The sequence below is a fragment of the Capricornis sumatraensis genome, chromosome 13, assembly GCF_032405125.1.
Source record: "Capricornis sumatraensis isolate serow.1 chromosome 13, serow.2, whole genome shotgun sequence".
Classification (NCBI taxonomy): Eukaryota; Metazoa; Chordata; class Mammalia; order Artiodactyla; family Bovidae; genus Capricornis; species Capricornis sumatraensis.
In genome coordinates this window covers 57,883,940-58,028,118 of record NC_091081.1, presented here as the reverse complement: position 1 = coordinate 58,028,118, position 144,179 = coordinate 57,883,940, and the positions used below count along the sequence as shown (strand labels likewise).

General features: G+C 39.3%; 1 protein-coding gene and 1 non-coding gene across 2 annotated transcripts; one reads left to right on the top strand and one right to left on the bottom strand.

The window, feature by feature from the left end:
• Positions 1-23,318: 23,318 nt before the first annotated feature.
• On the top strand, positions 23,319-120,836 carry MOXD1 (monooxygenase DBH like 1). The gene is made up of 12 exons (XM_068985205.1): positions 23,319-23,582; positions 52,741-52,887; positions 55,335-55,502; positions 55,675-55,758; positions 96,931-97,110; positions 97,395-97,497; positions 98,883-99,049; positions 100,094-100,285; positions 101,788-101,847; positions 106,149-106,291; positions 118,982-119,150; positions 119,633-120,836. The coding sequence occupies exons 1-12, from the start codon at positions 23,319-23,321 to the stop codon at positions 119,798-119,800; spliced, it is 1,845 nt and encodes a 614-aa protein (XP_068841306.1). The 3' UTR covers positions 119,801-120,836.
• LOC138090008 (U6 spliceosomal RNA) lies at positions 36,143-36,249 on the bottom strand. Its single transcript, XR_011145836.1, has one exon. It is a non-coding gene; the product is annotated as a U6 spliceosomal RNA (small nuclear RNA).
• Positions 120,837-144,179: the final 23,343 nt, after the last annotated feature.

Sequence of the window (144,179 nt, the reverse complement as noted above, 5' to 3'; positions counted from 1 at the left end):
GGTTTGATCTCCTTGCTTTCCAAGGGACTCTCAAGAGTCTTCTCCAGCACCACAGTTTGAAAACATCAATTCTTCGGCACTCTGCCTTCTTCATGGTCCAACTCTCACATCTGTATGTGACTACTGGAAAGACCATAGCCTTGACTAGATGGGCCTTTGTCAGCAAAGTGATATCTTTCCTTGGAAATAATTGTCTTCTAATTTCATGGCTAAAGTCACTCTCCACAGTGATTTTAGAGCCCAAGAAGAGGAAATCTGACTGCTTCCATCTTTTCCCCTCCTGTTTGCCATGAAGTGATGGGACCAAATCCCATGATCTTAGATTTTTAATACTGAGTTTTAAGCCAGCTTTTTCACTGTCCTCCTTAACCCTCATCAAGAGGCTTTTTAGTTCCTTTTCACTTTCTGCCATTAGAGTGGTATCACTCTGTTTGCCAGTTACTCTAGTTTCTGTTTGTCTTGCATTAGCTTATGTAAGATGAATTCAGTTCATACTTCCCACATGACAATAGCCTGAGAACCAACTGGAATGGCATCTGCAGGCACAGGCACAAGAAAGCCTGAAGAGCTTTCTTCCAGGAAAATTACATACACTTAACCTTTATACCAATTTTGTGAAAAGTGTTCTATGTGCTGAAAAGATACCAGCATGCCAGCTTGATCTCAGGGCTGCTGGTAGACAGGTGAATGAGAGGTGTGCTCCTCTACTCTCCCTTTCACCCACCCTGCTCCATGTATGTTCACATGTGTGTTTCTGTTTGCCCCTGTGTGCACTTGAAAACCCTCTCTGTGAACTCATAACAGTTTAAACTCATTTCAGAAGGGGTGAGTTGGTTTCAATACAACAACATATGACTAACTCAAAGAAAGGAGAATTTGGGGTGTTTTACATGTAATTTTGAATCTTATTAACTGTTCCACTGGAGGTGACAATAACAATAATAGTATCTTCATCATTAGAATACACTGTGGGCAATTGATCCATATATTCTTTTTAAATTTTCTATAATATCATAAAAACCTTCAGAACTAAAAATATATTGTATTTTGGTAAGCATACTGTTGATTCCAAGTGATTTTTGATTCTCTGTTGCATCTTTCTACCACACTGACAGCTGAATTAGTCTAACACCAACAAGAATTTCTAGAGTAATTGGCTTGATTCATTTGCCATGTGAAGATCTGACTTTAAGCAGCCAAATAACAGTCTCATGACATATTTAAAACATCCGTATGTCCCAGGCACAGAAATAACCCTCTTCTCCATACTCTAGTCAGGTAAATATTTCCCAATATTAAGGCAATCTTGCTTAAGTTGAAAATCAACTGTTGTTTGTATTCTTTTTAATACAAAAAAACGGACATGCTTTGGTATTCTCTGGCATAGCAAAAATCTGTAAGATGAAAGCAAGGAATAAATAAGTCTAATTAGGTCACATTCTTGCTTTTTGAAAATGGGCATTCTTCTCCACTTGAATGCTTGATGTCACAAACAATTTTTTCTGATAAAGAATAACCAAATAAACATAATCCTTTTGTGGAACTTACATTTAAAAAGCATTTTAATTAAATATGCAGGGAGAAACAAAAAATTTTAAAACTATTGTATTCAGTTTTCCTTTTGGAGTTTTCTAAAGTGACTGTGTAGGAACTTGGTTTTTCAAATTTAGCATTACAAGAAACAGAGTTTACAATGCCTAAGTTTAATAATTAGGTGAAATGATGGAGGAAATGCCGAGCCTGAATAAATGGGTGAACTTGTGAAATTTCTACCCCTTTTCTGGTTTCAGAGACCTGAAAAGTGTTAGTTCCGATATGGAGGTCTTGTTAAGTTTTACATAGATAAAAGATATCAAACTTGGGCCAAAACAAACTATTCCTAGGAAAATAGGAAACTCAGGAAATTTCACTAACCAAAAAAAATCATAATGATTAGAAGCTAGATGAGTGGTGTAGATGTTGAAATGAATAGAAACAAATAGGATGGATAGAAACTTGGCACATTACACCTACAAATCTGGGGAACTGGGACTTCATTCTACTAGGAATTAGTAGAATAAGCTTTTATCAAGATGATATGGCTGAAGCTCAGGCTAAAATTTCATCTACTCCTTTACTAATTCTAGAAATATTTATTGTCGGAAGGAGGGGGGTGTAACTCAGTGGTAGAGTGTGTGCTTAGCACGCATGAGGCCCCAGGTTCAATCCCTGCACCTCCACTTGAGGATCTCTACTGGGGACTTCAGCAAGCCACCTAGGAGGAGTTTTTCACTTTTTGATGAAAGTAATGGCTCAGATGGTAAAGAATTTTCCTGCAATGTGGGAGACTTGGGTTCGCTCCCTGGGTTGAGAAGAAACATTTATTAGACATTGACTGTTTGCCAGGAACAGTCCTTGGGTCACAAGACACCGCAGTGAACTAGTCAGAACAACATCCTAGCTCTTAATAGAATACATGTTCTAGTTGGAATATAGACAGTTTTTTAAACTGAAGTATAATTGATCTATGTTAGTTTCAGGTGTACAACATAGTGATTTGGTATTTATATACATTATAAAATGATCACCACAATAAGTCTAGTAGTTACTGTCACCATAAAAATTTCCTTTTCAATTTTTTTGAATAGTTTGAGAAGAGATGTTAACTCTTTCTGAAATGTTTGGTATAGTTCACTTGTGAATCTGTCTGGTCCTGAAGTTTTGTTTTGGGGGAGTTTTTCAACTTGTTTGCTTTTGTTTTTTACTGTTTAAATCTCATTACTGGTAATCAGTCTGTTCATGTTTTTTATTACTTTCTGATTTAGTCTCAGGAAATTGTATGTTTCTTGGAATTTATTTCTTCTATGTTTTCCATTTTATTGGCATATCATTTTAGCTACTTGGAATATGTAGTAGCTATTTTTAAAAAATAAATTAGTACTATGTTTACCAGTGATAAATGCTAAGGAGAGGGGGAAAAGCAAGGAAGGAGCATAGGAAGTGTGCAGGGGTGAGATTTTAGATCAGATGACTGGCGAAGGGATGAGCAAGTGAAAAAGCCTTGAGACGAGAGCATTTTTCTTTTTTCATGACCAATACTCTGTATCTGGGAATATGATGGACTAAAGAATATGAACATCTTTATAAGACATCTTCAAAAGCTGGATATGGTATAATATTGGATTTCTATAACTGTGTAACAAATTACTTAATGGCTTACAGCAACAGTAAACATTCATTATCTCTCACAAGTTTTTTAAATCAAGATTTTAGGAGCAGCCGAGCTGGGAACCACTCCCAAAGTGGTTCCCTCACATAATTGGAAAGCAGATGCTGGTTGTTGGTGGGAGCCCTCAGTTCATCCCCATGGGGGCCTCTCCACAGTGTGCTTGAATGTTCCTACAACGAGACACCAGTTTGCCCAGGAGCAAGCAATCCATGAGAGAAGCCAAGATGGAAGCTGCATTGTTTTTATGGCTTTTTTTAGAAGGCACACATGGTTATTTCCACATTATCCTAATGGGCACACGGGTCAACCATGATTCACTGTGGGAGGGAACTACCAAGGATATGAACAGCAGAAAGTAAAGATCCTTGAAGGCTGTCTTGGAAACTAGGTAAGCACCACTGCATACACACAGATGTGCACTGAAGAAACAAGGAAAAGCAGGTACAAGGAGCTAAAAACATTTGCACCAAACAGCACTGAGTTAGTAGTTATTCCCAAGGGATTTTCCAGTCTCCATCTTCCTGGATCTGAGGCATAATCTTCTAAGCACAGCAGTTATTAATAACTAAGGCTTAGATGCAGGAAGAGGGGAATTTGGAATGAAAACTAACAGTATAACTGTATCCCTGTGAGTGTTACACCCTTAGCAAAGGGAGATGAGAAAAATCTGCCCACCAGGAAAGGAAAACAAGAGTCATCCTACCTGGCCTGAGTTCTGGTGGAAAAATACTGTTTACGAAGAATTTGTAACCACTGTTGGACCCTCACATGGCTTCAGGTTTGGATTTATACTTCTTGGAACCAGGAGTCTCAAACTAAAAAAAATTCACAGAACATGGTCTAGAGTTGGTAGCCTTGAGGTGTCTGGCGGAATTAATTATAAATCCTCTCTGGAGAAAGATGTCTTCAAACCATGATTCCCATGTAATGTATGCTTAATAAGCATACATTACAAAATTATAAAGCACACAAATAAACCATTATGAGTGAGATTCAAAAAAATGAAAAGCTATAGAACAGAACACCGAGGAGTTTGGATTAAAGGATTATGAAATTAAAAGTCTAATATATTTTAATTACAATGAAATATATTAAAGACATATTTTAAATAGTAAAATAAATAAAAATAAACGTAAATAGATCAGATTTAAAACTAAATGAGGAAAACAACAATCATGAATTATATTAGAATAAATAATATGATACTCAAAATTATAACCTCATTGGGATCTCCTACTTGTAGCCCATCAGAATAAGGCAATAAATGAATCCTCTCCCCAAAAAGCAGTCATAAAGCTGAGGAAAACACCATATAGCCATCGCAATAGGTACAGAAAAAATATTTGGCAAAATCAATACTGTTTAGGATAAAAATATCTCAACAAATTAGAAACAGAAGGAAACTTTCTCACCTTAATAAAGGGCATTTGTTGAAAAACCTATAGCTAAGATTGTACTTAATGATGAAAGAGTAAAATGTTCCTTCCCTGTCATCAAGAACAAGGCAAAGATAGCCACTCTTTATTACTTCTATTCAACATTGTGTTTGGGGGTTCTAGCAAGAAATAAAAGGCATTGAGTTTGAAAAGAAGTAAAATTTTATTTATACAGGTGACATGATCCTGTATTCTGAAAACCCAGAGATTCCATTAGAGCTAATAAACATGTTCAGCAAGATTGGGTAGAAGGTCAATATATAAAAATCAATTTTATTTTCCTGAATATTCATTGGAAGAACTGATGCTAAAGCTGAAGCTCCAGTACTTCGACCACCTGAAGCAAAGAGCTGACTCATTGGAATAGACCCTGATACTGGGAAAGACTGAAGGCAAGAGGAGAAGGGCATAACAGAGGATGAGGTGGTTAGGTAGCATCACCGACTCAGTGACCATAAATCTGAGCAAACTCCAGGAGATAGTGGAGGACAGAGGAGGCTGGCGTGATGCAGTCCATGGGGTTGCAAAAAATTGGACATGACTTAGTGACTGAACAACAGCTACCAAAGATCTGAAAATAAAATTAAGAACACAATTTCATTTATAATCTCATTAAATAAAATTAAATGCTTAGTAATAAACTTTATAAAAGAAGAGCAAACCAAGTAGAAGAAAAAAATATAAAACTTGGCTGCTGAAATTTGCAGAAGACATTTTGGTAACATGTAAATTGAGAGGTATTTTATGTTTATGGATTGAGATTCCTAATACTAAGATGGCCATTCTCTCTGAATTCTCCCTAGCAGAAAATTTGAAAAAATTGACAAACTGCTTCTAAAATATATATGGAAATGCAAAAGACCAGGATAGCTAGAACAATTCTGAAAAAGAAAGAAAAAGCCAGAGAATTTAGAATTCTCGATTTCAAAAGATAGTATCAGACTACAGTAATCAAGACCATTAGTATGGGCATAAGAATAGACCTATAGATCAAATGAAACAAAATTTAAAGTCCTAAACAAAATCTTTACATTTATGGTGAATTGATTTTCAACAAAGGTGTCAAGGCAATTCCATGGGGAGAAAGGATAGGCCTTTCAATAAATAATGTTGGGACAACTGAATATATCTATATGCAAGAAGAGGAATTTAGATCCTTATCTCACATCACATACAAAAATATTCAAATCAATCACAGACCCATATAAAAACTAAAATTCTTAATTTTTGCCTTATGTGTGTTATTTATTTAGTTTTCTATGTGTTTGGCACATATCTATCAATAAACTCTCAGAAGTCTGAATTTTCTCTCAATACCTCAAACATGACAGGTACCCTGTCCATTTCAGAGTTCTGAAAGTTCTCTTGGAGCCTTTTGTTTTGCACCCACGCAGACTAAGTCCTTTCCATGGCAGAGTCATTATTTCTGGATCTCTCTCCATCCAGCTCTTGGGGAGTGGAGGGGGACTCTTCCTTTATCTCTCCCATATCTGAGACGTTGACTAGTGGCTCTTGCTATATTTCCTCCAGAATATTTCTGAGAAAGGATGCCCAGGAGACAAGATTTTTGAGATTTTTTTCAGGTCTGGAAATTCTTTATTGGTCACCTCATCCCATCTGTTGTTGGGAAAAATTGAAGGCAGGGGGAGAAGTGGATGACAGAAGATGAGACGGTTGGATGGCATCACCAACTCAATGGACGTGGGTTTGAGCAAACTCCAAGAGATGGTGAAGGGCAGGGAAGCCTGGCATGCTGCAGTTCATGTGGTCAGAAAGACTCATTCATGACTTAGTGACTGAACAACAAGCAACAGCAACATCTTTAATTGGTCGTTTGACTGAGTCTAAATTTTTAGGTTGGAAATAATTTTCTTTAGGAAACTTGATAGCTTTGCTCTAATGACTTCAGGCTGCCATCGAGTTATTGGGACGTTTGACTCAATCCAATTTGCATTTTTTTTACACAATTTTTTTTCTCAGGCAATTTTCAGATTGTTTTCATCCCATATTTTAGTGATTTCATGATGATGTTCTTTTGATACAATTTTATTTTCATCCTGAAACCAGTGGACCCATTTCTACAGTTTTGGGATTTTTTTTTTGAATTATTTGATAAATTTTCCCTCCTCTATAGTCAAGTTACTCTGCTTTTTTTTTTTTTTTCCTGGAATTTGTGTTATTTGGACAGAAGCTTCCTTACTAATTTGGTGTTATTAAAAACAGCTATTTTGCATCTTATATCTCTCCTTCCCCCCCCTTTTTTAAAATTCTCTATGCCTTCTTTTGAGCTTTTCATTTATGGTATTTTATTCTTAATCTCTGAGATTTCCTTTTATTATCTGATTGTTTCTTTCTTATGGCATCCTGCCAGCATTTCACAGATGGTATATTATTTGGCTATGAAGAAAGCTGAGCGCCGAAGAATTGATGCTTTTGAACTGTGGTGTTGGAGAAGACTCTTGAGAGTCCCTTGGACTGCAAGGAGATCCAACCAGTCCATTCTGAAGGAGATCAGCCCTGGGATTTCTTTGGAAGGAATGATGCTAAAGCTGAAACTTCGGCCACCTCATGCGAAGAGTTGACTCATTGGAAAAGACTCTGATGCTGGGAGGGATTGGGGGCAGGAGGAGAAGGGGACGATAGAGGATGAGATGGCCGGATGGCATCACCGACTCGATGGACATGAGTTTAGATAAACTCCGGGAGTTGGTGATGGACAGGGATGCTGGCATGCTGCGATTCATGGGGTTGCAAAGAGTCGGACACGACTGAGCGACTGAACTGAACTGAACTGATACTATTTCTTACTTCTCTGAGGATATTAATGATAGACTTTTTTTGTCCTGTGTTTTCTCAGAATAGTTTCCATTTCCTCAAGTTGCATTTTTTTGATGATTTGTATTCTTCCCCTCCCCCATCCCAACTTTCATTTTAAAAGAGTAGAGCATTTCCTCAGATACCTTGTTATTTTTTTACAGTTCACTCATACTGAAAGTTGAGGAGTTGAACAGGAAGTTCTAGGGTCTAGTGGGACATGTATTCTCTGGTGTGACTTGACTTGGCAGTTTTATTGGGAGGCACCCAAAATTAAAATCTTTAGGCTGAGTAGATTCTTCAGTGAATGGTCTTCTAGTCTGGTGAGTCTGTCAGCTCTCAGGGTTCTAGAAGCTGGTGAAGACAAAACTGCAATATGACATTCTGCACCTCACATGAGTTTCCCCTCTTCCCTTCCAAGACTCTTGCCTCAGTGCCACCTAGTCCCCTCTCCTCCTTCCTCAATTTGAATTGCTCTGTTACCCTTTTTTGGAGAATAAACCTTCAATTTGGGACTGGAAAAGGCTTCCCACTGGCTCAGTGGGTAAAGAAGCCACCTGCCAATGCAGGAGACATGGGTTTGATTCCTGGGTTGGAAAGATTCCCTGGAGAAGAAAATGGCAACCCACTTTAAGATTCTTGCCCGAAAATCCCATGGACAGAGGAGGCGGGCAGACTAAAGTCCACAGGCTTGCAGAGAGTTGGACAGCTGAGCAACTGGGCACACATGCACAGATGAGGGTCATTAACCCAGGTAAGGAGACCAGAGGGGATTTGGTTGCCTATGTGAAGGACCTAAATATTTCCTAAATTCTCAAAGTCTTCTATTTTCACTGCCCTCTGCTTCCCATCACCTTCACTTGCAGGATTATCTGGAATTCACAGTGCATGGTCATTTGGAGATGCTGGGCTTGAAGTCACTTTGCTCCTGGACTTTCTCTGTTGCAAGGTTAGGGTTTTGTTCGCTCAGATTTGCCAAGTTGGTCACCATTGATCCGTATGCTTTATGATTTCCAAAACTTTGCTGCTCTTTCCTGCCCTAACATTCTCTTTTTCTTTGTTGGTGTAGGACTTTGAAAAACCATGTTAGTCCAGGAGGAAATCAAATGTATGGTTAACCATCTTTACTTAGAAGTGTGTTATATTATTCTTTATGTCTTTTTATGCCAAGAAGTTTTCGTAATTTAAATTAATTAATTAGAAAGATTTTGTGCTCTGAAACAGGTACATTCAGAACAAAGCTGGTGATTGATTATAGGTAAGGAGATTTATGGCAAGAAGATCAGGTCCCATACTGTTAGCGTAACCCTATGGAGCCAACCTTCTCTACCACACAGAGAAATTACATTTCTATTGACCTCAAAGGAAATTGCAACTCCTTTCTTGATAAATGTTCAGTTCAGTTCAGTCGCTCAGTCGTGTCCAACTCTGCGACCCCATGAATCGCAGCACGCCAGGCCTCCTTGTCCATCACCATCTCCCGGAGTTCACTCAGACTCACGTCCATCGAGTCAGTGAGGCCATTCAGCCATCTCATCCTCGGTCATCCTCTACTTCTCCTGCCCCTAATGCATCCCAGCATCAGAGTCTTTTCCAATGAGTCAGCTCTTTGCATAGGTGGCCAAAGCACTGGAGCTTCAGCTTTAGCATCATTTCTTCCAAAGAAATCCCAGGGCTGATCTCCTCCAGAATGGACTGGTTGGATCTCTTTGCAGTCCAAGGGACTCTCAAGAGTCTTCTCCAACACCACAGTTCAAAAGCATCAATTCTTCGGTGCTCAGCTTTCTTCACAGTCCAACTCTCACATCCATACATGACTAGTGGAAAAACCATAGCCTTGACTAGACAGACCTTAGTCGGCAAAGTAATGTCTCTGCTTTTGAATATGCTGTCTAGATTGGTCATAACTTTCTGTCCAAGGAGTAAGCATCTTTTAATTTCATGGCTGCAATCACCATCTGCAGTGATTTTGGAGCCCCCCCAAAATAAAGTCTGACACTGTTTCTACTGTTTCCCCATCTATTTCCCATGAAGCGATGGGACCAGATGCCATGATCTTCATTTTCTGAATGTTGAGCTTTAAGCCAACTTTTTCGCTTTCCTCTTTCACTTTCATCAGGAGGCTTTTTAGCTCCTCTTCACTTTCTGCCATAAGGGTGGTGTCATCTGCATATCTGAGGTGATTGATATTTCTCCCGGCAAGCTTGATTCCAGCTTGTGTTTCTTCCAGTCCAGTGTTTCTCATGATGTACTCTGCATAGAAGTTAAATAATCAGGGTGACAATATACAGCCTTGACGTACTCCTTTTCCTATTTGGAATCAGTCTGTTGTTCCATGTCCAGTTCTAACTGTGGCTTCCTGACCTGCATACAGATTTCTCAAGAGGCAGGTTAGGTGGTCTGGTATTCCCATCTCTTTCAGAATTTTCCACAGTTTATTGTGATCCACACAGTCAAAGGCTTTGGCATAGTCAATAAAGCAGAAATAGATGTTTCTCTGGAACTCTCTTGCTTTTTCCATGATCCAGCAGATGTTGGCAATTTGATCTCTGGTTCCTCTGCCTTTTCTAAAACCAGCTTGAACATCAGGATAAATGTAAATTTAAAAAAATACTTCTGGCTTGTTTCTTGCTACATATTTTACTCCTCCTGGTCTTTTTTGTTTTATATTTATTTTTGCTTGTTTGGCTGGAGTTTTTTTCAGTATAGATTTGAATAGTGATTTAGTAAACTGGGAATTAAAGAGCAAGAAACAATAATCCCAAAATCCATATTTAAAATTTTTGGAATTAATGACTAGTTCAAAATGATTTCCTAGGTCCCCAGATTGGTATTTTAACTTTCCTACAAATGAATAGCTGTCTCAGAACACTTTCAGAACGAGGTCAGAGGGCAACATGACGCTACTCATGGAAAGCAAGTGCTTGGCAAGTGATGTCAAAAGCCTCAGGGGGAGTCTGCAAGTCTGAGAGGGTCTTTATTCATCCCAGTCAAACTCAAGGGTCCCAAGAAGTCACCACTCAAGAGACAAGGGAATGAAAGGTCTGCCTCTGATTTCTGTGTGCTCCTTGATCTTCAAGGGGAACTGCCTGTAACATCACTTGCAGGCTCATATACCAGGGTTGGTGAAGAGTTGCACTTAGGGTCAAAACCGCTTGTTTGGTTAGTCTGCTGGAAAATGATGTCAAACCCAGCCCATCTCGAGAGGTTGGGTGGGGCCCCTTCGTACCAGCTCTTTCCCTTTGCCTTTGATGTGATTGCCCTGGAGCTGTTCACCTCTGTATTTACTGTTAAGGCTAGACCACTTCTCTTGTAACTTTGTTATTGGAGTCAGCCGAGGTCAACAGGACTCTGTGCATGCTTTTAATTATAGATTTTGAAATGTTTTCTTCTACTTTCCTGTATTTCACTTTTAGTCACTTTTGCTATACTTTTCTCTCTTTCCCCTCTGCTGCTCCAACGTCATCTAATTTCAGAAGGAATCCTGCCTTACATTAATGATCAATGGAATGGAAACACTAACTTCTGGAATGTTTGTTTACAAATGTGAATTAAATAGACAAGAAGGAATCAATTTCAGTTTCTTGAAATAGAATATATTTGTTGGGCAAGGTTGGTGCAATGTGGAGGGTAAAAAAACTGGGTGGCTTGACTAACTTTCCACAGTTTTGTTCTAGAGAAATAATTTCTAAGTAAAGAACAGTTTTGTTTTCAGGCCTATTTATTTAACATGTGCTTAAAAAGTACCTCCTAGTGCCAAGTTTTAAAGCATTTATGAGTTCATTTGATCCTAACAATCCTATGAGATAACTATTAATTTTATCTGCAATTTATAAGGGATAAAAAATGAGGCACCAAGAAGTTAACTAAGTTCCTGAAGGCTGCACAGCTGGCAAGTGGCAAGGTTGAAATTCAGCTCTGGGTGGTTCTCTGCTCCAAAGTCCATGCTCTTCTTTTTCTAAAATATTGAACTAATATCTTGTAACCGTTAGGTGTGTTCTGCTTGTAGAAATTAAACAAGGAAGGGAGAAGGAGGGAGGGAGACAAAAGGTGGGGAGAAGAAGGAGGAATGGAGAGAAACGAAATCATAAGTGACTATGATTACTTTCATCATTATCATCACAAGCTGGGTTTATTTAATTCAATACCATACATTAAAAGTATATGCCATTTGAAAATGCTTCCAATGTAATCTTCTCTATGCTACAAAGCCAAGTGCAGCTGTACTTGAAAACACCAACATAGTGCATTACAATCTGAACTTGAACCTATTTAAATCAGACATTTCAATTTGATAGACTATGATTGTGAGGAAGTAAAGAGATTATTTCATCATATTTTTCAGGATATTCAGAAGATTCTCAATAATTGGCTAAGGAAAATATGGGCTTCAAAAGAAAATTTTCAATCTCTACTGTGGTCCTAAAAATTGTATTTTGTTTTCAAATGTAGACTCAGCAACTGAGTTGTAACTTTTGCAGAAATGGGTAAGGTGGATATTAGGAAGGACTGATGCTGATGCTGAAGCTCCAATCTTTTGGCCACCTGATGCAAAGAGCCTACTCATTGGAAAAGACCCTCAGCTGGGAAAGATTGAGGGCAGGAGGAGAAGGGGAGACAGAGGATGAGATGGTTGGTTGGGATCACTGGCTCAACAGACACGAATTTGAGCAAACTCCAAGGGATGGTAAAGGACAGTGAAGCTGGCGTGCTGCAGTCCATGGGATCGCAAAGAATTGGACACAACTTGGCATCTGAACAAGATATTAGAAAGAAGTATGTTTTCTGGGCAAATACAGCTATTCCCTTACATATAGATGTTCTTAAACATGTGGATAAAAATACCACATATTAATGCATATATATGGCATCTGGAAGAATGGTACTGACGAACCTATTAGCAGGGGAGGAATGGAGATGCAGACACAGAGAACAGACTTGTGGGCACAGTAGGGGAAGGAGAGGGTGGGACGAATTTAGAAAGTAGTACTGACATATATACTCTACCATGTATAAAGTACATAGCCAGTGGGAAGCTATTACCTAACACAGGGAGCCTGGCCTGGTGCTCTGTGATGACCTAGAGGGTAGGATGGGGGGTGGGAAGGAGGCTCAAGAGGGAGGGTATATATATATATATATAGTTATGACTGATTTGTGCTGTTGTATGGCAGAAACCAACACAACATTGTAAAGCCATTACCCTCAAATCAAAAAAAAATCTTTAAGTTAAAAAAGTGTGGTATGAAATATATGATTAAATTGGAGATGTATTTAATCAAGTTTGTTTGCGGGTGTGCATGTGTGTTGCCAAGGCAGTAGTCTAGAGGGTGATGTCAGGACACAGAGGAAATAAGACTTTGGAAGTGAGGTGAAACAGGGGGACCCAAAGAGTGAATGTATGTCAAGTAATTTGAGTAAATATAAGACCAGAGGAGATAAAAATATGTACACAGTTAATGATTAAAAATGTCATACCTAAACATTCATTTGGTTGGTTGAATTTGCTTCCTAGTAAGTTAATTTGATAAGTTTAAACAGCTCTACTTTGGGGTAACCACATAAAGAAACGCACTGGCATTTCATTCTCACTCTCCTCTAATCCTGCTCAGAATGGCACATTTCCATTTGTTTCTTTAGATGCATTATTTCTTTATGGTGGTTTACTTTGTGTCTTGGCTCCACTAAGAGTCTCTTGATGCAGTTCTCTCTTATGTAAATACTCTTCCCCAAAATTTTTGCTTTGTTTTAGTTGCTCTTCATGTTCTGATAATTCTTACCACATGGAGCAAAACATTTCAGCACAATTTATTCAGGAGAGTGGAGGTCCTTATTTTGTTCTTCCTTTTGATGGAACTCAAAATAAGAAAGTGATAATATTTCACAAATGGTTTTATAGTAAAGAAAAATGTGTCTTTTATCCATCTCAAAAACTTACCTGGTTTTTAGCTACCTATAATTTGATTCTTCTTCTAATGCTTCCTGATCTAATCACTAAAATGCAAGCTCCATGAGGGGATAGAAATTTTTCAGTGAGTTTTGTTCAGCAGTATCTCCAGCATCTAGAAGTACAGGCACACAATAGGTTCTCAAAAGTATAATGAATAAATGAATAAAACAGCATCCTGGAATGCAGTTTAAATGAAAATTTCACAAATTTCAAATAAAAAATAAAGGGATTAATCCTGTAAGGAATTGAGAAAATATTTGTTTATAGAGTTGTGTAATCATGATGATTTCTTGGAAGGTTTTGCTCTGCTATACATGTGAAAATCTTTTTATCCTCTCATGAACATCTACTGTTCTGATAATTTTTATAATTTGATTTATTTTGGCTCTGCTGGGTCTTTGTTGCTTCAGGGGATACTCTCCAGTTGCAGTGTGAGGGTTTCTCATTGCAGTGACTTCTCTTGTTGCAGAGAATGGACTCCAGGGTGCGGGAGCTTCAGTAGCAGCACATGAGTTCAGTAGTTGCAGCTCCTGGGTTCTAGAGCACAATAGTTGTGCTCAATAGTTGTGGTGCACAAACTTATTGCTCCATGGCACATGGGATCTTTCCGGATCAGGGGTTGGACTCATGACTCCTGCAACGGCAAGGGAATTCTTTATCACTGAGCCACCAGGGAAGACCTGACAATTTTTAATCATTGGTAAAAATCCAGAAGCTTACTGTGAACATTTCTTTCTATTAAATATTTGAATACTGGAAAATGTCAGTTTTTGTTCCAATCCCAAAGGAAGGCAATGCCAAAGAATGTTCAAACTACCGTACAACTGTGCTCATTTCACATGCTAGCAAGGTAATACTCAAAATCCTTCAAGTTAGACTTCAATAGTATGTGAACTGAAAACTTCCAGATGTACAAGCTGAATTCAGAAAATGCAGAGGAATCAGAGATCAAGTTGCCAACATTCTTTAAATCAGGGAGAAAGCAAGGACATTTTAGAAAGACATCTACTTCTGCTTCATTGGCTACTCGGAAGACTTTGACTGTGTGGATCACAGCAAACTGTAGAAAGTTCTTAGAGTTGGGAATACCAGACCACCTTACCTTCCCCTGTATGCACGTCAAGAAGCAACATTTAGAACTGAAAATGGAACAACAGACTGATTCAAAATTGACATCGAAGTACATTAAGGCTGTATATTTTCACCCTGCTTATTTAACTTCTATTCAGAGAACATCATGTGAAATTCCAGGCAAGATGAATCACAAGCTGGAATCAAGATTGCCAGGAGAAATATCAGCAATCTCAGATATGTAGATGACACCACCCTTGTGGCAGAAAGTGAAGAGGAATTAAAGAGCCTTTTGATGAAGGTGAAAGGGAAGAGTGTCATGAAATTAAAAGATGCTTGCTCCTTGGAAGAAAAGCTATGACAAACCTAGACAGCATATTACAAAGCAGAGACATTACTTTGCCAACAAAGGCTCATCTAGTCAAAGCTATGATTTTTCCAATAATTAAGTATAGATGTCAGAGTCGGATCATAGAGAAGGCTGAGCACTGAAGAATTGATGCTTTCAAATTGTGGTGCTGGAGAAGCTTCTTGAGAGTACCTTGGACATCAAGGAGATCAAACCAGTCAATCCTAAAGGAAATCCACCCTGAATATTCACTGGAAAGACTGATGTTGAAGCTCCAATACTTTGGCTACATGATAAGAACAGCCGACCCATTGAAAAAGACCCTGATACTGGGAAAGATTGAGGGCAGGAGAAGTAGTGGGTGACAGGGAATGCGATGGTTGGGTGCCATCACTGACTCAATGGACATGAGTTTGAGTAAACTCTGGGAGATAGTGAAGGACAGGGAAGCCTGGATTGCTGCAATTCATGGGGTCTCAAAGAGTAAGATACAACTTAGCAGCTGAACAACAAATATTTGAGTAGACTTTCTTAATTTTTTTGGTGAACAATTTTTATTTTATTATTATTTTAAAATTTTATTTTTAATTGGAGAATACTTGCTTTACAATATTGTGTTGGATTCTACAACAATGTGAATCAGCCATAAGTATACATATGCACCCTCCCTCTTGAACCTCTCCCCACCCTCACCCTACCCCACCGCTCTAGGTTGTCACAGAGTACCACGTTGAGCTCCCCCATTCTACACAGCACCTTCCCATTAGCTATCTACTATTATTTTACATATGGTAACGTATGTTTCATTGCTACTCTCTCGATTTGTCCTACCTTCTCCTTCCCCAGCTGTGTCCAAATCTGTTCTCTGTCTGCACTTCTATTCCTGCCCTGCAAATAGATTCATCAGTACCATTTTTCTAGATTCCATACATATGCATTGATATATGACATCTGTTTTTCTCTTTCTGACTTACTTCACTCTGTATATCAGGTTAAATGTTCATCTACCTCAGTAGACCTGACTCAAATGGAATTTCTTGATTTTATAATAAAATGTTCCTTCTATAAAAATCACAATTTTGTTAAGCTTTCTGACTTTAGAGTTCTGGTGCTCCTCAACCTAACATTTTTTCCATCAATGGAAATCTTTCTTCTAACCAAAACTTCATAGAGGACTCCTCACAAATTGGACATCACAACTTTGTTTTAATCTTAACTTTCCTTTTCAGGCTGGATGTTTAGATAAGATCTACTGCTACAGTCATGTCTGCACCAACTCATCTTCTCTCTCATTGAGATTTATGTTAATTGGACAAAGCTGTCTTGGATCACCTGTTGGAACATCCCAAGCTCCTGCTTTCCTGATTTAGGAGCTCTATTGTGACAGACCACCAACTAGCCAAGTCAGAGCAATGGCTATCATGGATGGAGAGTTACTTAAAATTGGTGACTAACCAGAGGTGGTGTTAATGTGGACTGAGGCCATGGAATTATATTGGCAGGACTTTGGTATTCCCCTTGTCACCCTTGTCCTTTTTTTTTTTTTTTGGCTGCATCTCATGTGACATGTAGGATCTTAGTTCCCTGACCAGGGATTGAACCTACGTCCCCTGCATTGGAAGCATGGAGTCTTAACCACTGAACCTTCAGGGAAGTCACACGCTTGTCCTTCTTATTTTTACACATTGCTCACTCTTTTGACTCATTCAGTGGGATTCAATCTGTTGCTTTTTCTAATCTCTCTTCTTGCATTCTCAGCCATCAAAGAAACATACAGAATTCATACTACATTTGACAAATACTTTTCAGGTAATTCTTTCATATAAAAGGAATCACTTACTTTGCTACATTAATTAAGAATTAATTAAGAATCAATTTAATTCAGAATTTAATCTTAATTCTGAATTAAGGTTTGCCAATTCCTAATTTAGAATTGATGATAACTATGCCTTAAGAAATGGGTACCATATAGTTTATCAGTTTGCCTAACTTTACCCCCTCAAATAATAAACATTTTATCACATGGTGTTTGCTCTTGTTCACAGAGAATCAAATAATTAAAATTAATGTTCTTTACTTGGGAGTACTTATGACTTCCTTTTATATATTGATACAGGAATTTCTTCAAGACTGAATTGAAACATCACTGTTAAAAAGGAAGGGACTTAGTGGCCCCAGTGGCACAGTGGATAAGAATCCACCTGCCAACGCAGGGGTCACAGGTTCCATCCCTGATTCCTGAGTCGGACATGACTGAAGTGACTTGGCATGCATGTAAGACATGTAATAGTTCGGGGTAATTAAAAAATATTTAGTACTATAAGAAATTTCTTCCTTTACAGTTGGGAGGAGATCCTGCTGTCTTTGCTTTTACATAAATTGGAAAGTATTTTTCACCCTCTCTTTCCTCCAAATAGGGAGGAAACAGCAATGTTACTGTAACGATTAAATGTGACAATTCATGTAACAGTCCTGCAGCACTTAATAAATGTATTGTTACTATTGTGACAATCATTATCATTACTATGATTTTACTGCGAAGGCTAACAATACCTGGCTCTGTCCATATCCTCATCTTAACAGTTACTCTTCTTTTGGTATCTTAAGATCACTGTTGGAATTAGTTTTATGAAATATTAACTTCCATAAACTCATTGGAAGGCAAAGAGAAGAGATGAAGAGGTCATTGTGAATACACTGAAATTCCCCTAAAGTTTAGGGTTCCTTCTACTCCTGTGTTCTCATTATTATTAACGATTTTACTCCTAAAGCTAATTTTGTAATGGCCTGATAGACTCTGTTTGGGCAAATTCTGCTAAGTGAGGTGGCAGCAAGTATTTGGTCAAGTATAGCAGTGACAGTCAACTTGATTATTTTAAAATTTGTAAATTGTTTTAAAATTTACAGTCTTTTGCTTAATTACCTAAAGGAAAAAAGAGATGATTTTGGAAGACCAAATTGTGTTTATGTTTATGTAAAGCTAAGTTACGGAGAAAGCGATGGCACCCCACTCCAGTACTCTTGCCTGGAAAATCCCATGGACAGAGGAGCCTGGTAGGCTGCGGTCCATGGGGTCGCAAAGAGTCGGACATGACTGAGCGACTTCCCTTTCACTTTTCACTTTCATGCATTGGAGAAGGCAATGGCAACCCACTCCAGTGTTCTTGCCTGGAGAATCCCAGGGAAAGGAGAGCCTGGTGGGCTGCCATCTATGGGGTCACACAGAGTTGGACACGACTGAAGTGACTTAGCAGCAGTAGCAGCAAAGCTAAGTTAATTAATCTTTAAATTCTAAGTGTATTAATCTTTAATTTCTTTAACTTCTAATTTGGATCTTTAAATGTGAAAAGTTCCAAAGACTTAAGACTAGAGTGTAGATTTAAAAATGAAAAAGAAATAAAATCTTGTAGCATGGGAAATAAACATACACATTTTTCCTTTTTTATTTAAGTATCGGCTAGAGAAGGCCTTTCCAGGGGATGCAGTGGTAAAGAATCCACCTGCTGATGCAGGAGACACAAGACACAGGTTGGATCCCTGTGTTGGGAAAATCTCTTGGAAAAGACAATGGCAACCCACTCGAGTATTCTTGCCTGGAGAATCCCATGGACAGAGGAGCCTGATGGGCTACATACAGTCCATGGGGTCACAAAGAATCAGGCAGGCAAAACTGAGTGACTAGCAATTTCATTTTACAGTACTGTAGGCTAAGTGCTGATATGAATCAGTTTCTCCCCTACCATGTTATGGATACACATCATGGTTACGTATAAAGGTAAAGTCTAGAAGATGGTCATTAGTGATAAAAATAATTTTTTTATACTTTTGTATATTTATTTAGTTAAGTTTCTGATTGCTCTGGGTCTTTGTTGCCGTGTGGGCTTTTCTTTAGCTGCAGCGAGCGGGGGGCTACTCTTCACTGCAGTGCGCAGGCTTCTCACTGTGGTGGCTTCTCTTGTGGAGCACTGGGCTCTATGGCTCACAGGCGTCAGTGGTTGCGGCCTATGGGTTCAGTACTTGTGAGTCCCGGGTTCTAGAGCACAGCCTCGGTAGTTGTGGCTCATGCGTTTAGTTGCTTCATGGCATGTGAGATTTTCCCAGACCAGGGAATGGAACCCATGTCTCCTGTATTGGCAAGCAGATTCTCTACCACTGAGCTATCAGGGAAGCCCCAAGTATGATTATTTTTTTCTTCTAAGAATATTGTATTACTTTTCTAGTTGAAACAGTTTTATTTCTGAGAACAATTTATAGATAATACCAAAATGCAGATTTTGCAAAGCTAAAGCGGTTTGCTTGTTGTTATCTTCATGTGGAAGAGCCTAAAAGTGATTTTTCAATCCCAACTGGCACTTACTTTCAAAGTAACCTCAAGAACTCAGTGAAACCCATTTCAGTTCTTTAATAATGAAAGTAAAGGCACTATGGCCTCACCTTCTTCACCCATACTACTGTCATCATTGGTATCGTCCATTATTAAGAGAAGGAATATAATATTGAGCAGATCATGCCATCTTGCTCGCATGAAAAATAACAGCCCAACTGAAAGTTTTGTGATAATGATGTAGTGGCTTTAAAAATTATTTTTTTGTTGTTGAATATGAGGTGAGAGCTAGGGAAAGTATATGGTTTAAAAAAAAGAAAAAGAAAGAAACCAAAGTTATATTTTTGGCTTTTCTACCACTGACTCACAGTGTTAACTTGAACCAGTGACCAACTTTTGTGTATTAACCAAGCCTATCCACACAGGAGGCTTAGTGAATAGACAAAAATGAGAAAATGCTCAGCTTCCTTATTTGAATGCCGGAGAACTGCTGAGATCACTTATATAAATATTTTTCTTTGAGCTCCCTAGAAGACAGGAACTTTATAAATATTTAGTCTTATTGTTGCACCTTAGGAACAAGTAGACAGGAAAATTATGATACTCCCATATTTAACTATGAAATAACCTAGTTCAGACAATCCTGGTTCATACCAAAGACTTTGCACTGGCTTATTAGGATCTCTTGAGTTTTCATTTTTCCATCCTCCCCCCACCCAACCCCAGCAGTTGACAAATATGGAAATATAAATAAACCTTCCACAGCAGCAAGGGTTCCAAGGTAAGGAAGCCCAGCATGCATTCAGTCACATTGGCTGATGCCATGCTGTGTATCAGAATGGGTGAGGATTCAAAATAAACATCACATTTAAAATTCCTGATTGAAAAGTGTGAGAAAATAACTCATTTTTAAGAATGAATAATTTGGTTGAATGTACTGAACTAAAGTCAGACCTCACTGAATTTCCAGTTTTATCTCTTTTCTGTTTCTTTTTTAGATATATGTGTAGAGAAGAAACCTAAAAAAAAATGTGACTAGAACTGGCATGCTTAGAGTCATTCTTTATTTCAAGTGGAGTTTTTCAAAATTAATTCACCTGTTTCTTTGCAAATTCCTATTCAACAGGCTCTTCCTTCAAGGTTTTAATGGCTCTAGGTTCTGGAATGATGTTCTTGGAATGCATACAAGGATTATTTTTGGATGGTGGAATTTCAGGTGATATTTTTAAATTTACTTTATTACTCATATTTTCCTGCATTTCTTGACCTTTAGCTTTAAACAAGAAAGAAGTATTATTTTTACAAAAACAATACTGAATAAATAAATTTGAAACCCTTTGCTACTGATTTTATTCTCTTCTTGGCCATATATCCTGAGTTTTTTATGGACCAGTGCTTTCTTCCTGCTTTCTTTAAGGATTTAAAACAAGCAGTTGTACAGTAATTAATTTCCAATTGGGAAACTGAGAGTTTATGAAATTGAATGGGGGGATGATTTTGATCCAGGGAACCCACTGAGTGTATAAAGCACACTTAGATAAAATTGACTCTTTTGTCTTTATTTACTGGGGTAATTCAAGCCAAGGCAGAATGGATCTGTTGAAGATGAATTATGCTAATAATGTTCTGTTGATCTAATCTCAAGATGATTCTATTAGTTTTAATAGTTCTTGAGCACTCAGGATGCTTTAGATGCAATACCAGTTGCAGACAAGCAACAGGCAATAACTTCACATTCAACAATCTTACTTGATGAAAGAATAAAACCATCTGAGACTCTCTTTTGTGTATTCGTGTGTGGTCATCTTTTCTATTTTTGCCTTAATACCAGGGCAGAGCAGAGCATTTGATCACATCTAGGGAGCCAAGCTTTCCCTGCACAGCCCATCTCTGTTAAGAGGATGCTTCTAGGAGGACCTGAAATGCATCTATTTATTCTTCCTACAAGTCTTTATTAAGCACCTATTGCATGGTGTTCCATATTCTAGGCAATGGGTTAGACTAAGGAACCAGATCTGTTTCTGATCTAAAAGGCTCCTGAAGGAAACTGTCTATGAACAGTCACTGAAATGTTAGGAGTGAGGTCTGAAGAGAACATTCCATGGACATTAGTTCCACTGTGTGAGGGTCAACACAATCTGATGGAAATGTGGGAAGGAGGATTAGAAAATACTTCAAAGAATGGAAGGAAGAAAAGGCAAGCATGGCAGAGCATGAGCAATCTGAAAAGGCAGAGTGATGGGAGAGAGATGGGAAATTGCCTAGGATTCTAGAGGCAATTTTTATATGTCCTTCTAGTGGGAAATGGGTGAGTGATATGAGAGTTATTGATGGAATGTAAAGCCAGAACAATAAACAGGGATCAGACTCTAGATGTGAATTTGGAATTTCTATAACACCGCTCCCCCCACCAATGAAGTAGATGTAACCACATGTTCCAGGTTCCTCTATGCTAGGAATAAAAAGTAGGGTCACCAAAGCGTAAGTTTGCATTTGATCATTCTGGAGTGGCATAACTCCCTTGAAATCCCTGTTTCATGTAGCCCCAAGATTGACTCTTCTTGGTCTCTGTGTCCACCATTTTGTTCCTCTCTCCGTATTCCTCTTCTCTTCCTGGCTAGGGCCATAGCAGTAACCACACCCCTGTACTTGTAAAATCTCAGTTCTAAGGATGAAATTCTTAGTTTGCTGAAGTTGATGCAGCTGCCTCTGATGTCTGCCCAGGGAGCTACTGCTGCTGCTCTCAGTGGGTTAGCTCCTTTAAGTCTGCACAGGCTCTTTTATTTCTTGCCTTGTCCCAAGGTTTCATCACCTCTTTTCTCTGGTCTGTTGTCATTGGCTAAACCTATAGATTTCTGTCCCCTCTCTCCTTGAGATGACTCCCTTCTCAAGCAATTCCCTGAGCTCCCTGGTAAGCAGATCCACTGGAAGGTTGCCTTCTGGAATTAGTCAAATATGCCTGAATCGTTGGGAGAGCACAGTTCTGATGCATGCTGGTAACTCTGGGAAAGCCACGGGTAAAGGAACGGGAAGAGAAAACAAGAGCAAGAAAAAACAGGCCGAAACAGGACTCTAAGAGAGAAAGCAGGCAGCTTGTGCGGAGCTTCCAAATGCAGAGCAGACAGCACCGTTTGTATATTCTTCTTGCTCATGCTGTTTTTCATCTGATATCCGCTCTTATTTTTATATTCTGTATTATTTGTATCTTATGAGCCACCTTAGAACGTTGTCTGATACATGGCAGAATATAAATAAATGAATGGAGAAAGTAATTTGCAGTTACACTAATTAGCATTCCGAAGACAGGAGTGATGTGGGTAAAAGCAGAGGCAAAACCACTTTTTGACAAACACGACTATGGCCAGAACTTGAAATAGTTAGGAAGACTTCAAATTAAAATTTAACTCCCAAATGATGCTTCAGCCTTGACCTACTCTGCTGGCGGCTGAGTATTTTGGCAGAATTTCTCATAACCAAACCAAATCAAACAAAAACCAGGCATAAAGAGGCAAGCCTCAGGGCACTGACTCCTGGGGTCAGGAACCAAATGCGCTGGAGGAGGTGGACCGTGGGGTGAAGGGCATCGCTGGTTACAATGGTTTCCGATGCAGCGGATATCGAGATGTTAAGCAGTTACCCTGGACGGGACTTTCTCTCACTTGCTGTCCATCAAACCCAGGATTATCCCTCTGATTACTCAGGTCCTCCCCTCCTCTGCTAAGCTAAACTTGCCCTCCTCAGCAAGCTCTGATTCTTTCCCCTGGGATCCCCACCCCCTGCTCGCCGCGACGTGCCCACGCTGCCCAGGCAAGCACTGGCACTCCCCGCGCCCCTTTTCTGTCGACCCCCTGTCCTCGGCTTCTGCCTCCTCCTCTCCTCTTCCTGGACGCCCGTCACTGCGCTCCCCACTGAATCCGACCCTGGGGACCGAGTCGGGGGCGGGGGGCGGCAGGTGGATGAACCGGAAGGGCGGGTCGCGGATGGAGTCGGCGGGACTCAGCCCGCGGACCGCCGGGCCTGAGAGGGAGAGGGAGACTCTGCGGCCCCTCCCGGCGGGCGGGCCGCGGGGCGGTCCCAGGCCGCTTGCTCGCGCCGCCGCTCCGCGTGCGCCCTCCGCGCTCCAGTCGGCGGGAGCCCAGGTGCCCGTGGGCTGGACGCGCCTGAGGATGTGCCGCTGGCCGCTGCTCCTGCTGTGGGGGCTGCTCCCCCGCGCCGCGGCGGGGGGCTCGGGCTGGCCCTTCCCGCACCGCACGCTGCTGGACTCCGAGGGCAAGTACTGGCTGAGCTGGGGCCCGCGGGGCGGCCGGCTTGCCTTCCGCCTCGAGGTGCGGACCGCCGGCTACGTGGGCTTCGGCTTCTCGTCCACCGGGGCCATGGCCGCGGCCGACATCGTCGTGGGCGGGGTGGCCCGCGGGCGGCCCTACCTCCAGGTAAGCGCGTATATACCCTCCTGCAGCCGCCCCGCCGAGCCCCCGGCCGGTCGGGATTGCGGGCAGGCAGGCGCGGTTGGGGGGCGCCCCGGGCCACCCGGCTTTCTCTCCGGCGGAGGCTGGCCGCCGTCGCCCCCGTAGCCCCGCAGCCTCAGCCCGGCTTCCGCTACCCTTTGCCATCCGCTCTTGCACCCCGGAGTCCAAGGCCCCTGGGGCTGGACTCCCCAACTCCGCCGCCCAGCCCCCGGAAAGCTGAACACGGTAAACCTAGGCAGCTTTCCGTCTCTGAACGTTTCCTGCCCCTAGCGCCCCACTTAGTACATGCCCCAAGTGCACACCTGCCACGCACCACCAGTCATCCCTGATGGTTAAGGAGAGATTTTGGGGCTTGGGGATCTACGGGACGGCTCTCGGGGTTGAAGGGACTGGAGAGTTTTGGCACTTGCTGTCTAGCTGTCTAGAATCGTGGATCTCAGAAGGCTTTTCTGTAGCTTCCCATCTCGGGCTGGGTCAGCTACCTCATGCCAGCAATGAATGAAAGGTCCCCAAGAATCCTTAGGAACTTGCTATTGGGAACTGTTTAGGAAGCTGCGAAGCCTACAAAACCTGGTCTTCAGGCAAAACCCCATATTAAGTGATAAAACGTTTCACTTACTTTCAGTTCAGTTCAGTCGCTCAGTCGTGTCCGACTCTTTGCGACCCCATCGACTGCAGTATGCCAGGCTTCCCTGACCATCACCAACTCCTGGAGCTTACTCAAACTCCTGTCCATCGAGTCGGTGATGCCACTTACTTTATTTAATAGCTAACAAAATTAAATTGACAGCTACCGTTTTGCTTTGAAAGAGCTAGAGTAGAGACATTGCCCTTTCACAGATATTTTAATGAATAGGAAAAAAATTTTTTGAAAAGAATTGAAATGATCAGAATGATTAGTTGCTTAGGTTTTTGGACATTTTTGTCTGTTTGATTTTGACCAACATTTGAACACTTTTCCACTATGATATAACATCGTAGTGAATATAGTGTTGCTTATCAAAGTTCATCCAAAAATACTGCCCTTTGCTAAAAGTGTCTTAATCCATATGAAAGCTAGTTCTTCTGGCTATGTATTAGGCTTTGATGATATTAAAATCGATGTACCTGATAGAGTCCAAAGAGCATTTCTCAGTAATTTTATTTCTGACATCTAAGTTTGATTGCCACAATGTTCTGCCATTAATTTTTAATGCTAATTCTGGCAATGAGCTGTTAACTCTGGCTAGAAGTTTTAAAAATGGCAGCAATAAAAACTTTAAAACCCTTCTGTTGTCTATTTTTTCATAAATTAGTCCTTTCCTCCCCCAAATAAGCACAACTCCAGTAAAGTTTTGAGAATTACACCGTTGAAGCCATTGATGTATAAATTTAATCCTCCTGCAGCATCTCAGATATTAAATTTGTAAACCAAGAATTTGACTCCAAACACAGGCCTCACTAGATGAGTAATTCAGCTCTCTTCTGATATGAGGTAGTACCTTATTTAAACAGTACCTTATTTAAACATCTATTGAGCTGAGCCACATATTTTTGCTTGTTTGTCTTTTTTTTTTTTTTTTTTTTTTTAAGGATGGGCAGAATCAAATGCCCCTTAACTATCCTTAAATGTTTTGTTGAAGGGAGCATGGAAAGTCTTACTTTAGTGTGATATCAGAAAACATGTGTACTTTAAAGATAACTTGATATTGTTTTTCTCAAAGAGTAGCATTTCTAGAAATCCCATTGAGTTTGATATCAAATGAAAGACTAAGAGCAGAATTCTATTTCAACATGCTATAAGGGGCACACCACAAACATAGTTTGTTAAACTACAGTATTTCCACACTGCGGGTAGCTCTTTGTAAAGATCACATAAGAACTAATTAAGTGCCCTTTAGATGGGTTTTGAAACATAGAACTTTGCTTAATTTCTAAACACATAATACTGTTCAGTAAGCCTTGGATATGGACCTTTTCCCAATATATTTAATGAGCAAGAAATAGAGCTTTTCCTTCTATTTTTATTCCTAAGGAAATGGAATTTTTGTTTTCATATATAAAGGACTGTCATTTTCTCAGTTGACTGACATCCTTTACTACTCCATTTTTGTCAGCACTGGTAAAGAATTTGCATGCCAGTGAAGGAAATGCAAGAGACTGGTTCGATCCCTGGGTCAGGAAGATCCCCTGGAGTAGGAAATGGCAAGCCACTCCAGTATTGTTCCGTAGAGAATCTCATGGACAGAAGAGCCTGGGGCTTCAGTCTGTGGGGTCTCAAAGTGTTGGACACAACTGAACACACACACAGCGCAGCACAGCTCACTCATTTTAAGACATGTACAATAAAAATTATGCATAGCAGTTAGGTAGAAAGAAAATTTATTAAAAAACCTTTTTAATAAAATGAAAGACCCCAGACACTAAAAATAAAAAGAAATGTATCAATTCCAGCTAGATCATCCAGGTTGGGAGATTCTATTTTCCAACATTTGAAATTGTATCTTCTCCCAAAACCTACTAATTTGAGATTCTTTGTACGGTGAGTGGCATCTTCAGCAACTCTACCAATGTTTAAGTTCTTAAACATTGTGTATGTGATTCCATTAGGAAACTTTGATTTTTATGTAATTTTACTTTCAGCGAGAACAAACTTTGCATGAAACAATACAACAAAAAGCATTGGTTCTGGGCCAATGGCATTAAACTGTATGATGACTGATGACAACCTAAGCTGATGTCCAAGTCACCTTCCCTTGTGGCTACCTTCTATATATATTATTTCATTCTTATTTAATTAGAAAACTTGACCTTTAGATATTTTATTTTATTATTATTTGGACATTTATTTTTTTCTGATGATATTAAGGCTCTTCTTTTCAATGGAATTTTAACTCGTGGATAACTATGTAAGACTAACTCCCAACTAGCCTGGCAGAGAATTGCTGGTGAAAAAGATGTCATAAACCCAAATCCATACAGAGGTCAGGAAGCAAATGTGAAAGAGTGACAAGACTCCAGTGGAAACGGCAGTATTGTAATGCAGAAGAGTAGAGGGGATGGAAGAAACCCCAGTTCTCACATGTGAATTACTGTTATGTGGGAATGCAAATCAAGTATTGCCAGATCTTCTGTTTGTTTGTTTTTTGAGAGAAGACAGATGTGTGTGTGTGTGTGTGTGTGTGTGTGTAAGTAAAATCTGATTAGTAAATAGCAGCCACAATTCGTTTGTATAACACACCCTGTTTTGCATATATACACACATAATTTCAGTTGAGATATATCCCATGGACAGCTTGATCTGGGACCAAGAGGGAAAAAGCTAAAGTGAATAAAGAATCAACCCAAATTATGAAAACTGGTGAAAGGCTGAGAGGCAGGTTCCAATTCTCTTCAGGCCCCATTTATTCTGTGTTAGGAAATGTTCAGTGTCGGAGGGGACTTGCCCCTCTTTTGGTTATCTATCACTGTGTAATAAACTACCCCCAAACATGGTGGTTTGTTTTTCTCCAAAACAGGGCAGGGCTTGGTGGTGACAGGTCTTTTTTGCTTCACTTGATGTCCACTCTGAGTCACTGAGTCCTCTGGAGGCTCTCTCACTGGTTTTTCTGACTGGTGACTGAGGCTGGCTGTTGGCTGGACCTCCCCAGGTACTGTGGTGGGAATGTGGCCTCTCCATGCAGCTGCCCAGCTTCCTCCCAATAGCGGCTGAGTCCCAACAGTGAACATCTCAAGAGGCCCAAGTAGAAACTGTACGGCTCTTTATCATTTAGCCTTGGAGTCCTGGACTATGTCTTTTGCTGTGGTCCCAGTCCCTCTGGATTCAAGAGAAAATGTAGATAGCACCTCAATATCCCGTGGTGAGGAGGTCACATGGGAGGGGAAGATATTAGCGTGGCCATCTTTGCGAAATCCATGCAACCACACTCATTCTCACCACCCTGTCAATCCCCCTTCAACCACCGCTTCTGAGTACCTATTACCATGTATCCACTCTTTCTACACTGCTGAGATGGGGAGGCAAGCATTTACTTATTCACCTCTTTTTTACTCCCTCATGCTTACACACACCCCACTCACAAGCAGTTAGTGAATAGTTAGTCTTCCTAGTCCACACTCTTTCCACCCTCCCTCTGCCCCCCCCCAAAAGAGTTCTAAACCTCAGCAACCCCAGAGTTTTCAGTGGTTACTGCTGCTGCTGCTGCTAAGTTGCTTTAGTCATGTCTGACTCTGTGTGACCCCATAGACGGCAGCCCACCAGGCTCCGCTGTCCCTGGGATTCTCCAGGCAAGAACACCCGAGTGGGTTGCCATTTCAGGGGTTGCCAGTCACTAATTCAGGACTGGATGCAATGAGACTACCTCCAGGGGGCAGTGCGACATTTGCTTGTAGATGGAAGTATCAGATTTTGATTCTGTTGCCTCAGAGCAGTATACTGGCTTGGACACTCTTAAAACTACACTCAGAGATGAGATATTATGGAAATTGGCCCTGCCCATTTTGTAATCTTCCAACCCTGGAGCAGATGTTTCTTTAAAGGGTGTATAACCGGCTACCATCAAAATGGGAAAGAAGAGAGAAAAGTGGTTGTAGAGTAAAGCCTGTCTCCATGTAACCTATCAGATAAGTTGTTCACTTAGGGACACAGTACTTCTGGGATGGTACTGAGGTTGGCTTCCAGACACTGTGTTTCACAGAGTTGCCAGGGGTGGGAAGCAGTCTTTCCTTTCGCCTTGGCTTTGGAAAGCCTCACTATTCTGTCTCAGTGAATTAACTCAATGCTTACGTCCCTGATGGATTCGTGTCCTCTCCTTGTACTTTGCCCCTTTCTGACACAGAGCAATTCCGCCCCCATCCAAGCCACTTAGCAACTGTTGAGTCGCCATTTGGGGGAAGTAATCAGGGTTGATGAATGCCTAGTTTGTGCGAGTTGGAGAAGAGGGCAGCATTGTCAGATGTGCCTGTTGAAATATGCACAAAAATGAATTCAGTCTTCCTTTGGGGGTGTAAATTGCTGGGGAATGGAGGCAGAAACGGATGTCATCATTTGTTACAACCTCACTGGTTGGCTGTTGCCACCACCGAAACTTTGCTGTGATGAGGAGTCTCTTCAGCAGCGGGGTGATTGCTGCCCGGCTGCTTGCTGAGGAAGTGCTGGGAAACAGTGAGCATTCTTTGTGGTTAATGATGTGCTTCTTTTAAGTGCACCGCAGCCAACGGCAACAAAGAAATGTTTGGAAAGCAAATTGAAAAGCTGTAAGGGGAAGACGAAGAGAGTGTACAACCCCGACACAGATCAGCTGGGGCTTTGTTAAGAGGTATTTATAAATCTTCAGGTTATGCCCTGCCCCCTGCTCCCTCTGCCAATTTCCAGATGACAAGGGACCTCTCCAAGCTTCATGTTTGGTGTATTAGTAGTGAGTCCATGTGCACCAGTGTAAGCGGGAACCAAGAATCACCAGGATGCTCTTCAGCTGCGTGGTCTCCCTGACGGAGCAAATGATTTCAAGAAGCCAGCCCGAGGAGAAGGACTAAAAGCCAGGAGAACAATGCACCTGAATTGACCGGCAAAGTTCAAGGCTTCAGGCGACCGACGGCCTATTTCTGGATTCTTGGAAAGAAAGCCAAGAGTCCATCCACTTCAAAGAAAGTGAATGGTGGTTTATTGATTCATCATTTGTAATAGAGCACTGTTAAAATAGAGTTGCTGGCCAAAAGAATGAATTCATTATATATCATCTTGTTTCTGGAAATGTTTGATCTGTATGTAAAACAAACAAACAACTCTGCCTAAGGATGCCTCGTAATGTGGCTTATTGTAACTTTTAAAAGATAATTAGTACAGAACTTTTAAACAGAGAATTATTTCTCTAGAAAACCTCTTCTCCACTTCTGTCTTTTTTTAGCTTGTTAAATTCTGGAGTAGACCAAAAATAAAGAAAAGCTTCTCCTAAGGATAGCATATAGTATGCACATAAGCGGGAAATTCTGCAAAAATATGAAAGCTTCAAATGTGTTAATTTTTGTTAACAGTAAAAATGGGATTATATATGAGTGCTATGGAAATAATGTATAGTTCAAATTTAATTTACTATTGAGGTCTTTTGTATTCAACTAATGTAGCCAAATATTATGATAAATCTTTAAACAGTGTTTGGTTTTACAAGTTGAATATTGATATTTTGGGCACTTGTTGCTCTTCAGAGCTCAGAGTTCAGTTGATCTGCCTTAAATTTCCTAACTCTCCGGCCTGAATTTTACAGTTAAGAAACTGGGCCTTAGGTACCTATTAAGTGACCTGTTGGAAGCCGCATAGGTCAGTGGTCTGGATTCATTTCCTCTTGGTCCTGGTTTGGTATTCTTTCTTCTGCAAGCAGCTGGTAGTTTATATAAAAACATTCTAATTTTCTTCCTCAATAGTGAAAGAACGTGTTAGTAAAAAGCAGTTTTAAAAAGATTGGTAAAATAAAATCATAATATTTCTCTTACATTTTTGTTGTACAAATGCCATAGATATATATTTCTGTAATGTGATTTTTCATTCATGGAGTTCTTAATATATGCCATACATTATCGTCCTTCAAGTGTGTTATCTCATGTAATTCTCACAATAGCCCTATGAGGTCAATATCTTATTTCTCCCATTTTGTAGACGTATAAATTTGAGGCTCCAGGCCATACAGCATGGGGATCATTTGTGAGTTTCACATGACTGTTTTAGTAAAGTACTCACTGATAATGTTGGAATGTTCATTCATTCATTCAACCAATATTGATTAAAGGTTTATTGAACAGTTCTAGATCTTGGGGACATAGCATTGATTGAGAGGAAATCAGTGGTCTCATGGAGCTCCCATTTTGATGGGGGTAAACAAATAAGCAGGAAAAATATCAAAAAGTGATAAGTGTGTGCAGAGGTTTAAAATAGGGTGATGTGATAAGGGGCAGTGCTGTGGCTATTTCAGATTGGGAGGCTTACAATTAAAACACGAAGGAAAACAAGTGTCCGAAGTTTTAAATGTTGTCTTTCAAGATTTACCATAGCATTTACCATTCAAAGTATTATATACTATGAGGAAGATTATCTGGCATGGGCTTCAAAGGACTCGGTAGACATTGACTATAGGAGTCTGCCTGCATGGAAGAAATATAATTAAAGTGTCTGAACCACCTAAGCTCTCTTTTCTGTTTCTGTAGCCTTGTTACACACGTTTAGTAAGCTCAACTAGAGTCTTTCAGGCTTTGATCTAGAGATTTGGTGATTTTATAGGAGTTTCTTTCTTAATACTAGGTGTGAATGTTTTTCTCTTATACTCTGTGTTCCTTCTCATCTTCAATAACATGAGAGAGCTAAAGGACTTTGAGAAGCTAGATCAACAAAACTACATGAGTCTGGGGAAGATTTCCATCTTTCAGGCAATTTGTAAACTAAAATTTGAGAACCTCAGTTTCTTAGATACAACTAAATTGCTACTATTTTTTTTTCTCCCCTAAAAGCTTCATGCCCAGAAGCCCATTCATATAGGAAAACTCATGGTAGATGAAACCATGTAGAAACAAGGCCTCCTGGTATTTTGGACCTCCAGATCCCTTCAGACAGGGCCAAGATGGCAATGACAGATTGCACTCCATTGGTGAGCAGGCAGTGCTAATAGAGGACTGAGAACTGGGAAGATACTTCCCACGTCAGAAATTCCCAAATTTGCACATTGGAATCACCTGCACATTTTTAAAAAATTTTAGCATCCAGGCATCTTTCCTCCCTCCTTTACGCCATTAAATCACAGCCTCTAGCAGCTTACACAGAGCTTAATGTATTTTAAAGTTTTTAAATTGATTCTGTTCAGTCACGTTCAGGAACTACTGACCTTGTGTGGTCAGGCTCTTTGATCAGAATCAGGTAACTCCCGTGTCCGCCTACAGAAGCTTGGAAGATTCCAGACTCTGGGCATGGAGATGCATAGTAGGGTTCCCAACAAAGCAATTCAGAGTGACTGATGTTTGAAGCAAGGGTTAGCATGTACTTGGATAGAGATTATTTTGTAAAGTAGAAAAGTCAAGTGGGTTTTTCTAGAATTGAAACACTTCTGAGATGTTTAACAAAAGTGTTGATAATTTAAAGCATTTTCTCAAAGTTACATGCTGAAATGAGAACAGCAATGGAAGAACTGTGGGTGGCGGTGTATTTTGAAATACTCTGAGCCAGAAATCTCCCTCCTCCTCGTACCTCCCTTCCATTCCTATACACCTTTTGTCAGTTGGTACTAGCTGCTATATTTCTAAGCAACAGAAATATCTGCCCACACAAAGCCTAAAATTGGTAAGTTATATGTGGTCACAGGGCATCAAATGAATATTAATAAATGAAAGTCTTAGGTTAGTCTCAGCCTGCATGTAAGCCAAGAGATGTGTTCTGCTCTCAAATCTTTTATTAGAATCAACAGTAACAAAATGACTCCCTTTGTATTTGGAAAAATTCTGAAGTGTATTTCTAGTTAGTGTTAAGTGTAAATGGATACTCTTTCCCTTCCCACTTTCATTTTCCAAGATTACTAATAAGCAGTGAAATGCCTTAAAGCTATAGTTGCAGCAGGGAGAAGGAGGAAAAGGAGTTTGCATAGTAGATAATTAGTGTTTCATTAGGGCGTGGATGGAACATCTACAAGCTGATGAGTGTCTCATTTCCTGAGGGAACAGGAAAGAGTCCCTTTGCCTGATGGGTCCTCAAGGAATACCTGCTGAATAACTGCTGAGCAGTTAAGAGCAGGAAGTCCTGCTATGAGTCCCAACACTGCTTACTGCTTATTCCTTGTGTGGCCCTAGGCCAACTCTTTAACCTAGCTCAAGTGACAGTTCCCTTTATGAAGAAGGAAATTATATCTACCCATGGCATTTTTGAGAGGACCCAATGAACTAGTCATTTAAAGCTCTTAGTAGAGTATGTGGTACATTGAAAGTACTCAGTCAATACAAGGTATTGTTAGAATGAGTCAATCACTTAGTGAAATATCAGAATTGTCAGATGATTGCATGTATGTTCAGTCACTCAGTCGTGTCTGATTCGTTGCAACGCCATGGACTGTAGCCCGCCGGACTCCTTTGTCCGTGGGATTTCTCAGGCAAGAATACTGGAGTGGGTTGCCATTTCCTGCTCCAGGGGATCTTCCCAACCCAGGGATCGAACCTATGTCTTCTGCATTGATACTGCTACTGCTGCTAAGTCACTTCAGTCGTGTCCGACTCTGTGCGACCCCATAGACAGCAGCCCACCAGGCTCCCCCATCCCTGGGATTCTCCAGGCAAGAACACTGGAGTAGGTTGCCATTTCCTTCTCCAATGCATGAAAGTGAAAAGTGAAAGGGAAGTCGCTCAGTCTTATCTGACTCTTAGCGACCCCATGGACTGCAGCCTACCAGGCTCCTTTGTTCACAGGATTTTCCAGGCATGAGTACTGGAGGGGGGTGCCATTGCCTTCTCTGCCTGCATTGATATGTGAATTCTTTACCTCTGTGCCACCTGGGAAGCCTTTATCAGATGATTACATGGAGACAAATGTCCCAGATTTTCAACTTGGAGAAAAAATATTTACTAAGGGAAGAGTTCGGGGAGGTTGAGAGTCATTTGTGAAAACTCAAGGACAAACTTTAAGCAACAGATTTGTGAATGCTTTGCCTGAAGCAATTGGTTTGTGACTAGAGGTCAACATGCTTTCAATAAACACAAATTATACTGACAAGACTGCATTTTCTTTGGCATTTGATTTGCTGGACTTGTAGTTTGGCTAATAAATGAATGTTGTGTCTAAATGATACTAAGGTAATTGACAGGTTTCATATGATGTCACTGTAGAAGATGGACTAATAAAGTTAGTTATTTTAAATATTTAAACATCCATACCCAAATCATGTTGATAACAGACTGCCTATATTAGGCTACAGAATAAGGACTCGAAAGATAGTGATATATTAAAATAAAGAAAGAAAACTAAAAATTAAAAATTCAGTGAGAATACAAATAAACACTCTATTTAATGTTTAATTCTGTATGTACAAAGTGTGTAAAATTGGTCTTAATTGGAATTCATATTAGGTCTAAGTAGTCATTCATCCTAAGCTCAAAAGATATGCCTGTTGAATACATGAATACAATGCAGTGCTGCTGCTGCTAAGTCACTTCAGCCATGTCCAACTCTGTGTGATCCCATAGATGGCAGCCCACCAGGCTCCCCTGTCCCTGGTATTCTCCAGGCAAGAACACTGGAGTGGGCTGTCATTTCCTTCTCCAATGCATGAAAAGTGAAAGTGAAGCTGCTCAGTCGTGCCGACTCTTAGTGACCCCATGGACTGCAGCTTACTGGGCTCCTCTGTCTATGGGTCTTTCCAGGCAATAGTACTGGAGTGGGGTGCCATTACCTTCTCCGCATGAATGCAATATTAGCCTTTAAATACTACATTGACATCAAGGGAAGTAATATTGACATTGTACTCTATTCTAGGCTAATCATTCCAGAAGATAGCTTCTAGAATAACTTTTTAAAAGATGTATGAGTGACCTCGATTGTTCTAAAGGAGAATTACAAAGATAATTGAAATCTCTGGAAATTGGGCTATCGAGGCAATAGGAAGCATCTGGCAATATTTGGAGAAAGAACAGCTGGAAAAGACATAGTCTTTGTCTTGAAATAGTGGACAGCCTTCCTCAAGAAAGATGGATTAGATGTTACCTATTAGGTGCCAGAGGAAGAAAAAAGACCCAATTAGTATACTTTAAAGATAGAAGCTTTCAGGTTAGTATAAGAAATACATTTCTACCATCAGAGTTATTAAAATGAGTTGCAGTATTTCCCTGGCTGTGCAATGGTTAAAACTCCACACTTCCAATGCAGGGAGCATGGGTTCAATTCCTGGTAGGGGAACTAAGATCCCTCATGGAGCGGCATGATGTGGCCAAAAAATAAACTAAAATAAAATTGAATGAGTTGTCTTGTGAGGTTGTTAACTGCATGAGCTTGGTCATTGGAGATATTGAACATTGTGATCCGCTCCTAAAAACATTTTTTAAAGAAACCTTCCTTTGGTGGAACTATGATTAAGTATCATATCTTTTTGCCTTTTCATACTGTTCATGGGGTTGATGAAGAATTGATACTTTTGAACTGTGTGCTAGAGAAGACTCTTGAGATTCCCTTGGACAACAAGAAGATCAAACCAGTCAATCCTAAAGGAAATCAACCCTGAATATTCATTGGAAGGACTGATGCTGAAGCTGAAACTCTAATACTTTGGCCACTTGATGCATTGGGAAAGACCCTGATGCTGGGAAAAATTGAAGGCAAAAGAAGAGGGCAGTAGAGGATGAGATGGTTAGATAGCATCACCAACTCAGTGGACATGAATTTGAGCAAACTCAGGGAGATGGTGAAGGACAGGGAAGCCTGGCATGCTGCAGTCCATGGGGTCCCAGAGTCGGACATGACTTAGCGACTGAACAACAACACAACATGGATTAGGTATACTTCAGGCTGTTTTCCAACTTGAGTGTGATGCTGGAAATAACTTTACTCCACAATCATACTTGTAGATTATTTAAGAAATTACTAGAAGAGAAAACATTATCAACTATGAAACTAAGTGTGTTTTTTTGCCACTTAATTTTTTTAATTGAAGGGTAATTATTTACAGAATTTTGTGGTTTTCTGTCACACATTAACAAGAATCAGCCATAGGTACACCCATGTCCCCTCCCTCCTGAACCTCCCTCCCACCCCCCTCCCCATCCCATCCTTCTAGATTGTCACAGAGTCCTTGTTTGAATTCCCTGAGTCATACAGCAAATTCCCATTGGCTATCTATTTTACATATGGTAATGTAAATTTGCATGTTACTCTCCCTACACATCTCACCCACTCCTCTCCCACTCCGTGTCCATAGGTCTGTTCTCTATGTCTGTTTCTTCATTGCTGCCCTGAAAGTAAATTCATCAGTACCATCTTTCTAGATTCCATATATATGCATCAGTATATGATATATACATTTCTCTTTCTGACCTCCTTCACTTTGTTTAATAGACTCTAGGTTCGTCCACTTCATTAGAACTGACTCAAATGTGTTCATTTTCATGGCTGAGTAGTATTCCATTATATATGTACCATAGCTTCTTTATCCATTCATCTGTTGATGGATATCTAGGTTGTTTCCATCTTCTAACTATTGTAAATAGTGCTGCAACAAACATTGGGGTACATGTGTCTTTTTCAGTTTTGGTCTCCTCAAGGTATATGCCTAGGAGTGGGATTGCTGGGTCATATGGTGGTTTTATTCCTTGTTTTTTTAAGGAATCTCCATACCTTCTTGCATAGTGGCTGTATCAATTTACATTCCTACCAGCAATGCAAGAGGTTTCCCTTTTCTCCACACCCTCTCCAGCATTTATTGTTTGTAGACTTTTTAATGATGGCCATTCTGACTGGTGTGAGGTGGTATCCCACTGTAGTTTTGATTTGCATTTCTCTAATAATGAGCAATGTTGAGCATCTTTTCATGTGTGAAAATATGGAACGCTTCATGAATTTGCATGTCATCCTTGTGCAGGGGCCGTGCTAATCTTCTCTGTATCATTCCAGTTTTAGTATATGTGCTGCTGAAGTGAGCACATCTATGTTGTTTTTTAATCTGCCTCAAGAAGTTCTGTTTCTGTGGATAAGTGTGCAGCGAATCTTTACAATTATTGTGAGAGTATTTAATTTCTTTCCCTACTATATATTTCAGTATATTTGAATTATATTAGTGAATATATTTTAATCCTCTATAGTGAATATATATTTGTTCTGAAACCTAAAAAAAGAAAAATAAGAAAGAGAATGTTTTATGACTTGTAAATACTCAAAAGAATTTGGAGGGCTTTAGGAGCCTTTGTATTCAAGGCTAACTATAGAGTCAGTAAATTTCAAACTTGACTGATGCATTATTTTGATCTAAGAACAGTCTATATACACTCTGCCTCTAGACTTTCTCACCTGGGTGTCTAGATAGCATCTCAAACCTGCTTCTTCCCTGGCCTTTCCCATCTCAGTAAATGACACCTCCTGGTAGCTTCTGTCAAAAATTAGGGGTCATCCTTTTTTCTTCTCCTTTCTTCATCCCACGTTTAAAACCTGTCTTCATCTCTGTTGGTGCTTCCTCCAAACTAAATCTAAAACCTGCCTACCTCCTCCCTTCAATTTTATCACCATCACTCGAGCTTGAACCCGTGGGACCACTGCTTGATTCCTGTCTTCTGACCACGGCTCTTCTTTCTTCTCTTCATTTTTACACGGCAACCTCAGTAACACACACACATTCTCTCTCTCACACACATATGCACACACAGGCACATATATACATATTTTCACATCAATCAAAATATGGCACTTGCTGCTAAAGGCTCAAATGACTGTATAAGCGTAGTATTAAATTTGAGTATTTAAATTGATTTGTAAAGCATCGTAACCTTTGGGGCATCAGCTGATCCCTGCTGACCTCATTTTTCTGTTTTGGGCACTAGAGTTCAGTCATACTGGCGTTTATTTGCTTCACCAAACTGGATAAACCTTGCCCTGCCTCTTCCCCTGCTAGGTCCTTTCCAACAGCTGCTGTCTCTTCCCAGACCTACTTCCTCCACACTTGTCATTGGCTGGCTCCTAAATGTAGTTTATTTCTCAAAATAAGTCTCATTGTCGACTTTTCTGATGCCTCAACTCCAGGCTTTCCAGTCCACCTCTAGAATCTCTGTTTTACTTTCCTATAAGCACTTATTGTCAAAATATTTTTGGTTATATTATTATTTAAGCTCAAAAATTGTTTATTCTGCAACGATACTATCAGTTTGATGATGACAGGCACTTTGTCTTGTAGTCTATACTGTACAGGCACGTGCTTTCAGCCCTACTGCAGGGACTGAGGAGTAGCAACCATGCCATAAAATACGTGTTGGAAAAAAGGAGAAGGAGGAAGGAAGGGAGGGAGGAGGAGGAAAGACAGGAAAGAAGGAGCCTTCTTTTCAAAATTTATTTCTTGCATCAGCTAGTCATTGGGGAAGGAAATGGCAACCCACTCCAGTATTCTTGTCTAGAAAATCCCATGGACAGAGGAGCCTGGTCAGCTACAGTCCAGGGGGCTGCAAAGAGTCTGACACAACTGTACAAGTTGACAAATTGGTCATAGAGAGTTAAGAGAAGCCATCTAAAAAATTTTTTTAAGTTAATATGATGAAATAGGTTGAAAGTAAAAATATGTCAATGGTAAAATCTGAAATTCTTTTTTTCGTTGAAGTCTATTCTTAGAGATCAAGTCAAAGTTTTAATTTTACACTTTATCTGATAATTCTATAATGATAGCAAAGTATTAAATTTCTCTCCATGAAAACCAAAATGAGATGATTGGCTGTGGGAGAAAAATCAGGATGTGTATTTGCAGAAGGTAGCACTTAAAGAACAACCAAATTGCTCAGGTGGCCCCTCCCTGGAAAGCAAGCTTACAGGGCTCCTGTTTTGATGTTCTGGCAGTTACTTAACAGATCACTTCTTACAAATAGAGAATCTCAGTTTTATCTGAAGTGGTTCCTAGAAGGCAGTCCCCCTCTGTTTTGACATTCCTCTCAAATTTCCAAGATTAGCAAAGAAATAACTTATTAAAATCAGCTTATACTGAAATCTGAAGATTATATTTATATAGTTTGTTTATAAGGTTTTATGGTTTTTTAGGATCAAAGATTCCCTTGAACACAAAATATCTATTATACTATCAGTATTATTAAAGCACCATAGCAGTTATTATAGAAATGGATATTACAAACAGAAATATTTGAAGTAACAAGGCTTTTGTGATTTAGAAAAAGAAGAAAAACTACAAGCACCTGTTAAAGAAAATGATGACAGATGGTCACATTTTTCTCAAGGTTCCCCATGCAGCTGTGCTTACATTCAGTTCCCCAGGCCAAACTGGGGTTTATTCATATCTTTTATTACACCCGTAAGAATTTTCACTTCATCCTGTTTAACATAGCCACAGTCAAAGCTCTTTGCTGTTAAAGAGATTTTATTCAAGAGAGAAAGACTGACAATGAGTGAGGACCAATTTCACATCTGCGTAATCATGTTTTTTAATAAGAGTTTGTAGCCATCCTGTGGATTGTCAAGGCTAGCGTTTTGGGTATGTTATCTTAGTTTGAAGGTGGCAGTCATTACTCTGGCTGTCATGCAAAATGATAATGCCAACTTCTGCTGATGTTGGCTTAACTTTACTATTGCCACATAGCATTTTGAAATCTCAGTAATATGCTTCATTTATTTCAGAGCATAACCTGTGCATAAGGAAAAATATCCCATGAGAATATGTTTCAGGAGTAATATTTTATGATACAATTGCAGATTTATTTTATTGCCAAAGTCTAATTATCAAGGCAGATTTTCAAGAGTAAAGCTAATATTTTATGTTTAAAAAGTATAAACAAGGTTAATATATGATTCATATAATAATCTTTGATAAAAACAAAAAATAAAGCCTCAATGATAATTCATATTGAAATATCTTTATGCAGATATTTGAGTTCAAATATGATTGAAATCCACATAAAATTATTTATCTAGGAAAATATTACTTTCACATTTCACTTTACAGTACATTAGAAATGAATAAGTAGAAAGAAGAATGACTTTTGCATAACAGCTTTTTTATATTACATAATTAAAACATCTACATATTTTTATTCTTAAACGCTTACAAAATCTGTATAGAATCATGATTCTCTGAATCGTCCTCAACCCTCCTACCCTCATAAAGTCAATTTTTAGTGATTAACCAGAGCCTACTTTTATTTATCAGTATTTTATATTTATAACTTATAAATATATTTAATACATATATCATGCAATGACTTTTACAATGGCTGTGGTTTTTATAATCAGACCATGATAATCAGAGTGCACTGTGATCATTATTCCTGCTTTTACCTTAAAAGTCCTGGAATATCAAGCACTATAGCAAGGTGGCTAAGGAATGGCCTTCACCATGGATGTACAGTGAAGCTACATCTGGCCCCATTTGCTAAATGGGATTAGGAGTGAGAGGGAGGAGAGCCATTTGTTTCTAATCCTAAAAGTGAAAATCAAATAATAAAAATGATCTGGAAAATTTCCTTAAATATCCCGTAAGTACTATACTATCTGATTTTGTGAAGATAAATTTCTAGGTTGCTGCTGCTGCTGCTAAGTCACTTCAGTCGTGTCCGACCCTTTGTGACCCTATAGACGGCAGCCCACCAGGCTCCCCCGTCTCTGGGATTCTCCAGGCAAGAACACTGGAGTGGGTTGCTATTTCCTTCTCCAATGCGTGAAAGTGAAGTCACTCAGTCGTATCCAACTCTTAGCAACCCCATGCAGTGCAGCCTACCAGGCTCCTCTGTCCAAGGGATTTTCCAGGCAAGAGTACTGGCGTGGGTTGCCATTGCCTTCTCCGCTAGGTCATGATATCAGTATTCAAATTCTTATTTGAATGTTATTCGATGTTTTACTGTCATTCTCCATTTTTTCCCCTAGAAGATGATACTAACAAAGTAAGTATTCTATTTAATTACCCACTTGAAAACATTTATCCCTTTGTCAAACTGTCAGGAAGCCCTTGATCTCACTAAATTTTTTTTTTGGTTTAGCCAATTCACAGGATCCATTCTCAGGATTGTTCTCTCAGTGACTCGCTTTCTTTTCCTCCTTCCTTCTTTCTTTTTTCATCTCTCTTTTATCTTCTTCCTCCCAGCTAGAATAACTGAAGGATAAGAAATTTGAGACCCAGATTTTTTTTTTTGCCCTTTTGTCTCCCCTTGACTCATTTAATTGTGCCTTTAAGGTTTGCCAGTATGCCATTCTTTTATTGTATAATATTGACATCATTGAGCCTGTGTTTAATTATAGTTCATATATTTTCTTAATACAGGCTGAAGGAAGAAGGTAGGCACTACTAGGGAATATTTTGCTCCTACTAAGTCAAATTATTCCTATACCACAAAGATATGAATATTGGAGGTTCATCAGTTCTTTCAGCTTCAAAATTACCCCCTCGTTTAGATTTATCAAAAGGAAAGGCAGGATGTTACTTTCAAAATTGCGCATAATGTATTTAATGACTCCCCAATATGCAAGTCACTCCAATTAGGCACTGAGGACATAAATTAACATTAGAAAATATTCTAAAATCGGGTTTCTCTTTTTCAAATCATTTTTTAAAAATTTCTTTAAAATAGGTAGGGAATACCCCCTAGTGTAAAAGGATTTCAACGAACTGTTGCATGCATAAACACTTTTTCTAAATGTCGATGTCAGTTTCATAAGATTCATGTCTGTTTAAGGGCTAAAAGGTCATAACAGCCTTCCCAGATGTGTCTGCATCACAGATCATGCAGACCCAAACTCATTCTAGCATCTGGTTAAATACATTCCACACCAGGTCTTAAACATATGTAAATATAGTTAACAACAAGTGGGGAAATAATCTATCGCTCCCCTCTTTTTGTTTCATTCACAATGTGAACAACTTTTTTAAAGGTGTAAATTTGTAACTGGATTAGCAAGATTAGGTGTCTATTTCTAGGCAATTACCACTGGTTAGAGATACCAAGGGAATATTTCATGCAAAGATGGGGACAATAAAGGACAGAAACAGTATAGACCTAACAGAAGCAGAAGATATCCAGAAGAGGTGGCAAGAATACACAGAAGAATTATACAAAAGAGATTCTAATGACACAGATAACCATGATGGTGTGATCACTCTCCTAGAGCCAGACATCCTGGTGTGTGAACTCAAGTGAGCCTTAGGAAGCATCACTACAAAAAAATCTAGTGGAAGTGATAGGATTTCAGCTGAGCTATTTCAGATCCTAAAAGATGATGCTGTCAAAGTGCTATACTCAATATCCCAGCAAATTTGGAAAACTCAACAGTCGCCACAGGATTAAAAAAGGTCAGTTTTCATTCTAATTCCAAAGAAAGGCAAGGCCACAAAATGTTCAAACTACTGCACAATTGCACTCATTTCACATTCTAGCAAAGTAATGCTCAAAATCCTTCAGGCTAAGTTTCAATAGTATGTGAACTGAGAACTTCCAGATGTTCAAGCTGGATTTTGAAAAGACAGAAGAACCAGAGATCAAATTGCCAACATCCACTGTATCATAGAAAGAGCAAGAGAATTCCAGAAAAATATCTAGTGCTTCATTGACTAAGATAAAGCCTTTGACTGTGTGGATCACAACAAACTGGAAAATTCTTCAAGAGATGGGAATACTAGACTACCTTACCTGCCTCCCGAGAAACCTGTATGCAGGCCAAGAAGCAACAGTTAGAACCAGACATGGAACTATGGGCTGGTTCAAAATTGGGAAAGGAGTACATCAAGGCTGTATATTGTCACCCTGCTCATTTAACTTACATGCAGAGTACATCATGCAGAATGGCAGGCTGGATGAAGCACAAGCTGGAATCAAGATTGCCAGGAGAAATATCAATAACCTCATATATGCAGATGACACCACCCTTACGGCAGAAAGCAAAAAGGAACTAAAGAGCCTCAATGAGAGTGGAAGAGAAGGATGAAAAACTGTTTTAAACTCAACATTCATAAAACAAAGACCATGGCATCTGATCCCATCACTTCATGGCAAATAGATGGGAACACAATGGAAACAGTGATAGATTTTATTTTCTTGGGCTCCAAAATCACTGCAGATGGTGACTGCAGCCATGAAATTAAAAGACACTTGCTCCTTGAAAGAAAAGCTATGACAAACCTAGACAGCATATTAAGCAGAGATATTACTTTGCCAACAAAGGTCCATATAGGCAAAGCTATGGTTTTTCCACTGGTCATGTATGGATGTGAGAGTTGGACCATAAAGAAGGCTGACTGCTGAAGAACTGATGCTTTTGAACTGTGGTGTTGGAGAAGACTCTTGAGAGTCCCTTGGACTGCAAGATCAAACCAGTCAATCTAAAGGAAATTAGTCCTGAATATTCACTGGAAGGACCGATGCTGAAACTGAAGCTCCAATACTTTGGCCACCTAATGTGAAAAGCCTACTCGTTAGAAAAGACCCTGATACTGGGAAAGATTGAAGACAGGAGGAGAAGGGGACAACAGAGGATGAGATGGTTGGATGGCATCACCAACTCAATGGACAGAGTTTTAGCAGGCTCCAGGAATTGGTGAAGGGCAGGGAAGTCTGGCATCCTGCAGTCCATGGGGTTGCAAAGAGTCAGACATGACTGAGTAACTGAATAACAGCAAGCACAGTGGTTGAGAAGATAATGTTCTGCCTAGAATATATTGCATGCTACATAGGAATGGGAATAGAGGAATAAGAATTTGGAGAGGGAATGATCACTTCCAGTTGGAATGATCAGAGAAAACTTTGCAGAAGAATCATGAGTCTTGGAGAAAGGAAGCTTTTCAGTGCAGTTGTTTCAATGGGTGGAGGTAGTGGTGGATATGTCAGTGGGGTGAAGACAGTAGGGGAGATAGAGAGGAAGAATATGAACAAAAGCAAAAGGCTGGGCAAAGGCAGAAAATTGTGTGTGTGTGCTCAGTCGCTCCGCCTTGCCCGACTCTTTGTGACCCTATGGATGGTAGCTTGCCAGGTTCCTCTATCCATGGGATTTTCCAGGAAGATGCTAGAGTGGGTTGCCATTTCCTACTCCAGGTAATCTTCCTGACCCAGGGATCTAATCCAAGACTCTTGCATTGGCAGGCAGATTCTTCACCACTGAGCCACCAAGATTGGAATGGAATAATAAATAGATAATAGAGATTATGTGGTGAGATTAATGATAGACACCCTGGAAAAGCAGGCTAAACTTTAGAGAAATTTGAATCTAAATTATAGAACTTAGTACTCTATACTGTTGAATAAAATGTAATGGCATGTTGAGAGTGATTTTCAAGGAAGAGCTTGACAAAAATATGGGGTGATAGAATCTGAACTTAGAAATTGAATGGAGCAGAGATAAAGGTGGATTATTTTTGAAAATGAGGAATTGATAGGACCGGGGATTATCTGTGGAGTTGTGAGTAATGAAGTTAATAATACTGATTTTTGAATTTGGGTGGCTGGGAGAATGATAGTATAAGTAAATAAAAATCCTTATAGATAAAAGGTGAATACAATTTTAATCTTACATTTGAAGTGAAAGTAAAGAATTCCGAGTAATGGTATTCAGTGGACTTTTGGACATAAGGTACTAAATAAGGGCGATGATTAGAAATTCTTGGAGAAGATGAGATTCCCAAAGGATGAAATATGAAAAGAGAGTAGCGTAATGTCAAGGACAGAACTTCGATGACTTAGTTCAGGAATGGGAATAATAGAGGCAAACTGTCAGAGGTGGACAATCAATGATGGACCCTCCTGAAAGTGAGGAGGTGGACACCCTTGCCTTATCCCAGGACTTTCTTTTTCCCATACTTGGGGAAGAATTCAGTCTTTCATCATTAAGTGTGATGTTATTCTTAAGTTTGTATGCATGCGTGTTAAGTCAATTCAGTCTTGTCTGACTCTTTGTGACCTTGTGAACTGTAGCCCTTGGGGCTCCACTGTCCATGAGATTCTTCAGGACGGAGTACTGAATTGGGTTGCCCTGCTCTCTTCGAGGGGATCTTTCTGACCCAGGGATCGAACCCACCTCTCTCATGTCTCCTGCTGGTAGGCGGGTTCTTTACCACTAGTGTGACCTGGGACACCCTGAGGTTTTGTAGACTCCTCCCTCGTAGCTCAGCTGGTAAAGAATCCGCCTGCAATGCAGGAGACCCAGGTTCGATTTGTGCATCAGGAAGATCTGCCGGAGAAGGGATAGGCTACCCACACCAGTATTCTTGGGCTTCCCTGGTGACTCAGCTGGTAAAGAATCCACCTGCAAGATGGGAGACCTGGGTTCGATCCCTGGGTTGTGATGATTCCCTGAAGAAGGGAAAGGCTACCCATTCCAGAATCTGGCCTGGAGAATTCCAGGACTGTATAGTCCTTTGGGTCAAAAAGTGTCAGACACGACTGAGTGACTTTCACTTTTACTTATAAGGTTGAGGAAATACCTTCTATTGCTAGTTTACTGAGAGATTTTACTATGGATAAATGTTTCAAATGGGTTTATGTATTTATTGAGATCATTGCATGGTTCTTCTTCTTTTAGACTTTGATATATTGAGTTGCATTGATAATTTTCTAATATTGAACCAACTCTGAATGACCATAATACAGTATCCTTTTTTTGAAAAACATCACTGTGTTCTACTTGCTGTTACATATTTTTAAGAAAACTTGCACTTTGGCCTATGAGAGGTCATGATCTTTGTTTTTTTTATAATGTCTTTGATTTTGGTATTAAGGTAAGGTAAGTGAAGTGAAGTCTCTCAGTCGTGTCTGACTCTTTGCGACCCCATGGACTAGCCTACTACACTTCTCCGTCCATGGGATTTTCCAGGCAAGAGTACTGGAATGGGTTGCCATTTCCTTCTCCAGAGGATCTTCCTGACCCAGGGATCAAACTCAGGTCTCCCACACTGTAGGCAGACCCTTTACCATCTGAGCCACCAAAAAGTGACATAGGAAGTATTTTCTCCTCTTTTCTCTTCTGGAAGAGTCTGTGAAAGATTGATATTACCTCTGCAAGGAGATCCAACCAGTCTATTCTGAAGATCAGCCCTGGGATTTCTTTGGAAGGAATGATGCTAAAGCTGAAACTCCAGTATTTTGGCCACCTCATGCGAGAGTTGACTCATTGGAAAAGACTGTGATGCTGGGAGGGATTGGGGGCAGGAGGAGAAGGGAACGACTGAGGATGAGATGGCCGGATGGCATCACTGACTTGATGGACGTGAGTCTGAGTGAACTCCGGGAGATGGTGATGGACAGGGAGGCCTGGCGTGCTGCGATTCATGGGGTCGCAAAGAGTCGGACACTACTGAGCGACTGAACTGAACTGAACTTCCTAAAATATTTGGAGAAATTTCCAGTAAAATACATTTTGGCTTAGAATTTTCCTTGTAGGAAAGTTTTTACCCCTAGGTTAGACTATAGGCCATTGAGTATCTTTTTTTAAAAAAAACATTTTAATATATTTATTTTTAGTTGAAGGATGGTTGTTTTGTAATACTGTGTTGGTTTCTGCCATATATCAACATGAATTAGCCATAAGTATACATATGTCGTCTCCGTCTTGAACCTCCCTCCCACCTTCCACCCTATCCCACCACTCTAGGTTGTAACAGAGACTGGGTTTGAGCTCCCTGAGTCATACGGAAAATTTCCACTGGCTATTGGTTTTATGTAAGGTAGTACATATGTTTCCATGCTACTCTATTCATCGTCCCACCCTGTCCTTCCCCACAAGTCTGTTCTCTGTGTCTTCATTGCCACCCTGCAAACAGGTTCATCAGTACTATCTGTCTAGATTCTATATATATGCATCAGTATATGATATTTGTTTTTCTCTTTCTGACTTACTTTGCTCTGTACAATAAGCTCTAGGTTCATCTGCCTCATTGGAACTGACTCAAATGTATTTCTTTTTATGGCTGAGTAATGTTCTATCCAGTCCCATCACTTCATGGGAAATAGATGGGGATACAGTGGAAACAGTGTCAGACTTTATTTTTTTGGGCTCCAAAATCACTGCAGATGGTGACCACAGCCACGAAATTAAAAGACGCTTACTCCTTGGAAGAAAAGTTATGACTAACCTAGATAGCATATTCAAAAGCAGAGACATTACTTTGCCGACTAAGGTCCGTCTAGTCAGTCAGTTCAGTTCAGTCACTCAGTCGTGTCCGACTCTTTGCGACCCCATGAATCGCAGCACGCCAGGCCTCCCTGTCCATCACCATCTCCCGGAGTTCACTCAGACTCACGTCCATCGAGTCAGTGATGCCATCCGGCCATCTCATCCTCTGTTGTCCCCTTTTCCTCCTGCCCCCAATCCCTCCCAGCATCACAGTCTTTTCCAGTGAGTCAACTCTCGCATGAGGTGGCCAAAGTACTGGAGTTTCAGCTTTAGCATCATTCCTTCCAAAGAAATCCCAGGGTTGATCTCCTTCAGAATGGACTGGTTGGATCTCCTTGCAGTCCAAGGGACTCTCAAGAGTCTTCTCCAACACCACAGTTCAAAAGCATCAATTCTTCGGCACTCAGCCTTCTTCACACTCCAACTCTCACATCCATACATGACTACTGGAAAAACCATAGCCTTGGCTAGACGGACCTTTGTTGGCAAAGTAATGTCTCTGCTTTTGAATATACTATCTAGGTTGGTCATAACTTTTCTTCCAAGGAGTAAGCGTCTTTTAATTTCATGGCTGCAGTCTAGTCAAGGCTATGGTTTTCCACTAGTCATATATGGATGTGAGGGTTGGACTGTGACGAAGGCTGAGTGCCGAAGAATTGATGCTTTTGAACTGTGGTGTTGGAGAAGACTTTTGAGAGTCCCTTGGACTGCAAGGAGATCCAACCAGTCCATTCTGAAAGAGATCAGCCCTGGGATTTCTTTGGAAGGAATGATGCTAAAGCTGAAACTCCAGTATTTTGGCCACCTCATGAGAAGAGTTGACTCATTGGAAAAGACTCTGATGCTGGTAGGGATTGGGGGCAGGAGGAGAAGGGGACGACAGAGGATGAGATGGCTGGATAGCATCACTGACTCGATGGACGTGAGTCTGAGTGAACTCCGGGAGTTGGTGATGGACAGGGAGGCCTGGCGTGCTGCGATTCATGGGGTCGCAAAGAGTCGGACACGACTGAGCGACTGAACTGAATTGAACTGAATGTTCTAGTCTCTGTATGTACCACAGCTTCTTTATCCATTCATCTATCAATGGACATCTAGGTTGCTTCCATGTCCTAGGTATTGTAAATAGTGCTGCAATGAACATCAGAGTACATGTGTCTTTTTCAGTTATTGTTTTCTCAGGGTATATGCTGAGTAGTGGGATACATTTGGTAGTCTTTTCCTAGTTTTTTAAAGAATCTCCATATTGTCCTCCACAGTGGTTATATCAATTTAAATTCCCACCAATAGGGCAAAAGAATTCCCTTTTCTCCACCCTCTCCAGCATTTATTGCTTGTAGATTTTGGATGGTGGCCATTCTGACTGTGTGAGGTGATACTTCAGTGTAGTTTTCACTTGCATTTCTCTAATGATGAGACATGCTGAGCATCTTTTCTTGTGTTAATTAGCCGTCGTCTTTGGTGAAATATCTGTTTAGGTCTTCTGCCCACTTTTTGATTGTGTTGTTTGTTTTCCTGGTATTGAGTTGCATGAGCTGTTTGTATATTTTGGAAATTAATCCTTTGTCAGTTTCATTTGCTATTATTCCCTCCCATTCTGAGGGTTGTCTTTTCACCTTGTGTAGTTTCCTTTGCTGTGCAAAAGCATCTAAGTTTAATGAGTTCCCATTTGTTTATTTTTGCTTCTATTTCCATTATTCTAGGAGGTGGGTCATAGAGGATCTTGCTGTGATTTATGTCTTAGGGTGTTCTGCCTATGTTTTCCTCTAAGAGTTTTATAGTTTCTGGTCATTAAGAGTATCTTTTATTAAATACATTTTTCTGGTTTGTATCCTTCAAGTACTTTGTCTGTTTCTTACCTAAACTGTTCAAGCTTTTCCCATCAAGGTGTATATAAAATTATTAACCCTTTAATGTCTGTAGGATCTATAGTAATATTTCTCTTTCATGTCAGTTACTTTTTGCTTTCTGTTTGTCCCATCTCTTTGTTTTTTATTTCTCTTTTCTTGCTTTGAGATTGATTTTTATGATGCCATTAAGTGATATAATATTTAGAATAGACAGAAAGCAAGATGTGAGCTCACATGTATATCATAACTGAAATTCCCTCAGTGAAGGGAAAAGTCTGCTCAAAAGCTGAGGATGGGAAAATGTTGGCATCTTGTATAGAGAGGGCTTAGAATATTTGTTCTAGGAGATCTCCCAGGAATAGTAAGAAATTAGTTTGTGGGTTTTCAAGCATTAGTTGTTATGCCCAAGTCGCGAAATCTCCCAATGACCACCAGGGAGCCGATATCCAATGCAAAAGCAAGAGAGTTTTTATTACCAAGCTGGAGCTGGGGCTCCCACCAATATCAACAAGGCAGCTATAGGGAGGAGCCCCGGGTTTTGGATTACATTGCTTATATAGGGAGAATACATGGAAAAAAAAGGATTTCTAGGTAGAGGAACGTCTGATTGGTTACTTTCTTTTGAAGGATTGTGTGTTGGTTCTTGATTGGTCCCTATTGTCTAGGTAGACCACAATTTCCTGAGCGTTAAGTCAGGAGATTTTGGTCTGGGGTCCGATTGGCTCATGGGCGGTGGGGTGAGGTCAGGGGATTTCCCAAGGCTCTTGGATTTCTAAACGCTCTTTTCCCAGAACCTTACAAAATGGAGTTTTTCTGTTAACAAAGTGGAGTAGCTTAGATTCTTCATAGTAAGGACCCAGCTAAGTAAACATGTACTGATAACACTATTTGGGTAATTAAGGTGTACTATGATCAAATCTGAAGATATGTCTCCAAACAGACCCGAAAAATTGAAAAAATGAGAAAAAAAATTGTAATGGAGTTACAGTGGTGATTAGGCTATTTCAGATTTCAACCTTTTATAAAGAAAGCTGAATACCGATGAATCGATGCTTTCGAATTGTGGTGCTGGAGAAGACTCTTGAGAGTCCCTTGGACTACAAGGAAATCCAACCAGTCAGTCCTAAAGGAAATCAGTCCTGAATATTCATTGGAAGAACTGATGCTGAAGCTGAAACTCCAATACTTTGGCCACCTAATGTGAAGAACTGACTCATTGGAAAAGACCCTGATGCTGGGAAAGATTGAAGGCAGAACAAGAAGGGGACACCAGAGGATGAGATGGCTGGATGGCATCACCGACGCAATGGACATGAATTTGAGTAGGCTCTGGGAGTTGGTGATGGACAGGGAAGCCTGGCGTGCTGCAGTCCATGGGATCGCAGAGAGTCAGACATGACTGAATGACTGAACTGATTGAACTGAACATTTCAACTTTAGTTTTATTCAAACCCATTTATGTTTTTCCTTAGTGAGGTTGAAGATACCAACTTCTTTTGGACAAGCACACTTTTCCAGAAGTGTAGAACTTTGACATAATTGACAGCTGTCTTTTCTGAATATTGAACACTCAGTAGTTCAATGAGTGCTCACAGTGCAGATGAACTCAAGGGACTTTCAGTAAGACCTGAATGAGCTTTCTCACATTTTCTCATAGTTCAGTTCTCCTTTGCTTTTCGCTTCTCTTCTTTTCACAGCTATTTCTCATAGTTAAGTTATCTGAAAAAACAGAAAAAGGTGGAATAACTGAAAAGAACTGGTTTTGGTGAGTGGAAATAAAACGAATGGAAAATTGGCAAGCCAGCTGGATATTTTGTGGGACTAAGGCTTTGGAAACATATTTGCAAAACTCGGATAATTATTCTACTCTTTGAACTGATTGCATTTTGTATTGTATTCTGTTTGTTTGCAAAAACCATGATTGCTTGAATCATGTAATGTAATGTGAGCTTGGTGTAAAGACAGAGTTAGTTTATCTAAATCTCTCATCCACAGGCATTGTTATTTCATTTATATACTGAAAATCTATGTGATCGAAAGTGGGAAAAGCACAGTTATCATTGGAATATTTCATTTGAATTGCTTTCACAATTGCAACTGGTTCTCAGGATACATTTTTGGACAGACCCTGACTTTAGTAGTAGAAAAAGTAACATTTTATATGAAAAAATACTTGATGTATATAGTTCTGTAGACAGAAAGATGTAAACAAACCCATCCTTTTCCAGCAGTGGCCTCTATGGTGTGAAGAAGGAGGCTCAGATCAAACTGCCTGAGTTTCAGTCCTGGCTTTACCACTTACTAGCTCTATGATTCTGGCCTAGATGCTAACTTCTTTGTGCTTCAGTGAAATAGGAAAATCATTTTGTCTCATAGCCTTGATATGAAGATTAAATGAGCTAATACATGAAATATGCTTAATCTGGTGCATAGAATATACTCAATATGTTGTCATTGTTACCAGAGTGAAATTAGTTAGGGTCTGTGCATCACCAATAATGAGAGATTTGAACAATGTCAAGATGTGGTACCCTGAGTGTCAAGCTTACGTACACTAGATAGCTACCTTAGAAAAGTGCTAGGAATAAAAACGTCATATGCCATCCATTTGAGAATGACCATTTCCTGTTCCTTTTTTTTTTCACTCTTAACTGTTTAAGTGTATAATTACCAAGAACAAGGACATTCTCTTACATAACCATGATAATTGATGTTAAGTCATTTAACATTGTTATAATACTATTATCCATATCCTGTTGCTGCTGCTGCTAAGTCACTTCAGTTGTGTCCGACTCTGTGCGACCCCGTAGACGGCAGTCCACCAGGCTCCGCCATCCCTGGGATTCTCCAGGCAAGAACACTGGAGTGGGTTGGCATTTTTTCTCCAATGCATGAAAGTGAAAAGTGAAAGTGAAGTCGCTCAGTCGTGTCCAACTCTTAGCGATCCCATGGACTGCAGCCTACCAGGCTCCTCCGTCCCTGGGATTTTCCAGGCAAGAACACTGGAGTGGGTTGCCATTGCCTTCTCTAATCCATATCCTAGAGTATGACAATTATAGACAACTTAAAGTTTTTCTCTTGTACAACTGTATTTTCTCTGTCAAGCATGCAATCATTTCTTCAAATGTAATTTTAGTGTTAGTAAAACTAATTGTAATTTTATTTCAGCATGTATATTCTAAATCAATTCTTTGTGATTTATCAGAAATGAAATACCATTATATGCTAAAAAATCAGTATACTTATGGCAAATTTTATATCTTCTATAAGTAATAAAAATGAATATCACGATTTTTATAACTCTCAACATAGAAAGCTAATGGTAAAAAGCATAGAAAATATTTTAGAGAAAAACTACTCTAATTGCAAAAGAGGGAAGAAGATTGGCATTGAGTGAGCTCTGACTATGGTTGGCAGTTTTTTCCCTTAGATACTATTTCATGTATTTATCTTTCAAAAGTCATACAAAAAGTATGTATTATCTCAATTTTATTTTATTTCCTTTTTTAAAGATGTGGACCATTTTTAAAGTCTTTATTGAATTTGCTACAATATTGCTTCTGTTTTATGTTTTATTTTTATTTGGTCACCAGGCATGAGGGATCTTAGCTCCTCCACCAGGGATCGAGCCCATACCCCTTGCACTGGCAGGTGAAGTCTTAACCACTGGACCATCAAGGAAGTCCCTATCTCAATTTTATTAATGTTAGAACAAAAGTTCAGAGTTTGATTTCGATAATTCATCAACATTTTTGGAGGAGAACTGGGGGGGTCAGATCCTAGTTATTTGATTCAAAACCTATGTGCTTTCCATTGCATCTGTGTGCTTCTAAGAAGTGATCTTACACCATTGAACTAGTTTAGCATGAGAATTATAGCTGAACCACCGAAACAAAACATCCCTAGTGTTTCAGTATCTTGTAATTCAACTAGAGTCATTTCTTTCCATATTTTGCCACTGCATTTCATTTTAATAAATGTATGCCATTAAAGCTCATACTAAAAAACCCTATAAGCTTAGTGTGGGTCTCCTTGCTTTTAGAAGTGCAGAAGGTAAGCACCATAAGGTGTAATAGTGGAAAAAGTGCTGACACCGGGCCTGGTCCTGGTTTTGCCATGAACTAGTTAGTCATTTCACTTTGAAGCAAGTCATTTCCCTGTGTTGAAGTTCTTTTCATCTGTACAAGGAGGAAAAAGTACTCAGTGATTACTCATTCCATCTCTTTCAATACTCTCTATTATAAATCCACACTGCCTTTTCCTGAAGGGCCAGAAGTTCAAATATGGATTAGTTTCCTAGGGAACTGTCCCTAGGGAGAATACTCCAGCCCCTTGGAAATTCCCAGGACTTAAAAAAATGACTGTAAATACAGGATTTTGTAATAAGCAAGCCAGAATTATTTTTCAACGGTATATGTATATGCTCTTAATCTAAATTCTTTTCACTCTGAATTTAGAATAGCTGGATTTTCCTTTTTCATATTTTCCACAGGATTATTTTACAAATGCAAACAGAGAATTGAGAAAAGATGCTCAGCAAGATTACCACCTAGAATATGCCATGGAAAACAGTACACACACAGTAATTGAGTTTGCCAGAGAACTGCATACGTGTGACCTAAATGACAAGAGCATAACGGTGAGAAGTCTATCAGTAAAGGCATGCATGAACAGACTGTACACTTACAGTTGGGACATACTTTGCAGAATAAAAAAGAACAGATATTTAAAAATAACCCTTAGCAACAAAGTCACATAATCTTTTGGGAATATTTTTGAATTCTCCTTAGAAGCCATTGGGGGGCGGGGAACCACCTATGAGTATAAGCTTCAATAAAGGCAGTTTTTGTGTGAATCTAAAATTTTGAAGAGCTGCTTAAAGTATGTGTGATTTTTATCTATAAAAGATTGTAGCTTCTTTATAAAGTTTGAAAATAAGCAATTGATAAAGGTTGGAAGAAATCATATTACATAAGAGAGAATTATGATATGAAATACTAGGCTATAATTCATCTGAATTGTAACTGATTCACTTTTGTAAATTTCTAAAGTCAAGATGAATAGTAGACTGATGAAAATTGCCTGTCAACATGTTATACAAGATGTGGTATTGTCAGGCATCATGCAAAAATTAACATCTTTGTGCATATGCAAATTAAATATTTAGAGGATCTATAATTAATGTGGTACTTGGAAACTTCCCATGAATTTCTTAAACCAATTTCATTTTGTATAGACCAACAAGATTACCTTTTTTTTTTTTGTAATTCAAAGCTTTAAAAATGGAAATGTAAAAATCTGAGGCAGTTTTGATTAACATTCTGCATAAAGAGTAAAAGAGGAAGAAAAATGTGTACAAAAACATGGACCACTTTTATATAATATACAGTGCTCTTATACTTTAATTGTAATAATAATTATAGTCATTTGACTTATTAAGAATAAATGTAACTTTTAACATGAATAGCTTTTGTTTTGTTATTTTCTTTTTTTAAATATACATTTATTTATTTTAATTGGAGGCTAATTACTTTACAATATTGTATCGGTTTTGCCATACATCAACATGAATCCGCCACGGGTATACACGTGTACACCCCCATTCTGAACCCCCCTCCCACCTCCCTCACTGTGCCATCCCTCTGGGTCATCCCAGTGCACTAGCCCCGAGCATCCTGTATCATGCATTAAACCTGGACTGGCGATTCATTTCACGTATGATAATATACATGTTTCAATGCCATTCTCCCAAATCATCCCACCCTCTCCCTCTCCCACAGAGTCCAAAAGACTGTTCTATCCATCTGTGTCTCTTTTGCTGTCTCGAATACAGGGTTATCGTTAGGACTTCCCTGGTGGCTCAGACGGTAAAGCGTCTATTTACAATGCAGGAGACCTGGGTTCAATTCCTGGGTTATCGTTACCGCGTTATTTATTTTCAATGTTCTTATTATAAAGGTCTGACAAAGGCATCTTTATGTGTGGAGGGACTAAACTATTTTTTTATATCCCAGCACACCCTCCCCACTGCCCCACCACCGTTTGGGCAACCAGTTTCCCCTGACAGCACTTTTCCTAGTTGGAATGCCCCATTTCCTTGAAAATTCCCAGAGTTTATGAAATGATTACACCTGGATTCTACGATAATAAACAACCCAGAATCAGAAGTTCCTCTTGCATTTCCACTTTCTCTAAATTCATACATATGACTGGGCTAGAGTCTAGGAAAAATCTATTGTGAAAATTAAAATCCTGACCTGGGAAGTCATTTTAACTTTCATTATATTTGTTTGTTTTCTTTAAAATGTTCCATAGCATTGAAACATGTTTTAATTATCCTTAACTCCTGCTACTTAACAAGAGTATTTACCTGGTAACTACTAGTTTGATTTCAGTAGTTTGGAGTTTTTGCATGACGATGGTTTACTGTTGCTATCAGCATGAAAAGATAACTACTAAGTCACTTGTCCTTCATTCTATTGGGTTGACCACAAAGTCAACCTGGGTTTTTCTGTTAACATCTTACTATGCTGCTGCTGCTGCTTCTAAGCCGCTTCAGTCGTGTCTGACCCTGTGCGACCCCATAGACGGCAGCCCACCAGGCTCCCCCGTCTCTGGGATTCTCCAGGCAAGAACACTGGAGTGGGTTGCCATTTCCTTCTCCAATGCATGAAAATGAAAAGTGAAAGTGAAGTCGCTCAGTTATGTCTGACTTTTAGCGACCCCATGGACTGCAGCCTACCCGGCTTCTCCGTCCACGGGATTTTCCAGGTAAGAGTACTGGAGTAGGGTGCCAGTGCCTTCTCTGAACATCTTACTATACCCAAACAAATTTTTTGACCAACCCAATGTTTTGGAACATATTATCTTGCATGGGTATCTTGCATGGGAGAGATGATTTCTTTCAAAAAGGAACTCATCTACTTGGATTTTTAAGACTTAATCAAAGAGACCATATTGAGACTCTGAATGTCATTCTCTTTTCTTTGCTTCTGTATCCTGCTGTAAGTAGCATTCATTAAACTCAATTCAGTGGTAAGGAAAGTGCTGTCATGAGACATCACCCTACCCATTTCTGTTCACCAGGAGAGCACGGTAAGGGTGATCTGGGCCTACCACCATGAAGATGTGGGAGAAGCAGGTCCCAAGTACCATGAATCCAATCGTGGTACCAAGAGTCTACGGTTATTGAATCCTGAGAAAACCAATATGTTGTCTACAGCTGTACCATACTTTGACCTGGTCAATCAAGACGTAAGTTTTTTTGTTTTGTTTTCAGGTTTTTATGATTCTAGGGATGGATTTATTGAAACCGTATAATAGTTTTATTTATTTTTTTTTTACTTAAATCATTGTTTTTAATAGAATATCAAGACAATATGACTTTTGTCCCCTTCTCCTGTTTATTTGTTTATTTTTAAGACAGGTTCCCATCCCAAACAAAGGTACGACATACTGGTGCCAAATGTTTAAGATTCCTATGCTCCAGGAAAAGCATCATGTCATAAAGGTATGTGATTCACTCATAAGCTAAACTTAATTTGTATGAATGGAGGAGAAATTGTTGTTCTTAAAATGAAAATAATAAATTTATAGAAATGATTTTGTTATTCAAAAGTCACCCAGAGAGCAAGGAATTGGCTTATCTGAATCACCCACTGTCCTAAAAGTTACTGAATTTAACAAGAAACTTGAGTTGTAGCTAGTATTTTATGTTTTGTCTCCTAATTTTATATGCTTAAAGGTTAAAGTTTTGGGATGCATTTGTACACCTCTGGTTATTTCGTAGGTAACAGTTCAACAATTAGAATTCTTGAAATCGCAATTTAAGATAATGTATTTGTATATCAATAAATTCTATCCAGGAAGTTTACATTTCCTACAAATTTTGTTTGATAATATCTGCTTCATTGAAAATACTGCATATTTTCATAAAAGTAATTGTTACAGTTTTTTGTTTTGAAAATAGGAAAATGAGAGAATTGTAGTGAATTTCTACAGTATTGAAAAACACAGAATTGAGTAATAAATAATGCCTGATTTGCCTGTGACATATAATTTTTATCTAATTCTTACTTCCTCCAGGGATAGGTCTCCCAAAACTTTTGCATCTAGTTAGTGAATGAACAGGTATTTTTTTAAAACTTAGAGGTCCTTACCTCTGTGCTAGGAATTGTTGGAAAATTCCATAGAGGTTGAATATATGATCTATGCTCTCAAAGAACCTACGGTGAGATTGTGGGAGATGTGAACAAGACACAAGAAGGAATAAAATAGAATTACATGGTGTACACAAACTACTGCAGACAATCAGAGGGCCAGATACTGCTGACTTTTTGTCGTCCCCTAGACAGAGAAGGTAATGGCACCCCACTCCAGTACTCTCGCCTGGAAAATCCTATGGACGGAGAACCCTGGTGGGCTGCAGTCCATGTGGTCGCTGAGAGTCGGATTCGACTGAACAACTTCACCTTCAGTTTTCACTTTCATGCATTGGAGAAGGAAATGGCAACCCACTCCAGTGTTCTTGCCTGGAGAATCCCAGAGACGGGGGAGCCTGGTGGGCTGCCGTCTACGGGGTCGCACAGAGTCGGACACGACTGAAGCGACTTAGCAGACTATGTGGTAAAGCAGTGTACATACGAGAAAGGGAGAAGCTTCTAGATTCTAGAAGGAAACATGCAGGTTTAAAGAGCTCTTTATATGGTATCTTTACGTAGTCTCAAGTAAGTCACTCTGGGGTAATGCTGCCTGCCCTGGTTTCCTCATCTGTGAAAAGGCAGTCAGTCATTCCATTTTTCCTGCCAACCTCAAAGCATTCTGGCAAGAGATGGAAACATTGAGCACATTCGATAAAGTGATTTAAATTTGTTAATTTCTAATATATTTCTCCAGTGGCACAAATCTGCCTTTTGTTTATAGAATGACTCATAACTACTTAGAGAGGCAAAAGGGGTAGGTTGGAGAATGATTATTGAATTAAATAAGTAGTCCTAAATATTTGTAGGATATTTTTACAATCAAATTTACCAACAGTGTGACTGGATGAGTCATCCACCTCCATGCAGTGTTAGCTTCTGTTTTTTGTGTGTGAAAGGAGAATGCAAGTTCTAGTCTTCTATGCTTAATAGTGCCTGAGTCCTTCCCTTAAACCAATGAAAAGCCTTTCTCAGAAAAGAGAATGTTATGCATGCTGTGTGTCACTCTATAAAGTTGAACTGGAACCTGGCTTAAAGGTCAAGTATAAAATTATTGGTTAAGCACATGTTTCACAAAACAGGTCCTTGATGCATTTTTCAGCAAATGTTAATTGATAAGATGTGAAGTTCTTAACCACTTACAAAAATGCATTTTTTCTTGTTTTTATTAATGCTAATAATTAAGTTGAATGAAATAGAAACAACTGTCTACACTTAAGGAATGGCAGTATATGTTCTGACCCTCTGTGTAGGGTATTTGCTTGGTACCTCATCTAAGAATTCTTCGTTTTCCCATTACAAGCATATTATAGTAATGCTCAGATATGTGTGCATCTATTATCTAAGGATACACTTAGAATTAAGTACTTTGGGGTTCACATTGCTCTTTCAAAGGTATAAAGAGGAATCTCAGTGACTTGAAAGACTTTGGAAGTCTTTTTTTTTTTTTTTTTTCATGTTTGAAGATCTGTAAGAGGACAAAAATTCTTTACCCTGAACAAGAGGGGTTTTGAGTGAGGGAGGGTAGCAGATTGGCGAGCAGAGCTTATACAAACTTTTGTGGTTGCAGGGCAGAAGGCTGGTGACTAAAATTTAAACTCAATTACTTCTCATGAATGGGGCCCCCTTGTTGCCTTAGTGGTAAAGAGTCCGCCTGCCAATGCAGCAGATGCAAGTTTGATCCCTGGGTTGGGAAGATCCCCCGCAGGAGGAAATAGCAACTCATTCCAGTATTCTTGCCAGAAAATCTCATGGACAGAGGAGCCTGGTGGGCTATAGTCCATAGGGTCACAAAGAGTCGGACATGACTTAGCAACTGAACAACACAATGAAAAAATTATTTGCTACTAAAAGTATGAAATAATAAGGTAAGTTATTTGTAAAATTATAAAATAAGAAAGGTAAATAACTTAATCTGCAGGAAAGATTGGGTTATGATATAAATTATTGATGGTTCCAGTTCACTTGTGATTCCATTTTACTGATTTATATTTTGACGATATCAAACAAAGTTGAAAATTATGACTTGAAAATGTTGCTGTTGTCTGATGTCATATACAGAGATTGTGAAAAAAAAATTCTTGGTAAATTATATTAAAACCACACTTCTCATAGGAGATCATCTCTGTGATTCCTTCTTGAGATTCACCCTCCAGCCCATCTCTTCATATTTAAGCGTGACCCTATTTGAGCTTTGCCAAATAGGTGACATTACCCCCAATTTAAAAATTTTTAGAGGAAGTGATTCTTTCCACTCTCTTTTGTTGTTGTTCAGTCGGTCAGTCATGTTCAACTCTGCGACCCCATGGATGCATCATGCCAGGCTTCCCTGTCCTTCACCATCTCCCGCTCCCAGAGCTTGCTCAAACATGTCCATTGAGTCAGTGATGCTATCCAACAATCTCATCCTCTTGTTGTCCCCTCCTCATCCTGCTTCCACTCTCTTTAGTCAGTATAATATCATTATCACAATTAATAATTGGATATACTCTGCTAGATGCTGGGGCTATCAATTTTTTTGAGGAGCTCTTCGTGACTGCAAATTCTCCCCATAAACTAAACTCCTCATTCATCTGTTTAAATCTGATGTCTTAATCAATTTAATAAATAGTTGTTGATGGCTTATTATGTTAAAGAGGAGGAAAAAGAAAAACATCCAGGTTGAATCATCATCCTTAGTCATCTCCCCTTAAAGGAGGTGTCTCCCTGGTAGGAAGGCAGTAGGTAGGTTCTGCATTTGAATGGGCCTGGTTTGAATCCTTCTTTCCATTAGTCATTGAACAGCAGGAAAGTTATTCATCATGTATGTAAAACTCAGTTTCACGATTTAAATAGGAACAATGCTTTCCTAATGGTATTGTTTAGAATAAAGATTAAATTAAATAACAGGCTTAAAAAATTTTATTAGCAGTTGCTACAGTATCCAATACAGAGGATTCTTAATAAATTCAATTTCTATTATCAGTCTATTTATTTTCAGTTTTGCTCTCCAAACAACTTTTCATTGAAAACTATTATTTTTGTCTGACGGCCCAGAAAAGGAAGAGCATCATGCTAGAAGGTTGACTATTGCTGAGTTTTAAGAGAGGATTTCTTTTACTAGTTGTGTGATCATGGGAAAATTATTTACTGTCCTGTACCTCAGTTTTCTCATCTGGAGAAATGGACATACTAGTTCTCCTCTAAGAGAGCTGTTATGACCATTAATCAAAGGAGTTTAATATTTGTAATTTAAAACAGTGCCTGGCACATAGCATTTGTTAAATAAAGTAGCTAAATAAAATTATGTTGATCACTAGTGATACACAGTTGCTAACCTGTTGAATATCTTGTTGGGTTTCTGGGTTCCTGTGGGATTCCAAACCAGCCAACCTTTTCTAGACAGAATTGTAAATAAAACCTGGATTGTCACTTGTTTCATTTAGGCAGGCCACTCTGAGAACTTTCTGCTCTGGAAAAATTGAAATTGAGTGAAAAAAACACTCATCTCTCTCTTCTTCAGTGGTAGATACAAGGAGGGAAATCCTATGCTTTCTACTTGCTGCTGGACAGCATATCTTTCTTGCCATTAAATTAGAAGCTGCTGCCCTTTTCGGTTGGTGGCATTCATAAATCTGTGTGGTTTAATTTGGGGGAATGTTTCCTGGGATAAGGAAATCTAAGCACAATTGACATTGAATACCCATGAAATGTCCTTGAAGCCAGAGTACTGTATACCCATGAAATGTCACTCAAAAATCAATTTTCCTATGCTAGACACACAGCGTGAAACTGTGACTTTATACACGATATTAAATGAACACTGCTGCCCATTTTCCCTGTCACATTCCTTCCTTCTTCTTTCTTAAATGAAAGGACACCATCAAATGGAAAAATTTAGCATTAACACATTCTGAAACATCAAGTGTGATAGCAGGTCTCTATTTCTGAAAATGTGTAAGACTTCATAGCTAAATTTAGTAAAAAGTGGGAATTCTCAGTGTCAAAATACATATATTGACAACTATTAGAGTGATTTCTTCTCAGTCTACTTCCTTTTTCCCCCTGAAATGATATTTCAAAATAGATCTTAACTGGTGTGATTTTTTTCCCCCTGATGGAAATAGCATGTTGGTTTCTCATCAGGATGCTTTTATACGGACTCCATGCTTTAGTTCTCATTCTTTCACTGTGTGTTTACCTTCTGTTTCACTTTATTCTGTGGCAGACAAGTAGGTATTTATTATTGACCATTGACTGAACAATTGTTTGTATTTTCATCCATTTTCGTTCCAACTCCATAGTACTTGTTCAGGTTTTCTGATGTTTCCCTTTTATCTTTTATTAATTCAACCATATTTCCTAAAGGCAAGCTTTGGCTCTCCAGATTTATTTAGTATGTTGAAAAAAATTAATTTTAAAAGTATGCTTTGTGTAAAAATACTTTGCATTCCTCTTAAATAGTTTGCAACACTGTATTTGGTTATTTGGCTCAGATGGTAAAGTGTCTGCCTACAATGCAGGAGACCTGGGTTCAATCCCTGGGTCAGGAAGATCTCCTGGAGAAAGAAATGGCACCCCACTCCAGTATCTTGCCTGGAAAATCCATGGACGGAGGAGTCTGGTGGGTTACACTCCATGGGGTCGCAAAGAGTCGGACATGACTGAGTGACTTCACTTTCACTTTCCTTTCCCTTTTCTTAACATCAATGTATTACCATTGACATCTGTGAATTTTATCACGATTGACAAGACAGATGATTTTTGACCTTATAGGAAAAAAAAGATCATGTGATAAAATCATAAGAATCCTCTTCTTTGGGATTTTGTCATCCAAAATTTACAAATACCAAAATAATTTTACCTTTATATCCAAATATATCTGAAATGTTATATATCTTTTATCTACCAGAGAAGAGTTGAAAATACTTGGGTGTTTACTGTAACTGTCTGAAACTGTAACTTGGAACAGAAGTTGGTAGGAGCACCGCCCCTAACAATAATGAATTGACTCAAATTAGCACATTTTAAGGATTGTTGACTTAGCTTCTCAGTGTTGCCAAGTTCTTTCTAGATCCTCTTGGGTTACATAGACTTTACAAAAACATTGGGGATTGTCTAGCTACATGGGTGTTCTTAATAGCCACTTGAGAGTGGAGGTAATTGAATTCACTTTGAAAGCATGTCTTTTCATGGAAGTGATTTATTGCTAACTCTGTCACTAATTAGCTTTCTGACCTTAGAGAAAGTACTTAACCTCGCCCTGATCCTCAAATTCCTTGTCTATAAGATAAAGGGATTGGACCAGATGATTTCAATTGGCTCTTTTTTACTTCTAAGTATCTATGGCTTGCTGAAAACTAAAACTGAAATCTGTGTGGGGGTTTGAATGCCCTGTGGTGTGACTTCCTGGTATGCCTGATTCTCACCATCCCTGGGCAGGTGCTCCAGGGTGAAAATGCTTAGGACCCCACTGCTTCCTTTGACGTTAAAAGTCCTCCTTCTTCAAGTTAAAAGTCTCCTTCTTTAGTCCCTTGGTCATGGGCTTAGTATATATTCTTTTTTTTAAATTAATTTTTGTTGGAGTACAGTTGCTTTAATGGCAACCCACTCCAGTACTCTTGCCTGGAGAATCCCATGGACGGAGGAGTCTGGTAGGCTACAGTCCACAGGGTTGCAAAGAGTCGGACACGACTGAGCGACTTCACCTCACCTCACCTCACAGTTGCTTTACTATGTTGGGTTAGTTTCTACTGTGTAGCAAAGTTAATCAGCTTTATATATATATATATACATATACCCCCTCTATTTAGGATTTCCTTCCTATTTAAATCAGCATAGAGAACTGAGTTCCCTGAGCTATACAGTAGGTTCTCATTAGTTGTCGATTTTCTACATAATATCAGTAGTGTGTATATGTTAATCCCAACCTCCCAGTTCATCCCACCCCTTTCCCTCCCACCCCTTAGTGTTCATACGTTTGTTCTCTTCATCTGTGTCTCTGTTTCTGCTTTGCAAATGGATCATCTATACCATTTTTCTAGATTCTACATATATACACTAATATATGATATTTGTTTTTCTCTTTCTGACTTACTTCACTCTGTATAACAGTCTCAAAGTCCGTCCACATCTCTAACTCTTAGCATATATTCTGAGGCTTAGGTTTCCATCTGTAAAGAGGATAACAATAGTACTTGTCTCAAATGGTAGCTGTCATTATAAAATGAGACATTATGTGTAGAGTTCTTACGTGTTTGGCATATATTAGGTAGCTCAGTAAATACTAGCTATATTCCCAGTTTACTTTGGTTTTCAGATACCTCTAAATCTTGGAAATAATCCAAATAAAATAATCTAAATAAATAAACAATGAAATAAATCTAAATATTGGGAATAATGTCCTTTTAAAAATAATAAGGATTGAAATTAAGAGTGGCAGGGTGAGGAAGGCTCATAGGTTGGCACAGCACTCCGGATGGACTCTGGAGATAGGTAAGGGTTGTGTTCTAATTCAGCTTCTCATTAACTGAATGATCCTGGGCAAACTAAACTCTGTGCATCTTCAGTTGTGAGGTAGGAAAAATAATTTCCAGTAAAGATGAAATGATTACAAGTGAAAACACCTGTTCCATAATTGACTCATAATTGCTTGTTTTCTTCTCTTGATGGGGATTATAGAGATGGATGATTATAAATTCATCTAGTATTTTCTCATACTTAAAGTCAGGATTGCCCTGAAATCATGGTAGGCAGTCAGTCTCTATTTTATTTTGACAAAAAGATTCCTTGGGAATTAGATTTCATAGCTTGCTTCCATTATTCTAAACCAAATGAAATCTAAGCTAATTTCCTCCTGTTCTTGTCTTACTAAGGATAAAAACCAGCTGGTGACTAACCTCTGGGAAATATTCTTTTACATTCTTAGATCGCCCATTAACTTTCCACTCTATGGCCTTAAAAAATTTTCCACAGACATAAAAAGATAGTTATTCTTCTGTGTTGCTCTTCTACCACCCAACTCTACACCCAATCTACTCTATCTCTTTTTTTAATAGTCCAAAAGGTTGGACTGCAGAATTGAAAACCATTAGCTCATTTATTGATAATTATTGGCTATAAAAGTTGGTAAATATTTTGATTAACAGCACTTCTTTTGAAATAGTATTAAGAAGGAATTCCCTGGTGGGTCAGTCATTAGGACTCTGGGCTTTCACTGCAGGGGCACAGGTTCCATCCCTGGTCAGGGGAACTAAGATCCATGCAACCTTAGCAATAAATAAACAGAAATTTTTAAAAAATGGAGTACTAAAATATTTAGGTTGGATTCTAGATGTTGATGGCACAATAAGATAAAGAAATGTGGAAATATTAATATATGAATGACTTTACTTATATACAAAGAAGTATGTAAGTAAAATTTTTTTTGCTACTTAAGATATATTATCTTGTTGGATTTTCACAGCCTCCCTCTAACGCCACTTTCCAGATGAACACAGTGAGGCATGGCATGCATAAAGAACTTGCTTAACTTTATACAAGGTCTATGAAACAGAGGCAAGATTGAACACAGGTCTTCATAGCAAAGCTAGTAGATCTTTTTCTCTACAATACTACTAGGCCAGGCCTCTTGATTTTTCTGGGTGATCTATGCCAGTGGGAACCTCCCCAGTGCTCAGCAGTAAAGAATCCCCCTGCAATGCAGGAGACCCAGGTTCAAACCCTGGGTCAGGGAGATTTCCCTGGAGGAGGTCATGGCAACCCACTCCAGTATTCTTGCCTGGAGAATTCCCATGGGCAGAGGAAGCTGATGGACTACAGTCCATGGTATCTCAAGGAGTTGGGCATGATTGAATGACTGAGCACACATGCACGCATATGCCAAGGAAACATAAATACTACTAGCCCAGGCCTTTCTAGGTGATATATGCCAATGGAACTTAATTTGAATAAGCTCCTCAGTATCCAGGCTGTGGATACTTTTGTATCCTATAAGATCTGTTCCTAGACAGAACCTTCCATAAATATCAGTATAAAAGTCCTGGGAACTGAGTTAGAAAAGACTTGCATTAGGTTGACTAGGTGAAGGATTATGCACATGGGTACAATAAGGCACAGAATGTTAGATCTCTGAGATAATGTTAGGGAGAAAGGAACTGGAAATAATTTCAGCGGGAAGAAATGCTACCTGTCTTGCAGCATAAGGATAATTGGAAACAAGCCCATAGCCTTCTGTATAAGCTGAGTTACAGTCATCTTTGGAATTAAGTGAAAAAATGGTAATGACTTATTTTATTCTCTTTCACTGTATAAAAAGAGACTTGTGAGAAAAAAATACCAACATTTTCATCTGGAAGTTAAATGTATGGCAAAATGCCTAGAGAGCAAGGACCCTAAAAGCAAGAAGAGCCTTGTTGTTGGAGAGAGGTCTAGAAATGTTGGTCTCTCTGAATGACCTAAGAATCAGTCTGAGTGTGGGTTCTAATCCTGCAGTAAACATTGGTCAGCGGATCAGTCATGTGTCTGCATCACAGTGCTTCTCATAAGATAGAGTTCACGTAAACAACACAACTCAAAGGCTATAAATCCATGTAACTGAGAGTTGTCCTAAGTGATCTTGAATCCTTAAAATTCTATGGCTAGTTAAATATTGAAATTGAAAAAACTGGAAATGTATCAAATAAATGGATACATTCATAAAGTTTATAAGATAAACTGTAATAAAAAGTTATGCTAAAAATTAGAAAGAGCATGAAGATGATTTGTGTATATTTCCATGGGATATAACACACCAACTTTGCTTTGATGTCTATTTTCAATGTAAGGAAATTGTATACTTATCAAAACAGGATGTCATCCATTAATGACATCCTTTTTAGTGCAACATTGAAATTTTTTATAGTTTTTATGAATGGAGCTTTTAGTAAAATGGCACTAGTCGTAAAGAATCTGCCTGCCAATGCAGGAGATGCAAGAGACACAGGTTCGGTCCCTGGGTCAGGAAGATCCTCTGGAGAAGGAAATGGCAACCCACTCCCATGGACAGAGGAGCTTGGTGGGCTATAGTCCATGGGATTGCAAAGAGTCAGACATGACTGAGTGACTGAACACATTACAACAGAAAAAATTATGTATGTGCTAGAAATTCAGTTTAAATAAGAGTTATTTACTATTCAAGTTTATAAACTCAAATTAAAGAATAGTTTTATACAATCCTGATCAAGTTATAAAAGATTGCACTGTTGTGGATCTTTATCAGACCTTTCACTACATTTGAAATGAATGTATTTTTATGTCAAAAATTCAGAATATACCTGATTTTAATAATGTATATATATTTTATGAAGAAGAATATTATGCTCATATATCAAAAGAAGTTATGGTTGAGTCTTGCTTCACTGAATAATTGTTTTTCTAGATTCATAACTGAGGGTACACATTAGAACCACCTGGATGGAATCTTTAGGGATAGAATCCAGACTTTTATGTTGCTGTCATTTGCACAAGTTCCCCAGATGATCTTGAAACAAACCCCATGGTTGAGAACCAGTGTTTTATATTTATTAAAATTTCCCAGGAGACCATATTTAAATTATATTTTATAGCACCTAGTAAAGTGCTCTTCATATTACATAGCATCCATGCATATTTTTATAGTTATACACTGTTTTAATTAACAACTATTGTAAAAACTGAACACACATCAAATGTCTCCTGTTGAAATGCACTGTTGTCTGCACATGAAGAAGATTTAAGCAGTTTATGGTTTTGAGATAGTTTGTTCCTGATGCATTGCATATTTCTTTGTGGAAGTGGAGAGGCGAAAACACCAGCTGTTTCCTGGAACCACAGCTGACTTTCATTATAAAATTTCAATGAACTAATTCAGATATAAGGGATACTTTCTTCTATGAAGGGAAAAGGTTTATGTTCTAGTGAAACTTATACATCAAGTTAACTCTATACATTAACGTTTATAATGTAATGGATCCATTTTAGAAACTGTATACGGAAGGCCACCTTGCTGACTTTTAAATGCATTCCATTACCAACAAAGAGATATCTTTTCATCAGTGTAATCTCACTGAATTGCTCTGTGTGGAATCATAAATATTAACTAAAGTCCAGACCATGTAAATAATAAGTATATAAATGCTACCAAAAGCCTCTCAGCCTTTCACTTAATGTGAAGAAGTCTTACGAATATCGAAGAGGTACTTTGCTCGTGACATATGTCAGAAATCAGGTGTGTACTTAATACACTATATGCTTAATCAGTGGGAAGTAGTCCCTCAAACTATCCTGTAAATCGCAAAGAATTATCAGTGAGTGTTTAGTGAGTACCCGCTTCGGACAATGCTATGTCTTTTGTCAAATACAAGGTGATATAAGACATGGCCTTTCACCCCAATGATCTCCTAGTCTAAATGGAGAGAAGAGACACACACATGAATGAGAGAGAAACCCTAAAGCTGGCAAGCGAACATTGCTGTCAAACGACATAGTACAGGCAGTGAAGGCGAAAAGAAAGGAGCGAAGGTCTGGGCACAGTCCCACGCCATATGGAAAGGATCATCTTGGGAGAGTACAACCAGATGGGTCTTAGGTAAGAATCCAGGTGTGGTGAGGATGACCAGGAGACAACCTCTTGTTTATGTGCTGAAGCGCCAATATAAAACTAGACGAAAGACACTTACTGAAAACATCATACATTCTGTGAGTCACCAATCCTCATAAAACAGCCTAGGAAATAAGTAGTATTATTATCCTCATTTTACAGATGAGGAAACTGAAGCCCAGAGAAGTAAGTTGCTCATTGCTGGTACTTTTCCTGTTTGTATACTTTTCCCCCAGGAAGAAAGTGTATTTTAAAAATATACATGGACGAGCACTTTTGCTGACTTAATCTCAAAATATGACTATTTAGGCCCGTGGCAAAAAACAATCATTAGCTGAAAACTAAGATTCTTGCTTCAGCAGTAAAGTTTTGAAGTTGGTCTGTGCAGAAGTTTCCATCTGGTCCCACATGTGGCAAATAATCCTCGATGCTCCAGCCAACATCTGTCTGGGCTCCAGCCGGCCAGCAGCTGCTGGCTGAACTTTAAATCCATAGTCTGGTTATGTTAGATTAGAATGCAGAATCCCAGCAGTTACTTGTTGTCAGGGTAACTGCATTTTTTGATCAGAGAATGCCTTCACCATACCACACCAAAGCCCCTCATGTGAAATATTGAAAGGGACTGTAGACTATGGCTTTCACTACCTAAATGGGGTCACTGATTTTATCTTGAATGATACCATTGTGTAGCTTTATCCCCAGTCATGAACTTACAGTTTTACTTATGTTAAAACTCTGGGTAGTTGCGTCATGCCCTCCAAAATAGAAACCAAGGCTACCTCTTAATTGCACACACATGCATATAAGCATTTAGTTCTTTAAAGAAAAGCTGCAGACAGTTCCTCAGAAAAGAGTGATGGCCTTTCAGTTCTTGTGGAAATGAGAGGTCTTCCTAAGAGCTCTAGTCACTGTAGGGTGGCTTGACTGCTGAGGTTGCTGGACGTCCATTTCCATTGTCAATGTCAGCCATGTTTCCTCAGTAGTTTACAAGTATGTAATATGTGTGGGCTTCTTTATACGAGAGGTTTGTATCACTTAGTTCCTTATTTTATAGACTCATGGACCTGGTAAGGATCTCAAGAGAGAGTTTATTCATTTATTGCCTGAGATTTGAAAAAATACTGCTTTGAAACCACTCTCCAAAGAAGAATATTTCTCATAGTTATTAAAAATTTCCAAATCTATCTTTATTCATGAACTTGGATATTTTCTCCATGATAGCTGATCTTAACATCATAACTTCAAGGCAAAATTAGTTCTTTTGAATGGAAACAACACAGTTTTTCATCACATCAATAAATACAGTGTTATTTATTATTGCAGTTATTGAATATGCTTCTCTTATGTTTTATGATATTGGTATCAGTGTATGTTGTTATTGTTCAGTTACTAAGTTGTATCCGATTCTTTGTGACCCCATAAACTGCAACATGCCAGGCTTCCCTGTCCTTCACTATTTCCCTGATTTTGCTCAAACTCATCCCACTGAGTCCATGATGTCATCCAACCATCTCATCCTCTGTTGTCCCCTTCTCCTCCTGCCTTCAGTCTTTCCCAGCATCAGGTTCTTTTCCGATGAGTCTGCTCTTCTCATCAAGTAGCCAAAATATTAGAGCTTCAGCTTCAGCACCAGTCCTTCCAATGAATATTCAGGGTTCATTTCCTTTAGGATTGACTGGTTTGATCTCCTTGCTGTCCAAGGGACTCTCAAGAGTCTTCTCCAGCAACACAGTTCAAAAGCATCAATTCTTCGGCACTCAGCTTTCTTTATGATCCAGCTCTGACATCCATACATGACTACTGGAAAAACCACAGCTTTGACTATATGCACCTGCAAAATGTAGATAATGATTCTTGTCTTTTCAATGTTATTCTGAAAGTGCTTTAAAAATACTGATTTTAGAAAACAAATATGCGTTGATTGGTCCTAATGTTCCAGCCACTGTGCTAAGTACTGTTAATACTTATACTGTTTTGCAGAGAAGGAAGCTAAGGTTCAGAAAATTTGGTTGTCTTTCCTAATGTTACAGAGGATTTAGTATTATAAAACATATTCACTTAGCAGTGGGAGCTTACACAACATATTATACATACCAAAGTTTTAAGGACCCTGTCTTTGCAGTCACTTAGAGCTGGTTTCAAGTCCTGGCTCTCCCATTGACCATTTATGTGACCTTTGTTGTTGTTATTGTTGTTCAGTCACTAAGTCACATCTGACCTTCTGTGATTCCATGGGCTGTAGTATGCTGGACTTCCCTGTCCTTCACTGTCTCCTGGAGTTTGCTCAGACTCATGTCCATTGAATTGGTGATGCCCTCCAACCATCATGTCCTCTGTCATCCCCTTCTGCTCCTTTCAGTCTTTCCCCGCATCAGGGCCTTTTCCAGTGAGTTGGCTCCTTGTATCAGGTGGCCAAAGTATTGGAGCTTCAGCTTCAGCATCAGCCCTTCCAGTGAATAGTCAGGATTGATTTCCTTTAGGATTGACTGGTTTGGTCTTCTTGCTGTCCAAGAGCCTGTCAAGAGTCTTCCCCAGCACCACAATTTAAAAGCATCAATTCTTCAATGCTTGGCTTTCTTTATGATCTAACTCTCACATTCATACATGACTACTGGAAAAACCATAGTTTTGACTATATGAACCTTTCTTGGCAAAGTGATATCTCTCCTTTTTAATACTCTGTCTAGGTTTGTTATAGCTTTCCTTCCAAGGAGCAAGTGTCTTTATTTCACAGCTGCCGTCACTGTCTGCAGTGATTTTGAAGTCCAAGAAAATAAAGTCTCTCACTCTTTCCACTTTTCCCCCATCTATTTGCCATGAAGTGATAGGACCAGATACCATGATCTTAGTTTTTGAATGTTGAGTTTTATGCCAGTTTTTAACTCTCCTGTTTCACTCTCATCCAGCTCTTTAGCTCCTCTTCACTTTCTGTCATTAGGATGGTATCATCTGCATATCTGAAATTGTTGACTTTGCTCCCAGTACTCTTGATTCCAGCTTGTGATTCATCCAGCCCGGCACTTCACATGATGTACTCTGCATAGAAGTTAAATAAGCAAGGTGATAATATACAGCCTTGATGTACTCCTTGCCCAATTTTGAGCCAGTCCATTGTTCCATGTCCGGTTCAAACTGTTGCTCTTGTCCTGCATACAGGTTTCTCAGGAGACAGGTAAGGTGATTTGATATTCCCATCTCTTTAAGAATTTTCCACAGTGTGACCTTGGGTGAGTTAAACAGAATTCTGAATGTCACCTTCTTCATTGGCAAAATGGAGATACTACCTACTCATAAATTAATTTCCTGAAAATGTGTATAAAGCACCTGGCATAAATGCATGGTATGGTTATTTTTTACTCTGACACTCTAAAACTTCTGTTTGCTTTCATCAACATTTATTTTCATGGTTGCAGAAAATGAAGTCTCATGGAAAAAAAACTACCTTTCTCATCCAGTTAATTAATTGAAACTGGGATTCAAACTTAGGTCATAAATTCCAAATTGCTGTTACTTATCTCTTTTTCAACATATGAAATAAAAAACAATTTTACAGTAAAAAAAAAAAAATACACCCAGAATACACCCACGGTTTGTAACCGTTTCTAACCTGTCATCTTTCAATAATCTCTAATGAAATAATTTATAGAGCTTTTGAAAAAGCTCTAAATTAATGAATAATTACATCCAAGTAATTTAGAGCAGTTGTGAAACTCACTTTGATTTCATTGACTTTTTTGAGACATTAAAAAGAAGAGAACATTGAAATATATTTGTTTATAGCCAAGTGGATTTCATATTATATATTGGTCCTTTATAATTTGCTATTCACTATTTCTACTATCTTCACTTTTATTTCTGTATTCATTTTTAAGATAAAGCTTGGTTCTTAACAAGAACTAGGCTGCCAAATGTATCTTATTTGTTCCTTAAGGTAAACTCCCATTTCTAGAAGTTGTAAGATTCACAAATGAATCAAATTTACAAGGTTAGGGAACTAAGTTTTTTTTTTTTTTTAATGATAAACAGGAAATGTCAGTACTCTGAGTAATATTTTCCGCTTATATAGCAAATAAATTTTCCAATGGATTTTTGGATTGGTCACTTTATGTCAAAGGATATTTGTTCCAAGTGCTAAAAGATATTTTATAGAAAACTTTATTCTTCTGCTTGAATTAATAGCATATGATATTTATGTGATAAGATGTCCTCCTAGACTAGCCTTTAATAATCTTGAAAAGAGATCACAACTATTAAAATTTTGTCCCTCATTATTTGAAAGATTAAGGAGTTTGTTCTGTGCACTGTTTCTCAAGAGAATGCTTTAGTTTTTTCTCCTTTCTTGGGGTCTGTTTTGAGTAATGTTCACATTTACCTGTGCTGATTGAATATAAAATTTGAAAACTGCATTTATGAGGTGATGAGATGTCCTTATTTTTAATTTAAATGCTGAGAGTTTAAGAAAAAAATTTTTATAGGTCTTTTACAAAAGATTTATTTATTATTTTTTGGCAGTGCTGAGTCTTCCTTTCTGCACAGGCATTCTATAGTTGTGATACACGGGCTTCTCGTGGTGGTGGCTTCTCTCATGGAACACAGGCTCCAGGCACTTGGGCTTCAGCAGCTGTGGCTTGCATGCTCTAGGGTGCTGGCTCAGTAGTTGTGGCTCACTAGCTTAGTTGCTCTGTGGCATGTGGGATCTTCCTGGATCAGGGATTGAACCATTGTCTGTTGCATTGCAAGGTGGATTCTTAACCCCTGGACCACTAGGGAAGCCCTAGAGTTTTTTTTAAGTGTTTTCTAATTTGTGTATAAGTTTCTTTTTCAATGTAATAAAAACTTGTTACAACAAGAAAAAAAGAGTGAACTGTATAAAAGAAACAGTGGGGTTCCCCTTCTTCCAAATTCCACTTCTCTGAGATAACCAATGTTAATAGACTTATTTGTTAATTTCTATAACTTTATATTCAGGAAAAAAATACAGAATTAGATAGGGTTTTATTGGGTTAATATCCCTTCTTTTTTGAAACAGAAGTAGGATCACTATATATATTACTTTGAAATTTGCTTTTTCAAATTACCACCCTTATCATTGCAGGTCAAAATGTAATAACACATGCATTTTAATATTTAAATAATTAAGTCCCCTGTTACATATAAACTGCAGCTCTTGTAACAATCCACATTTGATGTATATTCAAGGTGATTTAATTCTTTTGCTGCTATGAACAGTGCTTCAATAAATATTCTAGTAATTATATCCTTACATATTAATGATTTCATTTCTGTAGGATAGATTCATAAATGCATTGAGTAAAGATTATCTGCATTCCAAATTTTAGTATAGTCATTAGATTACTTTCTAAATTCACATACTAGCAGTGTGCAATATTTACTTGTTCCCTCTCAAGTACTGAATATTTCAGTCTTTTAAATATACTGCCTACTGGTGGGTGAAAACTAGTACTTATGAGTGCTTTGACATGCTTTGCTCAGACTACCAGTGGGAGACTGATGTTCTTTTTATTTATATCACCTCTTTGGTGAATTTGCTGTTCAATTCCTTATCAATTCCTTTTAAGAAATCCTTTTATTGAATTATATAAAAGTATACAAACACTAATATATGACCCATGGATTTTCACAAGATGAACTGGCTCATGGAATCAGAGTCAAGCTCAAGAAATTAGAACACGGCCACTCCCAGATGTGGCACTTGAGGCCCCCTCCAGGTACCGTTTCTCTCCAGACATAACCTCTATCCAGTCGCTTTACTAACTTAGCTTGTTTTGAACATTGTGCAGAGAGAATCAGACAGTGGTACTCTTTTGTGTTTGTCTTCTTTACCTTGACATATTGTGAGTCAGCCATGCTTTTGCATGTATAAAATCATGTGTTCATTTTCATCTTTGCGTGATACAGTGTTTAGTAGTCTGTATATACCAGATTTTTTATTTGTTTCAGTTAGCTATTGCTGTGTCCCAAATCATCCCAAAATTCAAAGGCTTTAAATAAATACACATTTATTACAGTTTACAGATTAGCCGGCAGGTGTTCTTCTGTTTGTTGCTTTGCTTTCTCAGTTCTGTAACCAGCTTGTGTAGGGGGTTCTTTAATGGTGGCTGGGCTCTCTCATATGGTTGGAAGTTAGCTTTTTGTAGGCTGGTCTAGGAGTCCTCAGCTGGAAAGTGAGCTCTACTTTATAGTATCTTGTTCTCCAGAAATCTAGATTGAGCTCATTCAAAGGTGGTGGCAAGGTTACAAACACGTTTCTGTAAGGCCATTTGATGCCTGATCTTAAGATTGACACACCTTTACTCTTACCCCTAGAAAATAGTTTCAACCTAGATAGAAGACAGTTTTCAATGGTTTATAATGTTCTAATTTATAATAGTTCTAATTTATAAATGTTCTAGTTTATAATGGTTCTAATTGCTCTGTATCCTTGTAAATCTTGATATTACCAGTGATTTCCATTCTTACGCATTTGAGTCAGGAATCCCTGGGTCAGGAAGATCCCCTGGAGGAGGGCCTGGCAACCCACTCCAGCATTCTTGCCTGGAGAATCCATGGACAGAGGAGCTTGGTGGGCTACAGTCCATTGGATTACGAAGCATGACTGCTGCAACTTAGCACACACACAGATGGAGCATGGTGATACTGCATGGTGTGATTTTTAACAGGTTTGCTAAGGTTTAACTGATGTCCAATATCTGGAGAGACACTGTTCAACATCACTACTCATTGTACACTTGTGCTTAGTTATTTCTGAGTCTTTGTGACCCCGTGGACTGTATGTAGCCTACCAGGCTCCTCTGCCCATGGGATTTTCTAGACAAGAATACTGGAGTGGGTTGCCATTTTCTCCTGCAGGACTCATTAAGTGAAGTCACTCAATTGTGTCCCACTCTTTCTGACCCCATGGACTGTAGTCTACCAGGTTCCTCCATCCATGGGGTTTTCCAGGCAAGAGTACTGGAGTGGGTTGCCATGTCCTTCTCCATTAAGCAAGTGCAAATTAAAGTCACACTGGGATTAGCTATCACATATAAAGCTGCTTTGAACACTCTTTTACAGGTCTTTTTTTTGGACAGATGCTTTTATTACTCTTGGATATATATCTAATAATAGAATAGCAATAGCTGGCCTCCATGGTGTGCATGTTTAAGAAACTGTCAAATAGTTTTTCAAAGTAGTGTTGCCATTTTATATTTACATCAGCAGTGTGTTAGAATTCCAATTACTTCATATCTTTCCATCCCTTTGTGTGTGTTCACAGTCACTCAGTCATGTCCAACTCTTTGTGGCCCCTTGGCCTATAGCCTGCCAGGCTCTTCTGTCCATGGAATTTCCCATGCAAGAATACTGGGGCAGATTGCCATTTCCTACTTCAGGGGATCTTCCAGACCCGGGGATTGATCCCACGGCTCTTGCATCTCCTGCATTGGCAGGCGGGTTCTTTCCCACTAGCACCATCTGGGAAGCCCCTTTAATTTTAGCTATTCATATAGGTGTGTGGTGGACAACTGGCAAATGACATAAGTTTATTTCTCATAGTTCCAGAGGCCAGGAAATCCAAGATCAAGGCACCAGCAATGTAGGTTTCATCCTGAGGCCTCCTCTTTTGGCTTATAGGCAGCTGCCCTCTCTTTGGGTGCCCATATGACCTCTTTATAGGAAGAAAGAGAGGAGAAAGCAAACTTTCTGGTTTTTCTTCTTAAAAATCTTTCATTCCAACATGAGGGTCCTACACCTGTGACTTTATTTAACTCTAATTACCTCCCAAAGGCCCCATCTTCAAATATCATCACATTGGAGTTTAAGACTTCAAGATATGAATTGAGGGGGAGGACTTATTAACCCAGATTTGTGGCAGAAGCAAGTTTGTTCATTGGCCGTCTTTGCTAGCAGTTAGATTTTTCTAGTTTACCATTTTACTGGAGTTGTATCAAACTGAGGGGTCCAGGTTCTATGTCTAAATGGAGTTGGGGAAGAGGAGTGTGTTAAGTTCGGTCCCCCTCGCAGCATTCTGTTAGCTACCCTGTTACTAATATTCTCTGAGTCTCTGCGATCATAGTAGAGACACATATTCTCATAGGAGCCTCAGCTTCAGTTTTTGTCTGTCACTTTGATTTCAAATATATGTATAAGTTTACCTTTGAGAAATTTCCCTTTATTTCTTACTGAGCTTATCGATATGCTTGAAGGTGTATTTAAGTTTTGAGGATCCAGATGTTTTCCAGCTGAGGGGTGTTTAAAACAGCTAATTATCCTAACAGAACTTGAATTCTGGTGGATACATTTCAGTTTTGCCAGATTCAGGCTTGAGAAGACTGGAATGCTGTGACCATAAGCGCCGAGAACAGATCTTCCTGGTATGGCTTGAGGGTCTTGTGACACTATCATATGGAGCATGGATAGGAGGCTGAAAAGTGAATTTCTCTTGAAGCAAAGTGGAGCTGTTGGGTTCTGCCTAGAGGAATGGCATGATTTGTTGTTGAGGTTTTAAAATACAAAAGATTAGAGGAAGGAGTTTAGCCCCGACAGGTTAGAATAGTGTATGTCAGAGGAAAAGACAGCGTCCACTAGGAGAGTGGCTTGGGAATGAGAGAGTACACGTGTTGTTGTCGAGGGAGAAGTTGAAATGCTTGGCAGCTCACTCGATGTTAGAGGTTAAGACCTTAATAAAAATTTGAAAGAAGAGATGGTTCATGGGGGAGAGAAGATAATGAGTTCTCTCTCGGAACCATTATCATAGCTTGATTTGTCAAATAATTTTTGGATATCTCCTTTCAACTGCCAAGAAAAGAGACTGGCCATATTATTTAAACTGCACATTTCTCTTGGAATATGAATACCTATGAAGGTTGTGAATTATGAAGTTTAGATTGCATGTGTCTTTTATCTGATTGAGAAGAATGTGAAATGAATCACCCATGCTTGGGACTTCCCTGGTGATCCAGTGGTTATAACTTGGTATTCTCAGTGCGGAGGGCCCAGGTTCAATCCTTGGTCAGGGAACTAAGATTCCATAAGCCACAGGATCCATGGCATGACTGAAAAAATATAAAAGCAAAATAAGTCACCCATGCTTTTTATAAGTTGCTCTATAAGTCGATTCATACAGCAGACCTAAGAATATTTAAATTCTGATTAAAAAAATATTGATTGCCAAAGTTATTTGAGGTTTAATTTAAAGGAGGTGGTGGCCATGTTTAGGAATAAAAGATCAGACTTGTTGAAACTGATGATGCCTGAGTTTTTCCTTGAGACTCTGAATACCTGAGTTTGTCCTTCAGGTCATCCTTGAGTACCTAGTGAGAGCAGAGCCATGTGCTGTGTTTAGTGGGGGCAAAGAAGAACAACAATGTAAAAATGACAATATGCTATTTAATTCTGCATGGTTGTTATATAAATTGTTATATTATTTTCTCTGTATATAAACTCAAAATCAAAAGCAAGCAAATAACTTCAAAGATAAGTGTTAACTCAGGCATAGCCTGAGTGAGACACTCTTCAGCTTATTGGTTTCCCCTTTTATTGGAATTGCTCTGTAAATGAGGACTTCTTTTTATGGAAGTCTCATGTTTAAATATGTAGAGAATAAGAAAGAAACAAAGAGAGGAGACATAATTACAAAAGCCATCCACTGCTGCTGCTGCTAAGTCACTTCAGTCATGTCCGACTCCGTGCGACCCCATAGGCGGCAGCCCACCAGGCTCCCCTGTCCCTGGGATTCTCCAGGCAAGAATACTGGAGTGGGTTGCCATTTCCTTCTCCTGGTATTCATTTATTTGTTTAATTTTCCTGAAATGTAAAGACGATTCATGTGTATTTCTTTTATTTAAAAAATTTTTTTTGGTTGGTTGGCACATGGGATCTTAGTTCTCTGACCAGGAATCGAAACTGCATCCCCTGTAGTGGAAGTGTAGAGTCCTAATCACTGGACCTCCAGGGAAGAGACTGTCAGTTCAGTTCAGTTCAGTTCAGTCGCTCAGTCGTGTCCAACTTTTGGCGACCCCATGAATCGCAGCACGCCAGGCCTCCCCGTCCATCACCAACTCCCAGAGTTCACCCAAACTCATGTACATCGAGTCTGTGATTAGTATTTTTTAACTGATATCAATAATAATGGCTAGGGATTCCCAGGTAGCTCAGTGGTAAAGAATCTGCCGGCCAATGCAGGAGACATGGGTTCGATCCCTGGTTTGGGAAGATCCTACGTGACTCGGAACAATGAAGCCCATGCATGACAACTACTGAGGCTGAACTCTAGAGTCCGGGAATCGCAACTACTGCAGCCTGAGTGCTGGAGCTTGTGCTCCACAAGCAGAGAAGCCACTGCAATGAGAGGCCCATGAACTGCAGTAAAGAATAGCCCTCCCTGTCTGCAACTAGAGAAGGGCCCATGCAGGGATGAAGACCCAGCACAGCCGCCACTGCCCCCACCTCCCCCCCCACCCCCACAAAAAATGGCTAGCAACAAATTCTGTGAGGTCACCATCTTTTTTATTATTTATAATGATCTCTTTTCCAGCCAGAAGGCAAAACTTCATAAATAAAATCAAATGACTCTTTGAAACAGTGCTGTAGTGTTAAAGTACAAAATTATTTTTGAGCCTTATTCTAACTTCTTTTCTAACCATAGCTCCCCATTCAGACCCCCTCTGCAACCTGTGTGAATAAGAAAGGGAGATAAGAACAGTCCCCCAGAATGGGATTTAAGCCAGTCAGCCCTGTTGACTTAAGCCAATTCAAGCCTGCTACTCAGCAGCTGTGTGAGTTCATTCCATTGAAATTGCTTGTTCTATTGACTCAGTTCCATTGTCTGTAAAATAAGGACATGATACCTGTCTCTGGAAGGTATGAAGGTGAAGTGAAATTAAGTATCATTGTGTGTGTAACATAGAAATGATGGTTGTTACTGAATGCTATAGTACCTATATATTTCCTATAGGACTCATCTTTTTTTTTTAATTGAAGGATAGTTGCTTTACAGAATTTTGTGGTTTTCTGTCATACACCAGCAAGACTGACTTTAGAACCTAAGCCCCAGGAACATTGTGCCATTATCATCCTTAGACCTTCAGTTCTGGGCAGTGGTGTTTGGTGAATGTTTGTTGGATGAATGGCTCAAATCTAAATTCAAGTCAGTGATGGTGAGTTATAAACAATGTTCAGAAAAATCTCTCTTATCTGGGAAACAAATGAACTTTGAATGTGTGGCACTGTGGGTTATGTTTCGAATTAAAGGACTGAACTGAACTGTTCTGCTGTGCTACTTGCAGAAACTTCATAGAAAGGGCCAAAATCAATGAAATTAATTATTTTTGTGAAACCTGCATTTATTACCAGCTCTAAAGCGATGTTACTTTGTATCTTAGAGAAAAATACTTAATATCAGTTTCCCCTACTTTCATTACAAGATAAAGTAGATTATGCTTTTAACTTAAATTTAATTTAAAGAGCAGTGAATTCTAGACCTTTGGATAAAAGCCAACATAGAATTCTGCATCAGGCAAGTGTTATTCATTTGTATTGTTTCCAGTTATAGCTAATCTTTAGACTATGCCTGAAGGAATAAAAAATACCATGCAATGATTATTTTCCTCTTCCTAGAAGAAAAATAAGATGGCCCGTTTATTAAATTTTTGCAGGAAACAAAGTCTTTAAATTATGATGAATCAATGCTAAAATAATATACTTTATTTAAATAAGCCAAAAATATTATGATAAATTATATATAAACATATGTACTAGAAGTTTCAGGATGTGGAAATAAGTCTTGAAGTGAAAGTGAATGTGAAAGTCACTCAGTCGTGTCCAACTCTTTGTGACCCCATGGACTGTAGCCTGCCAGGCTCCTCTGTCCATGGAATTCCCCAGGCCAGAATACTGGAGTGGGTAGCCATTCCCTTCTCCAGGGGATCTTCCCAACCCAGCGATCAAACCCAGGTTTCCAGTGTTGTAGGTGGATTCCTTACCATCTGAGCCACCAGGGAAGCCCGCAGTTCAGTTCAGTTCAGTAGCTGTCACGTCTGACTATTTGTGACCCCATGGACGGCAGCACGCCAGGCTTCCCTGTCCATCGTCAAGTCCTGGAGCTTGCTCAAACTCATGTCCATGGAGTTGGTGATGCCATCCAATCATCTCATCCTCGTCGTCCCGTTCTCCTCCTTCCTTCAATCTTCCCTAGCATCAGGGTCTTTTTCAGTGAGTCAGTTCTTCGCATCAGGTGGCCAAAGTATTGGAGCTTCAGCGTCAGCATCAGTCCTTCCAATGAATATTCATGGAAACCCTAGTTAATATTAAAATATGCATAATTAAGTCAGTTATATTTACATGTAAGTTGTATTGAGCTAAGTGAAAAACTAAGCTTTTTTTCCCCTTAATTTAGGGCTATGGCATTTTATCCTGAAGATCATCTGTTAGTCATCAAGTTGTTCTGTCATGAATGGAATTATTAGGCCTTTAAACTATAAAAAAACAAACACACATATACACATAACAGCAATAACAACAACAAGAAGCAGACTATCTACTGTAACTTCAAAGGAGACCAGAAAACAGAAACAATCCAGGGAGACAGAAAATGTTTGGTGCAGAACCAAGGGAAGGTCTGGGTGTCTTTGCTGAGACTCTCCCAGAAGGAGCTGTGTCTGTTCAGAGGTGAAACCAGCTCTGTGACATCTGCCAGTGGGCTGCAAAGTCTTGACAGCAGGCTTGGGGAGAAAACTCTTTCATTCTAAGGACCTAAAAATTAGGAGGCTATAATTGGGTGTGCAGAGGAACAGTATGTTGCTTCATCTTGATCAGTTATTACTCTAACTAATTTTGAATTAAAAATTCGTGAGAAGAAAAAAACTATGTTCCCCTAATTCAATATTAGGGAAATAAACACTTTCAAAGATTTTGGAGGACTGCATATAATATATTTAAGTATAATAGTATAGTATAAATGCAATATATATGTAATAGTCAAGGAAGTATTATAGGTAGATCATGAATCAGAAATGTGAGAACTAACATTTGATGAATGGTTGTATATACTATGCACTGTGTAGAAGTTGGGCTTCCCAGGTGGCTCAGTGGGTAAAGAATCTGCTTGCAGTGCAAGAGACACAGGAGATGTGGGTTCAGTCCCCGAGTCAGGAAGATCCCCTGGAGGAGGGCATGAAAACTCACTTCAGTATTTTTGCCTGGAGAATCTTATGGACAGAGAAGCCTGGCAGGCTACAGTTCATGGGGTCACAAAGAGTTGGACACTACTGTGTCCGAGCATACTTCCATAAAGGCTCTGTTGCCAAACACAGTCACTTTGGGGGTTGAGACTTCAATGGATGAATTTTGAGAGATACAGCATTCAGTCCATAATACTCTCAGTCCATTCAGTCCATAATACTGCCTTTTAACAAACTTCTAAAGGAGATCAGTCCTGGGTGTTTATTGGAAGGACTGATGCTAAAGCTGAAACTCCAATACTTTGGCCACCTCATGCGAAGAGTTGACTCCCTGAAAAAGACTCTGATGCTGGGAGGGATTGGGGGCAGGAGGAGAAGGGGACGACAGAGGATGAGATGGCTGGATGGCATCACCGACTCGATGGACATGAACTTGGGTGAATCCCAGGAGTTGGTGATGGACAGGGAGGTCTGGTGTGCTGCGATTCATGGGGTCACAAGGAGTCAGACACTACTGAGCAACTGAACTGAACTGAACTGAACATGTTGCCAATCTGATAGGTGAAAGAGTATGTTGTTTTCATTTCCATTTATTTAATTATGAATGACTTCTAACAACTTTTTCTGTTTGTAACCAGTTGTATTTCTTTGCTATGAACTTTTCATTCATGTAACTTTGCCTGTCTTTACTGGGGTTATTTCTTTGTTTATCAGAGCTTTTTTATATTAAGGGAATAGGCCCTTTTCTTGACATAAATGTTACAGATACTTTCCTCATTATTTTGGTGATTTAATGTTTACTTATCTTTGCTCAGCTGAGTGTTGCTTCCAATTCTTTCCTCTATTAATCTTTAGTCCACTTCTCCACTGTAGGAAGATGGGTCACTTTAGATAAAATTGGAGTATTCATGCATTTTTATTGCACTGTTCTGCCTCCCCTGTCATTCTGTGATGTGGAGCTATGTTCCTATCAGATATCCCCCATTTCTGCACTTTTGATTTTCCATAAAACATGTTGGTCCTTGTATATCTTTCTACCCTGCAGAAATCCAGATATACTCATACCTTTGATGTATGTATTGCTGCACGGACTAACAGCACTGTTGGATAAGTTCTCTGAACCATTTTTCTGTACTAGGAAGCAGTAAATCATCTCTATTTTATATAAAGAGTATGTACTTTCAATTCCATGAATTTCCAGAATCTGAAATGCAAGTTAACCTAAAATATTCAATTCATTGTTTAAAAACAGCTTATGCTTACAAGTAAGTTAGAAGTTGCTCATCAAAGAGTAACTGGCAATATCTAGTCTTGATATTCTATTCTCTTAATTACAATACACAGAAATAATAAAGGCTTTGAAGAAGTCTACTCTCTGGAATGAATTGTCAACAAATGGTAAAACAGTGAGTTGCAACTCCAAATAAGCAGAAAACACTCATATACGAAATTATTGCATCCAGTAAAAAATGATAGATTTACTAAGTTGCACAGAACTGAGTAGAGTTTTCAGCATCTTACTAAGAGTTATTAGCTAGACATATTTTCCTTTACTTTTTATAATGGGTTAGAAGTTGATTTGTATTTACATTTTATACATAAAAACCCTAAGTTTCAGTAAGGTTAAGCAGTCTGCCTCAGGTCACACAGCTGGTAAGTGCCAGACATTGGAATCAACCAAGTCTTTGGTTTTAGTCTACCACATAGTATTGCCTCCTAAAAGAAGTTCAGAGAAACAAGACGAATATGAGCCAAAATAATCAGAGAAGGCATCTGGGGAAAACAAAACCTGGGCTTTCAAGAATGAGTAAGATTTTAATAAGCAGAGTTGAGTAAGGGGGATGTATTGGATGGAGAAAACAGTACTAATGAAATCAGGAGGGAAGAATGAACATGGTGCATAAGGAGATGCGATTCCTATGGCTGGAAATTCATGCGTACTGAGACTGTGTAAGTAATATGCGGCCAATGAAAGAGAGCCCTTGATGTCAGAAATGGAAGTGTGGAGTTGATCGGCTATAAGACAGGTGGGGTGGAGCCATCAAATGTTATTCTGATTAACAAGGTCAAAAGTGCTGATTTCTGAAGGTGATTCGCCTGGGATAGGGTGGTGGTGGTTGTTGTTGTTCAGTCACTAAATTGTGTCCAACTCTGTGACCTCATGAACTGTAGCACACCAGGCTCCTCTTTCCTTCACTGTCTCCCAGAGTTTGCTCAAATACATGTTCATTGAGTCAGTGATGCTGTCTAACCATCGCATATTCTGCCATCCCTTCTCTTCCTGCTCTCAATGTTTCCCAGCATCAGGGTCTTTTTCAGCTCTTAGAGTCAGGTGACCAAAGTATTGGATATGGAGTGTGGTTCAGAAAGCAAACTCCTGTACATTCAAGAAGATAAGTGTGTGGCTATTGCTATAATTCAGGTAGGATGCATAGGAGGTGTGGACTAGGATGAATATTATGACAGGAAAGTTGCTTGAAGGGTATTTTATAGGTGAGAAATACAAAATTAGATGAGCCATATTGCTTTGAAAGTGAAAGTTAGTTGCTCAGTCATGTCCGACTCTTTGCTATCCCATGGACTGTCCATAGAATTCTCTGGGGAAGAATACTGTAGTGGGTGGCCATTCACTTCTCCAGGGGATCTTCCTGACCTAGGGATCTAACCTGGATCTCCTGCATTGCAGGCAGATTCTTTACTGTCTGAGCCACCTGAGAAGCTATATTGTTTTGGAATATTCTAAATATTTAGTGTTCTCATTAAAAAAAAACTGGTTTTCAGATATGTTATAGAACCCAAAACTCAGATGTTAGCTATTTGGGGAACTCGTTTTTGTGTGTGTGTGTGTTTTTTTTTTCAGAAGTCTTAATTAACAGAGCTTCTAACTTAATCCAGATTTGAGTGCTCATCTCAGTTTGCATTGTTTGTCTAAAGAGAGGAAAGAAATGAAGGGTGATGGAAGAAAATTATTGTCATTGACAATTACTATCAGTACCAAACCGATTTTCATTTCAACTGAGCATTGCTTTGTGTTGATTTCAGGCAAATCTGTTAGTCTGGAGATTTATGATGTTTCAAGAACTTCAGCTTCATTGAGTTTGGCCCTTACTATTCTGTTATTTTCATCCTTGGCCTGTTTTCCCTCAAGTTAGGAAAATGATGGCCTCAACTCCCAACATAACAGTTTTCCTTTCACATCTTGGGGAAAGGAGAGGACATCTCTTCCATCAGCCATCATGGAAAAGTCCCTGTGACTTGACAAATTTAAGTTCAAAGGATGGGGTCACATAAATGAATTTAGGCCACTCAAGGGAAGTAGGAATCGTTCTTAGCCCAATGGATGGAGAAGGCAATGGCACCCCACTCCAGTACTCTTGCCTGGAAAATCCCATGGACGGAGGAGCCTGGTGGGCTACAGTCCATGGGGTCGCTAAGAGTCGGAGACGGCTGAGCGACATAAGCAATTAAGGATTCTGGTAGGAAAATCTTCTAGGGGAATCAAGGCTGGGAGGCAACCAGAAATTATCATTCTCTGGTCTACACTTCTCCACCATTCTAGAATATGAACCGTATTGTTGCAGAAAGTGGGTCCCCTTCCAGGGCCCGAAACAGGGCTCTTGTCTAACACTTGGAAATGAATTGTCCGAGGAGACATATGTGCTGACAAAGCAAGAGATTTTATTGGGAAAGGGAACCCTTGGAGAGCAGTAGGGTAAGGGAACCCAGGAGAACAGCTCTGCCACATGGCTCGCTGTCTCAGGTTTTATGGTGATGAGATTAGTTTCCGGGTAGTCTTTAGCCAATCATTCTGACTCAGAGTCCTTCCTGGTGGTGCACACCTTGTTCAGTGAAGATGGATGCCAGTGAGAAGGATTCTGGGAGGTGGTCGGACATGTGATGTCTTCTTTTGACCTTTCCTGAACTCTTCCAGTTGGTGGTGGCAGCTTATTAGTTCTGTGCTCCTTAGCAGGACCTCCTCTTGTAAAACAGCTCATGCAATTGGTTCCATGGTGCCTGGCCAGGGTGGACGCTTTCAGTCAGTGTGCTTCCCCTAACAATATGACTGTCAGAGTCATGTCTGATGCCTCTTTGCTTTCTCCTTTGACACCTAACACAGAGCACACAGTAGACTAGATATAGGTGTGTGGTTTTTTTGTGTTTTTTCTTAGTTGATTAGTCGAGTGCATGACTAAATGGAGAGCATCTCTTTGAGAGAAAAGATTTTCAGAGCAAAATGATAAGGAATGCTTATATTCAAAACTGTACATAAACACCCTTAAGTGTCAATGTAGCTAAGTTTCTTTTGGAGAAAGGAGGGAGGCTGTAATTCAGAAAAATATCTCTGTAGAGAAAACACATCTCAGTCTTACATATACGGATTTAAAACTCAAATCAAGTCTCTTAGCATGTTGTACACCTTAAATTTGCACACTGTTATGTGTCAAATATATTTCAAGAAACAGAAGTAAGGTAGTAATGGAGAAAGATTCAAATCCAAGAAAATGTGGTCCCAAAATGCTCTTCCCGTTACACTACTTGTCTTCGGTTGGGTTTCCAGAAGCAGTCCTTGGAGACAAGAATTTATGTAGGAAGGATTGATTAAGGAAGTACCAGGAGAAAGCAATAGGGGGCAGAGTAAGGCTAGGGAAAGAGCCAAGCAAGGATATGATGGCTTTGTAGTTCCAGGTTTAACTTATTCTCAGTGTATTAGCCTGTTTGATCTCGTCTAACAGAATACAATAGACTGGATGGCTTATAAACAAGAGAAATTTATTTCTCATAGTTCCGGAGGCCAGGAAGTCCAAGACCAAGGCACTGGCAGCTCTGGTGTCTGGTGAGAACCTCGTCCTCAGAGGTTCTTTTCACTGCGATCTCACATGGAGGAAGGGACAAAGGACAAAGCTCCCTGGGGTTACTTACAAGCACAGTAATCCCATTCATGAGGATCTGCCTTCATGACCTAAACACCTCTCAAAGGCCTAGTTTGTGATAAGCTTGAGGGTTGGGATCTTAATATATGAATTTCAGGGCGAGGCACAAGTGTTCAATCCATAGCCTATGAAGTATGTTTAGAGCTGTCCCACTTGACCTAAGATTGCTAGACATTCATCCTCCCTTTTCACCTTCCCTAGAAGAATGTACATTATCTTGCACTTCTTGTTTTTTGCAAAGTGAGTGCAAGATTATGCCTCCGAGGAGTCTCAGGGGAAGTAACTAGAAATTAGACAGCAGAATCTGGATGATGGGTATACAGTAAAGGCTATGGAGACCTGACGTGATCTCGGTGGAGCAGACACTCTGCCCTGCCGATAAAGAGGCCAGTACATCAGTCAGCGTGGTTGTGAGGAGCACCGACTCACAGTGCAGGCCATCAGAAGTTAAACAGGGCTTTGACACTTGGGCAAGTTTCTTAATTTATATGTGTTTTACTTTCTATTTATAGCAAATGTGATAATTCTATTACCTAAGCTCATTATATTGTTTTGAGGATTAAATGAATATAATGTTTATATGTCTAGTCCAACCTAGACAGCATATTAAAATACAAACATTACTTTGCCAACAAAGGTGCATCTAGTCAAAGCCATGGTTTTTCCAGTAGTCATGTCTGGATGTGAGAGTTGGACCATAAAGAAGGCTGAGCACCGAAGAACTGATGCTTTTTAACCGCGGTATTGGAGAAGACTCTTGAGAGTCCCTTGGACTGCAAGGAGATCATACCAGTCAATCCTAAAGGAAATCAGTCCTGAATATTCATTGGAAGGACTAATGCTGAAACTGAAACTCCAATATTTTGGCTACCTAATGCAAAGAACTGACTCCTTAGAAAAGACCCTGCTGCTGGGAAAGATTGAAGGCAGGAGGAGAAAGTAATGACAGAGAATGAGATGGTTGGATGGCATCACTGACTCAATGGACATGAGTTGAGCAAGCTCCAGGAGTTAGTGATGGACAGGGAATCCTGGTGTGCCGCAGTCCATGGGGTTGCAAAGAGTGGGACACGACTGAGCGACTTAACTGAGTCTCTATATAAACATGAGTCTTAGAGCCTGATAAAAAGTAAGCACTAGTGTGATGTGACCTGCTCAAAGTCCTGTCACACAGCAGGACACAGTTAATGGCACAGCCAGGAAATAAACTTGGTCTCCAAACCTCCAGGTCATTCCACTACTCTTTACTGGCCATATAGCAAATTTATAAATTAAATAAAAAATTAAATAAACTAAATTTAAATTTATAAAATTAATTTTATAGTTAATTTAAATTTTCTTAGAGTAGCTTGGTGGTCTCTAGTTTATTAAAAATCTCAGTTAACCAAATATTAACATATAACTATGACTCTTGCCTGGAAAATCCCATGGACGGAGGAACCTGGTAGGCTGCAGTCCATTGGGTTGTTAAGAGTCGGACACGACTGAGCGGCTTCACTTTCCCTTTTCACTTTCATGCATTGGAGAAGGAAATAGCAACCCACTCCAGTGTTCTTGCCTGGAGAATCCCAGGGACAGTGGAGCCTGGTGGGCTGCCATCTATGGGGTCGCACAGAGTCGGACACAACTGAAGCAACTTAGCAGTGTAGATCATGAATAGTCTGTTAAGAATTCAAAGAACAAATATGTACACTATGTTGTGTTATAAATGCTCTTAAAGGTAATTTTATATCTTTTTTTTTAACATTATTGAACTGTTTGGCAAAGGTACCTAGTTAATTCACATGCAGAAGTAAATGACTATGAATCACAATGTTTAACATTTCTTAATGTACTTGCATATTCACTAAGTAAAACAGGCTTAATGTTTAATATTAAGTGCGTTGGAATTTCAGTAATCAATAAGCAAGGGATAGAGACACTTATGTGTGTTAGAGGGGTAGATTTCTCTGTCCATATTGTCTTTCAAGGGCACTTTATTGAAGTAACTTTGTTATTACCTTACACAGATACAATTATGAGTAATAATTAGAATAAAAGAGTAAAACAAAAGCAAAGTAGTTTTATGTGGCAAGTTTCCTAAGAGAGAAAGAGATGTTTTCAGACAGTACTACATAAATGCACACGCATATTGATAAGTTGATGATATATGGTTAACGGTGTGATTGTTAATTGGTGGCTTCCCCAGTGGCTCAGCAATAAAGAATCCACACAGGAGCCACAGGAGTCGTGGGTTTGATCCCCGGGTTGGGACGATCACCTGGAGGAGGGCATAGCAACACACTTCAGGATTCTTGCTTGGAGAATCCCATGGACAGAGGAGCCGGGTGGGCTATAGTCCATAGGGTCACACATGCTTATTAATCAGGACTCTTGGTTGCAAGTAACAGAAACCCAACCTGCACAAAAGGAATGTGCTGACTCATGAATTAAGAGGAAAGGTTGAATAAATAAGCCACAGGATGGTAGAGACAAGCTGGTTTCAGGAACAGCTTGAGTTAAGTATTCAAACCCTACCAAGACTGTCTTGTCTTTGGGACTTTTCTGTGCTCTTTTATTGTATCTCACCACATGCTGGCTTCTTCCGCAGTCTCCACCTTCTAGTGGACAATGCGTTCTTGTTTCATAGTTTGAAAATCCAAAAAAAGGATTGATGTGTTGGGCACTGGCCTCTGAACTAGTCAATTGTGGCTGGCAGGGCATGGTCCCACCTGAAGATGGTAGTTCCTTTGAGAATTCAAGATTGCAGTAGGGGATGAATTATTTCCCAGTGGTCTCCTCTCCCTCAATTTTCCCCTTTTCTTCATTTCTTCTATTCATCTTCATCTGATTTGAACATGATTTCCAGGGCTTTAGTTGCCAAATCCATTCAAGCTGTGGCCCCTTGAATACATATCAACAAATCGGGTTTTGCTTTGAACTCTGAACTATTTCAGGGTGGATTACCTGTGAGACAATGATATCATTCTCTTGCTCAATTTGGTTGCCTCTTAAAAGTCAGTTATATTGTCATTCTCAAGGAGCTCTGCCCAGCAGGGATGGAGGTAAGAAGGGAGAAAAGGAGGCAAATAGTCATATGACCTTATAATCATCTATCTGCACTGCTAGTTCTGGCTGAAATGGTCTCATAGGCTGCATCACTTTATCAACCAGATGTCCTTTGGCTAACCTTTGTCAGAGACGGTTTACCTGTTTTACATGGACAGCAATCTATGCCTCGGGTAGGTACATAGAATGGGATGCCAGGGACAAGAACAGGCAAGAAGAACAGTGATGGGGATTTACAAAATTTCCAGCTCATTACAGATTCCGCCCATCACCTCTTTCCTTTTGTTTTAATTTTTAATTTATTGAACTGCAAGTTGGCTTTGGAGAGCTGTGTTCCACACGTGTTTTAACAAGTCACATCTTAAATGGGTAGACATAGAAGAATAAATAAAGGAAAATTGCTCATAAGAGCTCTAATAACCTCCTGTGTTTCTCACTGATCTCAGTATTCCTAGACCAGTCAAGAAGGGCATTTTATCTCCCCCCTTTTTTAACCCCCCTGAAATAAAATCAAAAGCAAGATGCACATATATTTGGCTATAGATAATGAATCTTTTTTTTATTTTTTACATTTTTTATTTTGAAATCATTTTAGACTTACCAAAAAATAGTTGTAAAAATAGTAGATTTTCCTAAATGGTAACATCTTATCTTCCTTAGTTTGATTATCAAAACCAGGAAATTACCCTTGAGACAATATTATTAACTCACCTATGTGCATGCTAAGTTGCTTCACTCATGTCCAGCTCTTTGCAATCCTATGGACTGTGACCTGCCGGCCTCCTCTGTTCATGGGATTCTCCAGTCAAGAATACTGAAGTGGGCTTCCATGCCCTCCTCCAGGGGATCTTCCTGACCCAGGGATTGACACCACATCTCTTGCATCTTCTGCATTGGCAGGCGGGTTCTTTACCACTAATGCCACCTGGGAAGCCCCCAGCTAACCTACAGACCTATTCAGATAAGAGGAAATGATGTGTATTTGTGATAAGTTCATGTCACAAACAAGTGCAGAGATAACCATGACCTAGCTACAAATGCACACATCTGAAAATTGTTAGTTTTTTATGTAAAAATTGAGATGGGGACTGTACTAGATTCCTAGAGCTTCCATAATAAATGACCACAAGCTGGGTAACTTGAAACAGCAGAAAGGTACTCTCTCAGAGCTCTGGAAGTCAGAAGCCCAAAATCAAGGTGTTGGCAGGGCCATGCTTTCTCAGAAGGCTCTAGCAGAGACTCCTTCCTTGGTCCTTCCAGTTTCTTATGCTTTCTGGGGTTACTTGGTTTCTGGCAACTTGACTCCCATCTCTGTCTCTGTCTTCAGATGGCCATCTTCTCTTTGTGTACCTGACTGAGTCTTCTCTCTCTTCCATAAAGATACTAGTCATTGGATTTAGGATCCATCCTCAGCCAGTGTAAACTCATCTTAACTAATTACAGGTGCAAAGACCATATTTTCAAATAAGGTTACATTCTGAGGTTCTAGGTGGATATGAATTTTGCAGGAACACTGATTAACCCAGTACAGGGGAATTAAGCAAAAAAAAATTTTATTTTGCAAGTGTTAGTATTGATGTCATTGGTATTTGAAAGCTAAGAAAACATGGTTACATTCAGGTTACCTTTTTAAAAATTCATTATTCATTTATTTTTGGCTGTGCTGGGTCCTTATTGCCGCACATGGGCTTTCTCTAGTTGTGGTGTGTGGGCTTCTCACTGTGGTGGCTTCTCTTGTTACCGAGCATGGATCAGGGATTGAACCTGTGTCCCCTGCATTGGCAGGCAGATTCTTAATCACTGGACCACCAGGGAAGTTCCTAGGTTACCTTTTAAAGGGAGCACTCTCTAGACTTGGTGATTGCATCTCTGGGAGATGGTGAAGGAAGTGGGATGTAGCCTAGGTCACTGGAGTTGAGAAAATCAGGAAATTAGGAGGCAGTGCATTTGATGACTCAGCCTCCTTAATGTTGGCTTGATGGAAAAGGGAGTAGTAACTTCATTACCATTCAATGAGTAGCTATTAAGCAGTCAGTGTGTTACAAGGACTTTGCTTTGACCTGGCTAAAGAGAATAAGACAGATGAGTTCATGAGGAACAGTATAAATATTTGGGGCTTTTTGATGCTCAGGAACATCAAAAACAGCAATCAAAAACAATGCTGCTTTATGGTCAGTGTTAATTTTCATCTTGATCTTAGCTATGCTTAGCAGCTCTCGTTTTTTCACCTTTTTATTGCTAAGTCTTCTCAAGAATACCCCTAAGTTCCATTTTCTTGAACTAACTGAAGGGACTGTTTTAATCTTTAAAATCCTACAGGTTAAAGACTTCCCTTTCTTTTTATCTGTGTTTTGGTTCCTGGGCTGTTTTTTAGTTTGCACATAGGCTAACAGATAACCCACAGCTGCTAGACCATCCTTGCTTGGCTCGTTGCATATGAAGGTGGGTGTACAGGCCTACCATCTGTTCTAGGTCTGTAAATTTCACTTATGTACAAGAACACAGTGATCAATGACATAGTTTAATATTCGGTGTCATTGCCACCTACTTCCATGGGCACTTTTAAATAATATTTTTAAAAATTTATTTCTTCTGCCAAACTCATAATCAGCTCAAAAGCAAAATTCACTTACATGTTCATTGCAGTCTCAGAAATACCGATTTATTTATATTTGTGTGCTTTATCTTGCCGTGACCTTCTGTGACAATTTCTATCACTGCAGTATTCTTTTGGATAGAGGAAACTTTTGGGATTCCCATTTTGCTTGTGATGATACTGTGACATCTGTGAAGGAGGAATCAGAATAGGAGATCCTTCCTAAGTGCTCCCCCTTACAGTAGTGATAGACAAACAAGCATTACAGCCTTGTTTGTCTCCAAAAGGTTTAAGTACAGAAGTGTAGAACTCCACCATTGATCCAAATCGGGCAGTGATGGTGAAGGAAAACTCTTTCCCATGGACTGTTACCAGGAGCACAAGAAAGAGCAGTGCTGGATGCTTGCGTTCAGCCGCCAAGCAGCGTGAGTCATGGAGCTCTGTGTGCTTCGGTCTCCTTCCTCAGATGGTGCTCGCCTGTCTCTGCCTCAGTCTTACCTGGTGTAAAGTAGGATATCACAGCAGGGGATAAAACACAAGTGCTGCGACTGCTTCAGATGTTTGGGGAATGGTCATGGCAGCAGAAGATAATATGCAGTGGTCATTTGGTGGGTGGTTGGTAGCCATGCGCTGGCAGCACTAGGCTTTGTAAGCATGATGGGAAGCTTTGTGGGAAATTCTACCCCATACCGGGTGCCATGAGCCAATGGCCCTGTCCTGCTGTCATCAAAGTGTTCACGTTCCCTGGAACTTGGACTCTGCACTAAGTGGGTTATTCCTGTCCAGAGTGATATTCTTGGTGTCTCACTTAATTATCCCCCATGCTGTTGCTGCTGCTAAGTTACTTCGGTCGTGTCCAACTCCATAGATGGCAGCCCACAGGCTCCCCCATCCCTGGGATATTCCAGGCAAGAACACTGGAGTGGGTTGCCGTTTCCTTCTCCAGTGCATGAAAGTGAAAAGTGAAAGTGAAGACACACAGTCATGCCCGACCGTTAGCGACCCCATGGACTGCAGCCTACCAGGCTCCTGCATCCTTGGGATTCTCCAGGCAAGAGTACTGGAATGGGTTGCCATTTCCTTCTCCAATTATCCCCCATGGTCAACTGAAAATTCTCTATCAAGAAGTTTTCTTCTTTTCGAGACTTTGATAGCTCATATTTTTTCTGGTGGCCTCTTGGCTCACATGGTAAAGAAACTCTCTGCCATGCAGGAGACCTGGGTTCTATCATTGGATTGGGAAGACCTCCTGGAGAAAGAAATGGCAACCCACTCCAGTGTTCTTGCCTGGGGAATCCCATGGACAGAAAAGCCTGGTGAGCCATAGACCATGGGGTCACAAAGAGTTGGACACGACTGAGTGACCAACATTTCAACACTTTATTCAGTAGTTATCCTTACATATTATTCTCAGGCACTTCTCTTTCTTTGTCTCTCAATCTCACAACAGGAAACAAAAACACAACATCTTTTTTCTAAAGACTTTTCCTCTTTCAAGGCTTCTTATATTGCATGCAGTAAGTTTCCTTGTTGCTTTGTGGGTGTATTTTTCCTGGGAAATCCTCATTTTCTAGGCTGTACTATCACTTTGTAACCTGGGGGTTGGATTGCAATTTAGTTCTCCTTGAAGCCTTCACTGGGTTTCCAGGTGAGACCTTGTTATTTGCCCTCCTTAGGAAAAAGCACAAAAGCCATGGTCTGTCTCCTCTCCCTAGAGACCAGGGCATGTGGACAGGGTGGCAGAAGAAGGCAGGAGACTCCCCAGGCATGAGGCTCCCTCCCAGTGGGGCGCTGCTCCCTTGATGGCAGCATTGTGTGGGGATTTTCAGTAGTGGCTCCTAAAGCACTCCCTGGGGCTGGCTCCCTGGTGTCATCACCCTCTTGCTGACAGCTGTCGGCAACTTGCCTATGTAAAACCTTTCATCCGCCCACTCACTGGCAGCAACTTCCAAGGTTGTTGGTGATCTCCAACACATCTTCCTTCAATAAATTGTTGCAGTCTGAAGAGTACCAACTTAAGGGGTCAGACCAGCCTAGTTTCAAATCCCCATCTACCACTGCCTAGCCATGGTTGGATTTGTTGCAGAATCCTCCAAGTCTCAGTTTTCTCATCTGTCAAATGGAAACAATAATATTTACCTTATAGATTTGTTATAAATAGTAAGTGAAATATGTGAAATGACTCAATAGTCCTGGTAGGTAGGAGGTGCTAATAAAAGACAGATGTTACTGTTGTTCCTAGAGTGCTTTGTGAGCTTGGCAACTTGGTGTTGGTTTCAGCACTCGCTTTATATATAAAAGAGCACTTATTCCTTTAAAATTAATTATACTGGAGTATAGTTGCTTTACAATATTGTGTTGGTTTCTGCTGTACAGCAAAGTGAATCAGCCATGTGTGTACATATATCCCCTCTTTTTTGGATTTCCTTCCCATTTTGTTCACCACAGAGCACTGAGTACAGTTTCTTGAGCTATAGAGTGGGTTTTCATTAGTTATCTATTTTATGCATAAAAGTCAGTTACTCTTAAAAGTTTTTTGTTTTTTATTTTAAGAATTTTTAAAGTTATTTGAAGCTCCTTTGAACACCATCCAGCCTCGCATACTCTGCCCCCCCTTGCTCTCTAGTGCCCTCTTGTGGTGCCTCAGTGAAAGCCACTAGTTTCTGCGGCAGCCTTGCTGTGTGCTGTGCTTAGTCACTCAGGCATGTCCCACTCTGCGACCCCCCAAGGACTATAGCCCGCCAGGCTCCTCTGTCCATTGGATTCTCCAGGCAAGAATACTGGGGAGGATTGCCATGCCCTCCTCCAGGGAATTTTCTCAATCAAGGGATCAAACCCAGGTCTTCCACATTGCAAATGGATTATTTACCTTCTGAAACACTAGGGAAGCTCAGGGTAGCTGCCTTGGGAGCAGCCAATCCTCATTTGCCCTTAGGGGCTCCTATCCAGACCCTAGCTAGTAGAGCTCAGTACAGCCTACAGGGTTCGGCTTGAACTTAGAAAGAAAAGAAAGTGAAGTCGCTCAGTCCACATGCCCTGGTCTCTAGGGAGCGGAGACAGACCGTGGCCTTTGTGCTTTTTCCTAAGGAGGGCAAATAACAAGGTCTCACCTGGAAACCCAGTGAAGGCTTCAAGGAGAACTAAATTGCAATCCAACCCCCAGGTTACAAAGTGATAGTACAGCCTAGAAAATGAGGATTTCCCAGGAAAAATACACCCACAAAGCAACAAGGAAACTTACGGCATGCAAACCCACGTACTGTTCACTGGGAAACATAAGAAGCCTTGGAAGAGGCAAAGTTCTTAGAAAAAAGATGTTGTGTTTTTGTTTCCTGTTGTGAGATTGAGAGACAAAGAAAGAGAACTGCCTGAGAACAATATGTAAGGAGAACTGCTGAATAAAGTGTTGAAATGTTGGTCGCTCAGTCGTGTCCAACTCTTTGTGACCCCATGGTCTGCGGCTCACCAGGCTTTTCTGTCCATGGGATTCCCCAGGCAAGAATACTGGAGTGGGTTGCCATTTCCTTCTCCAGGGGATTTTCCTAACCCAGGGATCAAACCTGGATCTCCCAAATTGCAGACAGAGACTTTACCATCTGAGCCACCATGGAAGCCCCTAGGCACACAGCAAAATCCTCACACGTGCCTGAATATTTAACTAAAGACATGCTAGCAGTTCCCTGTCCCCCTTGGAGTACTGATGCACCCAGATGAGTATCAGTTCCGTTCAGTCCAGTCGCTCAGTCGTGTCTAACTCTTTGCGACCCCATGAATCGAAAAGGTCTCCCTGTCCATCACCAACTCCCAGAGTTCACTCAAACCCACGTCCATCGAGTCAGTGATGCCATCCAGCCATCTCATCCTCTATTGTCCCCTTCTCCTCCTGCCCCCACTCCCTCCCAGCATCAAGGTCTTTTCCAATGAGCCAGCTCTTCGCATGAGGTGGCCAAAAAAGCGCCTTCCCTGGTGGCTCAGTGGTAAAGAATCTGCCTGCCAAATTCAGGAGCTGCTGGAGACATGGGTTTGATCATTGGGTTGGGAAGAAGACCTGGAAGAGGAAATGACAACTCTCCCCAGCATTCTTGCCTGGAGAATCCCAAGGACAGAGGAGCCTGGCGGGCTACAGTCTATGGGGTCGCAAAGACTCAGACATGACTGAGCACACACACACGTGCACACACACACACACACATCAAATTTGACATGGAAACTATAATCTAAGAAAATCCTAGGCTGCCCTTCTGTGTAATTGTTATATATTATACAACCATGTTTGAACAGTAACTGTCATTTTGAAGCAAAATACAAAATAGTTTCTGTCTTCAGGGTATACAGTCCTCTAGAGATGAGTGCAAACACAGCCATGTGCAAGGTCATTTTCTGTGAATGTGATGTTAAAAATGTACTTGTGGGTTAGGCATAGCAGGGCTCACTATTCCACACAAAACAAAAGCTGAATTTAAAAATTCAGACCCCCTGGCTGCCCATTCAGATTTCTACCTAATGCCTACTGCTTCTCTCTTTGGCTGCCTTGACCTTTCCTATTAAAAAAAGTAAGAATGAATGAAAAACTATATAGAAAATCAAAATGGCAAGACTTAGGAGGAAATAGCTGGAAACACTTCATCTTTTTATGCCCATCTAAAGCAAGGTTTTTAAATGAATTGTTTGCATTTGAGTAGTTACGGCTAAAAGCACAAGCAAGGACGAGCTCTAAGACAGCAAACTCTTGAAAACACAAAGGATCACTTTGTCAGATTAATAGAAGGCTCTAAGAACCCTGTAACTAGTGGCCACCTCTATAGTCCAGCTAAGCTAAGTACGGGACTTGTCTACCTTCTCTGGCAGTAAGGCTTTTTGAGATGTTAGGATGTGCTTAGCTCATTCTGGTTTCCTGGACAGTGTTCTGAAGGGAACTTACAGATGGGACGGTCAAATGAACATAGTCACCTTAATCATGCTTTCAGGACCAACATCAGCACTCATTCTATTTTCACAGTTTCCAGTTTCCTTCTAATTTGAATCACTACACAGTGATTCAGTACAGCACATCACTACAATGACTTTTTCTCTCCTAAATTCTAATGGTAAAATTCTTATTAGAATTTGAGTTTAATCACTAAAATAAAAGTGTCCTTTATTGAGCCTTCCTTTGTGCCTAGTACTGTGCTCTGCACCATATAGAAGATAGATAGGAAGAAAGGTATTACTACTCCAGTGCATGTGTGCTAAGTTGCTTCAGTTGCATCTGACTCTTTGCGACCCTATGGACTGTAGCCCGGCCAGGCTTCTCTGTCCATGGGATTCTCCAGGCAAGAATACTGGAGTGGGTTGCCATGCCCTCCTCCAGGAGATCTTCCCAACTCAGGGATTGAACCCACGTCTCTTAAGTCTCCTGCATTGGCAGGCAGGTTCTTTACCACTTGCGTCATCTGGGAAGCCCCAATACCTCCAGTAGGGATGGGCAAAGATAACATTTTAAGGGAGATTGAAGGAGTTTATGCCTGTGTGATTTTTTTTTTTCCTCTGTGAGAGGGAGACAGAGAGAGAGAGAGACAGAAAGATGGAGAGATAGAGAGTGCCAGGCAAAGTAAAGCCTGGAAGAGAGCAAGCAGGTTTTGAAACAGCTGCTACACAGAATGTTAAGGGAAACAACGAGTTTAAAAAGCAAACAACATATTAGTAAAGTCCTTCCGAGGTGGTAAAGAATCCAAGTGCGGTGGAGGAGATGTGGGTTCGATCCCTAGATCAGGAAGATCCCTGGAGAAGGAAATGACAACGCATTCCAGTATTCTTGCCTGGAAAATCCCATGGACAAAGGAACCTGGAGGGCTACAGTTCATGGAGTCACAAAAGAGTTGGATATGACTCAGTGACTTAACAACGACAGCAATGATTCTTAGAGAAGTGAATGGTTAGTGCATCTTTGCTCTTGCCATTGTCCTTGCCGTCATCATCATCATCACAGTCATCGTCTCCAGAACAAATTATGCTCCAGCCGCAGAACAGTTACACAATGGAGAAAACTATTCCTTTGAAAAACCGATGACCATTTATGCTAGTTTCATGCCTCTCGGAGGGTGTTGAAGTGTGTTTATTTGATTGAGTCGTCCCTCTCACCTGTGCTTGTTTAGGTTGAGCCCGTGATTCAGAAAGGCCACGAGAGTCTGGTCCATCACATCCTGCTCTATCAGTGCAGCAGCAACTTCAGTGACAGTGTCCTGGACGACGGGCACGAGTGTTACCACCCTAACATGCCCGATGCCTTCCTCACCTGTGAGACCGTCATTTTCGCCTGGGCCATTGGTGGAGAGGTGGGACCACTCATTACTGAGATGTAACAAAGTTAATTGATCCCTTTTCCCCCTATGATTCTAACACTTCTAAGTAAAACTCTATGCACTCGTTTTGATATGAGGGTGGGTTATTTTTCTTTCCACAGGAAATCATTCTTTCCTTAAGCCATTTTATTTGATCAACTGTAGATTAATACAGTTGTAGAATGTTGAGATATCTTTGAGAATGTTTGGGTTTTGAATGGAGTAGAGCTCTGAGGGACTTTCACAGAACACTGTATCATGGAATTTTGCTCTTTTAGGGTTTCTCCTATCCACCTCATGTTGGATTATCCCTTGGCACTCCGTTAGATCCTCATTATGTGCTCCTGGAAGTCCATTATGACAATCCAACGTATAAGGAAGGTGAGTATTTTTTATACATTCTACCTATGATTTTTAAAAGTTTTATAACTTTTCCCTTTATTTTAACAGAGTTAAACAGACTTCAAATAAAATAGCATTTAATGTTGTAAAAAAAATTAACCTATACATTTGTCATCCAAATTGGGATACCTTTTAGAGTAGAAAAGGCCACTATAAACAATTTCAATGGGACAGCAGTCACTGGCCAGCAATGAGCTAGGCAAATGGGCACATGTAGTCACTAATCTTAAAAAGCCATTTGGACATTACTTACCAGAAAGTAGAAAAATAGGCTTTTCCCTTTATGGTGTAACTTAGTCTGAAATACATGGTGCTTATGAAACATTTTCTTTCTAAAAGCACACATGAAAAATTGCCATTCATCACACTAGAAAATATTAAGCATCTTGCTGTGTTGACACTGCAGTTGACACTGGTGTAATGTGATGTTGAAATGAAGAGGGGCAAGTATTTACACCTGAATTTACTATGTAATATCCCAACGCCAAAAACTTAAAGGATTCAATATGAATTTATCAATAGAAGAAACTCAAGGTTATGATTTTACACTGATCTGTGCAATTTTTCATCAAATACTGAGCACCAAGGATATGCTGGATCTGTGCTTAATGACATAATGTCCCCACCTTCAGGGATATTATAGTGTAGTGGGAAAGGCAAACAGTAAAATAATCACAACAATTAATACAAAATTATTTATATGCTAATTGATCCAACAGGTCACAGGTGGGTAAGTCACTGTTGCAGAAAGAAGTCAATTAATTTCCAAGTGGAATGGATTTATGAAGTGTTTGGGGCCCATACTCTCCCTCCTTAACGATAACTATGTCACAGCAAGAGATGTATCTTATCTTTCCTCCCCACCATGCCGGTTTTTATGTTGTTCACATCATAGAGTCTTAATAATTGTTTGTTGATTATATGACTATGAATTATTAAAAGACTGGTGATAAACTATAAAGAAAGTTAATTATTAATATTTTTCTCTATCATCACATGGTTTCTAGACCAAGTGGTCTTCACCTCTATGTAAATGTTACTGAGCTTCACCTCAAAACAGTATCAAATAATACTTCTGTTGAGTTACTGTATATTCTAATGAATGACTTAGAATTTTTATTTCTGTCTTCATGCTAGATAATTGTGGAATATATTATTAGATAATACAAATGTGTCTCCCATGGTATGCTGTATAAGTTTTCTTTGTGAATCTGGATGTTGCCTTTCATTAATCTTTGCTTGTATTCCTTTCCCTTGTAAGAGTTTAAGGAAAATCAGTAAACCTATTCCAGCTGAATATGGAAAACTTTTTTAAGTACTCAAGCTCACTTTTAATTTTTCTTGTCTAAATGCTCTTGTTCCAGGCTTAATAGATAATTCTGGATTGAGATTATTTTATACGGCAGATATAAGGAAATACGATGCTGGGGTTATTGAGGCTGGCCTCTGGGTAAGCCTCTTTCACACCATCCCTCCAGGCCTGCCTGACTTCCGGTCTGAGGGTCACTGCACCCTGGAATGCCTGGAAGAGGTATGGTGTGTCTGGGTCTGTGAGCTGCTCTTCCTAGATTAATCTATGCTTGTAGAAACTATGTTTGGAAAATTCCAAGTTTATTACTAATCTTTTTCTTGTTGTCATGCTATAAAATGATTGTTTACAATTTTAGCGAGACCTTTATTGCTTTTTAAAAGCCTGAAGGCTGCAGGAGTAGAATTTTGGTGTTTTCCTTTCTTTGTTTCATATTGGACAGTTCATTTTATCTTTTATGGTTCAACCTTTCATAGTCCCCTTTTGCTTTCTCAACTTTATATTTTATTCATATTTGTTTTATCCATGATTTATTTTCATTTTTTCTCATTTTCTCTGATTTATAGCTACTGACCCTTCTTTAACCAAATAGCAAAAATAACTAATATAAAATACATATTGGATAAGAGAAAACTATATATAAGTATTTTATAATGGCTGCTTCATTCATAGTTCTTTTTTTCTTGAATGAAAGTATTTCAACATGGATCATTCTTTATAAATTATAGGATATTGTGGTTGTAGACAGTATGGAAGACTGGTCGAATGGAAAGGTTATGCTCTTCTGAATTATTTAGACCATTTAGACCATGAATTAAATTGCCATGACATCATTCTCCAGCTGTAGGACTGTGAGCAATTCATTTAATTTAATTCTCCCAGTTCAATTTTCTTATCTGGAAAAGTGGGAGTAGATTCTGCCTTTAAGAGTTTCACTTTTCAAGCTACCAAAATACTGGATTCTTTTTGCCAGAAGCTGTAACTGTTTGCTCACCTCCTAAAAGAAGAAAAAAAAAAAGATAATATGTAAAAGTGATCAGTTGGTCCTCAGCAAGCATTAGTTCCCCTTCTTTCCTCACAGCCAGTATTGCTTCACAAAGATAGGAATAAGCCAGGAAAAATCCAAATTATAAATGTCTGGCAGGTCATGTGTTGGCTTAAATGGTGTTAGCTTTTCTTCTCAGTTGTCCCTCCAAGTCTGTTTTAAGGTGAACTGTCTGCGCTTGTTTGGAGACCTAATTAGGTTTTCCCCTGTATCTCCCGTAGGCTTTGGAAGCTGAAAAGCCAAGTGGCATCCATGTTTTTGCTGTTCTGCTCCACGCTCACCTGGCAGGCAGAGGCATCAGGCTGCGTCATTTTCGCAAAGGGGAGGAAATGAGGTTACTCGCTTACGATGACGATTTTGACTTCAATTTCCAGGAGTTTCAGTACTTAAAAGAAGAACAGACAATCTTACCAGTATGGATGTTTTTATTCTTTATCACTGAATGTCATCAAAATCCTGAGACATATACCTGCCAGGAATTAGCCAGGTTTCTCCTGGTGTAATGAATCGCTCATCCTATCCGTAGCTTCAAAGCCCCCCACTATGGCTGTTGCATAACCCTCACGGAATGTGTTTGATCTGTTTTCCAACATTGAAACTTGTTTTCTTACTATTCCCAGGGGCAACTCAAGTTGTTGATTTCAAAGGAAATAAAACTTAGGTTTTGTGCTCTAAGCACTAGACTCCCCAGTTAGTAATCCCTTGGCTTGCAGTTCTGGTAATGGTAAGATCAGAAGTTTTGAAAGTTTCATTTCAATAAAAGTGAATATAAGATCATTTTTTCTTTTGACTAAGGTATTAGGACATAGCTAATTATATTACTGTGTGTAATCCGGCTGGCAACCATACTTGAGGTTCTGATGAAACAACACAGAAAGGAATCTTATGCCTTCCAATGATAAACAATTTAAAAATTTTATGATGCTTCATTTTTTCAAATTTTTCATTTTGACATTGAGCTCAATAGTTATACAAGTTCCTACCCTAGTTTTCCTCTTAAAAGTCAGATATTTATACTCTTTATGAAATGAGAGTAATAGCAATATCTTTACTCCATGCAGTAATTCCCTGGTATACTCTGGGAGTAGAAAGATGAAGTTTGAGTGATCTCAAGGTTCTTAAGGACTACACTCCATTTTATGGTGTTGTCTGGTGTTGGGGCTCTCTAACCAGCTTTTTTGGGGGGGTTGTCTCAGTGTCCCTCAACTGATATGTCATGAGAGGATGTAAGTGTTGAAATATTGATTCCTCCCTCTGAATATCCAGGCTTCGAGGACAAATCTGAGGGCCATTACCCAGAGCTTGCTGCTTCTGGTCTGTGAATAGCCTGTCCACTTACCTGACTGGGAGCCATAAAAAATTAGTTTCTCTCTGTGCAGTACTGTTCAAAAGGTTGAAAAGTATTGGAAAAAATAAGTTACTAGTAATTTGCCTCACAAGTCTGTTTTACGAAAATAAATACCTGATTAAGGACCTTTAAAGTAAATAAGGTAAATAAGAAGATAATCACAGTCACTAGTATCTGTGGCCAACACTTAAGAAGTGTTTAATCTGTACTAAGAACTAAATGTGTGTTCTGTCTTTTAATTTCCTCACAACAGCTGTGTGAGATAAGTGCTATTTTTGTCATTATTTTTTAGATGAACAAATTGTGCCCGGATGATTCATTTCCTTACCTAAGGTCATGCAGCTAGAACATTGTGGAGTCTGGCCTGAACAAAGAGAGCCTTATTTGTTTGTTTGCTTGCTTATTATGCTAGCAAACCTAGAATTTAATAGATCAAAAGTCTACTCTTGAGTCAAATTACTTAATGCATGCATTCATATAGCAGATTAAACTGTTGGCCTACAGATGTGTTAGATAAATAAAACAGCATGAAACTCCAATCTGAAAGCTTCCACTTTTATGTTTTAGGGAGATAATCTAATTACTGAGTGTCGCTACAACACAAAAGATAGAGCCCGGATGACTTGGGTAAGAAGATTTTTCTTATTAAAATTTATTTGTGGAGGGGGAGGCATAAACTTTTATTGTAGAACAGAAAAAAATAAAAAGCATTCCTATTTGGAAGCAAAATTCCTGACTGTCTTGAACATGAAACATTGTAAAAGTGAAGTCAGAGCTGTTTTAAGATTTTATCAGATTAACTAATGATATTATGGTAATATTTGCAGTGCAGTTTATTGACTCTTTCATGAAAAGCTATCCTTAATCTTTTAGTTTTTCGTCACCAAATAGCATTAATAAAAGACCTGTGGTTACTAATGACCATGCACATGAGTCTGGACTTAGATGAATCAAAACTTCAAAAAGAAACGAATTCCATGACCTTAGGGCTTCTGACCCAGAGAGAAATCCAGTTCCAGCAGATTTACTGGGGAGTTCTGCCAAACATTCAAGAAATAAATCTCTCATGTCTTCCTCACTCTCTTCCAGGGAACACACAAACAAGGGGGAAACACTTTCTACCAACTCATTTTATGAAGTTAGCATAATCTTAGTACTGAAGCTGACATGGGCAGTACAGGAAAGGTCAACAACACTCACCAGATGGAAGTCACTTTGCCAGTGTACTGACAAACCGAATCTCTCATTATATAAAAATGTAAGTTAGGACTGATTTGGGTATAACTAAGTAATGTAGAATTGGTTTGAATTAGAAAATACATTAATGCCATTATATATTAAGAGATTGAAGGAAAAAGACTTATGATTAAAAAAAAAAGCACTCATAAAATTTGTCAGTCATGGGGGGTAAAAAAGGACATTTATCAAACTAAGAATAAGAGAGAATTTCCTTAACCAGCTAAAGATTAGCTGTGAAAAATCTGTAGAAAATATCAAGCTAAATGAAATGCTAGAAGTATTTCTTTAAAATCAAGAAGAAAACAAGGATATTTATTATCACTGGTTTTATTCACTATTATAGTAGAAAAGAAATAAAATGAAATATAAAGATCAGAAAGGAAGAGCAAAGAAGTAAAATATTATTCACAGATATTGCCATTTTCCACATCAAAAACCTCCCGCAAATGGATATACCTAAAGTTAATTATATTTTAGTATGCAGTAAACTATCTCAAGAAAATGTAATTTAAGACTATAAATTTTATAGAAATAAAATAACATTAGATGTGTTTGATCTCTGTGAAGAAAATTATTAGTTTTTAAGACATTAAACATCATCTGAGAGATTGAGAGACTATGTTCATGGATAGAAGGCTCAGGGTAAAAAAAAACACAAAGATAATCCTTCTTTATAAATTGGTTTATAAATTTGATATAATTCATAAAGATTTATTGTTTGGGGTTTTGCTGTCTAACCAAGAAATCTTCCCTTAGCCAAAGGTTTTCTCCTATTTTAAAAAAATTTTTCTAAAAATTTTGCAGCTTTTTTTACATGGAGCAAGTTAATTATAAAATCAACGTAGAAGAGCAAAGGGTTAATAATTGGCAAGACACTACTAAAAGAATAAGATGAGAAACAAATTACTAGGTATGAAAACTTACTTCCAAGCTATGGTGATTAATAGTGTGGTTTGAGTCCAGAGTTAGAACAGTGGAATGGAATAGAGATTCTGGAAACAGACCTACAAACCCCCTGTATGGAAACTTGGTTTAGGATAGAAATTGGCATTCAGGTAACTGAGAGAGGATGGACTTTTCACTAAAGAATTGTTGGTACAATTGCCAGGTGGCAAAAATAAAATTACATCTTTATCTACCACAATTCACACATAAAAATAATTTCCAGGTAAATTAAATATTAAAACATGAAGAATAAAATTTTAAAAACCTTAGAAGAAATAAATATATATAAATAAATGTATGTTATATATATAACTTTATGACTTTGGAATAGGTAGGAACTTCTTAAAATATGAAAAGTACAAATTAGATTGATGAGTTTGTCTACTTTAACATTTTTGGTCACTTAAAAAACACTATTAGGTGAAAAGATAAGTTTTAAACTGAAAAAAAAAATTGCAATACATAAAGCATTAGTATCCAACATTTAAAATAAATTCTATAGATCCATAAGACAAGCATAAGAAAAACATACAACTGAAAAAGAGCAAAGTGTGACCTTCATTGGACATTGCTGTTGATGTCAGGGAGTGATTCACTTAAAGTCATACTCTCTTCAGTGGGGCAGCCAGCAACCAATGACTGGTTGATGCGAGAATACGAAAGCTGGATTCCCTTCCTACAATTTGATGTAATTCTGAGTAACCATCCACGCTCAAAGGTAGATTAAATATATTTGCTGAGATGTCAGTTGCAGCCTCATCTGTAGATCAGCTTCTCCTTTTACCCAACCCTTTATCAAGTGCAAGGCATGATGTTTTGCAATTTGTAAAATCATTGCATATTAGCCACTATACTGCATTAATGTATAGCTATGAACACTTCTTGGAGAAGAAAATAGCAACCCACTCCAGTAGTCTTGCCTGGAAAATCCCATGGATGGAGAAGCGTGGTGGGCTATAGTCCATGGGGTCACAAAGAGTCAGACACGACTGAGCGACTTCACTTTACTTCTTTTACTTTTTATGAACACTACTACTGTGTGTTTCATCTTCACTTTTGAAGGATAGAGGATTTGCCGAATACAGAGTTCTTGAATAATTTCTTTTTTCTGGAGCACTTGAATATGTAATTCCAATATCTTTTTGTTACTTCCATCATTTATGATAAAATGTCAGTTGTCCATTGTATTATTGTTCCCTGTATGCAATATATCATTTTGCTTTGCTGCTTCCAAGATTTTCTTTTTGTCTTTGTCTTTCAGCAATATGACTATAAGGTATGGCTTGCTTCATAATTGTCTTTGGCATTTGTTGAACTTCTTGGGTCTGTAAGTTAATGTTTTTCACTAAATTTGGGAAGATTCTCACCATTTTTTCAAACAGTTTTTCCTACCCTTTTTTTCCTCTTCCTTCTCATTCAGGGCCTTCGGTTGCATGAAGTGAAAGTGAAAGTCGCTCAGTCATGTCCCACTCTTTGTGACCCATGGACCATACAGTCCATGGAATTCTCCAGGCCAGAATACTGGAGTGGGTAGCCTTTCCCTTCTCCAGGGGATCTTCCCAACTCAAGGATTGAACCCAGGTCTCCCACATTGCAGGCGGATTCTTTACCACCTGAGCCACAAAGGAAGCCCAAGAATACTGGTTAGGGTTAGGGTTAGGGTTAGGAGTGGGTAGCCTATCCCTTCTCCAGCATATCTTACCATCCCAGAAATCAAACCAGGGTTTCCTGCATTGCAGGTGGAGTCTTTACCAACTGAGCTATCAGGGAAGCCCATTTTGGTTGCATACATGGAATATTTAATATTGTCTTACAGCTCTCTTGGGTTGTTTTTTAACTTACTTTAGTCTTTCTCTCTTTGTTCTTTGAGTTGGGAGATTTCTAGAGATCAGTCTTCAAGTTCATTGCTTCCTTCTTCTGCCATCTAAAGTTGATGTTGAGCTCATCCTGTAAACTTTTAATTTAGTTTATAGTATCTTTCAAATCTACGCTTTCTATTTGGTTCTTTTTTTTGTGTTTACCTTTCTCTGATGTTATTCCTTATTTGTTCACTCATTTTTAGCTTATTTATCTTTAATTGAACATCTTTCTTTAGCTCTTTTAACATGTGTATGTCTGTTTTTAAGTCTTTGCTAAATCCAGCATCTATATCCTTCACAATAAATTTCTACTTCTGAATACAGGTCACAGTTTCCTGTTTCTTTTCATGTTTTATAACTTTTGGTTGAAAATTGGACATTGTAGATAATATATGGTAAGCAACTCCAGATTCTGTTCTTCGGAGAATCTTTGATCTTTTTTCAATTAGTCCACTATTTACATTTAGATTCAAAGTGTGTAATCTGTTTCCCCTGTTGTATGCAGATGCTGATATTTATGACAACAAGATTATAGAAAATTCAGTGCAATCAGGCAAAGATTCCAGCACACTGACTGATTGATATCATGTTGCTAAACATCCTCAGAAATGTTCACTAGAGTGAGAAGTTTACACCATATAAACAGAACTTTGAGGAGATTATTAGGTTATTTAAGAAAGATAACTTTTAAAGAGTTGGACATAATTAATTTTAAACGTGCTACTATCTTTTTGAAAACCAAATTGTCATTTAGGTGATTATTTTTCAGCTTTAAGATGGGTGACATTTCAATATTGGAAGAAACTGTGTAACACTTGTGGTTTGTGTGCTATAAGTATCAGAGTTGGTGGAACATATACTTTTCTAAAATATCTCTATTTTCAGGGAGGATTAAGCACCAGAAATGAAATGTGTCTCTCATACCTTCTTTATTACCCAAGAATTAATCTTACTCGATGTGCAAGTATCCCAGACATCATGGAGCAACTTCAGTTCATTGGTGTTAAGGAGATCTACAGGCCAGTCACGTAAGTAGTAAATGGATTTCATGATAGGGGTAACTGCTACTGCTGCTGCTAAGTCGCTTCAGTCGTGTCCAGCTCCGTGCGACCCCGTAGACAGCAGCCCACCAGGCTCCCCCGTCCCTGGGATTCTCCAGGCAAGAACACTGGAGTGGGTTGCCATTTCCTTCTCCAGCGCATGAAAGTGAAAAGTGAAAGTGAAGTCGTTCAGTCGTGTCCGACTCTTAGCGACCCCATGGACTGCAGCCCACCAGGCTCCTCCATCCCTGGGATTTTCCAGGCAAGAGAACCGGAGTGGGGTGCCACAGCCTTCTCCGGATAGGGGTAAGGGTGAGCTTTATTTTCATTTTGGATTCATCATGTTATGGGATTCCTTTATGTGCTGTTCTATTTGATTATTTTCAGCTGAGGCGTCCAGGTGACCATCTTGTTTGCTGTGTCCAAGGTCTTTCCGACTACTCTTAGGTTCACTTGTTTTCTAGGAAGACCTGAAGGATTCAGCATGTAATTATATTCATGGCTAACACATATTATAGTGAAAGACTATAAAAAATGAACCAAAGGAAAAAGTACATGAGGCAAAATCCACAGGAAACCAGGTACAAGTTTCCAAGGCAAGCTTTCAAGAAACACCTCCCAGGGGAGTCTCACAGAATGTGCTTAATTCCACCAGCAGCAAATTATGACAACACAGATGAAGTGTTGTCAACTGGAGAAGTTCATTAGAGACTCAGAATTCAGAGTTTTTATTGGAGCTAGTCACACAGGTGCTTTCTGCTTGGCAAATACCAAAATTCCAGACTCCCAGAAGGAAAGCAAGTATTCTACGTAAGCAGCATCGTTTGTACAGACAGTCTAGGTATGGTAAATTACGCTTATCATTTAGAGAAAGTTTTATGTTAATAGAGAAAATTGTTTGCTATTGAAGTTCCCTGATGCCAGCCAAAGGTCAGCCTTGCAAGCAGGATGTCGGTCTCAGGCTTGCTGTATTAATTCTTTCTGCACAGTTGTGTATGATAGGAATGACTTACGGCAAAATAATAAACAAGATAAATACTATTCTTGCTCCCTTGAGATTGTATATTAGAGAGGGTAAGAAGTAATAAGCAAATATTCATGTAACATTTCAGATATTGAAAGAGGTTATGAAAATGAGACAATGAAGGAAGTGTGTTGTTGTTTTCAGCTGGGTGGTGAGAGCTTATCTAGGGAGCTCTCTTAGTCCCTTCTGTTTTAACTACCACAGACAGGGTAGCTTATAAACAATAGAAATTTGTCTCTCACTGTTCTGGAGGTTGAGAAGTCCAAGATCAAGGTTCTGGCAGATTCAGTGCCTGGTGAGGACCCAGACAGCCATCTTCTCACAGTGATCTCCCTTGGCAGAAAGCTCAGGGGAGCTTTCTCAAGCTGCTTCTATAAGGACACTAATCCCATTTATGAGGACAGACTGTTCCAAAAGCCCCACCTCCTAATAACATCGCCTTGGGTGTTAGCATTTCAACATGTGAGTTTGTGGGGCGGGGCAGGGACACAGATATTCAGTCTATATCAGAAGGTGATGTTTGAACAGAGACCTAAGTGTTGAGGAGCCAGTCATGGAAAGATCTGCAAGTATCTCTGCAGAGAGAATGAGGCCAGCATGTTCAAAGAACAGCAAGAAGGTGAGTTTGGCTGAAGCAGAGGGAGATATGGTGGGCAGTATTTGGGAGGTATAAGAGCAAGTGGGACCAGACAGTGTAGGACTTTATAGGCAACATAAGGACTTTGGGTTTTAAATGCAAAGAAAAGCTATTATAGGGTATGATTCATGTGTGCTAGTTGTTTGGTCGTGTCCAGCTCTTTGCAACCTCATGGACTGTAGCCCACCAGGCTTTTCTATCCATGGAATTTTCCAGACAAGAGTACTAGAGTGGGTTGCCATTTCCTACTCCAGGGAATCTCCCCAACCCAGCGACTGAACCTGAATCTCTTTAGTCTCCTACATTGGCAGGCAGATTCTTTTCCTTTGTACCACCTGGGAAGCTTTCTTATAGGATCAGTTCAGCTGCTCAGTTGCGTCCAGCTCTTTGCGAACCCATGCACTGCAGCACACCAGGCTTCCCTGTTCATCACCAACTCCTGGAGCTTGCTCAAACTCATGTCCATCAAGTCAGTGATACCATCCAACCATCTCATCCTCTGTCGTCCCCTTCTCCTCCTGCCTTCAATCTTTCCCAGCATCAGGGTCTTTTCCAATGAGTCAATTCTTTGCATCAAGTGGCCAAAGTATCGGAACTTCAGCTTCAGTCCTTCCAATGAATATTCAGGACTGATTTCCTTTTGTATTGACTGGTTTGATCTCTTTTCAGTGCAAGGGACTTTCAAGAGTCCTATTATAGGAAATAGGTATTCAAAATGTTAATTTAGCCACTATGTTGAGAAAAGACTCTAGGAGGGCAAGAGTAGAAATAATATAATCAGCCAGGAGATTTGTGGTTGTCCAGTTGAAAGGTGAAGGTGACTTAGACCAGGATGGTGCCAGTAAAATTGGTGAGAAATGGTTCCAATCAGATTACCTTTTGAAGGTAGCCCTCACTGGACTTGTTGATTAACTACATCTCTGGGAGATGGTGAGGGAAAGAGAAGAGGAAAGGAAAAATAATCATGTCCTAATGGTACAGGGAAACATGTTTGAAAAAGAAATTGAGAATTATTATTATTATTAATATTAAGTTTGATATAGAAAAAAAAAGGATTTTATCCATTCTTAGCAGTACCACGAAGAAGAATTAGGATGGCTGGTAGAAAGTTTGAAGTGTAGATTTTATTTTTATACAAGGAAGAATTTTCTAATGATTAGGATTTTTTTAAATTAATCAGTCAATTACAAAAGGACTGATGTAATTAGGCAAAAGTGACACATAGATTTTTGAGGGGGTGTATTTAAGGAAAGATTAAATAAACACTTAATGAGGATGTGGTAAAGACATAGATCTGAAGGAGAATCTAATTATGGCCTACTTTTTGTTCCAAAATTTTATAGGGATTATAAATTAGAAACTGCAACACTCTTCTTTTTAAATTAAACCCACTATTCATAGATATGTTCTACTGAGTTCCTATTCAGTCAACCCAATGACCACCATATCAGAGGTCTGTATCTGCTAAAATACAAATAACAAAATGCTGGTATAAATTAGGTTGTAGCTTCTGAAGTATTTTCACATATGTAATTTCAGTTAATTTATTTTCACACAGTTTTATTAGGTAGAGCAGTATTTGCAGTCCTCGTTCAGAGAAGGAAAAATGGAAACTGAAGATTAAGAATCTGTTCAACTTCATAGATTACATAATCAATGGGGGAGGTGGGATTTGTATTGTCGTTGCTATATATGTGCCTTTTTGTTCACAGTAACTACATTACGAACAAGTAAAACGTCAATAAAAATCACAGCGACACATAAAATGTCACTCTAGAAGCACTAGGATATAGTCTTGCTTTTAAAATATCGAGATTATATGTTTCTTGTGTGGATGTTTAGTCACTTCAGTCACGTCCGACTCTTTGGTACCCTACAGACCATAGGCCACCAAGCTCATTTGTCTGTTGGATTTTCCAGGCAATAATACTGGAGTGGGGAGCCGTTTATTTCTCCAAGGAATCTTCGGGACCCAGGGATTGAACCCAGGTCTCCTGCATTGCAGGCATTCTTTACCATCTGAGCCACCAGGGAAGCCCATATTGCTTCTTACTAAGACTTAAACGGGCTTCCCTGACGGCTCTGACTGTTCAGGAGTCTGTCTGCAATGTGGGAGACCTGGGTTCGATCCCTGGGTTGGGAAAATCCCCTGGAGGAGGGCGTGGCAACCCACTTCAGTATTCTTGCCTGGAGAATCCCATGGACAGAGGAGCTGGGCAGGCTGCAGTCTGTGGGGTCGCAAAGAGTCGGACATGACTGAGGACAGCACAGCAAGACCTAAATAGCTTTGTTTTTTTCCCTTTAGAATATTTTTAATGTATTGACTAGAAACTTCCTAATCAAGAGAACACAGGAGGGAATGTTAGATGAACATTCAAAGCTGTGTATTTACAAGATAAACAAACTGCATGCTATGATCCAGTTATTTTCTTTTCTGCTCAACTTGTATGAAGCCTCTGAAAATGCTTATCTCCTGTGTCCCAACCAGGAAATACTGAAGTTGGGATTTTCGTCACTTAGACAGGGAGAATTGCTTCACAGAACAAGACTAGTTTTGAGATGTCATTGCCCACATAAAACATTTAACTACATGTTTAAATATATTTATTCTACAAAAATATGAATGAAAAAGAACCTCTGTTATAAGTACATGTTTGGACTTTAAATCAGACTTTTAAGTTTAGTTCATCATCAGTTCAGTTCAGTCAGTTCAGTTCATTTGCTCAGTCATGTCCGACTCTTTGCGACCCCATGAATCGCAGCACACCAGGCCTCCCTGTTCATTACCAACTCCTGGAGTTCACCCAAACTTATGTCCATTGAGTCGGTGATGCCATTCAGCCATCTCAACCTCTGTCGTCCCCTTCTTCTCCTGCCCCCAATCCCTCCCAGCATCAGAGTCTTTTCCAATGAGTCAACTCTTCGCATGAAGTGGCCGAAGTATTGGAGTTTCAGTTTCAGCATCAGTCCTTCAAATGAACACCCAGGACTGATCTCCTTTAGGATGGACTGGTTGGATCTCCTTGCAGTCCAAGGGACTCTCAAGAGTCTTCTCCAACACCACAGTTCAAAAGCATCAATTCTTCAGCGCTCAGCTTTCCTCACAGTCAAACTCTCACATCCATACATGACCACTGGAAAAACCATAGCCTTGACTAGATGGACCTTTGCTGGCAAAGTAATGTCTCTGCTTTTGAATATGCTATCTAGGTTGGTCATAGCTTTTCTTCCAAGGAGTAAGTGTCTTTTAATTTCATGGCTGCAATCACCATCTGCAGTGATTTTGAAGGCCCCCAGAATAAAGTTTGACACTGTTTCCACTGTTTCCCCATCTATTTCCCATGAAGTGATGGGACCTGATGCTATGATGTTAGTTTTCTGAATGTTGAGATTTAAGCCAAATTTTTCGCTCTCCTCTTTCACTTTCATCACACTGACATAAATGTTATTAAAGGCCAAACCAACAAGGTACTGGGAAAAAGATAGAGAAAGGGTTTTGGGTGCTTTTTTATGTTTTGCTTATGAAAATATTGCTAATTTGGTTTTAGGATACAGTATTAAACAGGAATATCATATAACATATAACCTAGACTCTTCTAGTTTTGCTTTTAATGTAAGGACTATTTAGGTGCCCCATTTTATTTTAAAGATTCTGTAGCAATTCTAGGATTAGAGGATACATTGGGAGAAAAATAGAGACATGTACATCCTGTCTCAAAATTTGTGTGTTGTGGAGGGTGCAGTTTTCCTCTGCCTTCTACAGATCTGGCAAGGCTTAAGGAAAAACAAAACCTCCCAAAGATCAGATAACAGAATAGATAATGAGTTGAGATAAATTTGTATCCCCTGCTAGACGATACATCAACACTCTCCATGTGGTTCCAGTGAGGTTTATGTGATGGAAAGTTCCTGCTTCATTTGTTCTCTTTCTTAAAAAAAATCAGGAGAGGTGTTTTTTCTATTCTCTTCAGGAAAAAAAAAAAGATCACTTTATGTTGATAAGGTGTTAAAATCACATAGGCTTATTATAGAGCATTTAGGTAATGCATAAAAAAAGTTTTAAAAAAGAGGACACAAACTATCACTCAAATTCTGTTAGAAATAAATAACACTGACATTAATTGAATGTCATTGGAGACATCTTTCTGTATAGGTATTGACGCAAAGATGAATAGCTCAGGGTTGTGAAAGTCTCTCAGTCGTGTCCAACTCTTTGCAACCCCAAGGAATTCTCCAGGCCAGAATACTGGAGTGGGTAGCTGTTCCCTTCTCCAGGGGATCTTCCCAACCCAAGGATCGAACCCACATCTCCTGAATTGCAGGTGGATTCTTTACCAGCTGAACCACCAGGGAAACCCAGATCAGTGTTAGAAAGATTATAATTTGTTTACTGCTTTAAACAAAAATATTAAAGTTTACTTTTGTTTAAATTTATCAGAAGACTAAATTAAAATTGAATAATCGTTGAATAAATAAACGTTTTTAATGATGAAATAATATTATATAAAGGAGCTCTCAGATGCTGAGAAAATAGGTCATAAAAGATATTAGCACTTTTTTAAACACTGTATTTTAGTTTTACATCATAAAAATGAGAACATTCACACTTTCACATTTTCTCCCAACCTCCCTTTTTGTACCTCCAAATATTTATTATTTATATTAGAATTTTCATATTCTCAAGATTTTAAATTTTTCGCCTTTAATTCTGAACCATAATTTCCACAATATTTATTGCAGCTTTTATAGATTCCATGATAATCCCTAATCTTCATATGATTTCTGCATTTCTAGGGGCTTCTCTGGTGGCTCAGATGATAAAGCGTCTGCCTGCAATGCAGGAGACCCAGGTTCGATCCCCGGGTCAGGAAGATCCTCTGGAGAAGGAAATGGCAACCCACTCCAGTATTCTTGCCTGGACAACCTCATGGATGGAGCCTGGTAGGCTACAGTCCGTGGGGTCGCAAAGAGTCGGACACGACTGAGCAACTTCACTTCATACTTCATTAGGTGCTTTAATTTGACTCTTCAATATTTTGTCCTCAGTTACTTAATCAAGAAGGGCTTCCACGTGCTTTAGTCCTTTATGTTTGAAAATTATATTTGTGTAGCATTTGGTTAGATATAGTACTTGGGAATCATATTCCCCCCTCCCCCCACCTTCGGAGATGTCTTTGGATAAATGGGCTCATTCTTCCTCTACCTGTAGAATTTGTAAGGTCAGTTGAACATATTTCAGTGTTGAGTATATGAATCAAAATTTTTGGAAATACAAAGTGTTTTATATATTTACACATATAAATATTTACATATTTTCTGGAAATATATGTATTCACTTCTTTTTTTTTTCATCACAAGGAAATTTTCTTATGTCTACAAACTTTTTTCTAATCTATTTGGGATTTTTCTCAAGAGTTTCCCTATAATTTTTCACAAGTGCTCTTCTGCCTTTTGCTTTTTTTTTTTTTTTAAACATACTTGGTGCTAAATTTGTTTTGTCTAAAATTTATTTCATTTGGTCCACCTCCTTTTTCATCTCATTCTGTTGTTTTATCATCCTGCATTTGAGCTCTTGTTTAATCACATTCATGTTCTTATTAAATAAACATAGCATGAAACACTTGTGGAAATTCTCTCTAGTATAATTGCTTTATATCATCTTCTAGAATAGATTTTTTGTCTCTCCCTCTCTCTCTCTCTCTCTCTCTTTTTTTTTGTCTTCACTGGATATTGAATTAGTTGAAATGTGATATTATTTCCTTTCACCCCAAGTTTCATGGTTGTTTGGCCATTCTTTCTTTTTGCTGAGCCAGTTCTGTTTAAAACTTCTCTTTGGTAAACATAGGTGAGGTTTTGACTACTTTCTAAGCAAATCTGAGAGTAGTTTGCTTTCTCTCCACACCACAGTTTGAGGTTTGGGTGATATATATATATATATGTTTTTTTTTTTGTAGGGGTGATGTATTTTATGTGGGTTTCCCTTGTGGGTCAGCTGGTAAAGAGTCCGCCTGCAGTGCAGGAGACCTGGGTTCCATCCCTGGGTTGGGAAGATCCCCTGGAGAAGGAAAAGGCTACCCACTCCAGTATTCTGGCTTGGAGAAGTCCATGGACTATATAGGCTAAAGGATTGCAAAGAGTCAGACATGACTGCGCAACTTTCACTTGTCCACTTGTTCATATTTTATGTACTTTCTCTTCTGTATTTTGAGGGTAAACGGCTGTGTGTGCAGAGGTGTGACTGTTCTCTATATCACAATACAGGGGTTATTCCTTCCTCAGATTTCATTAAGAATCTATTAGAGGATGTTTTCTAACTGGTTGGAGCTGACTGCCTTTCAGTAGAGGGATGTCCCAGGCCTTATTATATGAGTCTGCCAAATCTGTTACAGCTCACACACCTCTGCTTCTGTCAGGGAGATTCAGCTGTGCCCGATCCTTCCCAACTTCATTTACTCAGAGAGCGTGGAGAGGGTTAGGAGTTGTGCCTCATTAAGTCACATTTCCTGGGTTCCTTCTTTGACATGATTGGTAAAGTATAGGTTGTATCTTTTTCGTCTGTTTGTTGATAGGTTTTTATTTCTTGTTTGTTATTTATTTATTTAAGTCAAATTGCTTGAGATAGAGCTTACATCCAATTAAATGCCCCTTTGTTAAGTATGGGCTTCCCAGGTGGCTCAGTGGTAAAGAACTCACCTGCCATCACAGGAGATGCAGGAGACGTGGGTTCAATCCCTGGGTCGGAAAGATCCTCTAGAGGAGGAAATGGCAGCCCACTCCAGTATGCTTGCCTGGGAAATCCCATGGACAGAGGAGCCTGGCAGGATACAGTTCCTAGAGTCGCAAAGGAGTCGGACAAGACTGAGCAACTGAGCCCGCACGTGCGCTAAGTATGCTGTTAGAAAGTTCTCTCCACTGTGTTTCCTGTTTAACCACATCACGGATGGCATTTTCATCACCATGGAGACTTCTATCACACCTCCGGAGACACCCACCTCCACACAAAGCCCCAGGAAAGCACGAACCTGCTTTATGTCACTATTAGTTTGATCTTTTCTAGATTTTATGCACATAGGATCATATGGTATATAGTCTTTTGTGCCTGGCTTCTTTAACTGAGAATGTTTTTGAGATTCGTCTATACTGAAAGTAATCTGTATATATATATATATATGTGTGTACATGTGTGTATCACCAATCCATTCCTTTTTATTGCTGAGTAGTATTCCCCAGTGTATATATACCTAAAATTTCATTTATCTGTTCATCAGTTGAAAAACATTTGGATTGTTTCCAGTTTGTGGCAATTATGAGGCAAGCTGCTATAAACATTATTGTATTCATCTTTGTATGGACACGTTTTCAATTTCTGCTTTAATACCTAGGGGTGGAATCCTTGGATTGTACACTGAGTCTGTGTTTACCGCACTGAGACTCTCAAATGTTCTCCCAAATAACGTTCCTTGCTACATTCTCACTGGTAATCTGTAAGATTTCCCACTGTTTAACAATCTTACCAGTGTTCTCTGTATTCTCTGCATTTTGAATTTCATCTATTTTAATGTGTATGCAGTGGTGTCTTACTGTAGTTTTATATTCCATTTCCCCTGTGACAAATGATATTGAGCCTCTTTTCACATGCTGATTAGTCATTTATATATGTTCCTTTTTAACTGTTCAAATTTTTGTCCATTTAACTGAGTTATTATTTTTTTTTTATTATTGAGTTGTAAGAGTTCTTTATAATTTTAAAGAGTTCTTTATACTTTAGATATAAATTCTTTGTCAGGTGTATGTTTGTAAAAATTTTTTTTCTGGTCTATGGCTTGATTTTAATTTTTTAGCTGTATTTTTCTGAAGTCCATTTTATTATTTTTGGTTTGTTCTGTGCTTTTGATATTCCGTGTAAGAAACTGTTGCCTGGCCAAGATTGTGAAGATTTTCTCTTTTTCTCTTTTTCCCTAAAAGCTTTATAGTTTTAGCATTAGGTTGAAGATTCATTTTGAATAATTTTCTGCTTGTTGAATTTTCTGAGGTTCATTGTATTTCATATAGACATCAAGTTGTACAAGAACTGTGTGATGAAAAAAGCTACTTTTTTCCTATATAATTACTCTGAATTGTTTGTTGCAAATTATTTCACCATATATTGACAATTTCTGGACTCTGAGTTCCGTTCATTGTGGTACATGTTTAGCTTTACTATAATACCACACAATTACTATTATAGTTTTATATTAAATCTTGAAATGAATGTGTAAATCCCCAAATTTTGCCTTTTTTTTTCTTTTTCCAAAGTTATTTTGGATAGTCTAAGTTTATTTCATTTCTGTACATTTTTAAATCGACTAGCCAATTAAATTATGCTTATAAAGAAAAATCACTGGTTTCCCTGGTGGCTCAGACGGTAAAGCGTCTGTCTACAGTGTGGGAGAACTGGGTTCAAGCCCTGGGTTGGGAAGATCCCCTGGAGAAGGAAATGGCAATCCACTTCAGTACTATTGCCTGGAAAATCCCATGGACAGAGAAGCTTGGTAGGCTACAGTCTATGGGGTCGCAAAGAGTCGGACACAACTGAGCGACTTCACTTTCACTTTATAAAGAAAAATTACTCATCAGCATTAAATCCTTTATTTTTATCAACTAATGTGATATATAAGTAATACCCTTCAATTTATATGTGGATCTGGGTAGTTATTTAGACACTGCCCAGATGTGCAGAATTGTAATGGTTTTACTTTCTAGAACATTCCTAAATTTTTAACAACTAAGTCCCAGTCCCAGTGAGAGCAGAACTTGAACATTATCTGTTCAAGTTATAGCCCTGGTGGGCTACAGTCCATGGGGCCGCAAAGAGACAGACAAGACTGAAGTAACTCAGCACACACGCGTTCACTCTTGCTGCTGCTGCTGCTATTCAAGTCACTTTTACTAGCAAACTGCAGAAAACTTAGGGAGTTAGCAGAGATTCCAGTGCCCCCTTGTGGTAGTATAGGAGATTACAGGCTGATGATCTCCTCCCGCACCCTCAGCATTTTCCTGGTTATAAAGATTTTTCCTTTTTTCAAGACAAATACCTTATCTCCTTGAAAAGTAAATTTGCTTTTTAATATTTGATTTAAAGTTACTTTATATTTAATGAAACTTAGCTACTTTGGGGAGGCTGTAGTTGCTTCAGTTGTGTCTGACTCTTTGTGACCCCATGAACTGTAGCCCACCAGGCTCCTCTGTCCATGGAATTTCCCAGACAAGAATGCTGGAGTGAGTTGTCATTGCCTTCTCCAGGGAATCTTTCTGATTCAGGGATGGAGCTCACATCTCCTGCATTGGCAGGCAAGTTCTTTACCACTTGGATCTAGCTTTTAGTATATTTTAAATAACATGGTATGTAAATATAATGGGCCTCTTTCAAGTTAAATTTTCACTTTATACAAGTTTTTACATGTACAAATTTTATTGTGTACTAATTCTGGATTGTACCTCTATAAGTCTCCACAGGGTATTTAATTTACAATGTTATCGACTTTAGGTCACTGCTAGATCTGTTTGCTGCAGTGTGATGGCACTTGCTCATTTTTTATGGTATTTTAAGGTCTCTGTGCAAAACAGTGCATTTAAAACTCAGCAAAGATATATTGACTTTAATTAAAGAAAAAAGGTTAGGAATAAAGAATATAAAGATCCTTGTATATAACCTATTGTATTATTCATTATCTCACATTAAAGTACCGAGGAAATGTTTTCATTTTAAACATAAAAAATTTATCTTCATAACTCTAAAAGATTATAATAAAGAATGTTTAATTTAATTAAAAAGATAATATTAAACATACCTGATTAGGTTATGTGTGTAAGAGAGAGAGCTGATATGACATAATTAAATGAAGAAATTATGAAGATCAAGTATTAAAAATGTAGATTCCTCAGCTGGAGGTTAATTCGTTGCTAATTATTAAAATTGCTAGAACTTCCTCTTGGGGTGTTAAGGGAGCCGAACACCTACCAGTTACCCATGATAATCTCCTGGATGGTCCATGGAACAGTACATGCAAATTTCTGAACTACACTTTTCCTTTTTTTGAGAATCAATAATATAAAATTTATATTTCTTGGACATTTAACATATATTTTTCTTCAGCAGCAAGTAAAAGCAGAGTGTATCATCTTTAAAATATTTTTTTCTCTGAAATTTTAAAAACACTGGTTCAATTTTTTAAAAAGGAAGTTGCCACTTAGGCAAGCAAAAACAGGACAACCAGCAGTGGTCAGGCTTTTCAACAGTGTGGAATTGAAATTTCCATTGTTGTTCAGTATATCTTTTGATATTCTGTACATTTCTTCATTACACCATTAGCACTGTAGTCTTCAGAACTGCATGCTTATCAGTTATATTGTTAACCAAAGCCAAAACAGTTATGTGAGGAATTGTGGGACTCTGGGGAAGCTTTCTAAGTCAAAACTATTTGTCTAAAAGTAACACTCATCTGCTACTAAACTGAGAAATTTTCTTTTTAAAAGAGACTTCTTATTTTATATGTGTTTCTTCTAGTAACTGCTTAAGAGTTCATTAGTACTTTGAATTAAGTTATCTATGTGTGTGTAAAAACGAACTAGTATGAAGTCTGTTTGAGAATACAGGAAGTCCCCTACATACAAACGCATTTCCTTCTGAGAGAGTATTCATAAGTCCAATTTGTTAAGTCCAGCAAAGTTAGCCTAGGCACCCAGCTAACGTGTCTATATAGTATTGTACTGTAATAGGTTTATAATACGTTTCACACAAATATATGCAGATAAAAAACAAACATAGAAAGTAAAGAAAGCATTTTTAATCTTACAGTACCATACCTTGAAAAGTGCAGGAGTACAGTACAACAGCTGGCATACAGGCATCTGTTTGCATCTTTTTGCCTCTTTAAAAGCTCCTATGTATGGGGACTTATGGTATTGAAAAGTAATGGAAACACAAAATGCTTTTGTTCTGAATATAACTCATTCTGGTTATTTGTTTTATATTCAGGACCTGGCCTTTCATTATCAAAAGCCCTAAGCAGTATAAAAACCTTTCTTTCATGGATGCAATGAACAAGTTTAAATGGACTAAAAAGGAAGGCCTTGCCTTCAATAAGCTTGTCCTTAGCCTGCCGGTCAACGTGAGATGTTCCAAGACAGACAACGCAGAGTGGTCGGTAAGTCCCACTTTGTTTTAATCTTCAGGGAAAACAGATGCTGCATCTTACCTGAATCCACAACAGATAACATGAAAGGAACAGACAGATATCCATAAATTCAGTTGTCTTTTGATAAGTCTGAGAATTTTTCAGTGATTACATAGATGCCCCAAAACTCCTGATTCCACTTCCTTCAAAGAAGGACGTTTATTCTAAAACTAAAGTTGGGATGAAAAAGGAATAAGGTGGGATGAAAGCTTCAGAAAGAAACTCAACAGAGCATGTTTTCTATCTCTTCTTTCCCAAAGGTGTGTCTGACCCTTTCTCCACCTTCCTGGGAATCCCTAGGGTTCTGACTGCCTGATGGACAACTTCAGCATCCGTTCCTTCTCTCCCACCCTTGTACCCACTGCAGAAGCACAGGGGCTGAGCAAGCTTGGCCGCAGTCCTGCTCTTCAATCACACACTCAGTGGCTTTGTTTCTGCTCTTTCGTTTTCAGATTCAAGGCATGACAGCATTACCTCCAGATATAGAAAGACCGTATCAAGCAGAGCCCTTGGTGTGCGGAGCTTCTTCCACTTCCCTGCGTGGAAATGTCTGTCTCGAGCTGCTCCTGAGCTTCGTGGTCCTGGGCAGCACACTCAGCACCGGGAGCTTCTGCCCGTAATTCTGTCCTGCTCGGTGGCCATGGCTTTCCGTGATCTGAGCCTGACATTTCACGTGTAGGTTCCTTTCCTCCTGTCCCCTCTTCCTTCCCAGGCTTCCTGAGAGATGTCCGTCAGGCTCTCATCTTTTCCTCAGAAATATCTGGTAAAATGTATGAGTCGTTCAGTAAAGCAAAATTGACCTTATATAACCTCTTAAAAAAATTGGACAAAGTCAAGTGGAAGTAAAAGACTTCTTTATCTCCTGTATTTCACTTTATTGAAATACCTGTTGCTATTTTACTTTTTAAAATTATTGATTTGATTTCTGTATTCCTCTTTTTAAATGTTTTTATCTTAAAGGTGTAAATGGAAGTACTCTCCATTCCAGAGTTCTTCCTCTTCACTGCTCTTTGGGGTGATTTCCGCAATGGAACAGTGGTTCCTCCTACGTTCTTGTAATATCCAGTTCTGTCCTTTTCTGTGAATTACCCATGGGCCCCTGACCTCAACACTTTCTGATGGTGTCTAGTCTGCTCATTCACCTGAGTCTGAGTTCCAAACTACCCTGAACCCGTCTTTTTTTCCCCCTTCCTTGCTCAGCACTGGCCAAGTGAGTGTTTTCCTTGAGCTTGTCACTATCCAAAAAGAAAGAAGCTATAGAAAACACAGCCACGGTACATCACTGATTGTAGGCTGAGGAGAAAATGTAGCTGGCTGCAAACTCAGTGCTGTGAGGGGTCTTTTGTGAATGTCCAGGACAAAGGCCAGAGGGTGTGACCCAGCTGAGGAGGATGTGAGGTCCTCTCTGACCATGTTGGGTATCACACGTGTTGCATACTGGCTCAATTTGAGTCACAGTTGCTATTGTAGATTTATTTTTATATTAGTTAAGAAACTAACTTTCCAGAATAAAATTGTCACCAATCTTGTCCCCTTTTTTGTTCTTTTGGTATAGATCAGCCGAATCTTGTCTTGTGTCTTTTGCTCATTGTCTTAAGCTAAGTTTGTTTGGATCATATTAATAAACTAAATGAAATTAATTTTTTGTGTGATATATTGTATACTCCTTGAGAGAAGCAAGCGGTTCAGTACTGCCAGATTTGCCAGTCACATCAATTAAGAACGTTGTATTTTTCCATTTCATTTTTAAGCTGTTTCTCCCCAGCAAACAATGTCTTAAACACAAACCAGGCATACATGTGTGTTTAGCTGTGCAGTATGTGTGACTCTTTGCACCCTATGGACTTAGCCTGTCAGGCTTCTTTGTCCATGGGATTTTCCAGGCAAGAATACTGGAGTGGGTTGCTATTTTCTCCAGCGGATCTTCCCTATGCAGGGATCAAACCCATGTCTCCTGCATTGCAGGTGGGATCTTTACCACTGAGCCACCTGGGAAGTCCCAACACAGTCTTTATTGTTTTTTAAATAAATATTGTCTTTTGGAGTTTTTCCTTCTTGATTCTTTGAATTTGTCCACTTAATGGAATGTTTGTAATACTTATGAGGAGTATTTTACTATTAAGTTTAATCCTTTTTCATAAGTGCTATATATCAGATTCTATGATTTTCCATCCAAATATTTATATGATATGACCATCCCAAACACTCTGTATTTGAAATATCATGTTTATTTTTAGTTCAGAATTTCTGAATCTGAGATATCAAAGAAAAATGATTTCCTTTGGAAATTGTGTAATATTATGTTTGCTTTCATTGTTCTTGGTAAGGAAGCTGAACATACTGGCTAGAAAAGGATACACAACTTTTGGAAACTCAAATTTTTGGAGCCAGGGAAAGCTATTTTTCCAGTTGATGTTGCTAAGAATAAAGCAGGTATTCCTCTCATAGGAATCCTCATGAATATATATATATAATTTTGAAGCACTGACTCTTTGAAATTAGAATAGGTTATCTGTTGTATTCAAATCCAGCATAGTAAGCTGGTATCTTATGATCAGAAAATGGTCAATTGAATAGACTCATGGCAGCATCCCTTACCCCCTGGGCCAGTGGAGTGTTCCATGGAAAATATGAAGAGCCATCGAAAATTGCTACAAATTTTAAAAGGCTTACTGTTGCACTTCTCGGAGTCTTGAATATATGATTGTGTATTGGAAAGGTCAAGTTATGTAGTGTGAAACATTTCTCAAACTCATTGACCACTTGACCATGTTGTATTGGACCAATGTTCCTCAAGGAACAAGCTTTGGGACACCTAATATGGGACACGTACTTTTCCCAGCAGACCGTGTCCAGGTTTATGTAACAATTTTTCTAAAAATTTCAAGCTGTTCATGGTGGACTGCAAAGCATAGCCCAACAAACATGGGCCTTCCACTTATGTTCACTAGTCTGTTCCTAATTTGCTGTTCTATTTTGCCAAGCCACTATTTTTTATTAACCTAGAGTTAGTACAATTTACAGAGAACATAGAAAAGGAAATTTACATTTTAAAGGTAAAATATTCACTAAACTGAATTATGTGGCATGAATAAAACATTTGAGAAGTGTTGACAAATAAGGCTATATATTTTTGAAAAATTTTAGACCTATGCTGCTGTTGCTGCTAAGTCGCTTCAGTCGTGTCCAACTCTTTGCAACCCCATGGGCTACAGCCTACCAGGCTCCTCGGCCCATGGGATTTTCCAGGCAAGAGTACTGGAGTGGTTTGCCATTGCCTTCAACACAGACTAATGGTATGGGATTGATGTAATTCAAAAAATGTTTTTTGAAAATTGGGAGGAGTCATTCCATATTGCAAATACAGAATGCAAGTCTGATTTGAACCAATTTCTCTCTTAGTATTTTAAAATAAGCCCATTAAATATTGACAACCAAAATAATTCCATATATTTGTACAGTGCTTTGAAATTTGCAAAGTGCTTTCACGATATTTCTCACTTAGTGTTTAAAACTGCTTTTCAAGTTGAGTACTTGTATGCAGAAAAGCTAACCAGATAGCATACTGTACTGCAGTAATCATTGGAGACCTAAGTTTCAATCACTTTAAAAACTACACATGTATAAATTAAATCTAAATTACTTGCACTTACTAAGCTTTGTTTTCCTATTGGTAAAGTAGGAATAATAGATTCTAACCTTATGAAGTTGCTTGTGGATTAAATGTGCCAATCAAGGAATAGCATCCGGCATATGAACTGTCAATATTAGTTTTCTTCCTCCCTTTGCAAAAGCTCCAGTTTAAGGTAAACAGTATCTGATAACAAATGCAGATTTTTCTCTCCTCCTTACAGACATAATCAGCTGAAATCTGACTCTAACTGAACCACTTTTACTGAGTGAGTGATACGTGTCAAATGAATATTGGGTCTGAGTGAATTTGGCAATCATGAGTTCGTGCTCAGTTGCTAAGTAGTGTCAGATTTTTTACATGGACTGTACCACAGACTCTACCCACCAGACTCCTCTGTCCATGGAATTTCCCAGGCAAGAATACTGGAGTACGTTGCTATTTCCTTCTCCAGGGGAACTTCCTGACCCAGGGATCAAACCCATGTCTCTTGCATTAGCAGATAGATGGGTTCTTTACTACTGAACAACCAAGGAAGCCTGAATTTTGTAATCACTCCCTCAAAAAAAATTTTTTTATTGACTGCCTGCTTGTTATGTTTTATGTTTCTGAAGAGCAAAAATACCATGTTTTGCTCTTTTATTTCTGAAAATAATGTGTTCTCATTGAAACTAACGATATTTCAGAGTTCAGATGAACTGTATCTTGTCTTTTATGTGGTTAGTTTTTAAGATGAATACCTTTAAAATTCTACACTATTTTTTATTGCTTCATGAAAATGTTTCTTCCATATTTGATTACAGCAACTTCATCTTGAGAAATTACTTTATAAGTTGTCTTCTCTTATTAAGGTATTTCAGGAAAAATATGTTCTTCCAAATAATTATACTAAATATAATATTCTGTTAACCAAAATTAAGGAAAACACAGGGGAAATAAAAAAGAATGGGAAGGGAGAGGTATCCATAGTAACAAAGAAAGTGTTTCTATTCACCACTAGAGGGTGCGCTGTGCATCTGTTTGTCAATCCTGTCCCCTCTGCTTCTGCTGCTGCTGCTGCTGCTGCTGCTGCTGCTGCTAAGTCGCTTCAGTCGTGTCTGGCTCCGTGTGACCCCATAGACGGCAGCCCACCAGGCTCCCCCGTCCCTGGGATTCTCCAGGCAAGAACACTGGAGTGGGTTGCCATTTCCTTCTCCAATGCATGAAAGTGAAAAGTGAAAGTGAAGTCGCTCAGTCGTGTCCGACTCTTCGCGACCCCATGGACTGCAGCCTACCAGGCTCCTTCGTCCATGGGATTTTCCAGGCAAGAGTACTCCAGTAGGATGCCATGCCTTCTCTGTTAAATGTGCTAGATTCCTCCAACAACCTGATCTGAGCCTTCACATCTTGGATTCTACTTCCTTCCGTACTACTTTTGTTTTTGTTCATTCTAAACTCAGTTACCTGAAAGTTAAACTTTCTTTTTGAGAGTTTAGCTCTAGGATCAATCTTAAGTTTTTTAACCATTTACTGTGATGATTCTAAGCCTCTTTCTAAAGCTTCCAAATTGTCATTTTACTGTAGCTTGTGTTATTTTATACTTCGCCTTCTATTTGGGGTTTACTTTGATCTTAAATTTCTGTTCTCTCACTCTTTTGTTTACATTTTTTTAAATTGAATTGTTCAGTCGTTGTGTCCAGCTCTTTGTGATCCCATGGACCATAGCACACCAGGCTTCCCTGTCCTTTTCTCTGTCCTGGAGTTTAGTCAAACTCATGTCCATCGAGTCGATGATGCCCTCCAACCATCTCATCCTTTGTTGCCTCTTTCTCCACCTGCCCTCAGTCTTTTCCAGCATCAGGGTCTTTTCCAATGAGTAAGCTCTTTGCATCGGGTGGCCAAAGTACTCAAGCTTCAGCTTCAGCCTCAGTCCTTCCAATGAATATTCAGGATTGATTTCCTTTAGGATTGACTGGTTTGATCTCCTTGCAGTCCAAGGGACTCTCAAGAGTCTTCTCCAGCACCACAGTTCAGAAGCATCAGTTCTTAACAGTGCTCAGCCTTGTTTATGGTCCAACTCTCACATCTGTACACAACTACTGGAAAAACCATAGCTTTGACTATATGGGCATTTGTCAGCAAAGTGATGTCTCTGCTTTTTAATATGCTGTCTAGGCTTGTCATAGTTTTTCTTCCAAGTAGCAATTGTATTTTAATTTCATGGCTGCACTTACCATCCACAGTGATTTTGAAGCCCAAGAATATTAAGTTAAATACTCAGTTTCAATTCTGATCTAACCATTCCAATCACTGCTGCTCAATTTCTTAATTAAAGGTCAGTTTTCGTTCCAATCCCAAAGAAAGGCAATGCCAAAGAATGCTCAAACTACTGCATAATTGCACTCATCTTACATGCTAGTAAAGTAATTTCTCCAAGCCAGGCTTCAGCAATGTGTGAACCGTGAACTTCCAGATGTTCAAGATGGTTTTAGAAAAGGCAGAAGAACCAGAGATGAAATGGCCAACGTCCACTGGATCATCGAAAAAGCAAGAGAGTTCCAGAAAAACATCTATTTCTGCTTTATTGACTATGCCAAAGCCTTTGACTGTGTGGATCACAATAAATTGTGGCTAACTGTTAAAGAGATGGGAATACCAGACCACATGACCTGCCTCTTGAGAAACCTCTATGCAGGTCAGGAAGCAACAGTTAGAACTGGACATAGAACAACAGATTTGTTCCAAATCGGAAAAGGAGTATGTCAAGGCTGTATATTGTCACCCTGCTTATTTAACTTCTCTGCAAAGTACATCATGAGAAATGCTGGGCTGGAAGAAGCACAAGCTGGAATCAAGATTGCCGGGAGAAATACCAATCACCTCAGATATGCAGATGGCACAACCCTTATGGCAGAAAGTAAAGAAGAACTAAAGAGCCTCTTGATGAAAGTGAAAGAGGAGACTGAAAAAGTTGGCTTAAAACTCAACATTCAGAAAACAAAGATCATGGCATCTGGTCCCATCACTTCATGGGAAATAGATGGGGAAACAGCAGAAACAGTGTCAGGCTTTATTTTTGTGGGCTCCAAAATCACTGTAGATGGTGACTGCAGCCATGAAATTAAAAGATGCTTACTCTTTGGAAGGAAAGTTATGACCAACCTAGACAGCATATTAAACATCAGAGACATTACTTTGCCAACAAAGGTCCATCTAGTCAAGGCTATGGTTTTTCCAGTGGTCATGTATGGATGTGAGAGTTGGACTGTGAAGAAAGCTGAGTGCCGAAGAATTGATGCTTTTGAACTGTGGTGTTGGAGAAGACTCTTGAGAGTCCCTTGGACTGCAAGGAGATCCAACCAATCCATTCTAAAGGAGATCAGTCCTGGGTATTCTTTGGAAGGAATGATGCTAAAGCTGAAACTCCAGTACTTTGGCCACCTCATGCAAAGAGTTGACTCATTGGAAAAGACTCTGATGCTGGAAGGGATTGGGGGCAGGAGGAGAAGGGAACGACAAAGGATGAGATGGCTGGATGGCATCACCGACTCGATGGACATGAGTTTGCGTGCACTCCGGGAGTTGGTGATGGATAGGGAGGCCTGGCGTGCTGGGATTCATGGGGTCACAAAGAGTCGGACACGACTGAGCAACTGAACTGAACTGAACTGAAGTCCGTTAGTCCTCTATTAATATGTGTGTGTGTGTGTGTGTGTATCTACTTCTTTAATAACAGTGTGATGTCTTTAAGTGGGATTGTGAGCAGTAATGAGAAGGCTCTTTGCAAACAAGGGAAGTGGAGAACTTTTGCCCCAAAACTCTTGCCTCTACATCCCTGGCTTTTTGTAAAGGATTTCCCAAGGCAGATGAGGATAAGTCTTTGGTGCTTGAAGTCATTTGTTAATCTCTCTAGGGTCATAAACCCTATTGCTCAGACAGTATACTGAATATGCAAGAATGATGGTGCTTTTCACAGACCATTTAGTGCTCATATGAAATACTCTGTTCTTTAAAACTCCATAGTCCCCAGATTATAAAAGCACAGGATTTGGAGTAAACTATGACAAGTTCATTCCCCTAGCCAGGAGCTGTATATGGGCAGTGCACTTGGAGGTGTGAGCAAATATGGGAACTAATCCTACTCATGGGGTTGCCCATTTTCTTTAGTCACTTTTGTGACTGCTAATGAGGTGGAAATTTTTTCTGTTTTGTCTTCTAAAATTTTCCATTTTATGACTAATATAGATTCCTATAGTCTGTCCTTTGCATTATTGAGATGTGGTAGTACATATAAACTCTGTAAGAAATCCGAGTGCAGACTTTCAATTCAGTTCACTCGCTCAGTCATGTCTAACTCTTTGCCATCCTATGAGCTGCAGCATGCCAGGCCTCCCTGTCCAATACCAACTCCCGGAGCCTACCCAAACTCATGTCCATTGAGTCGGTGATGCCATCCATCCATCTCATCCTCTGTCGGCCCCTTCTCCTCCTGCCCTCAATCTTTCCCAGCATCAGGGTCTTTTCAATGAGTCAGCTCTTTGCATCAGGTGGCCAAAGTATTGGAGTTTCAGTTTCAACATCAGACCTTCCAATGAACACCCAGGACTGATCTCCTTTAGGATGGACAGGTTGGATCTGCTTGCAGTCCAAGGGACTCTCAAGAGTCTTCTCCAACACCACAGTTCAAAAGCATCAATTCTGTGCTCAGCTTTCTTTATAGTCCAACTCTCACATCCAGACATGACTACTGAAAAAACCATAGCCTTGACCAGACGGACCTTTGTTGGCAAAGTAATATCTCTGATGTTTAATATGCTGTCTAGGTTGGTCATAACTTTCCTTCCAAGAAGTGTCTTTTAATTTTATGGCTGCAGTCACCATCTACGGTGATTTTGGAGCCCACAAAAATAAAGCCTGACTCTGTTTCTGCTGTTTCCGCATCTATTTCCCATGAAGTGATGGGACCAGATGCCATGATCTTTGTTTTCTGAATGTTGAGTTTTAAGCCAACTTTTTCAGTCTCCTCTTTCATTTTCATCAAGAGGCTCTTTAGTTCTTCACTTATAGCCATAAGGGTTGTGTCATCTGCATATCTGAGGTTATTGATATTTCTCCCGGCAATCTTGATTCCAGCTTGTGCTTCTTCCAACCCAGTGTTTCTCATGATGTACTCTGCAGAGAAGTTAAATAACCAAGGTGACAATATACAGCCTTGACGTACTCCTTTTCCTATGTGAAACCAGCCTGTTGTTTCATGTCCAGTTCTAACTGCTGCTTTCTGACCTGCATAGAGGTTTCTCAAGAGGCAGGTCATGTGGTCTAGTATTCCCATCTCTTTCACAGTTTGTCACAGTTTATTGTGATCCAAACAGTCAAAGGCTTTGGCATAGTCAATAAAGCAAAAATAGATGTTTTTCTGGAACTCTCTTGCTTTTTCGATGATCCAGTGGATGTTGGCAATTTCATCTCTGGTTCCTCTGCCTTTTCTAAAACCATCTTGAACATCTGGAAGTTCACGGTTCACACACTGCTGAAGCCTGACTTGGAGAATTTTAAACATTACTAGCATGTGAGATGAGTGCAATTGTGCAGTACTTTGAGCATTCTTTGGCATTGCCTTTCTTTGGGATTGGAATGAAAACTGACCTTTTCCAGTCCTGTGGCCACTGCTGAGTTTTCCAAATTTGCTGACATATTGCGAGTGGCACTTTCACAGCATCAACTTTTAGGATTTGAAATAGCTCACCTGGAATTCCATCACAGTGACTAGCTTTGTTTGTAGTGATGCTTCCTAAAGCCCACTTGACTTCACATTCCAGGATGTCTGGCTCTAGGTGAGTGATCACACCATCGTGATTATCTTGGTCTTGAAGCTCTTTTTTGTACAGTTCTTCTGTGTATTCTTGCCACCTCTTCTTAACATCTTCTGCTTCTGTCAGGTCCATACCATTTCTGTCCTTTATTGAGCCCATCTTTGCATGAAATGTTCCCTTGGTATCTCTAATTTTCTTGAAGAGATATCTAGTCTCCCATTCTGTTGTTTTCCTCTATTTCTTTGCATTGATTGCTGAGAAAGGCTTTCTTATCTCTCCTTGACTTTGAACAATTTTAATTGTTTGTCCATCTTTCACTCTTGAGCCAGACACACTGCTACAGATGTGAACTACACTGGCGAACAAGAACGCTCAAGTTCAAATCTCAGGAGGAAAGCAGATTGTAGGCATGGCTTTAAGCAAATCTTTTTAATTTTTTTCTTTGCATAGCTAATACAGCATTAATTCTGATAGCTATAGGACATAGTATTTTTTCCTCTATACTGTTTTACTTATCCTAATGTTTGACCTGTATATTTTTTACAATTAAGTATTATATTTGCTTTCAATAGTGATATTTTTAGGACTATTAACTTATTTTCTGTATTATCTACAGATGAATTTAAGTTTAACAGCTTAAAAGAGCTTCTTATAAGCAAGGTATGCCTGCATTAGTTTTCATATTATTTGGATCCATTCAACTTTATAAATTTTCCTTTGAGCACTCTCCTTACAAGACTAAGGGTGGGGGGTAGAATGAGTGGGCAGAGATCCATCAGAAGAGGAGCACTTGGGTTATGTCCTGTGGCTAATATTGCATATCTACAGAAAAACACTTTTACTTGGAATTGTTACACAATGCTAAGTCTCTGGGTCATAGCAGCTTTTAGTAATTATTCTGATGTATAGACTTGACATTAAATCTTCACTTTACTTCATTACAATGAACATAAGATTGATTTAAAGTTGACCTAAGTTCAGTGAAGAAGCTAGAATAAAATATTAAAATTTCTAAAATCCTCTTAAAGTCATTTAAAAATGCATGTTCATTAGACTGCCTAATGTGATTTAACTGAAAAGTTTTCATCATTTTCCTTTGTAACCCCTATAGAGTTTAGTCTTGAGAGCTGCCTATAGTAATATATTTAAAGAATTCTGAAATATTTAATTTTTGAGTATCTCTAATTATGCTTTTAAAGTTTTTTTTTTAAACAGGTTGCTAATTCCCAATAGGCTAAATATATTTAGTATTTAAAACTTCAAAAATTTTGTGTTTGTTTTGTACCAAAAGTTAGTAAAGAATGTAATGTAAGACTAAGTAAATAAAACTTTTTCATATAAAGTTATTTTATGGGATATCTTATTGTGGGTAGAAAAACACAGTAGCCAGAACTATGAGGCCATCTTCAGGGCATGTCCTGTAGGAGAGTCTTGCTTTGTAAATAGGCAACAGGATAACCATCACATGACCCAACTTCATGAATTCAGATACTTATAGGATGAATAGAAAAACTCTGCCTAACATCTAAAATCTCAAAAAAAAAAATCTCTAAAAATCTAAAAAATCTCTAAAAATCTCAAAAACAGAACATTATTATTTGATCATTGGAAAGCCAACACATTAAATTATTATTCCTTCCTAAGAGAGAAGGAATGTAATGCAATTTGATAGAGGTAAGAGGGTTGGAGGAGATGAATTGGGTGGAGTATTCAGCTTAAGGAATGAACAAGACTACCTTCCCAACTACACATGTGCAGAAAGGCTCCTTGGGGGTCAAAAAGGCAGGGGGTGCCACCCCATAGTAGGTGATGTCAATCTGCCCATAGGCCTTCTCCCTTGAATCCTTCTTGGCTAAGAGATGCATGTACACACATGGGAGAACCATGAGATAAACCAGTTTGGATTCAGAGCCACGTGAAGCAAGATGATTGACCAGAGGAAGCCCAGAAAAACTGCCGCATAGAGGTGATTCAAACTACCATGAGGGCATGACTCATTCTGAGCCCATCAGCGTGTGTCTGTTTACATGTCTGTTTAGTTACGCAAACGTGTAGAGATGCATAAGCTTCACAGAGCTTCACAGAGCTTATGAATTCCATGAAGACGATAAATTATAACTGTCTTGATTATTGTTGTCTCATTTGTTTCTAACATACTACCAGGTACAGAGAAAACATTCAATAAACATTTTTAGAATAATGGTATTCTTTCATAAATCATCAGATGAAAAGTCGAGTTGCTTCTGAGACCAATCTCGTCTGATGTCTCTCTGTATTTAGCACAATGATCTCCCTCTGTCTTCTTCACACTCCCCAGTACTCCCCTCCTTGCCAGCCCCCCTCCCCCATCCCCTCGGTTATGCATTACAATTCTTCCTTTGTTCCTTTCTGGACTTTTATCTTTTCTTAAATCCTACACAGTCCTTGGATTGAGACAGAATCCATAACTATCATAGCCAAGTAGATAATACAAATAATTGTATCTGATGATCAGAGGAAAACTTGGAATGAAGAAGTCTCTGTCCAAATTGGGGAACACAAGACTCAACTAAAAGTTTTACTTTTTTTTTTTAAGTAGACCTTACAAAATATATTTATGGGATTTAGTACCTTCCAGGCTAAATGTTGGTACTCATTAGGGTTCTGTCTTTTCTGAGGTTCACTAATTATTTATGTCATGATAATTCCTGGCCTTTAAACACATGGGACTAGACATAGAACATGAGTATAATATAATTATATTGTATGGTTATATATAAGATCTATTATATATAGATTATATCTATATCTATTATATATAATAGATATAATCTCTATCTATTATATAATGATTATGGGATTTTCCCATGGACAGAGGAACCTGGCGGGCTATAGTTCATGGGATCTCAAAAGAGTCAGACATGACTTAGCAACTAAACAACAACATAATGATTATATAAAATATATATTATGGCACATATAATTATATGTTTCAAAATTCAGACTTATTATATATCAAGTAGAAGTCCTCTTGCTCTGAAAGTCTATGAAAGTCCCTCAGTTGTGTCTGGCTCTTTGCACCCTATGGACTATATACAGTCCATGGAATTCTCCATGCCAGAATACTGGCATGGGTAGCCATTCCCTTCTCCAGGGGATCTTCCAAACCCAGGGGTCGAACCCAGGTTTTCCACATTGCAGGTGGATTCTTTACCAGCTGAGCCACATTTTTATCTGTTTCCCTTGTTGTGAATTGGCAACACACTTCTCTCACTCACCTGAACTGGAATTCAAATTCATCATCAATTTCAGCTATTTCTTCAGTCCTCACAATCTATTCATCCCTATGTTTTATAGATCATTGAATGCGCCCCCTTCTCTTTTGAATGCAGAAAGCATCCATAAATTCTCACTGTTATGGGTTTAACTCAAGTTCTTATCTCTCATTGGATCTTTTTGCCATAGTTTTCTTGTCAGTGACTCTAAAACCTAAATGTGTATCAGAACCACCCATGCAATTTTGTAAAAATAAAGATCCCCAGTCCCAGTCGCAAGTCATACCTATTGAAGCATAATCTCAGTGATGCACCTAGAACACTCACAATTTTTTCCTTAGATCAATGCCGTGGCTTCTTAAAAATGCTCATCAATACTCTTACTGTTTTATCATATCAGTCTATTGTTGCTATTGTTGTACAGTTGCTCTATCGTGTCTGACTCTTTGCAACCCCATGACTGCAGCATGCCAGGCTCCTCTTTCCTTCACTACCTCCCAGACTGTGCTGAAAGTCATGTCCACTGAGTCTATGATGCTATCTAACTGTCTCATCCTCTGCCACCCCCTTCTCTTTTGCCTTCAATCTTTCCCAGCATAAGGGTCTTTCCCAGCATCAGGGTCTTTTCAAATGAGTCTGCTCTTGGTATCAAGTGGCCAAAGTTTTGGAGTTTCAGCTTCAGCATCAGTCCTTCCAATGAATAGTCAGGGTTGATTTCCTTTAAGATTGCCTGATTTGATCTCCTTGCTGTCCAAGGGACTCTCAAGAGTCTTCTCCAGCACCACAGTTCAAAAGGATCAATTCTTTGGCACTCTGCCTTCTATATGGTCCAACTCTTACATCCATACATGACGTCTGGAAAAACCATAGCTTTGACTCTATGGATCTTTGTCAGCAAAGTGATGTCTCTGCTTTTTAATATGCTGTTTAGGTTAGCCATAGCTTTCCTTTCAAGGAGCAAGCATCTTTTAATTGCATGACTCCAGTCACCATCTGCTGTGATTTTGGAGCCCAAGAAAATAAAATCTGTCACTGTTTCCACTTTTTCCCCTTTTATTTGCCACGAAGTGATGGGACCAGATGCCATGATCTTACTTTTTAGTATCTTGAGTTTCAAGCCAGTTTTTTCACTCTGCTCTTTCACTTTCATCAAGAGGCCCTTCAGTTCTTCACTTTCTGCCATTAGAGGGTATAATCTGCATATCTGAGATCATTGATATTTCTCCCAGCAATCTTGATACCAGCTTGAGCTTCATTCAGCCTGGTATTTTGCATGATGTACACTGCATACAAGTTAAATAAGCATAGTGACAATACACAGCCTTGACATACTCCTTTCCCAATTTGGAACCAGTCTGATGTTCCATGTAAGGTTCTAACTGTTGCTTCTTGACCTGCATACAGGTTTCTCATGAGGCAGGTAACGTGGTCTGGTACTCCCATCTCTAAGAATTTTTCTATAGTTTGTTGTGATTCACACAGTCAAAGCCCTTATCTTAGTCAATGAAGCAGAAGTAGGTGTTTTTCTGGAATCTCCTTGCATTCTCCATGATCCAGTGAATGTTGGCAATTTGATCTCTGGTTCCTCTGCCCTTTCTAAACTCAGCTTGTACATCTGGATGTTCTCAGTTCACATACTACTAAAGCCTAGCTTGAAGGATTTTGAGCATAACTTTGCTAGCATATGAAATGAGTGCAATTGTGTGGTAGTTTGAACATTCTTTGGCATTGCCTTTCTTTGGGATTGGAATAAAAACAGCTTTTTCCAGCCCAGTGGCCACTGCTGAGTTTTCCTAATTTGCTGGCATTTTGAGTGCAGCACTTTCACAGCACCAGCTTTTAGGATTTTAAATAGCACAGCTGGATTTCTAGTACCTCCACTAGCTTTGCTGATAGTGATGCTTCCTAAGGCCCACTTCATCTTCCACTCCAGGATGTCCAGCTCTAGGAGTGATCCCACCATTGTGGTTATCTGGGTCATAAAGGTTTTTTTTGTATGCTTCTGCTGTGTATTCTTGCCACCTCTTCTTAATCATTTCTTTTTCTGTTAGGTCCTTACCACTTTTGTCCTTTATCGTGTTCATCCTTGCATGAAATATTCCCTTGGTATCTCTAATTTTCTTGAAGAGATCTCTAGCCTTTCCCATTCTATTGTTTTCCTCTATTTCTTTGCATTGGTCATTTAAAATGACCTTCTTATCTCTCTTTGCTGTTTTCTGGGACTCTGTATTCAGTTGGGTATATCTTTCCCTTACTCTCTTGCCTTTCACTTCTCTTCTTTGCTCAGCTATTTGTAAAGCCTCCTCAGACAACCACTTTGCTTTCTTGCATTTCTTTTTCTTTGGGATGGTTTTGGTCACTGCCTCCTGTACCATGTTTTAAACCTCTGTCCATAGTTCTCCAGGCACTCTTTCCACCAGATTTAATCCCTTGACTCTATTTATCACCTCCACTGTATAATCATAAGGGATTTTATTTAGGTCATACTTGTTTGGCTTAGTGGATTTCCCTAATTTTTCAATTTAAGCCTGAATTTTGCAATAAAAAGCTCATAATCTGAGCCACAGTCAGCTCCTGGTCTTGTTTTTGCTGACTGTATAGAGCTTCTCCATCATTGGCTGCAAAGAACATAATCAGCCTGATTTCAGTATTGACCGTCTGGTGTGTCCATGCGTAGAGTCATCTCTTGGGTTGTTGGGAAAAGGTGTTTGTTATGACCAGCGTGCTCTCTTGATAAAACTCTGTTAGCCTTTGCCCTGCTTCATTTTGTACTCCAAGACCAAACTTGCTTGTTATTCCAAATATCTGTTGACTTCTACTTTTGCATTCCAATCCCCTGTGATGAAACGGACATCTTTTATTGTATTAGTTCTGGAAGGTGTTGTAGAACACCTGGTCCATAGAACTGGTCAATTTCAGCTTCTTCAGCATCAGTGATTGGGGCATAGACCTGGATTACTGTGACATTGAATGGTTTACCTTGGAAATGAACATAGATCATTCTGTTGTTTTTGAGATTTCACCCAAGTACTGCATTTCAGACTCTTTTGTTGACTATGAGGGCTACTCCATATCTTATATGGAATTCTTGCCCACGATAGTATAATGGTCATCTGATTTAAATTTGCCCATTCCTGTCCATTTTAGTTCACTGATTCCTAAGATGTCAGTGTTCACTCTTGCCATCTCCTGCTTGACCACATCCAAGTTACCTTGACTCATGTACCTGACGTTCCAAGTTCTTATGCAGTATTGTTCTTTACAGCGCTGGACTTTACTTTCACCGCCAGACACATCCACAACTGAGTGTCGTTTCCGCTTTGGCCCAGACACTTCATTCTTTCCGGAGCTATTAGAAATTGCCCTCTGCTCTTTCCTAGCAGCATATTAGACTCCTTCTGCCCTGGGGACTCTTCTTCCAGGCCCATATCTTTTGCCTTTTCATGCTTTCCATGGGGTTCTCCCAGCAAGAATGCTGGAGTGGTTTGCCATGTCCTCCTCAGGTGGAGCACATTTTGTCAGAGCTCTTTACTATGACTCGTCTGTCTTGGGTGGCCCTGCGCAGCATGGTTCATAGCTTCCTTAAGTAACCCAAACCCCTTCATCACGATAAGGCTGTGATCTATGATGCTCATTTAAACCATTCACACTCATTCTGCACTCTTTATTCCTCTTCCTAGACAGCAGAGCACAGCACCCAGTACGACAAAGAGGAACCACAGACCCAGGTGCTGCTCTAGAGCCCAGAAGTGCCTCAGGCTTAAGGACTTTAATGATGGACAGTGCCAATCAAAAGTCACAGGGAAGGCAAGTCTTCCAGCTAGCAAATTATCCAGCTAACCTCAGAAAAACCCAATTGTAACGTTACATAATGAAATCATTTTCCTCAAAAAATAATTTATCTTTTTCAGGAATGAAACATTATTATTTGATGAAGTACTTCTGTTGGTTTTGTTGAAGGAGTTTTGACCTCATAATGGAAGCTAAGGACCATGTGAAACCTAAAATTACTTGCATTAAATAAGCTTCTGCTCAGGGAGGAGAAAATCCCTTAAATAGAGTGAAAACAGTTCTGCATGCCATCGGTCTAATAGTTGATCATCTTGAACAGAAACCCACTGTTAAAAAATGGCAAATTTTCATAAGTAGGTTAAAAAAATTCTTAAGTTTCTTAAACTTCTACTTATAAGAAATAGTAATTTTTCAAAACTAGAGGGCTGATCACCAACCCAGTTTTAAAAAACAAACTGTCTCAGGGGTGGGCAGCACAGCTGTGATGGAAGAAGAGGTGCCCTCTTGTGGCACGAATGGAAAATGGCAAAGTGCTGAAGGACCAATGGTTACTCCACTTGATCTCTTGCCCTTGGAGCTGTTGAGCTAATGACCTCTTTATCTCCATTCCAATACAGAGCTTCTCCATCTTTGGCTGCAAAGAACATAATCAGCCTGATTTCAGTATGCAAATATTTCCTTTCCAGGACAGAGTGCTGTGTCTAATCTTATTAAGTCTTAAGATTGACCTAGAAGTACACTGCTCTCTTGAGGTAGATCTGTCCCTTTGCAAAGAGAGTGGTAAATTTCTGTAGTCTGACTCCCAGCTTGAGAATTTTACAGATTTAAATATTTCCTAAATGGTGGGTGAGCATTTGAGGAAATGCATAGATGTCTTGAATACAATCCTAATAGAATTTCACAGTTTCTATTAACATTACATAAGAAGAACAAGAAAGTTCATCTTAATATACAGCCTTTTAAAAAACATTTGTTATAAATATTGGTTTTGAACCCAGTGTTTCCTTCCCTTGTCTTTTCTTGTCTTGTGTTCATTAAAAATAGTGACATGGCTAAGTATTTCTAACTACTTCAAATAGAAACAAACAAAACTTCCCCAAATTTATTGTTCATGATTATTTGTGAGAAATGCTCCTAAATTAAAATTTTTTTATCTCAAGAACTTGAATGTTCAGCAGGTATTTGGCATAATCAAAATGTGGGTTTCACTGAATTTATTTAATGAGTAAATTAAAAGCTTCACATTGTATTACTCACATGCTAGAATTCAGATATCATATTTCTCATGGAATAGATAGATTAGGCAATGAAAGCTGTATAAATTAACTTTTTATATTTTAAATGCACTTGAAAGGAGTTTATTGTGTGAAAAAATGTATTTAGTGCCTGCTACCTGTCCGTATTGCACTGCGTATAAGTTGTATATAGAGAAAATACACTCCTTACTTTTAAGGAGCACAGTGACCAATGAAGCAAATAACTACCTGCTATGTTTCACTTTTTAAAAATGAATTTTTAGATTATATATTTATTTTAAAATAAGCTATATATTAATTTAGTTTCTCCTCCAAAGAGGTATACTTTTATGGCTACTTTTCCTATTTTTTAAATTTCCAAAATAAAATGAGTATAAATAAAGTTTTAACTAAATATAAAATTGTTGGTACAACATGGGCCATCCTATGAGGCCTGTATTAGGGTTCTCCAGAGCAACAGAACAAATAGGGTATATATAGATATTTATAAGTAGAAATTTATTATAGGGATTGACTCACAGGGTTATGGTGGCAGAGAGGACTGTCTGCAGGCTGGAGAAGTTGAAAAGCTGCTGGTGTAATTCAGTCTGAGTCGGAAGGCCTGATAATTGGAGGTTGATGATGTAATTTCCTAACCAAAGCCCAAGAACCTGGAATATCGATGGCCCAAGGGCAGGAGAAGATGGCGATCCGAGAGACAAAGAGAGAAAGTGAAAGTGTTAGTTGCTCAGTCATTTCCAACTCTTTGGGACCCAGTGGACTGTAGCCCACCAGGCTCCTCTGTCTGTGGCATTCTGCAGGTGAGAGTACTGGAGTGGGTAGCCCCTCCCTTCTCCAGGGGGTCTTCCCGACTCAGGGATGGAACAGCAGTCTCTGGCACTGCAGGCAGAGTCTTTACAGCCTGGGCCACCAGGAAAGCCCAAGGGCAGATTCAACCCTCCTTTGCCTGTTTGTTCTATTCAGGCCCTCAGTGGATTGGGTGATGCAACCTTGATGAGAAAGATTTGCTTTTTCTCAGTTCACCAACTCAAATGCCAATCTCTTCCCGACACACCTTCACAAGCACTCCCAGGAGGGAGGTGACAGTCACGCAGAGGGCTTGGAACGAGGGCTGCTCACACAGGGAGTAGGCTGCCAGCTTCCATTGTGCGAGGCCACCTGTGTGTCGTGCCTCTGACCTGGGCTCGACAATGAGGCCTCCCACCCCTCTCCCCCAGATGCTTTATTGGAAAGAATGGCACCTTTGCCCCAAAGTGCTAGTCGCTCAGTCATGTCTGACTCCTTGTCATCCCATGGACTGTAGCCCACCAGTCTCCTCTGTCCATGGGATTCTCCAGCAAGAATTCTGGAGTGGATAGCCATTCCCATCTCCAGGGGATCTTCCCAGCCCAGGGATCGAACCTGGGTCTCCTGCATTGGAGGCAAATTCTTTACCATCTGAGCAACCAGGGAAGCCCCAAAGAGACAGTCCTGAAGATGGGGCCCAGTAGATGCACACATCCCCATCAGGAGCTTTTATTTCATGAAGTTTCCTAGGACTCAGGCTGCAAGTGCTAGGTGGGACCTGAGGAGGAATTCAGATAGCCAAAAACTGCATTTGCTGAAATTTCCACTATTTGGTCATTACTAGAGAGTTACAGGTTTAAGACACAAAATGATAAGTCCTCCAAAATGCCAAAGGTAACTTGCTCCAAAAATAGCAAGGAAAACTGCTGAAAAGGAGAAGGGAGTGGTGCTGACTGTGTGGCCTCTCTCGTGCCAGGACTTGAGGAACTTCTGGGTAATTTTAGCACTTTTCTTAGTAGGAAACACCGTGTGTCAGGGGCACCTCTCCAGTCCCGGCTGGAACACAGCTGCTGAGATGAGGGGAGCCCTGCTCTTGTTTAATCTGGCTGATCAAGGAAGGAACGGAATGTGCTCCTTCCCCAGCTGCAGACCCTCCTGTCGTGGCACTAGCTGCTCCAGGAGCAAGGTCTCGTCCAGCACTATTAATATTCCGGAAAGTTCTCTGACTCATAACACCAGAGAGGTCAGTAATCCTTTTCTTTCTGTTACAGCAATGTATGATCATGATATGTTACAGTAAAGTGTGATTAAAAGCAGTAGGTAATCATAACATGGGGCTTCCCTGGTGGCTCAGATGGTAAAGAGTCTGCCTCTCAATGCGGGAGACACAGGAAACACAGGTTTGATCCCTGGGTGGGGAAGACCCCCTGGAGGAGAAAATGGCAACTTACCCCAGTATTCTTGCCTGAAAAATCCCAGGGACAGATTTTAACAGGCTACAGCCCATGGGGTCACAAAAAGAGTCAGACATGACTTAGCAACTAAATAGCAACAACAAACAGCAATCATAATATGACCATGTTTCTCAACGTGGCCATGAGGAACCCTCAGAATGATCACAACAGGTAAGAAACCACAATGACAGGCAGACCTTGGAGTATGGTGGCCTTGGTTCCAGATCATGGCAATAAAGAAGACATCAAGGTTTGGGGGGTTTATTTATATTTTTATTGTATTTAAATTTTAAATTTTTATTTTATATTGGAGTATAGTTGATTAAAAATCTTTTGTTAGATTCAAGTGTATAGCAAAGTAACACAGTTATACATATACAAGTATCTATTATTTTCCCATTTAGGTTATTAAAGAATATTGAGCAGAGTTCCCTGTGCTATACAGTAGGTCCATTTTAGTTATCCATTTTAAATATGATAGGAGTCACATCAAGTTTTTGGCTTCCGATGCATATAAACAGAGAAGGCAATGGCACCCCACTCCAGTACTCTTGCCTGGAAAATCCTATGGACGGAGGAGTCTGGTAGGCTGCAGTCCATGGGGTCGCTAAGAATAGAATACGACTGAGCAACTTCACTTTCACTTTTCACCTTCATGCATTGGAGAGGGAAATGGCAACCCACTCCAGTGTCCTTGCCTGGAGAATCCCGGGGACAGAAGAGCCTGGTGGGCTGCCATCTATGGGGTCGCACAGAGTCGGACGTGACTGAAGTGACTTAGCAGTAGCAATGCATAGAAAAGTTGTGTTGACAGTCTGATATAGTCTTTTAAGTGTGTGATAGTATTATGTCTGAAAAAACAGTGCATAGATTTTAATTTTAAAATGATACTGTTGGGAAAATGGTGCTGAGTAGACTTTCAGACTTTAAGTTTGTAAAAAATTAAGTATCTGTTAAGTGGGATAAAACAAAATATGCCGGTATAAGGCATTGAGAAGGAGTTTAGAGAATCTAGTTGACTTCCTCCAGCTCTATCACCAGTCCAAGACATAGGCTTCCTTAGCTGCCCGAGTTCTGTTTTTGGCAGGATTAAGTCAGAGAGTAGCCTCATTAATTGATGATGTCTCCTATGCATGTTGGGTCCCGTGGAGTGATGCCAGCTGTGCTGTATGGCAAACCTAATTTTATACCAGTTTGTTGAAAAGAAGCCTTTCCTTTTGCTTAGGTAAAATTTGAGATCGTAGGAGTGCACTCTTATAGCTCCAAAGACACACACATAGAAAATTTCTAAGAAGAAATATGAACAGAGGAGGGCAAAGATGAAGAGATTTAGAAGTGTATTCCCATATGATATCTGAAAAAGAGAAAGCAATCCAAATAAAGCTTTTTAACTGGTGAAATTCTATGAATTCTATTCACAAGCATTTGTATCCTCACATTTTACCCGCAGCCAGATATACAGTGACTATTATATGTACTAGAATTCACAGATTTATTCAAAATGGAAAGATATTTTTAATCAGCTGTACTACATATTAGATTCACTTCTGAAACTGAAAGTGAAGTTGCTCAGTCATGTCCGACTCTTTGTGACCCCATGGACTGTAGCCTACCAGGCTCCTCCGTCCATGGGATTTTCCAGGCAAGAGTACTGGAGGGGGGTGCCATTTCCTTCTCCAGGGGATCTTCCCAACTCAGGGATTGAACCCTTGTCTCCCACATTGCATGCAGACGCTTTAACCTCTGAGCTACCAAGGAAGCCCAGATTCACTTCTAAACGTTATGTAATTACTTACAATCAGCTGCTGGTAAAGACATATCTGAAATCAAATTATCTCTAGTGTAACATTGCTTCTTGAATGTTATCAGAAGCAGAAGTAGCTTGCCTTCATTTCTGCTTGAAAGTAACCTCTATCCAAATTTCTGACTAATTCAATATGATTTTTGAAAATTAATATACCAGAGTTTTTAACCCTAAAAGACCATATTTTAAAAAACAAAGTAACTTCATTTCCTCATCTCCTCCTTCTGTTTCAAAAACAAGCAACAGAGAAACAAAGAAATAAACAAAGCACATTTCCTGTACGCACTTGTGTCTTCATTAGAAGAATAACAGGAACTGTCAGTTCCCATTAACTAGTCAATAGCAAGCAATGTATAAGCAGAAACTTTGAGAAGTGTCAAAGGACTATTATTCTACAGACCAATGAGCCTGCTATCTCACTCTAGAAGGTATTTTTAAAAAAGCCCCAGATAATAGCTTTAAGTAGGCAGTTGGACTCTACTCTGGGAAAGAAAAGGGTTGAGGGATGAGGGCTAGTAGCTACTGATGAGCTGTGTTTATCTACACTGAGCTAGCAAATACAACCAAGGCAATACTTCCTGACTTTGGGGAATTGCCAGGTGCACGTGGATAAAGAGAAAACTTAGGGACACAGGAAGAAGAAAGGCCAATATTTGCTCTGGGTATTGGGCTGTTACCGCAATTGACGCAGATCACACTGGCTGAGTAAGAAGAGGCCAGGGGGCTGAGCTGCATGGAGGGGAATGGTCTCAGGATGTGGAGGGAGTTTTCACATCCTGTTACACTTGTATGTTTTTTTTTTTTTTCCCCCTTAGTAAAGCCGTGGAAAATACTGGAAGGCTTGGGCAGGCAGTTGGAAAACAAAAGTTGTGCTCCTTGTAACTGTATGCCTGCCTCTTCGCCAGCCAGCGTGTGCAGAAGAGAAGCGGCCCAGATGAAGATCATTTCCTCTTGCTCCCATGCCCATTTGCAATGACTGATTCTTAAAGGTTACCAGATGGCTCACCAGCACATTTTTGTACAAGGAGTCCAGCTTTCTGTTTTGATGTTAGTCAGATATGCATGTGGCACCTGAGGAACAAGGAGAAGAAGGGGAAGAATCAGATTTTCTTTTGGCTCAATCACTGTCAACTTGGAAACTCTGATGTGTCGGAGAAACTTATTTGGCTCAGACAGCCTCAACCTGGCAAAACAATTCTTTTGTAATATTTTTATACCAGAGTTTTAAAATTTTAACCCCCTTTCCCCACTCTTTAAAATTTTTCCATTTTCTTCCTTCTTTTACCTTCTTCCTTTCTCAAACTTTTTCTAGGCCCTTACTATATATTCCAGCTGTGCAACAGCTGAAAGTGTATACAGGGCTTCCCTGGTGGCTCAGACGGTAAAGAATCTGCATGCAATGCCGGAGACCTGAGTTCGATTCCTGGGTTGGGAAGCTCCCCTGGATGAGCACGTGGGAACCTACTCTAGTATTCTTGCCTGGAGAATCCCCATGAACATAGGAGCCTGGTGGGCTCCAGTCTATAGCGTTGCAAAGAGTTGGACACAACTGAGCAGCTAAGCATAGCATTATATATAAAACAGTCCTGGTATCGACAGGGTTTACAATCTGATGAAAAATTTGAAAACAATTAGTATCAAAACAACCTTATAAATGCCATAATTGACTCATGTACAAAGTGACATGTGTTCTAGACCATGACCTGCAAAACATTAAAAGTTCACACTAATTGATGTGTTTAGTTGCTAAGTTATGTCTGACTCTTTGCTATTCTATGGGACTATAGTCCTCCAGGCTCCTCTGTCCATGGGATTCTCCAGGCAAGAATACAGGAGTGGGTAACTTTTCCATTCTCCAGGGGATCTTCCTGACTCAGGGATTGAACCTGCATCTCCTGTGTCTCCTGCATTGGCAGGAGGTGAATTGCTTACCCACTGAGCCATTGGACACTAACTGATATCCTAATACAACTCAACGTTCAGAAAGCGAACATCATGGCATCTGGTCCCATCATTTCATGGTGAATAAATGGGGAAACAATCGAAACAGTGACAGACTTTATTTTCTTGGGCTCCAAAATCACTGCAGATGATAACTGAAGCCATGAAATTAAAAGATGTCTACTCCTTGGAAAAAAGCTGGACAAACTTAGACAGCATATTAAAAAGCAGAGACATTTCTTTGCTGAAAAAGTCTGTATAGTCAAAGCTATGGTTTTTTCCAGTAGTCATTTTGGATGTGAGAGTTGGACCATAAAGAAGTCTGAGTGCTGAAAAATGGATGCTTTTGAACTGTGGTGCTGGAGAAGACTTTTGAGAGTCTTTTGGACTGCAAAGAGATCCAACCAGTCAATCCTAAAGGAAATCAATCCTCAATATTCATTGGAAGGACTAATGCTGAAGCTGAAGCTCCAATACTTTGGCCACATGATTTGAAGAGCCGACTCATTAGAAAAGACTCTGAGAAAAGGGCCTGGGAAAGATTGAAGGCAGGAGAAGGAGGGGACAACAGAGAACAAGATGGCTGGTTGGCATCACTGACTCAATGGACATAAGTTTGAGCAAGGTCCAGGAGATGGTGAAGGACAGGGAATGCTAGAGTGCTGAAGTTCAAGGGGTTGCTAAGAGTCAGACATGATTAATCGACTAAACAACAATACAATTAATTTTGGTTTCTCTATTTATCTATATATTTATAAAATTTATATATTTGATCAATAAGTGGGTTTTGAGGCTTTTTATTTTTACCTTTTCTTTCTTTTTAAAAAGTTCACCTGTGGAAGATTGCCTTGACTGATTTCTTTCAATGAAGATATTGGTTATTGTGTGCAAGCCAGGCATAGTGCTAGAATTACAGGGTTACAAATGACTAGAAAAGGTCCTTGACTTAAAATCGTTCATGGTATTATGGATGAGACAGATTTTCAAAGCAATACTAGATAATTCAGGTAGGTCATTTCTAGAAGTTATAGATGAGGCACTGTGGGAACACAGAGCAAGAAAAGGTTACTTTTCAGAGAAAACTTTAATTTAAAAAGATACATGCACCCTAAATGTTCGCAGCAGCACTATTTACAATAGCCAAACATGGAAGCAACCTAAGTGTCTCTAGACAGAGGAATGGATAAAGAAGACGTAGTAATATATACAATGGAGCATTACTCAGTCATAAACAGAATGAAATAATGCTACTTGCAGCAACATAGATGAACCCAGAGATGATCAACTAA

Excerpts from the sequence above, each read along its gene's own strand:
- MOXD1 (XM_068985205.1), top strand. The coding sequence starts at position 23,319 with ATGTGCCGCTGGCCGCTGCTCCTGCTGTGGGGGCTGCTCCCCCGCGCC. Across the intron at positions 52,888-55,334 it reads TAAATGACAAGAGCATAACG|GAGAGCACGGTAAGGGTGAT; the intron begins GTGAGAAGTCTA and ends TCTGTTCACCAG. Across the intron at positions 101,848-106,148 it reads ATAGAGCCCGGATGACTTGG|GGAGGATTAAGCACCAGAAA; the intron begins GTAAGAAGATTT and ends CTCTATTTTCAG.